Source organism: Trachurus japonicus, chromosome 12, assembly GCF_045865225.1.
Source record: "Trachurus japonicus isolate A0001 chromosome 12, Traja_1.0".
Classification (NCBI taxonomy): domain Eukaryota; kingdom Metazoa; phylum Chordata; class Actinopteri; order Carangiformes; family Carangidae; genus Trachurus; species Trachurus japonicus.
The window spans coordinates 10557713-10701891 of NC_140918.1; the positions used below are offsets into that span (position 1 = coordinate 10557713).

At 42.1% G+C, this 144179-nt stretch overlaps 4 protein-coding genes across 7 annotated transcripts; 2 read left to right on the forward strand and 2 right to left on the reverse strand.

The window, feature by feature from the left end:
* Positions 1-13835: 13835 nt before the first annotated feature.
* Positions 13836-48873, reverse strand: cwc27 (CWC27 spliceosome associated cyclophilin). Its single transcript, XM_085793113.1, has 14 exons — positions 48680-48873; positions 48276-48372; positions 47710-47822; positions 47385-47528; positions 47177-47275; positions 46959-47062; positions 46539-46608; positions 46171-46250; positions 46044-46077; positions 45782-45957; positions 33918-34021; positions 25318-25430; positions 25051-25160; positions 13836-14410 (listed from the first exon to the last, which is right to left on the reverse strand). Exons 1-14 carry the CDS (start codon positions 48719-48721, stop codon positions 14248-14250), a joined length of 1449 nt encoding a protein of 482 aa, XP_085649239.1. The 5' UTR covers positions 48722-48873; the 3' UTR covers positions 13836-14247.
* A 482-nt stretch (positions 48874-49355) lies between these two features.
* On the forward strand, positions 49356-54729 carry ppwd1 (peptidylprolyl isomerase domain and WD repeat containing 1). The gene is made up of 11 exons (XM_085793107.1): positions 49356-49506; positions 49625-49727; positions 50053-50156; positions 50274-50394; positions 50505-50952; positions 51039-51229; positions 51837-52026; positions 52120-52301; positions 52394-52475; positions 53251-53433; positions 54511-54729. The coding sequence occupies exons 1-11, from the start codon at positions 49374-49376 to the stop codon at positions 54652-54654; spliced, it is 1881 nt and encodes a 626-aa protein (XP_085649233.1). The 5' UTR covers positions 49356-49373; the 3' UTR covers positions 54655-54729.
* A 1747-nt stretch (positions 54730-56476) lies between these two features.
* trim23 (tripartite motif containing 23) lies at positions 56477-67877 on the reverse strand. The gene is made up of 11 exons (XM_085793108.1): positions 67765-67877; positions 66598-66760; positions 64948-65069; positions 64560-64838; positions 61430-61612; positions 60634-60849; positions 60354-60488; positions 59323-59452; positions 59105-59215; positions 58065-58189; positions 56477-57277 (listed from the first exon to the last, which is right to left on the reverse strand). Exons 1-11 carry the CDS (start codon positions 67864-67866, stop codon positions 57098-57100), a joined length of 1746 nt encoding a protein of 581 aa, XP_085649234.1. The 5' UTR covers positions 67867-67877; the 3' UTR covers positions 56477-57097.
* Positions 67754-75087, forward strand: mzt2b (mitotic spindle organizing protein 2B). Of its 4 annotated transcripts, none has more exons than XM_085793110.1 (5): positions 67754-67896; positions 70643-70831; positions 70961-71130; positions 72480-72617; positions 74541-74950. In XM_085793110.1, exons 2-5 carry the CDS (start codon positions 70656-70658, stop codon positions 74684-74686), a joined length of 630 nt encoding a protein of 209 aa, XP_085649236.1. In that variant the 5' UTR covers positions 67754-67896; positions 70643-70655; the 3' UTR covers positions 74687-74950. The 4 variants fall into 4 exon arrangements, with proteins under 4 accessions (XP_085649236.1, XP_085649235.1, XP_085649238.1 ...); XM_085793109.1 differs by lacking the exon at positions 67754-67896 and adding an exon at positions 70288-70391; XM_085793111.1 differs by lacking the exon at positions 67754-67896 and adding an exon at positions 70336-70358.
* Positions 75088-144179: the final 69092 nt, after the last annotated feature.

Sequence of the window (144179 nt, forward strand, 5' to 3'; positions counted from 1 at the left end):
ACTCATCCACTGTTCTGCGGGAGAGGTGGAGCCTCCAGAAAAAAAAGAGAAGTGAAATCAATCAAACTGGTACTCATTGCTGTGAACTTGGATGTTTGAATGTCACATTGCTATTATTATTACCTGTACCTAAAGTGCAAGAGAAAATGAAAAAGCATCATGTGATTAGTTGCGTATATTTTATATTCTTTGTATTAATGTTGGTACACTGTTACTAATTTCTTTTCTTTTTTTTTTCAAATGTAAATTATATGCTAATTTATTGCGTTGTCTCACCTGTACATTTATTTCACTGCATGCAAACTGAAATTTTTAGCATAGTGAAAAAAATGCAGTGATACAGCCCCTTCACCAACATTTTTTTTTTTTTTTTTTTTTTAAAGTAGATACAATAAAAAGAGCAGCTTTTAAAGAGACGCCTGTGTTTTTGTGGATTCATTCATTTCCCTGCTTGTCAAAACACATCAAAACAAGTCTGTGCAGCATTTCCAGTGGCGTACACAGTGATTTCTGTGAAAGACAGGGGGGGAGAGAGGAGGGATAGGGGGTGGGATGTGGGGGGGGGCAAAAAAGGATCAAATGAGAAGTGTTGGTGCCAGGCTAGATGCTCCGTTCTCACAGGCCTTAAGAGATATATACTCTTGTCCTTTCACTCAACTCTTGGAAAGCACCCACGGCAATGAGAGCAGCTAATGGCATCGCACCAGGATACCCGTTACCGCCGCTGAAGAAATCCATTCATTCGCTGCCTCAGTGGCCGAATCGGAGAAGGGCCTGTAAAAGCTTTTGTTCTCATCCTCCACCTTCCTCTTCCAGCTGCATCCTCCACCTCCTCCTCATCATCATCTCCATCACCATCACCGTCATCTGAGATTCAAACATAATAAACATCAGCTGCTCTTATATGACTTGAGTGGCGTCAAACACCTTCTCCACCTCCACTCCCCCAACTGAATTTATTTGAATTTATTTATTCAGGATAGCCCCTTGAGATGAATCATCTCATTTTCGAGGGGGTCCTTCCACAAAAAGATACAATGATACAATGTCAGGTAAAGAAATAAAAGAAAAACAAATACATTGAAACACATTACAGGACTTACACACACACACACACACACACACACACACACACACACAAGACAAGGCTCTCCTAACCCCAGCTAATCCACAAACGGCCAGATATCAGAATAATAGTCAACTTGTGATATCTAAGCTTACAAATGGGAAAAATAAAAATAAAATAATAATAAAAATTAAGTAAATAAATAATCACATAAGAGAATCACACACACAAAAAATAATTTTTTTACAGTTTGCACGAGAGAGAGGAAAGATAAGTAATAGGAAATAATAATAATAATAAATAAATGAATAGTAAACATAATCAGAAACAAGAACAGGGAGTTTGCAAATGAATTAGAAGTGATGCTTTGAAGCTAAATAGAGAAGTGGAAGACCTAAGCTGGCATGGGAGACTGTCCCCGGTTTTGTTGCCACAGCGCCACCGATATGGCACTCTCCTCCTTCCTCCTTCCTCTCTCTCTCTCTCTCTCTCTCTATCATCCCCAGGAACTCAAGTGTCTGGATTCACTCTTAGGGAGCTGCGAGGTTTCCACTCTCCTTGGTAATTAATTCCAAATAAACAGTAACTAGCCCACTTGGCTGGGAAACGCTGCCGTCTCTCCTTCTAATCCACAGTGTCCAATTACAGAGGGAGACAGATGGCCTGTTTGGTCTAATGTAACCAGTTTAGAATACCTGTACGTCTGGCCCGGCTTCTGTCTCCCGCGCTGGCCCGTCTGCGGGGGTTTGTGATTACATTAGTCCTAACCTGCAGAGCTGAGGGCGACAAGGAAAAGCGGGACGAGAGAGGGAGGGGGAAAAAAGAGGAAGGTGATGGAGTTCAGGCCGAGCGAGGGGATCCCGTATCTGACTTGCAGGTGGTGACACATTTGCACGCGATAATGTGCGGATGTCGTCGTACGTGGTGGTTGATAGCTCATTATTAAACACACAAACACACACAAAGTTTTTTCTTTTTTCTCCAGAAACTCAACACTGGCAGCTGGATGCTGTGTGTGTATGTGTGTGTGTGTGTGTGTGCACACGTGGACCAGATGATGAAGCAAGCAAAAGTCAGAGCGAGTTCATGACAACATATGACATCTGTTAGCATGTGTGCACTTCCGGTTCCCTCATCGTCCTGGGCGCATGACGTCTGTCCGACTACCCATTTCTCCGACCATACATTTCTTTATTTTTGCGTCTATTAGTCCGACCTCCCATTTCTCCGACTTAAGTAGCCCTAACCCTTAACCTTACCCTTACCCCCCTGCTGCGTTCCAGGCAGGCTTTTGAAACCGTAAATTACAGCTTCAAGTCACAACTTACGATTCTGTAGCGTTTCAGGCAACCCACTCGTGTTTTTCCGACCTGTTTTACCGGTGAAAGTCACTATAACGGCCACTCGTAACTTCCGACCCGTGAACTCGTACCAGATCGAACTGGTACGACTTCACAGGTCGGAAAAACACGAGTTGCCTTGAACGCACCATAACAGTCCTCGTCCCTACGTCGCCACATTCAGGCGCATCCCTTGGCTGCACACACAGCCCTTCATGCCGTTCTCTCTCCTCATTGGATAAAAACTGTAGGATACGATAAATGTTTTCTCCCCGGCTCAGAGCAGAGCAGAGTGACTGACAGACCCGTGTTTCGGACCAAACACTTTATGTAAGTGATTGCTGTCGGAAGATATAACTATTTAAGACTTATATTAACACAAATATATCACTTACTTCTGCTTTAACACTGTAGAATGGGTAGTCGGAGAAATGAGCCGTCGGACTTATGGGCAGTCGGACTGATGTATGCTCCCCGAGGATCTTAAGATTCGGGAAAATTTGAACTTTAGATGTTCTGCATCTGCACAACTGGGCCCAGTCTACGGCACGACAGTTTACAGCTAAACGAGGAGGACTACGGAAAAGTACTGTTTGACTCTCTTATTCCCCTATGTTGACTTTATTAGCCGACTGGGTAACATCAGTCTTCCTGACATGTACCATGTGCATTTGACCGAATATGTGACAAGGTGATTTCCCAGTGCGTCGGGGCTGCTGAGACGTGAAGCTCACGGCCGGGCTGCTTATGATAAGAGGTGTGGAGAGGATGGGGAACAGATTTCTCCTCTTCTGCAGGATTCTGCACTCCAAGCTGGAAACGACAGTGAGAGAAGCCATCGGTGTCGCTTATCACCGATTAAATGTCTCTCACAAGATTTGCCAGCGATGCACAAAAGTGTGGTCATGGCTCAAATACAAACTTCAAAGTCTCTCGGGTGCTGATCGTCCACATCACATCCGCCCAGAATCAGAGTCTCCAAACACCTTGGCTGAGCTCCTGTGGACGTCCAGTAGCTCTCTAAACTCAAAGACAGTGGGATGTCTGTCTGTGTATTTATCCTGCAGCTGGGAGGTGTGAGCATAGCAACCAGCAACACAGCCCCTTCAAGGCTTTTATCGCCCCTTAATCAAAGCTGCTGTGGTACTGCGGTGTCGTCGATGAGTGCTTGAAGCGTTTCGGATGCTCTTCTATTTGAACGCAGCGCAGCAGGACAAACAGCTCCAGATGGTGTGGCTGGAGACAGTGCATGCACAGACTTCGGCCGGTCTGACAGCCAGGAATGCCGGCCTGGGATGGGAAGGTCACGCTTCCAGCACCTGCTATCTACTGGGCTCTGTCCTGTTAAGCCCCTACTGCTTTTTTTTTCTTTTCTTCTTCCCACAGCTGAGGCCCAGATCGAACTGCCGCGGACGAGATCAAAGCCCCGAAGGGCGCTGGCAGGCAGAGGAGAGGGCAAAAGCCACAGATACCATGTACCACGACATGGTTTTTTTTCTTAAAAACCTTCAAAGATGTGACAAAAAAAAGTGCTTGACTGTTTCTTGGATCTTCAGATCTGCGCCTCTCTTGAACCAAACATGCTAACCCTTAAAGAGACCCCAAGGAGTTTGCTTTTGGTTATAAAGGAGTCTCATATGTGGATGAATCTATGTTACCCACACGTTAATGGGTGCATTTTTGATTATAATATATCGTTTTGACTTTATCGTTATTTTGATATTATTTAGTGGTCGACTCGCCCTGTGGTGGGTCATGGGAATTATGTCGGAACTACGATAGTATCTGATCGTCTTCGAACCCTCGACTTTCGTTCTTGATTAATGAAAACATTCTTGGCAAATGTTTTTGCTTTCATCTGTCTTGCACCAGTCCAAGAATTTCAACATACGTCGTGTGAAAACACTTTGCTTTCCGAAACTCCTCGTAGTCCCTTTAACTGAACGTAGATATTAATTTGTGTGTTTTTGCTGCTGGACGCCACTGACTGAAAGTAGACAGTGTATTCCTTTTAATGTCGCCATCTGTATCCACTACAGAAAATACTAGAAGAGATATTATTGACTATATAAGCCTAACAAAAGAAAAAAAAACTACAAATCTCATAAAAAAGTTTGGCATCGTAACCTGTTTTTTTTCCCATATCTATAAAGTTTCCCAACCCTGTTCGACACATGAACTCACCACCCAACTCAACTTTTTGTCAAAGGTTGTGACTTTTAAAACCTACTTTTCTTTTACTTCTGTCTTGTTGAAGTCAGTTCTGTTGCACCTGCATCCCAAAGACCTGGCTGCACATCCTAGTGTCCAGTCTTTTGGAAAGTCTCTCCAATAAGGTCCTCATGCTGTTGCAGGTAGTTGCATGAAGAATGGAAAAGGAGGTAGGGAGAGGTCTGCAGGGTCCATGTGTGCTTTGGTTCAGCAGGTAGCTGGGTCACCTTTACAAGATGCTGCTTTGTGTCTGCTACTGTCCTCTGTCAGCAGGAAAGACGTCAGGTAAGTGGATTAAGTGTACGAAGAATCAATAGCCAATCACTTAGGCCAATGGAGTAAAGCCAAAAGCTTTCGCTTGGTTGTAGATGAGGCTGAATAATATTGTGTGTGTATGTGTGTCATCATTTGGGTATAGATGGCGAATGGCATATTCTACGAGCTGCATACTTAAGGACTTGAGAACATTATGAAATCCATCAAGAATGAATTACGTCGTGATTTAGCCTCTTCTGCTCCAACTGCCCACAACTGATAGATGACAGGAAGCTAATGAGGACAAATGATAATGGGGGGCCGTAGTCACAGCACAGAGAGGTACATGGCTCTGTTCACTAACATTGTAATGCCACTTCTGTCACTGTTTCATAGCCCACATGTCCTTCACTGTGGACGAGGAAAAGGTGAATCTTTGTGTAATAGATGGACATGCGGAGGACATCCAGCTCTGAAGGTTTGACAGCAACCTTGATGGTCGGCTGTAATGTGAACCCTCTTTAAGATCTATCCTGTTAGCAGCCTCTAACTGTTATTATGTTCAGGGGTAACAACATGTTTTATGGAGGAATAAGTCATCCTGTTTTATAGTAGCCTGGTGTGTGTGTGAGGTGTCCTTAGGGTGATGTAGCCTATCTGCTTTCTCGTTACAATGAAAAAGTGGCTGTGACGACAAAATGATCTGATTGCAAGCAATTTTATTAATTGACTGGAGGTAAATCAATCAGTTGGGGACAACAAATGAGAACATGTGAGTAATAATAAAGACTTAGGCTGATAATTAAAAAAAAACAAAAAAAAACTCATACGTTGTTTATGAAACAGGTTATTATGACTAAGTATATTTCGTTGTCAGGCGACATCTAGTGGCCATAACAGAAACAACGGTCAAAGTGTTTATCAGTGTTTGATTTGTCATAGCAATAAACACAATCTTCTGTTTAGTTTGTTGTTTTCCATTTAAACACAATGTTATTATTGCAACCACGACAACAAAGATCATCTAATGTTAAAAAATGTCCGGCGACTCTGAACCGCAGCAGCCAGCAACAGACTTTTACAAAATAAAAGCAGGCGTTAATGTGCGATAAAATAAATGTCGGCGTAAATAGTTTAATGAGTTAACACAATAATAACCCCGTTAACTTGCCCAGCCCTAAAAAAATAAATAAAAAACTTTGTGTTTATTACCAACATAAAAGTTGTCGCACATTTTCATATTTTGGGCACTAGGAGGAAGACACACAAATCGCCTTTAACACACATGGCTTTTCACCAAGCTATAATGTTGCGATGTGTTAGCAAAGTAGCCTATTTACACATTCAGGGAGAGGGGGGAAGCTAGAAATGTTAGCATTCATTTGTAGTCATGTTCTTATATTATCCACCTGACAAAGTTTGAGTTTGTTTGTCATTGCTAGCAGGTAACTAGTAGTAGAAACAGTGGAGAAACTCTGGCTAGCTAGTTCAGTTTGGGGTAAATAGTGCGCAATAGCTTTAACAGAGGGTTTGTGTTTTTCTTTGCAGCCAAATTTGGCGTAAGTTTGTTGATGGGTATCCAATGATGGATCGCCAGCAACTTGTTTCCCGCCTATGACTGGCTTTTATCTCTTTAACCTGGGGTGTTAGGGTCACATACCTCAGCTTCTGCTGTGTAGCTACTGGACAGCAGAGTAAATGATTTCAAATTCATGCCCTTTGCACCTGCAAGAGTCTACAGTTCATTTAAGGCATAGTTTTACATTTTGAGGAACCTGTTGCTTCACAAACATATTGGCAGGTCAGCGAGTGCACTGAGGTTGCGGTTTTCCAGGTTTAGTGTACAGACCTGCTTTGCATCCATCATGTATAATATGTCTACACATGCAGGGATGGGCTACCTACCGGGTGCTTTCTTTGAAGGCCGTTATCAGGTGTGTGGGATCCTGTCTGAACCAGTTTACATTGCTTTGACTTTCCTTGAGTGTCAGAGGAGCAGCTTGGTCACTGACCTTGAGTTGTGCTCATTTCTAGAAAGCAGACTCACAAACAAGTTGCTCAACTGAAACACACGCAACTTTGATTTATCATTTGCCTGTTTGGATCTAAACAGCTGTTTCTACGCGGAAAAACAACAACGACTAATGACGAAAATACCAATGTTTTAATGACTGCATAATTTAGTTTAGCCCACATATTTAGTGGTTAGCATGTTAAGATACTTGTAGGAGGACATGAAGTTCTCATGGTGGCACTAGATGGGGATTCAAATGTTTGTGCAAAAGTGTGTGCCAACTCTTATAGAGATAGAAATACTTTGTGTTCGGATTCATCCTCTGGGAATCATGAACCTCAGTCAGAACAAAAGCTTGATGGTCACTCATACACCCAATAATCGTAACAGATTTTGGTTGATTGACCATCACCCCATGATCCACACAGCTGAAAACATCTAGGTCGACCTAAAACTAAACAATGAAATAATAATCATTTTATTAATGCGACCACACGTACAGAGCCGTGCACGACGACCGGTTGGCATCGGAGTCTATATTAAAGCCAACCCGCATCGTGGTCTCTACCAGCCATACATTTGTGGGCTCTCACCAAAACCCAATACTATACTTACCTCTTTGTCTAATAATCTCACACAATATGGAATAAATTCACCAAGACCTTAAATGGAAATATTTTATAAAGTCCAGCTTGGGGGTTAGATAACAACAGCCTTCCATGTAACTCAATGCTAAATATTCTTTCAGTTTGAGGTGAAAAATTTCTGAGGTTTGTTTTGTTTGAGTTTAACCTTGGTCTTAGTTGTAGTCATGGGCTTAATTTATTGTTTACACTATAGTTTCCTTCTGTGTGCTCAGTTTCTGAGAAATAATATTCATTCCCGATCGGTCCCGTCCGGTTGCTGTGGTATCGGAAATTTCATGGGCAGGCCTCGCTTTGGACCTCATGTTTGACAAGATGTGGAGGAATGAATGTTTTCTATCTATAATGTCAGCTTCATGGCATCCAGGCTGGCATCTCTCTGACTGAAAGTTGCACCTCTGTGTGCTGACTTGTCATTTTTAAGGTGTGTCGGATGGAGCTGCTTTAACTCGGATCCACAAACATCAGAGCAACACATGAGCGAAGCAGCGGCTGGCGAACAAAGACAGCTTTGTACTACTTGATCATCTCAGTCTGCTCTAACAACAGCACATGCTAATTTTGCCCCGGTGTAACACAAGAAGAGCTTTTTTTTTTTTTTAGAGTATTGTCCATGGAGGAGGGGAAGAAAGAGGAGGAGTGGTGTAATGGGGAAGAGAAACTTGGCCTGTATGAAAAATAAATCTCATAAAGTAGCTGTGAAATATGATCAGTGACATAAGGACATGTGTCCAAGTAAAGCATTTACAGGAGGAGAGGGAACTGATTCAACTTATGGTAAAGCGTAGGTTCATATATTTAGTCTGTCTTAAAACAATACCCACATGCCCATGTGTACACGGAGAGACTTTCTGTCCATACTCTTCATGAAGAGATGTTTTCTTAACATGGTTCCAGCGCAGTGCAGCGGCGTAAAGCAGCCAAGTACATTTACTCACTTCATTTTTCATATTATGATTTTACATAAAACAACACATGATAATCTTATATAAAATACATTAGGACAGATGAAATGTTTATGGTGAGATCCCTCACAAAGAAATAGTGTCTAGTCGTGTCTCCCTTAACGATTATTCACCAAAAAAATACGACAAAATGAACATGTTTTTAAATGATTGAACTTTATTTTTTGTCTTCCTTCAGACTTATGTGATGAGCCTCTGGAGGGTCGGACCCCCTGGTTTGGAACCGCTATATATCACTTTATATAAAGTAGTTAAAAGCAGCTCCACCTACAGCGGTACATATGTTATGTAAATCATTATATCAACCACAAGAGATGATTTTCTGCAGAACCACCACTTGTTTTTTCACTTTAGATACCTCAAACACATTTTCCCGATGATACTTTTACTGAAGTAGGATTTTATATTCAGGATTTTATATCCTAATGAGTTATGTTTGCATAAAGGTATTGGTACCTTTATATAAGTAAAGATCTGAGTTCCTCTTCTACCATTGTTTTAACGTAAAGCTACAATCAGAGCAGCTTTAGTCCTCTGGTTGCTTCCATACAATGTGATGTCTTTTGATAGGTGGAAGAATACACTTGCAATTTATTCTCAAGTATCTCACTAGTATCTCAAACAACTCAACCCAAACATGACACACGTCTTTAAAGTGATATCTCGCATGCTGAAGGGTTACCTGGACTCATGCAGGACGAGAACATCTTGAAAATGTGTTAGGCTATAGGCCATAGACACAAAAATGCCTACAAATAATATTATATGAGTTTAATTTTGCCCCTGGTTTTGGATTTTTTCATCCGAAACTATATTTTCACAATCGTTGAACTACAGTACCAACACATTGCACACAAGCACAGTAAATTGACCTGACTGACTGATTTGGACATGACAAATGATTGGATTGACTCTGTTGGTGACAGTCTACAGATAAAGTCATATAATGTGTTATATGTGAAAGGGATACTTCACTCAAAATCGATAATTCACCAATTACGGCCGTAACATCTACTCACCGTCATGCCAAGGAAGGGTTCGGAGAACTTTTGGAGTCATCAAAACGCTTTTGGAGTCCCAGGGGGTTTCCGACTGGCAACGGATTTTCATATAATGAATCGTCCAAAACACACACCATGAAACATCCAGATACCTCCATACTGCTCGTCCGTACTGACCCAAGTGTCCTGAAGCCACAACATGAAAAAGTTGTTCGGAAAAAAGTTAATGTGATCTCTGTTTTTAGCCTCGTTGTAGCAGTAGCTCCCAGTGGCTGCGTGAGATGCAAAAGATTTGCTGCGAGATGTACTTCAGTGTTTACATCAAACATCCAATGGTTTACAACGACGAACAAACATCTCACAGCAATTTACTACTGCTACAACAAGGCTAAAAACAGAGATCAAATTATTTTTTTCCAAGCAACTTTTTCATGTGGCGGCTTCAGGACACTTGAACCAGTACGGACGAGCAGTATGGACGATTCAAAAGTGAACTCTATCCGCCGCCATTATATGAAAATCCGTTGCCAGCCGGACCCCCCCAGGAACTCCAAAAGTGTTTTGATAACTCCTAAAGTTCTCCGAACCCTTCCTTGGCATGACGGTGAGTGGAAAATTGGTGAATTACCGATTTTGGGTGAAGTATCCCTTTAATGTTATGGTCTGAAGTCTTAAGATCCAATGACGTCACCTGTATGACATGTTGTCCACACCTCCAGGATTGAATAAACCTCTATGCTTTTTTTTTTCTTTCTTATCTTCATGTGAAGTGTGTCCAGTCTTTGTAGGTGTCAGCAAGTCTTCAGGTTTTACTCTTAGGCCATAACAGACTGGTTGTACAGTCCTCATCATTCCCTGACATTGCTCTTATCTTTGGACATGAGAAACTCTTTAATTGTCCATGTGAATGTTGTTTGAAAACTGACCAAACTGACCTGATTGTCTCCTTTAAACCAGAGCAGAGCAGAGAGGAAAAAGCTGGTAGGCACGGCGAACACCTGCAGCCACAGAGACAAATGAACCCTGTGCTCCGTCCTTGGACGTCTGTGAATGACCAACCATCAACCATGAAAATCTGCCGGGCCTGTCCAAACCATCTTCTCTTTGATCTCACCGACTCATCAATATCCGTCCTATACGAGCGCAGGCGAACTCACCGAGCTCTCTCTCTTCCTCCCTCCACACACACTCCGCCCCGGTCCATCACACCCGGGGGAATCGGCCACTGAAGGGAGGACTCATGTCCACAGGTCAGAGGTCAGACATGTGCTCTCACACACACACACACACACACACACACACACACACACATGCGCAGCTATCCAACATATGAGCTACAGCAACAAAGGGCCGTTTAAACCTGCAGAGTGAAAAGGAAGAGTTAAAAGTTAAATGCAAATGTAGGAAACACACTCGAGGGTCGAGGCGTGGGGGGGGGGGGGGATAATCCATGTCACAAAAGAGGTGCTAGTTGAATTTCTACGAGATGGCAAAGGATTAGTCGGCTATTTTTATCCCTTACCCACAAGGGCAGAGGGAGATAGTGGTTGTGGAATAGCGTGATAATGCTATTACCATCCCATCTCATCCCTGGCCATCACATGACCACCAGCAGCAAAGAGTGGTACGTTAAAGATCCTCCCGGTGCTGCCGGGGGTAAAAGTACATTTAGTACTGTACCTGGGTGTACTTTTGTACTTGTGTATTTTCTTTTCAGACCTCTATAGCGCTGACTTTTAACTCTGTTGTGCTCATATTTTGTGTTGTTTGATTTGTTTCTCTATACAGTGTGTTTCATATGACTTTGTTGTGTTTTTACTCATTTAATTTACTTTTTAATCCCTTTATCATCCTTTATTGTGCATGCATGGGTATGCTGTTATTGCTTTTATATGGCATCTACTCTAATTGGCCTTATTCATATTTACCTTATCCTCTGTCCTCTTGTTTGTTTATCGTCCTTTGCACGTCTTGACATTGTTCAAAGGTTCTTTCTTTTAAAGGTGCAATAAATCTATATTACTTTTATGTGTTTTAATGCCCTTTGTGCAGCTCAACTTGTGTTTAAAGCAGAAGTAAGCGATCCGGTCGTTTTGGCTAACTTCTTGTCAGCAGATGGAGTTAGCAGTCCCCGCCCTCGTCCCTACGTCACCACATTCACGCGCATCCCTTGGCTGCACACAGAGAGGACCGCCCCTTTATGCTGTTCTCTCTCCTCATTGGATAAAGGTTGTAGGATACAAGGAAAGTTTTCTCCTCGGCTTACAGCAGAGCAGAGTGACCGAAAGACCCGTGTTTCAGACCAAACACTCTATAGAAGTGATTGCTGTCGGAAGATATAACTATTTAAGACTTATATTAACACAAACATTCCGCTTACTTCTGCTTTAATAAATTAACATTAGTTCTTTTTTTTATTGTTATTATTATTTCCACCCCTCCCAGTGTCAGATCTTTTACATTAGGCCCTAAAAGCTCCTCTCCTGCACTGTGGAAGTGATGGAGGACGAAGTCCACCGTCCTCGCTCTGTGCTGAAATGCATTCTGCAGGTCAGCTGGAGCCAAAATCAAGTTCCAGCCCTTTGAGTCAGACAGATCAAGATGGTATTTTTTTGAGACTGCCGGGCCGGGCCTCGTATTGGCCTCAGCTGACTTCCAGGATGTACTTTTAACGAGAACAAGGACTGTAAATTCTGTCCTCCATCACTGACTCTGGAGAAAGGAAGAGGTCAGGGCCGGCGTGGAGTCGACCAGAGGGTTTAGTGCCACGACCGGCTCCTCATGTCAGACTCTCTCTCCCCCGTTCTGCACACGGTGGCACATTTCAACCTGACCTGGACACAGGAGCACACAGAGCTCACGGAGTCGGATCACCTGTTTTAGATTTGCAGCAGCTCGGGCCGAGCTCGGCTCATAATGTAACATTAACTCTCCTTCCTGTTCCATATGAAAATTTAAGCATAATCCCAGAAGTGCAGTAAAAAACAGTGCGCTGGCCAAACGCAGCTCCTGGTCACACACATGGCAGTGGCAGATCATTTACCCCCAAAACCACCACAGTGAGGTAAAGTCTTTGGTTTGAACAGTTCCTTTTTACAAGCTCTGACTGCTCCAGTGGCGACCTGAGGAGGACAGTGAGGCGGATACAGCTAAAAAAAAAAAAAAAAAAAAAAAAGAGAGAAAGTGGTTAGGCCATCTCTGGTTTTCATCTCAGCATTAAGGGAATAGTTTTGGGGGAAAAAACACTTATTTGCTTTTTTAAGTCTAAGAGAGGTCCAAAGTATGAAGATATTGTCAGACGGTGCCCGGGCCACAGGAGACACTGATACTAAACCGGTCTTTATTAAGGTTTAAACTCTGCGAAGAACGTGGCTCATTAAAGTCACAGTGCAGTCACTATTTCTTATTCATTTCAAGCTGGATGATGATGATTTAATCAGATGTTGGTTATTTTTGTGCTTCCGCAGCAAATGAGGAGTCATGTGCTTATTCAGCCTCTTCAGGAGAGTTAGGTAGGACGACTGACACTGACACCACGCTCTTATCTGTCTATTGAATATGAATCCACAACCAGCAGCTGGTTAGCTTAGCATTAAGACTGGAGAAAAGGGGAAACAGCTAAAGGTAAAGAAATATATTGCACATTTACTAATGTTTTACAACTCACTTGATCTAGTAAAACTGTTGGTATGAAGTGGGATGTCTTCATATTTGAGTTGCCCCAGGTTGTTCATTAATGCCCTTTTTCATAACGTTGTCCATCAACTGAGCTGACGAAAAGCCAAACATTCGAAACGTTGTCCTTGTCCTTTCATCATGTAATCCTCTAATAAATTATTGAACATTTTGGGAGAACATAGTGTGGCGAGTTCGCTCTTTTTTGTCCCTTTTTCATAATGTTGCCATCCTGTTGCTCTTTTATTTTTATTTTTTTAATTTCTGGGTTTTGGCGCATCGCCTTAACATAGACATTGACGACAGAGAAATTCAGACAGCGAATGCAGGAGCACTTTATATCTGACAGTAAAGCTAATGGAAATTTTTATTGCTCATCATGATATGATTTGAAAGTTATTGTTGATGAATTCTCGTCAGATGATAATATAAAACAGACAACTTCAGTTTTAAGTTTTTCTTTTGCATAAATAACCAATGTTTTATATAAAAAGTTATTGCAGTCTTTGCTTTCTTTTAAGTCCATGTGGGCTGTGTCCATGTAAGTCATTCCTTTATAATTATTTAGAATAAATAATCAGATTGATGATTGAACAAATGTACCTAGTAAAGTCAGTTAGTTAAAACAAAAAAAAATACAACCGAGTCAGATGCTTCTATCTTTTTAACAAATGTAATTTATTTTAAGTCTAACGCTCACATTTAAGCTCTAGACAACAGAAACGACTGCTATAAAAAAAGTTAACAGCATTACACAGAATCGAATCACGTCTTGAACCGTCACCATGACCACCGTCTTAATCCTGATGAGTAACTGAGCGCGCGCTGCGTGCAGCTGTTGCAGGGGAAGAAGCCTTTCCATCACAGATTACAGGGATGGTATGCGCTCAGGTCAGCTTCCTCAATCCAGATGTTGGAGCCAGGAGACTGTTCGACAAAAGCTGCGTTTTTTTTTGTTGTTGTTTCTTTTTTCTTTTTTTGAAGTGGTGGAAAAGCGGACAGGCGGGATGCTGTATGACCAGTTCTTCTTCTAATCACGTGGCTCGGGCAGGACCCTGACCTCCGACCTCGCGACCTCACCTCTTGGCCTTCTTCTCCTTCATGATCTTCTTGCTCTCCTCTCTCCTCCGTTTATTGACGGGGTTGCGCGGGTCGTAGATCTCAAACGTGTCCTCGTCCTGCATGTTGGCATCCTTGACTTTTCTGGTTTGCTCATCAAACTGCAGAACATGGCCCATCCTAAATCAGACGGAGAGAAGGGTGGAGAGAGTTCAAAGAACCGCGGCAGTCAGAGCATCCACTAAATCACATGCTGTGCACAACTTTTATCTAGAGAGGGGACTGCTCTCTTTCAGCTTCGAGTCTGATTACATTATTATTACCCTCTAAAACCGGGACAAACTGGGATTTGAAGAGACCACTTCTGTAATTCTGCAACTGACAAATATAGTAAAAATGACAAACTTCATCTCTATGGTTTCAAAAAAATGATGAGAATGATGAAGCTGAAGATGGAAACAAAACATTACAAATGAGAAGAACAGGCAGAAAACGACAGACAGTAAAATAACCCTAACCCGCAGAGATGAAAACACAACATTAAACATTGTAGGGGACTGGGTAAATGTTGTATACTGTGGGTACCGGGAATGTTATGGAGAGATTTAGAGCTGAAAGCTAAGACGAAGCCCAAAGACTGATGCATTCTAAGGAAGCAGTAATTATCATCACAAAATTCAAATTTATTCTAGATAATAAAATGAATTCCTCCCGTGTCTTGAGTTTGAGTTTTTCCACATGTAACAACATAAACTTTAATTAAGTTTTTTAACGATCTGCCATCAGTTCAAGCAGCGACCTCCTCTCTGCTCTGCAGGTGCCACTGTGTTTGTTTTGTTTAGCTTTCATGCTGTGATTTCAGAGACACTTGTAATACCTGCCTGCAAATTATTCATAATGCTAATGGAAAAGAAATTATTATGTTATGAGTGTTTGAATGCCACACGGTGGAACAACCTGTAAACACAACATCTGACATCACTTTGCAAAGATGTTATGACGCACGTGTTCGCAAAACAGCTGCTCATTTACACATCCAGCAGACGTGGAGAAACATCAGCAGCATTCACTAATGTCGTGTTTCTGTTTAATAAACAACATAAATCCAATATCCCCTCTTCTTTTTGCTCTGTTTTTGGTCTCAACCAGCCCTTTACGGGAAGTGTGTTTAAGTGTGTGTAAATTAAATGAGCTAAATGAGGCTAAAATACTCCAGAACTGTATCTTTAAAGGGATAGTTCAACATTTTGGCGAATTGGCCCATTGCCATAATCCCTATAGTCATAGCAGTAGGTTCATTACCTGCAAGCTATTTTTAGAACGGCGGAGCAGAGCCGCGAGCTGCTCAGAGTTACGCTACGGAGGCTAATGGGATTTCTTGGTTTCCCTCATCAAACTCATCAAATACACAATCCAACAACTCCAAAACGCTCTGGTGGACAAGTTGTGACCTGCACATTCACCACGCTATGAGATAATAGCGGATTGTTACAAGACAGAGTTGTTTTCGAGGCAAATACAGAGACTGCTGCCGAAAAACTGCCCCCGATGAGAACGTGCATCAGCGGTTTTGCATGAATTTACCTCTAAAACAACTCTGTCTCGTAATGTTCTGTTATTATCTCATAGCGTGGTGAATGTGCAGGTCACAACTTGTCCACCAGAGCGTTTTGGAGTTGTTGGATTGTGTATTTGATGAGTTTGATGAGGGAAACCAAGAAATCCTATTAGCAGCAAAATAGCTTGCACTGATAAATAAAGGTAACGATTACGAACCTACTGCTATGACTATAGGGATTATGGCAGAGGGCCAATTTGCCAAAATGTTAAACTATCCCTTTAACTGTACAACACAGTCTTATGATGCATAAAAATATCGATCACTGGAGCTTTAAATCACTCATGACAGGCTGCAAAGATGGAGGTTGGGGAAAAGAAAAAAAAAAAACATACACAGCTTGTCCTTTTGGAATGAACCCTAAATATTTCCAAAATATTGTGTATTGCTGTCAGTGGGGAGCCAATATACGGGCCGTGTTAAGCCCGGGTCACACCGAGTGTTTTGAACTCAGGTTTTAAGCCCTGTTGGAATTTAAAGACACGACACGGGGGCGTCCAGACAAAATGGTCAAAACATGATTTTGAGTCTGGTTTGGGGGAATAAAACGTCTTTATTAATACTGGACCTAATACTGTAGCAAAAAAAAAAAGAGAAAATGATTTCTCTCACTATAAATGAGATATAGTATTATAGGAGAGACATTTTAGCAGTTAAAAAAAAAAACTCAGAGTGAAAGCCTCAGTCCCCAGAGAACAGACGGTCATGTGTCTTTCATTTCCCCAGTCACTTTCTGTTCCCCCAAAGAGAGATTAAAGAATCAGGACATTCCTCACAGGAGATATCAGTGTCAGGCACTTCACAGATACAACACACTTTCTCCCACTGACAGGATTTCTTCAGCTGCTGCATCAACGGCTCTCTGATAATCGAAACAACAATCAATTGCAAGACTAAATCAATTGCAAGGAGGATCCTTTTTTTTTTTTTTTTTTTTTTTTAACAACTGGAGGCTTTTGTCTCATACGTCCAAGCGCTGCCGAGTGGAAAAATCAAGAATCTGAAATAAGTGAAAGATGTTGGATTCTGTTGTGGACAGGAAAAAACGTTTTGGCCCTGATAGCAGCGTGGCGGCTCTGGGGATGGCAAAGTCCCTCAGTCTGTTTTTCTGTCTGTCCGTCCACCGCTTCCCTCCTCCAGGCTCAAATACCTTAACAACCGTGTGATGGAATACCATGATAATTTGTACAGACATTCATGTTCCCCCGAGGATGAATCACAATGAGTTTGTTGATCCCCTGTTGATTTTTTTTTCTTTTTTCTCCAGTGCTACTTTGAGGTTGACATTTATGGTTTCAGAGTGAAATGCCTCAAAAACTATTGGATGGATCGTTGTGGAATTTGATACAGACATTCATGTCCCTGTCAGGATTGAGCTGTAACGGTCCTGACTTTTGACTGAGCTCCGTCATCAAGTCACAATGTCAGTTTGTCTGATACTTGTGTGAGTTTCCAAAACCGACAATCTGACAACGACAAAGGGTTAGGAGTTTCCTGGGTGTGAATTACTCCTTTGTGTTGTTTGTGGTATTATATACATATCATAAACATTATATTTTACTCTAACATAATACCTGTGGTTATGTGGTGATGCAAATTGACTCTTTTAATTACACTGTCTGTACTTGTAAAAGCTCAACTGGAGACTACAGTAGAGTTGCAACACATCAGTTTCATGCTTTGTACTGAAATTATGAAAAATGTAATCATCCCTATTGACTGAACTAAACTAAAGTTAATTAAAGTGAATTAAATTCTTGTTTGTTTCATTACACGACAACGGTTTGCTTTCTCCAACCGACTGCAACACTACGATGGTCTTCAAGAGAGGCCTCCACCTTTATCTTCACATGAACACATTTGAATCCTGTGGTTAAAAACACATCTCATCACACACTTGTTTTTTTCCCTCTATAACATGGACCTTAGTCTTGTTTTAATACATTACAGTAAGTTAAAGGTGAGACTTTTTTTTATTTAACCCTCCTGTTGTCCTTCTGGGTCAAATTGACCCAATCTGTTCCCTTCCTCCATCCGTTCTCCTTTCCTTCCCTTCTCCTTTCCTTCTTTCTACAGTCCTTTTTCCTTTCCTTGTTTCCATCCTTTCCCCTTCCTTCTTTCCCTTCCTTTTTCTTCCTCCCTTGAACGAATATGTTCCCTCCCTCAATCTTTCTTTCCTTCCTTCTTTCCACAATCCTTTTCCCCTCCCTTCCTTTGTCCTTCTTCCTTCCTTTTTGACCCAATTTTGACCCTTCATTCGTTCCCTTCGTCCTTCCTTCCTTCTTTCCCTTCGTCCTCCCTTCCTTCTTTCCCTTCGTCCTCCCTTCCTTCTTCCTTCCTTCCTTGACCCAGGAGGACAACAGGAGCGTTAATCGTAGGTGGAAACAGGAAACTGGGAAAGAAGGACGATCAACACAAAGGAGGTCCAAGTCTGCATATTGCGGCGATTACACAGTTCAGTTGGCATCTTGGACCTTCTGTTCGGCAGCAGGAGTCTCTTTCTGCAAACGAGCCCAAACAAGACGTCGCGACGGCCGCGGTCATGAAGAACTCATCATCACCAGAGTCAAGAAGAACGAGGAGTTCAGCATGAGGTTGGTCTGGGTTCGGCATCACGGGAGTCGGTCTGAGACACCGAGACACTAAAAAAACCCACAGAAGAACCGAAGGAAAGTTCTCCAAAGACGCTGGAACAACCTTCTGCCAAGTACCTGAAGTCCTGAGGACGAGTGGAGCTGATGATGTGAAGGCGAAGGATGGATACGGCAAATAGGAGTTTGATTCATAAATAATAAAAGAGACGTTTCGTTTAGTAGCTGAAACTTTTGCAACACAGGACTGGACGTTAGTTCATTTGGGTCTCGAGTTAAAGTCTTTAAAACCTTCCTGTTATCACTGATCAGCAGCTCTTTCTTATCAGCTGGACAGAATAAATGCAACCTTGTGCTGCATTAGTGTGTGTGCGTGTGCGCAGACTGTAGCACCGGTGTGTTTCTAACTGGCTGCACTAAACGCACAAACTTCACTTTCACTATTGTGCATTTCAAAGTTAAAGCAGAAGTAAGCGATCCGGTCGTTTTGGCTAATGCTGCGTTCCAGGCAGGCTTTTGAAACCGTAAATTACAGCTTCATGTCACAACTTACGATTTTGTAGCGTTCCAGGCAACCCACTCGTATTTTTCTGACCTGTTTTACCTGTGAAAGTCACTATAACGGCCACTCGTAACTTCTGACCCGTGAACTCGCACCAGATCGAACTGGTACGACTTCACAGGTCGGAAAAACACGAGTTACGAGTTGCCTTGAACGCACCATAACAGTCCTCGTCCCTACGTCACCACATTCAGGCGCATCCCTTGGCTGCACACACAGCCCTTCATGCCGTTCCCTCTCCTCATTGGATAAAACTTGTAGGATACGAGAAAAGTTTTCTCCTCGGCTCAGAGCAGAGCAGAGGGACTGACAGACCCGTGTTTCGGTCCAAACACTCTATGTAAGTGATTGCTGTTGGAAGATAGAACTATTTAAGACTTATATTAACACAAATATATCGCTTACTTCTGCTTTAATATGTTGCGTTTGATGTATGCAGGAAGCGTCTGCTCCTGAGTGGACAGTTAAGTGTGTCTGTCTGTGTGTGTGTGTGTGTGTGTGTGTGTGTGTGTGTGTGTGTGTGTGAGGTCGGCACTCTCTCCCGTGTTCATTTGAAATCGGCAGGAGTTGTGACAGCTCATCTAAAATGTCATGGCTAAGACTCTGGCGGACCCCGAGGACTCCTGCTGTGTGAGCGCGGGGCCGCCTCTCTGATAATTCGTCTAGCAGTCTCGGTGATGACAGTCGGCCGGCCGCCGTACAGCTCCGAGAGAGACGTGATGTGGAAAAACTCGGTCCTCCTTATCAAAACCACCACCGCCGCCGTCGCTGCTGCTGCTGCTGCTGCTGCTGCTGCTGCTGCTGCTGCTGCTGCTGCTGCTGCTGCTGCTGCTGCTGCAGGGCGAGACGAGGCGAGGCTGCAGGAGCTGAGCTGCTCCTCTGTTTATTAATTCATTTATTTGCACTGAAGCGGTGGTGGGGTGGAGATTAACCCCTAATGCTGTGCTGTCCTTCTGGGTCAAGGAAGGAAGGAAGTAAGGAAGGAAGGAAGGAAAGACAAAGGGAAAGAAGGAAGGATAAAGGGATAGAAGGAAGGATGGAAGGACGAAGGGAAAGAAAGAAGGAAGGAAGGCAGGAAGGACGAAGGGAAAGTAGGAAGGAAGGATAAAGGGATAGAAGGAAGGACGAAGGGAAAGAAAGAAGGAAGGAAGGTAGGACGAAGGGAAAGAAAGAAGGAAGGAAGGAAGGAAGGAAGGAAGGACGAAGGGAAAGAAGGAAGGCAGGAAGGACGAAGGGAAAGAAGGAAGGACAAAGGTTGGAGGAAAGAAGGAAGGGAAAGAGGAAGGAAAGATATATGGAGGGAGGGAACAGATTGGGTCAAAAAAGAAGGAAGACGAAGGGAAGGAAGGGAGGGAAGCAAAAAGGATTGTGGAAAGAAGGAAGGGAAAAAGGAAGGAAAGAAAGATGGAGGGAGAGAGAGAACAGACCAGGTCAACTGGATCAAAAGAGAAAGGAAGAAAAAGTGAGGGTGAAAGGTTAGGAAGGACAAAGGGAAAGAAAGAAGGAAGGAAGGCAGGAAGGACGAAGGAAAAGAAGGAAGGACAAAGGTTGGAGGAAATAAGGAAGGGAAAAAGGAAGGAAAGATAGATGGAGGGAGGGAACAGATTGAGTCAAAAAAGAAGGAAGAAGTAAGGACGAAGGGAAGGAAGGAAGGGAGGGAGGCAAAAAGGATTGTGGAAAGGGAAGGAAATTAAGATGAGAGGGAAGGAACAGCAGACCAGGCCAACTGGATCAAAAGAGGAAGGAAGAAGAAGTGAGGACGAAAGGAAGGAAGTTAGGAAGGAAGGATAAAGGGATAGAAGGAAGGATGGAAGGACGAAGGGAAAGAAAGAAGAAAGGAAGGCAGGAAGGACGAAGGGAAAGAAGGATGGACAAAGGTTGGAGGAAAGAAGGAAGGGAAAAGTGAAGGAAAGATAGATGGAGGGAGGGAACAGATTGGGTCAATTGGATCAAAAGAGGAAGGAAGAAGAAGTGAGGACGTAGGGAAGGAAGGAAGGAAGGAAGGAAGGAAGGAAGTTAGGAAGGAAGGAAGGACAAAGTGAAAGAAGGAAGGAAGGAAGGAAGGACGAAGGGAAAGAAAGAAGGAAGGAAGGCAGGAAAGACAAAGGGAAAGAAGGAAGGCAGGAAGGACAAAGGGAAAGAATGAAGGACAAAGGTTGGAGGAAATAAGGAAGGGAAAAAGGAAGGAAAGATAGATGGAGGGAGGGAACAGATTGAGTCAAAAAAGAAGGAAGAAGTAAGGACGAAGGGAAGGAAGGGAGGGAGGCAAAAAGGATTGTGGAAGTTAGGAAGGAAGGAAGGATAAAGGGATAGAAGGAAGGATGGAAGGACAAAGGGAAAGAAAGAAGGAAGGAAGGCAGGAAGGACAAAGGGAAAGAAGGAAGGACAAAGGTTGGAGGAAAGAAGGGAGGGAAAAGGGAAGGAAAGAAAGATGTAGGGAGGGAACAGACCAGGTCAACTGGATCAAAAGAGGAAGGAAGAAGAAGTGAGGACGAAAGGAAGGAAAGAAGGAAGGAGGGAAGGAAGAACAAAGGGAAAGAAGGAAGGAAGGATAAAGGGATAGAAGGAAGGATGGAAGGACGAAAGGACGAAGGGAAAGAAAGAAGGAAGGGAAAAAGGAAGGAAAGATAGATGGAGGGAGGGAACAGATTGGGTCAAAAAAGAAGGAAGAAGTAAGGACGAAGGGAAGGAAGGAAGGGAGGGAGGCAAAAAGGGATTGTGGAAAGAAGGAAGGGAAAAGGGAAGGAAAGAAAGATGGAGGGAGGGAACAGACCAGGTCAACTGGATCAAAAGAGGAAGGAAGAAGAAGTGAGGACAAAGGGAAGTAAGGAAGGAAGTTAGGAAGGAAGGAAGGAAAAAGGGAAAGAAGGAAGGAAGGAAGGAAGGAAGGAAGGAAGGAAGGACGAAGGGAAAGAAAGAAGGAAGGGAAAAATGAAGGAAAGATAGATGGAGGGAGGGAACAGATTGGGTAAAAAAAGAAGGAAGAAGTAAGGACGAAGGGAAGGAAGGAAGGAAGGGAGGAAAGAAGCAAGGGAAAAGGATTGTGGAAAGAAGGAAGGATGGATGGAGGAAGTGAACACTACAGATTGGGTCAATTTGACCCAGAAGGACAACAGGAGGGTTAAGGAGTTCAGGAGGGGATGGATGGATGGATGGATGGATGGATGGATGGATGGATGGATGGATGGATGGATGGATGGATGGTGGGAGCAGCAGCAGCAGCAGCGTCGACTCGGCAGTGTTGGCGGCGGCAGCAGCGGCGGGCTCTTTGCATTGAGAGTGTAAGGTTGTGTGTAGTGTGTTAGCAGCAGAGACCGAGAAGAGGAGGAGGAGGGGGAGGAGGAGGAGGAGGAGGAGGAGGAGAGAAAGGGGGAGGAGGAGGAGGAGAAAAAGGGGGAGGAGGAGGAGGGGGAGGAGGAGAAAAAGGGGGCTGCTGCTGCTGCTGAAGAGAGGGAGAGAGGGAGAGAGTCAGAATTTGTAGACACAGACACAGATGGAATAGTTTACCTCCTCTGGCCCAGACTTGACTTCTAATGTCTGACCTGTTGTAACCCACATTCTGTTCACAGCGCTCCTAGAGTGGCACAGACTTCCCACTGGTGTTTTTCTAGGACTGCTATGCTACTGCCCCCCCCCCCACCCCCGGCCCCTCCCTCACTCCCTCCCTCCCTCCCTCCCATACCTGGCGGGGGAGGAGAGGAGGGCACAGTGAGGTGTCTACTACGGCCTCCAAACACCAGCCAAGGAAGGCCTCTCTCTCTCTCTCTCTCAAATTCATTAGGGTGCCCCTCCCTCCCTCCCTCCCTCCCTTCACACACAGACAGACTTACACTTCAAGGGGGCTTCTCGACTCGAGACTAATAGCAACTACAGATTTTGTTATTCTAAAATCTCGCACACACACACACACACAGACACTTTGCTCAAATTCAAACACATGGTATTCATTTCAAACCCTCACTCTGTGTAGTTAGACTTTGAGATCTTTGGTGAAAAACAGAATATGAGAGGAAAACACAGCGTCAGGGCTGATTTCCTGATGGCCAATCTGGTGGCTGCGGGTTGAAAATCCCAACTTGACACATGCACACACACACACACACACACACACACACACATTCACAATATGCGCACAACTTGAACTTTCACACACATCTATCGGAGCCCCGAAGCGAGGTCTGTGGATCCGAGACAAAAAGGTCAACACAGCTTCATCCATCCATCCCAGCACAGAGGAGGAGAGGAGAGAGAGAGACCGACTGACCGACCGACCGGCCGCTTCTGCAATATCTGACCATCCGCTCACTGTCTCGTTTGCGCTGCTCGTACTGTTCAAATAATAATAATAATGATAATAATAAAAAAAAAGCTTCTTTCACAATCTCTTACAGTCCAGTGTGTCAATAGAATAACACAACGTAAACCAGCAGAGGCTAATGAAAAAGGCCTTTCTGTGCCAACTTGTCATGCTTGCAGTTCTCCGTCCATAAAACAATGCGTTTGCCAAAAGTGCTTCTTGAACTCTCCAGGAGCAGTCGGGGCTCTGGTGTGCTCACATGCTGCTACTATTAATATATGAATTATTTTATTAGCCATTTTATTCTAGTCTTTGCTTGATCCAGTATTCTTTCTACTCTGAGGCAGAAGAATTTATACGTTGTAGGTTTATCAGTTCAGGTCGTATAAGATCAAAGGAGCTGTGGTTGTGAGTTTTGTTAATGCTACATGGCAAGCGTTAGCATTAGGAGCTCTTTTATTTGCCAGTCCTGTGAAAAGTTTTAGCTGTTGTAGCATTTATAAGACTAGATGTTATAATACGTCCTCTGAACTTTGATAGCTACAGTGACTCGGTATCGGAAAATGACGTGAAAGCCGAGGCTAGCCAGTTAGCATGCTAGCTTCAGTTCAAGGAAAACAGAAAATAGAAATAAAAACAAAACAAATTAGACCCTTTCCACCTAAGGAAAAAGGCCTTTTTATAAGATAGTAAACTTGCAATATTACCTCTGGATTGGTGGGTAAACAGCTGCCCATGCTAACGTTAGCTATGTAGCAGTAGCAATTACAAATAGCACTTTTAGCAGCTATACTGTAGGCTATGTCAGATAAAAAAGACAAAAACTGGACCCTACACTTCCCATAATGCAAAGCCCACATCCTACATGTCCATTTCTTTCAAACAGGCCTAGTTTTTAACAGACACACAGCTGTTTATTAGCTACATCTCGCTAAAATAAGTGCAACAGTCGTCTCTGCATGAAAGTTATCACCTTCAGTTTGTGTTTAAACTGAACAAATATGATAATTTTGACATTTACTCGACTAATATATGCAGCTTTACACAGAACAAAGCACGACTCTGTTACTCTGTGACCGTTTCGACAACAGTTTCTGGAAGACAGCTTCAGAGAAAAAAGTCAGAAAAAGTTATAAAATCTGACCGACGGCTTCACTTTAACATAATAAAAAGCCAGTGCGTTGTGTGTGTGTGTGTGCGTTGTGTGTGTGTGTGTGTGTTGTATTGCTTCAGCTACCAAACCCAACAAGCCACCGGTTAAGCAAAACATTGGCAAGCATTGACTGGACTGAAAGTATTTACAGTAGAAATGACTCTCATTGTGCTGCCATGTCCATTCAGAGTCAAGATTTCTAGAAACAGTTTTAACTACAGACTGACAGGGAGCGTTTTGGAGGCAGATACAGATGAATACTGTATGTGGGAGCTGAAAACATCTGATAACACATAATATATCATTATTAATGTATTTAACTAAAATAGACAGAAGATTTAATGCTTATTTATTGTTTCTTATGATCTCTTATGAGTAATATCCTTGTTGTGGTGTGAATAACTGTATTGAAAATATTGTAATTGGTGTTTAAATGAGGTAAATGATCCTTTTCTCTTACTTATAGTCACGGTTGGACTCTTTATCATCAGACACACTTGACAATGACTCCACTGTGACAGATGAAGCCAACGAAATGTTTTTTTAAAAAAGGGGCTAAAATCGACTGATTTAGCTGAAACGATATCGGGCTCACTGACCATCCTTTGTCGTCGTCCTCTGCCAGCTCCTCCACGTCGTCCTCCTCCTCTGGAGCCTCGGTGATGGCTGACGACAGCTTGGACTTGAAGCGATTGAGGAGGGCCATCGTCTATTTAGGCAGAAAAAAAAGAAAGAAAGAAAGAAAGAAAGAAAGAAAGAAGATCGGACGTCATTGGAACAAGCAGCGTATAATTAACTGTGACAGCATCTCCAATCAGCGTGTTGAAATGAGTTCAGTCAATAATGACCTCGGGTCGCGTCCTTACCTGTTCTTCTCTGCTCGAGCCTTTCTTCAGCTTCTTTTTCCTCATGTCCTCGTACTTCTTTCGTCCCTCCAGGTACTCGGTCACCGCCTCGTTGGTCGGCTTTTTATTATCCTCTGGAGAGACAAGAGAGACATCACTGCTGATCAATATTAACTCTTCATTTACTTCATATAAATACTAGAGAGCTAAGAGCTATGCTGTCAGGCCTGGTAGGTATACAGTATTGTCAAGGGTTTGTAAATGGTGTTTATTGACAATTAAAAGACAAAAAATGAGGATATTAACATTGTAAGACAATCTGCCTGTGGTAATAAAAAGTTATGCATCCTTAAAGTGGTTGTATTTTGAAATATTCCATTGTAAATAGGTAAAATTATTCTGAAAAACGTTGTTCTTAAATACATTATTTCAGCGTGATTACTGTTACTGTTATTTTTTACTATTGATTACTTATTTTTGAATTCCAGAGGTGCCATATTTTATTAGATGTGCAGTTTTTGTTACCTACCAAATTAAAAGTAAGGCTTCTTCCCACAAGCATGCAGCCTTTCACAATAAAAGTGACTTAGAAACAACAACATGATAACATCTTGTGTGATGTAACGGGAGAGGAAATACCACCGTTTCATATCTTCTGTGACATTCGACAAATGAGTGTTTTTTACCCCCCCAAAAAATGGGCCAAACATGATCAGAGGGAAAAGATAAAAGGAAGTGAAGCTTGTCAAGATGTGACAGTTGCTGCCGTACATGATCTGAGAACATGATAATAGGAAAGGTGAAAAGATGAGACGGCACAGGGGCAGTCCTCTCATCTCGGATTGACATGCTCTGCGTGAATCCATACTTCTGCCAACCTTCACAAAGATGTAGTGGCCTGAAGCCCCAACCTAGTAACCCGTCACTTTATCTTACTCAGAGATGACCTACATTACAGCGGCTGCTACCTTTTACCCAAACCTTATGTAACCGATCGCTCCCGGGCAAGACCCCCTTTAATCCTGAGCAGAGACAGGACACACAAGCACATGTGAACCCGCTTTTAGAAAAACAGTGAAACTGCTCTTAATGAAATATCAGCAGGAGTCGGAGGTGAGATAATACAAACATATGTTCATGATTTTTCTTATTTTTTTGGAGAAATAAGCGGATATTATGGAAGAAGAACTGCAATAATTAGATAATCAATAGAAAAACTGATCAATTTAAGACTTAAAGCAGAAGTAAGCGATCCGGTGGTTTTGGCTAATGCTGCGTTCCAGGCAGGCTTTTGAAACCGTAAATTACAGCTTCAAGTCAAGACTTACGACTTTGTGGCGTTCCAGGCAACCCACTCGTGTTTTTCCGACCTGTTTTACCTGTGAAAGTCACTATAACGGCCACTCGTAACTTCTGACCCGTGAAGTCGTACCAGATCGAACTGGTACGACTTCACAGGTCGGAAAAACACGAGTTACGGGTTGCCTTGAACGCACCATAACAGTCCTCGTCCCTACGTCACCACATTAGGCACATCCCTTGGCTGCACACACAGAGAGGACCGCCCCTTTATGCCGTTCTCTCTCCTCATTGGATAAAAACTGTAGGATATGAGAAATGTTTTCTCCTCGGCTCAGAGCAGAGTGACTGACAGACCCGTGTTTCGGTCCAAACACTCTATAGAAGTGATTGCTGTCGGAAGATAGAACTATTTAAGACTTATATTAACACAAATATATCACTTACTTCTGCTTTAATCCAACTATTTTGTCTATTTTGAACAAAAACTGCAACTTTTCCTCACTTTACTTTGCAAAAACTGCAAAAACTACCACTTTTCTGTTTCATATCAATTCATTTTTGCTGTATTGCCATTTCAAAATATACATTACCTCAAGGTCAACACCTTATTTTGTTGGTATGGAGGGAAACCGAACAGCTCCCACGAGGAACAAGAACTTGGCGATCTTATTTATATCTGAATAAAAACTTTCTGTTCAAGGTTTCTGCCTCTTAAAAGTAAATTTTTTCTGTTTCCACTGTCGCCAAGTGCTTCCTCACAGAGGGAATTGTTTGGCCTCAGCAATCAATGTTATACAGAGTGTGTTGTAGACTTGCTCTATTGAGCTTTGACTCGACTTGGAAGTGTTTTATTATAATATTTGGACAAAATTTCACCTCTCATATATATATTCTTCATAATCTGCGATAGTAAACGCAATATATTTCAATTAACTGGGAAAACAATCAGCAGGATTAAGTGATAATAAAGTTTTATGCGTGGGCCGAAGGCTGGAGTGAGGTCTAATGCAGCAGACTGGTGTTAGACATGAAGAGGTCTGACCTGTGTGTTATTAAACGCAGACAGACAGACAGAGAGCGTTTTACAGTCACAGGACAGAAACCGTCTCTCATCGCGGCCGAACACGACGGACAGACGATCAGCTGAGTCTGACATCGGTGTCTGTCTCATGCCGTTAATGTGCTTCTGTAAAATCTCCCCGTTTAGACGCTGTGGGCTGTGAAGTCACAGAGTGGCAGACAGTGAGCACAGTCTGCTGGCTGCTGCAGCACCGCCGTCTTTCCACAACAAAATGTGATGTCACACTCGCCTGCTGCCCCCCCTCCCCCCCTTCCCCCTCCCTTCCCCTCTTTGGGGGGTTGGAGGGTGAGGCGGGGTCAGCGTCACCTTAGCCAGCCACCTCTGACTGGACTCTCTGACACATTCAGGCCGCTCAAAATAAATGATGTAAGAGAGAAAACAACTGGAGTTCAACTGCTTGTTATTTAGCCAGAGCAGAGTGCGATGTTATGAGTTTCTGTTAATGTGTGTTTATTTACACAGCCCCTTTATCATTAGCTCACGCTGCGAACAGATAAAGTGCTGAACAAGATCGACTAATAAAGACTAAATTACAGAAGAAACATAACGACATAAAACACAAGAGGGGGGGGGGGGGCGAGGAAAATAAATCCTAAGACACAGAAAAGCCTGTTGGAGAGACATAACAAACCTGAACTGACCCGCGGTCACGAAGCCAGCGGAGAAAAAACTAGACACTGGACAAAAATAAAACTTAAAATAAAACAGGATTAGACAGAAAAATATATTATTAAATAATTAAAACATTAAAAAACAGGTCATGTGTCACTATGTTACATAAACGTGAATTAATCTTTTATTATTGCAACAGTGCTGTGGTGTTGAATAAATTAACCTCACAATAATAAAAGCACAGACACTTAGATATTAAAAGATTAGTTTGACATTTTACTGTGTTTGTTTTACATTCTTGCTGATTATTTGATGAAATGATAGACACCAGTTACGCCTCACCTCGCCTTCAGACGGGCAACAGGGCAAACTAGTTACCCTGTCTGTCTACAAGTAAACAAAAACACCAATATCCTGTTTATATAAAACTTTATTTAAACCCGCAGGAACCAGGAACATTTTGAGGAACTATGAGAATTTCAACCACAGGAACCAGGGTCTAATTTTAGAGACATTTTTTAAGACAGTCACTGGTTGGAGGGTAATACTTTCCAAAGGTTCAGGAACTTAAGAGGATGTGGCCTTAAAGGGATAGTTCAACATTTTGGCAAATTGGCCCAACGGCGGAGCAGAGCCGCGAGCTGCTCAGAGCTATGACTCATGGGATTTCTTGGTTTCCCTCATCAAACTCATCAAATACACAATCCAACAACTCCAAAACGCTCTGGTGGACAAGTTGTGGCCTGCACATTCACCACGCTATGAGATAATAACAGAACGTTACCAGACAGAGTTGTTTTAGAGGTAAATTCATGCAAAACAGCTGATGCGCGTTCCCGTTGGGGGCAGTTTTTCGGCAAGCAGTCTCTGCATTTACCTCTAAAACAACTCTGTCTCGTAACGTCCCGTTATTATCGCATAGCGTGGTGAATGTGCAGGTCACAACTTGTCCACCAGAGCGTTTTGGAGTTGTTGGATTGTGTATTTGATGAGGGAAACCTAGAAATCCCATGAGCCTCCGTAGCGTAGCTCTGAGCAGCTCACGGCTCTGCTCTGCCATTCTAAGAATAGCTTGCACCGACAATTAAAGGTAACGAACCTACTGCTATGACTGTAGGGATTATGGCAATGGGCTAATTTGCCAAAATGTTGAACTATCCCTTTAAAGTTAAAACACACCTCAACCTAACAAGACTTTTAATTAAAAACTATTTCAACAGAGAAATTTAAATATTAAATGTTGAGATATTTATGGTTCTTCCAGCGGGAGAGGAAATCTACTGTAATATTTGACAGAAGTCACAGTTTCTCGTCAAGAAAAAAAAAGTTGTTTTTTGTATCTTGGGGAAAAATACGGAAAGGAACGTAACTGAGCGATGGAGAGCTGCAGCTCCGCGGGGCGTTCAGGCCGCCTGTCATTTAACAAAACCAGGCAATTACTCTTGTTTCTTTCTCTGGGCTTTTCTTTTCTGTGAATACTCCAAATACTGAGAAGATTTCATAACACAGTCCTGGAAATCTACTGTAAAAAAAAAAAGGCGCCTCACTTTCCACATTCAGCGTCATCCCCTCTGCTGCTCGTAAGGGGCAAACCTTTTTTTTTTGATTTATGAGTCCAACAAGTGATCTCCCTCCATCTCTTCTCCCTCCTCAGTCACCTCTCCTCTCCTGCTCGGCCTCCCCGCTGCAGCCTGTGACATGCTGCATGCTGACTGATGACGCCCCGAGGTCCTTACACGAGGAACACACATCAACTTCTCCAGCTGTTGTCGCTAACTACTATCTTTGGGGTTTGATGGCCCTTTCTAACTACATTCCTGCCCTCTCCTGTCACCTGGGCTCAGGAGAGCTACAAATCAAGCTGCCGATGTTGTAGCAACCGACGGCTGTTGTGGACGACAGAACGCCTCCTCCTCCTCTGTGCTCTGTTAAACAATCAACAAATTTTTCGATGGAGAAGCCGAGGCGGCACAGCGGGATCATCAATCATAAACACACCGAAAAAATGCTGTCAGTCAGTCAGAGCTTCAAGGTCGACGCCGACGACGATCCATCTTCAGTTACCCAGCAGAAAACGTTTACTGTTTACATAAGAAAATATCTCAAGTGTCCGAGTGAAAATAATAAGCAAGTAACTCGCTCAAAATGTGTCAAACGCTGCATTGAATGGACAAAATAACACACTGGAGTTAAATCGCAGGTAATTGGCGTTTCGGGAAAAAAAAAAAAAAAAAGAGAAACCCACCATGCTGCAGCATTTCCTCTAAAAACCAACAACATGACTGACACCAGCGTAATCAAACATCCGCAGCACAGCACACAGGCATAACCTGTATAATATCTAAATGGGTTAAAGACTGTTTGCCACATAATTTAAGGGTGGGTATTGAATGGACAGTGGTTTCAGAATGGCCCCCCTCTTATTTTTGGCTCTGGTGCTCAGCGGCCGTGCCAAGAAAGGAGAAAACCAGACTTTGCAGGAACATGCAGTAATTTATGTGATGAAAAGTGAAGTGATGACTGTTGAAAAAATAATTCAAGAAAAAAAAAATTAATAAATGGTAAATTCAGAAGAGACGATTTGATTTTCAGGCCAAAATCAAGCTCAGAGTTATGCAGATATCAGAGGCTGCTGCTGGTGGAGGAGGATGAGGTTTCGGTTTTATATTACAAGTGCAGAAATATCACATCAGTGTGGTTACAGATCCAAACTACAGCCTTTTGTCTTCTGTGTTTATTTTACCCATGTGCTGTGCTGGATACAATATAGATGACAACTGTCAATTATTTCCTTGATTAATTGATGAGCAGTCCGATTTAAAAAAAAAAAAAATTCCGAAGTTTTGTAATGTTCCTGTTTGCAACGACGTAAAAACTGAAACAAAATCCTTAACTTGAAGCTAAATTTTGGCTTTTTTGCTCTGCTTTGATTATCAGAATAGTTGCTGATGAATCATTTTCTTTTCAGTTACAGGTGTGTGCTACCGTAGGTTTAACGTTCAATATTATGGAAATATCATGACATTTCCTGCTAAAGTGATATTTTTCATGCTACTAAAAAGAAAATTCCAATGAAAATATATGTATAATAATCTCATATCGCTAAGTGATGCATTGCATATCGTGATATTTGGCCTCATGGACCCTGTGACATCGCTGGTGGGTGTGGCTACAGGTGCAACAAAGTGTAAAAGGTCACACATTTAGCTGCAGTTGTGCCTTATGTGTTTTAAAATAGCATCTTATACGCCGTGTGTAAACTTTATTTGGCCTGTTGAGCAACACGCCGGCCCACCTGTGTGACGCTGCGTGGCCTTGGCGAAGCCTCTTAACCGTGCTTTGATCTGCACTGGACTCATTTGTCACACAACCTTGACAAATTATCCGCCGGTTGAAAAACTCAAAGTCTCCTGATTCTCTCTCTGTGCAAAGCATTTCAGGATCCACATATCACGGCAACAGCTGTTGACACAGAGTTGGTTCAGACTTGTGGCTGTGGCTCCAAACTGTTTTCCACACAAAATGTTCTATTAGAGGCTTTGGATTCCTCCTTTTTTTATTATTTAAATCTCTGTAGCTCTGGTTCAGTATCTCTTTTACTCAGTCTGACTTTGTGGTTGTAAAGTTTTAGGAGTTACCTTTCACAGAGGAGCAGAGTTTTGACTGTAATCAAAAAGGGTTGGAGAACAGTAACCTTGCTATTTATTTTGGGTGTATTATTTCCAGAAATGTGTCTGTTGAGGTGTTAAAGTGAACTTTTATTCAAATTTGAAGAAAAATGTGTTTGAAGATTTAAGGTGCTGCTACACCGCTATTGTCCAGTGTATTCACTTATCTTATTTATATGTTTGAATATTTTATGTGAAGGTTTTAAGATCTTGTATTGAATCTTTTAGAGCCGAAAATCTGGATGATTACTGACTTTGGCAACGGTTCGATATTCAATTAACTGATTTAGTAACTTTGAGGAAAAATGCCCAACATCCTCTGGTTCCAGATTTGCCATAAACCGAATATCTTTGGTCTGAAACTGTTCCATGAAACGAACCATTCAACAGTTCAGATATATCAACGAGGGGCTCTGGCAGCGTCCTCTGACATTTATGAAACCAAATCGGCGATATATTTGTCAAAAATTAACACAGCTGTTCGCTCTTTTATCTCGAACCAACGTCACGTCTGTTCCCACTGAACCCGCACTGACCAATTAAAGAGGCATGTGAGAGAAAGGAGACCGGGTTTTGACCTTCACAAAGAGGTCAGAGCCGAATCGGGGGCGATGATTTAAGCTTCGGGGGGGACAACAGTGTCAATGCGATCCTTAATGTGTCTGTGCAGAGATAAAACGAGCCCTCGCCACAGTCTTCTTCTGTGGCTGAGCTGCGCCTGGAGATTTATAGCGACCGAGACGACATCCGTCTCCCCTGCGGAGGCCGTTGGCCCGTGACATCTGAGAATTACATCTAATGGAATTAACTTTTGCTTCCAACACGGACGTGTAATAATGAGGAACTCTTTGGAGAAAGTCCTGCGTCTGGCCGAGCTGCATCAGAGGCACAAAACAAAAAAGTTTCCCTGGCAGAGTCTCAATACCTTGTAAGATAATGGAGGAGCTTAGGCCAGTTGCCACTTGGTTTAACAATGTGTGGCTGTTAGTACCTCAACAGTTGAGTTTATAACTGGGTCTGGTGTTTGTGGACGCGGCTTAACTCTATGCAGATATCACTAAGGGCAACACATTAAGTCCGAGACACCAACAGACTCTTGGTTAATCTTGGTATTAAAGAAAGCACAATGTCGCGATTGTGTTCCGTTTGCTCTTTCACCTAAACTCACCACTAAAATCTTGAATCAATCGTCAACAAGTCCTGAGTGGGCTCAGTGTCTGCGTTCAAAAAACATAAAACCATCAGTGTTTGTGGAGACAAAAACATTGTTTGAGCAACAAAATCCCATCATGGTCTCCAGTACATTTTGGCTGGTGGTAATCCCACAGTTAGGGTTGGTCCCCGCAGACACCCACCACCCCCCCGCTCACTCTTACCTCCCCTGCATACTATTGTGTTTTGTTGCACAACAATACACAACCTCAGGCTAACCTCTACGCCTAAGTGGGTTTTTGTAATTTTCAGAAATGTGTTTCAGCATCAGCAAAAATCAAAAGATTGACAGCGTCATGACAGATCGGAGTGTGGTGGAGACCCGAGGAGGTTTTTATTTTATTTTTTTATTTTTTATTTTTTTCCTACAGGATCGCACTGGCCAAGCCTGAAAACTAACAAACACACAAAGGGTTTGATGTGCAACTATGGCGGCCACTCAACAATTTTTACCCATGCAATTTTCCCCAAGCTGTAACACAAAAATGCAGACCCTTGGGGGGGTTGGAGAGGGGGGGGATAGACGTCTGCAACTAATTGACAAAATCAGAGGGTTGCCTGTCTTAAGTGTCCATTAGCAGGGAATGTAGCGCAGACCACCTTCTTAGAGACTTTGTTCACACTTAGAGCTGTGTGGTGAAAAAAAATCCTCATTCACTAAGAAGAATCTAGCTGTGGTAAAAGACTTAGTACACAGTGTATTATCTAAACACAGTATAATGGGTGATAAAAGCTGCTCAACATACCCTCCTTGACTTCATCCACTGCAGGTTTTGAACTTTCTTCTTTCCTCTGCTTTATTGCCTGTAGCTCCTTCTTCAGCTGCCGTGCCTCTTTCCGTAATTCATCACTGCGAATGGAGAAATCAGGTTTAAAGCGTTTAAACTCAACATCTATAACCGTTATAAAGAATTACACCTGTAACAGACGAGAGCGATGACAGAGAGCGAGTTTCCCGGATAAAAACGTCAATCGTATGACAAATGTACGATAAATGGTTAAAACTGACTTCTGGCTCCAGTGGCTCCTGCTGTAAAATAAGTGCATACATCATTTGAAAACATTGCTTCGATACACCGTGTGTTGCTGGTCTTTACAAACAAACATTAACTGTTCTCAAAATTTAATGTTCATGGCCAATTATGCGAGCGTATAAAACAGACATAAAATACTCTGCATGTGTCAGAAAGAAGAATGTACATTAAAAGCTTGTGTTACTCCAATAAATTTGATGGAGCCTTAATAAAATAATTGTTCCCCCCCTCCGGGCTCCTGGAAAGCACTAGACGAGGTGCTGAGACTGAACAGACTCAAGTCAGAAAAATGTTAATGTGTTTCTTGTTTGGGGATGAGTAATTGTCACTCCGGTGTCAGAAAAAAGAGAAATGACTCCGACAGAGGTAGTAATTTCAAACCTATTAAAATGCTGTCACTCAGTATTGGTAATGAGTATAATCACTTCAACACTGTTTTTTCACACTTTTGCACTCGTATCCTCAAAAAGTCTTACACAACATGTTGTGTAAGACTTGAGTTAAGAAGTGAGTTAAATGCATCTTGGATATAAATCCTTAATCCTTTGTACATAGCACAAGTGTGGGATAAGGATATTGGTCAACATGTTAGGAACAGGTATAAAATGTTGGCTAAGAAGCCATGAGTCAAATCAAGACCAAAGTTCAAAGAGACAAGTGTCAGGTCAAGGCCCAAGTCAAGGACAAAAAGTCTCTAAAACAAGACCTAAGTGAATATCACAAGATCCAACCTTGAATCCCAAATCAGTCAAGGGCAGGCCTCATATCAAGTTCCCAGTCAAACACAACAAATAACAAATCAAGTCTCAGTTCTTAACACAACAAAGTCAAGAACAAGTAGTCCCAAATCACGACTAGTAAGCCCGATCTGTTAGTGAATACCAAGTGGTGAATACCAACAGATCGAACTTTGAGTCCCAAATCAGTAAACGGTAGGTCAGAGAAGCACAACGAATGTCAAATCAAGTCTCAGGTCTTGACACAACAAAGTGAAGAACAATAAGTCTCCAATCAAGTCCCAAGTTGAGACCTAACTCAAGGCTAACAACTTCAGTCCCAAAAAACCCGTTCAGACAAGTCTAATGTCAAGTTCTCTGTCTAGCTAAAGACCAGTGACCAAGTTAAAACCAACAAGACCAAAGTCAAGTCCCCAATACAATGAAGGGAAGTCCCAAGTCAAGACCGGCAACTCCCAAATTAAGTCCAAAGTCAAGACCTGAGTGAAGAGCAACAAGTCACAGGTCAAGCCTGAAACCTTTGGGTCCTTTGTCCTATACAAGAGACAGTCTGACTTTAAATATTTCATCATTCATTATTTATTAAAGGCAAAACAGTTCCAGATCTTTTTGAGTCTTCAGACCAGATCGGATCATCGGATTCAATACTCAAGTCTCAAGTTCCTGTCAGGTGACTCGGGTCCACTCCTCCGCAGAGCAGAGCACAACATAACACTTTGGATGGAAGTCATGGGATATTATTACAGGTAATTGTGTGCAGTTAACTTCATAAACGTCCTGTGATACATGAGAAATACAACCGCCAAATGCTGTTAGTGGCAGAAGTAATGAAAAACTTTATGTTTCCTTCCCCCCCAAGTGGCACTACATTAAATGTTACGGGCACTTCTTATGTCCTGCACCCCTTATAAACCCTTTAACTGGATGACAGAGGAAAGCCAAGGCACATCTTTGCTTCCTTGATTCAAGGTAGTATCCCTTTTTGGCCGGTGGCCCGCAGCCCAGCTCATGCAAGGCTAAATGCTGGAAGTCTGAACGCAGGCCAGCCTTGCTGATTATTGTTCCCTTTCACATGATTGAGACTCGTGCCAGTTTGCAGGGCAGATACTGTATGTTATGTTAGAAAATGATAATATTTTTGTACTGCCTGACAGCTCTGTTTTTGTCCCATTCTCTTACGAAGCCACAAAGCACAGGTAAGCTGCACAGTCTGGGCCCCTGGCCTAGAAACATGTGAGGCATCTCCAGACCAAACAATGGCTGCCTTTGTTTCTTACATCTGCTTCTCTGGACTGACATTCATTTATATCCATTTCTTTCCTTTTATCTGGAACTTTCATTCTTGTGTTTGCAGCTTTCCAACAGTCACGTTATCTTTTGTTTAATTCTCTGACGTCCTGTGCAGCGGCAGTGGCGGTGGCAGCAAAGCATCGAGGTATCAAACTGAGTGATATTTTAACTGTAAGTGCCTTTACAAATATTAACAGCTGCAGCTGACTTGATGTCATGTCTCTTCCTCGTTAGCTTCCCCGCTGCTCCTGAGGATACACATGAGGAATCAGTCAGACATGCAGTTGTTAGTCCTCTCCTTTCCTGAAGAAAAAATGTTGCAGCTGAATCCAGACTGAGTTGCCAAGAGCAAAACTGGCTGGCAGGGTCAGACTTGGCCTGTGTGAGGAAGTCTCCTGCTCAGCTCTGTCTAGAAGCAATGACAACAAACCTCTTTTCTGAGACACATTTTTACATACAGTATGTTAATGAGAGTCAGATGTGACAAACCAAAGGCGGGCAACCAAGTGTAACAACACGAAGGCTACAAAATGCCATTCACAATATCACACAAATAGATGAGGTAAACCTCCGATAACCCTGAGAGAACGAATAAATAAATTATAAAGCACTTTTCATGCGAAGGGCGCAGCGCAAACTGCTTCACAATTCAGCTGCAAAGCCAAAAACACTAAAAACAGAGCTTTAAAAACAACACATACACAGAGAGGAAGGGAGAAAATGAGCGTTACTATTTATAAAAACACATTAAGAACGTTTCCTTAGCGAGATTAAAACAGACAGCTGCTACTTAAATGCATTCGCTTTTGAGTTGTTGTTTAAAACTGTCCACTGAGTCAGCAAGTTTAATATTTAAAGCAGAGTTTTCCATATTTTTGGGGGCGTAAGTGGCTAAAAGCAGCATCCTCGAAGGTTTTTGTGGCGACCTTGGGAATAGTTAAAGGAGCAGCTGTGGAGGATCTTAGGGTTCGTGGAGGATCGCAGAGCGATAGGGAGTCTGTGATATAAGACGGGGACGAGGTCATTTAGTGCTTTAAGAACTGGAGAGCTTTGAAATCAAGTCCGAAGATATACAGGGAGTGAATGGAGGCTGCATAAACAGGAGTTATATGAGCTTTAATGATAAAGGCCTTGCAGATGCATTCTGGGTAGTTTGTAGTTTTGCAATGGTAGACAGGAAAACAGTGGAGGACTCACCTTTGCTGTATCTTGCGAATTAGACCAGAAAAAGTGGTGCACCCAATCCATCGTTATCGACCGACTTTCATTAAGAATACACAAATGGCAGATAAAAATCAATGCTTCTGATCACCAATCACCTTCGAAAAGAGCCACTGTGTGTTGTGAAGAGTGGTCCAACGTTTAACATGGCGCCATACCATCAAGACAAAACCCTTCAGGTGTTTGAGACTGAAATAAAGTTCTCCCATCTGCCATTGATGCCAAAGATGAATGATCTCACTCGTGGTAAATCGGTCTTGGTATGGTCTCTAGTTAAACTGGGCTGTATAATTGTTGTCAGAATCTAAATTGGTGTCTGTTTAATGGTTTTAAAGCTTTACTCAGAAAAGGGTGAATTACAGCTGCAGTGGTTTTTACTGAGACACGAGGGGTCGGAGTTGGTTATTCTGAGTTGCAGCCTTTAAATGATCCATTCCAGCAGGGGATTGGTGGACACTCTTGAAAAGGTCAATGTGACCAGGGTCAGGGCAGCAGGCAGACGCTTTCATATACTTTTGCATTGTTCATCCTCAGTAGTTGGAGGCTCCCGCTGTGTTTTCCAGTGTGTGAGTCACCGACCACTTGTCTTGAGGCTCTTGCTTGAACACAGTCCAGCGTCGTTCCTCCAGGACTGAGAGAGGAGAGGGGTGGGTGACGGTACGACGTATGCATCTATTCTGCAGCGAGGGAGAGGAACGCTCTGGACTGAGTGATCATTTTCTACCTGCCTTGACACGCTGCCATTCACAAAACAAGATACGTCTCCGAGGCAACAGCCAAACAATCGGCTCCACAACCCCGCCGCTGCCAATGAACAGAGAGAGGCCAGAAAGGGCAGGAAAAGCCCCAACAACACCTGTTAAGACACACCTTGGGGCTCAGCAAATTCCTCTCAAGACCCTCGGATCACAACACTACAAATTATTTTCTTTCTCCACACTTGGACTTGGACTGGATGAATCACATTTTGTTCAAATAATCCCAGCGTGTATTCACATTTATTCAGGCAGTGGCTATTTTTAATAGAGTCTTATTCATGCTGGATTTTTTCAAGGCCAATGCCAAAAATATATATTTCTAATTTTCTCAATTGTAATAACAACATCTTAGCCCATCATACGTTTTAAATTTGAGCACACAATATAAACAAATATTCTATAAGGACCTATTATTGTTATGTGGATATTGATGATATGCACCAAGCAGCTGGGAAATAAACCACTTGGTGCTCTCTGGTGGTCAAACTCTGTAATGGTGACACTGTTTCTAAACAAACAAAAACCTTAAACATCTATATTTTTGTCATATTATGGGACAACATATACATAATGGTGTTCTGTGTAAAGCTAAACTCAACAAACCATAAGACAGACGACTGCTCCATTTTTTTTATGACATTTACGAACGGGAGTCGACAACTCATGAGCTCCTCCAAAGTCCAAACTCAGCCTCTTTTCAGCGTGGTGGTTTATACAGTGAAGACTTATAAATCAGAATCACAATTTTAATTCTTGCGCAGAAATGTGTCGTTGATAAATATTTACACAGAACTGCTGGGAGAAGACTTTTGCGTACAGAGACTGAACTGAACCGACTACACGGCATAATTATTTCCATCGTTTGTCATTCTGCACTGCATGGTTACTACAGGTGACATAACACATTTCTCCATGCAGGCACACTGCTGAGATAGAAGCAAAGAAATACCTACATTTATATGTATAAAGCACTTATTCTATGTATATTTTACATTTGTGTTGCTTTTATTATTAAACAGACTACAGTCGTGTCATATTACAACAACTTCCCGTTTAGATAATTGATTTTCACATGCATTTTTCCTCTCAAAAACATTCACTACTGTCCACAACACTATCTAGAGGTAAGTAAAAAGGAAGTGATAGCTGGTACAACTCTATCCAGGTGCAGTTAACGTGTATTATATGCAATATTATACACAGTACAGGTGAAAAGCAACATCTGAAGGACTGGAGGACGGACAGAAGAGGAGGATTTGGAAGAGTTTGTGGAGTACACCCTCTGCCTGTGCCTCTCTATCTGCCTTCATCCACTCATTTATGCATCCATCCATGGCCTCTCCATCTGCCAGCAGGAGAGGAGGCTCTGCTGGTCATTTAAACAAATGTGCAGCCACTCAGCTGTTATCATTAGCTGCCAGATAAACAGACTGAAGTGAATCCCTTTTTTTTTTCTATGTGTGTGTGTGTGTGTGTGTGTGTGTGTGTGACTCCCTACCAGTCCCTGTGGTCCAGGTCTACCTTGAAGGGGGAGGGGGGCTGCCAGCTACTGTCACTCTTTCAGAAAATTAAAAAAGAAAAAGTGAAACCTGGAAAAGCTGTGGATGATTAACTTTTCATAAAGAAAGCATATGAAGTGATTGGCAGCAGACCAAGAGCTCTCTCATGAGTCAGAACCTTGCATTTAATACTCCAGTGTCTGGCAGGAGTCTGAGGCTGACACAGGAATTCGACAAAACCTTAAAAATAGTACAGTGATGACTGTATGGTTCATCAAAAATTCAGTCGTTTTCCAAAATGCACAAGCAGGCGTAGAGTTGCCTTTTTTGGATTTGTCTGTATTCTAATTTTCCAGCCTTCAAGTCACCTAAAGAAATGTAGTTACTGATAAAAACCAAACAGTTTGGACTTAGAGTAAACCCCACAGGAAGGTGGTGAAAATTCAAACGTGTGTTTATAAGTACGATTTAACACATCTCAGAGCTCGGGGTAAGTAAACTTCAAGGATGGTGATGGCAGCAGCAGCAGCAGCAGCAGCAGCAGCAGCAGCAGCAGCAGCTTCTCCCTGCTATGGTGGACTCAGACCAGTCTAACGACTGAGCAAGTGATGTGGATGAATGTGCTAGAATAACAAGATGGCTGGGTGAGCTCCCCTCAGGGGGCACTCCATGGCTTGGTCAAAAGCCAAGGAGAACTGTGAGCTGCAGTGGAGGAATCCAACCTCAACACAGGAATTTGCATGACTTTGCAGAGTGATCTAGACCAACACATTACCCACGCAGTGGACCAAGGTTCCTCTTTTAGAGCTCCTCATCGGCCTCCTTCTTGGAGACTAGATGCTGTGCTCTTCTGTTAATTAGTCATAATGAAAGACAGTAGGATATTAAGTTTCTCCTCTTCTTTATAGCGGTGACGTTCACTTGTACATTTGCCTTGTAAATATTTTCGCTTTGTTTGAGAGCAGAAGACGGAGCAAACATGCACATTGTCGAATGTTGACTTTGATCGCCGTCCAAGTGTTCTGCTGCTTTTTTATTCATTTTCAACCCTCACATCCTAGACATGCATTTCTGTCTGGAACTCTTTCCAGCGAGCGAAGTGCCCCATATGGGGCAGACATGCTACAGTGGGCCAGAGATGTGTAAACCTGGAGGTTCCAAAACATACACAATCCCGCTGCCAAGAACTGGATTATCTCAAGCAGTTTTCTACACAAAGGCAGCGCCAAATGCTTTTTTGATCTTCGCAACCTTTGCCTGAGAACGCGTTGGGTTGTGACCGATGACAAGAGACAGGTGCAGCCAATTAATACACGATGAAACGGCACCGGTGGGGGGGGAAACGGCCACTTGGTCAGGATAATTAGTGTCTGATGTCCCATTTAAGTTACACTGTCCACAAGGGCTGAAGGAAGAGGAAGAGGAGGAAGATGAAGACTGCAGCTGTAACGATTAGTCGATAAATCAATTTGCAACTACTTTGATCATCAATTTTAGTCGTTTTTACCTGAAACTTCCTCACAGTGTCACCAGGAACCGTTCAGAGCACCTGAAGACGTCTTTTTAGTCTTCATGGGAACTATAATGAACATTTTTCACAAGTTCAACTGTAAATCAGATCGATTCATAATTATTGTTAGTTGATTGATAAAACACACTCTGGTTGAGCAGAGGGCCCGAGGGGAAGATCTGATTAGTCAGAGCTCTGCTATCTGAAAGTTTACGACAGCTCCATAACACATCTAAATATAATACGGAGCAGCAACAACAGTATGACATTATTAAACCCCTCGGCAGTAAACAATCACGTGGATGACGTGATAACCGTGACAGCACGTCGTCGTCGTCGTCGTCTTCTTCTTTTAAACAACTCCATTAAAAATCTTTCCACTTGTATTATTAAAAGTCTGCTGCCATGTGCCGTATACACCGTTTATAAGTGTGCGATAACAAGTGATCTAAATAGCAGGAAGAGCAGCTCTGTCATTGTCTTCAGCCCTGCACTAACTGAAAAGCGATTACCAGAGACAGCAGAGGGAGCCAGGCTCTGCTGGCAGAAGCAGCTCACACTGTGTCCCACAGCCATATGGAAGCGTTTTGCTTCCCCAGTCATGCCCCGTCGGGTTTAACAAAAGTGGCGACTACCACATACACTGCTTTTGGGACTTCATTCAGTACTGTCTCTTATAAAGCAAACCCCCCCCCCACACCCCACCACCCCTCCTCCCTCTCCCTCCCTCTCCCTAAAGGGGCCTACTTCAAACATAGCGAAAAAGGCAGATTTGATCAATAGCAACATAAAAGAAGTGTCAAACTGTGAGCATAAAAGCTTAAACCAGAATTACCAAACAACAGCAGACGTCGCAGCGAGGCCGAGACAAACTCAGTGTGAAGAGGATCTGTTCCGATCCAGTTGTGACTGATCTTTAAAGTCTGAAAAATTTGCTCGGTCCACTATTTCTGGCACCGCGGCCGGTGGACGTGAACAAGTCCAAGCATTTTGCAATCATGGAATATTGCAGTGGAATATCATCTGGCTGCTGGAGAGCAACATAAGATAGTTTTGACCTGATGTAAAAACTATTTTGGTTTCAAGGAGACTCCTAATTTCAAGGTTGTCTCAGCAGCCTTGACTTTGAGGAAGAAAGATACAGTCAGCACTGTAACTTTACTTCCCCCCCCCCACCCCCCATCCGACTAGAGGCCTGAGTGCACTGCAGACACTGAAGCACTGTCCTTCACACACACATTACACACTGTACGTCTGCAGTGTGGGGAGGAATTAAAAAAGGGAGAGGACAAACAACAAAAGCTCCGCATTAGTGGAGTTAATCGCACAGAGCCGGGGGAAAGAGAAGAGAGAGAGAGTGGCTGCTTTTAACGGCCTCGCTTGTGCTTTTTTTTCCCAGGTGACTAGATACCAGTTGGTGTTCCTCCTTGTGCACAGAGCAGCTCAAAGCCCAAAGCAAAGCAACGGTGGGAGAGCAGAGCTCACCCTGCAACAATGCCCCCTTTGTCCCGGACTAACACTGTACCTACCAGCCTGCTCTTTGATTCGCTGCCAAGACAAACCACTGTGTTGGGTTACAGTTCTTGTAGCAAAACAATCTGCGCTTGTGTTTAATATACTACAGTCTGCCTGCATTGGGCTGGCTGTCAGTCAGGACACACACACACACACACACACACACACACACACAACTGACTCGGGGCCCGCTCCTTATCCCATTAGCACTAATGAGAGAAGGGTATGTTGATTATGTGTGTTGAGGGCTACCTGTTAAGAGGATATGGAGGAGAGATAACCGGCCAAACTCGGCAGCATCAAAGAGAGATGAAAGATAAATCGCTCGCTCCCTCGTTCTCCTCGGGGTCATTTTCGTTTTCGAGTGTCGTCTCACACACTCACACACACAGACACACACACACACTCACACCGTCACCTTCCACTCTCACCTTCATTTCACTCACACTGCTGGCTCAGACAGAGGCGCTGTTTGCTTCTACTGCAGCACAGTAAGTAATTTGCGTCGAGTGCCAACATTCCTGTTTCAAATAGCAGGTCCACTGATGTTGGTCCAGTGAGCTACAACTGAGATATGTGTGCGTTTGTGTGTATGTGTATGTGTGTGTGTGTGTGTGTGTGAATGTATGTGTAGAAGCAGAGCTGAAGAGCAATAGATGCAGCCGAGATAGTGTGTGAGTTTACATCCACCTGTTTTTAACGCACATTTTTTAAAGTGCACATCAAAGAACTGCGGTGAAATCGAGTGCTGGGCTCAGGTGGAAAATAATGAGTATATTAAAGGGATAGTTCAACATTTTGGCAAATTTGCCCATTGCCATAATCCCTATAGTGTTAGCAGTAGGTTCATTACCTTTAATTGTCGGTGCAAGCTATTTTTAGAACGGCGGAGCAGAGCCGTGAGCTGCTCAGAGCTACGCTACGGAGGCTCATGGGATTTCTTGGTTTCCCTCATCAAACTCATCAAATACACAATCCAACAACTCCAAAACACTCTGGTGGACAAGTTGTGACCTGCACATTCACCACACTATGAGATAATAACGGAACGTTACGAGACGGAGTTGTTTTAGAGGAAAATTCATGCGCGTTCCCGTCGAGGGCAGTTTTTCATCAAGCAGTCTCTGCATTTACCTCTAAAACAACTCTGTCTCGTAACGTTCTGTTATTATCTCATAGCGTGGTGAATGTGCAGGTCACAACTTGTCCACCAGAGCGTTTTGGAGTTGTTGGATTGTGTATTTGATGAGTTTGATGAGAGAAACCAAAAAATCCCATGAGCCTCCGTAGTGTAGCTCTGAGCAGCTTGTGGCTCTGCGCCGCCGTTCTAAAAATAGCTTGCACCGACAATTAAAGGTAATGAACCTACTGCTAAGACTACAGGGATTATGGCAATGGGCCAATTTGCCAAAATGTCACAAGAGGATGTGACAGAAAGGTGAGCGATAGGTCGCCATAAACAGCCATGCACCCAAATCACGGCCCGACACAAGTGCCACCTGGTGGAGTCAGGTTACTGCCAAGATGGCGACAGCAGAGCAGCCCGCTCTGAGCTTCAACACCTCTCCTCAGAAACCTATAGGCGACGTCACAGAGGCTACATCCATCTGTATTTACAGTCTATAATCATAATCTACCCAAAAACGTCTGTGACCTACATACTGTATCTACTGACTGTGATGCTCCATCATATTTATTTTTCTTTCCACTTCATTGACTCATATTTAGTGGATAGAAAATACAAATTGATTTAGACTTTGCACTACAGCCGGATGAAAACCCACATACAGACACATGACTTCAATAGGCAAAGACTGGAGCTACATTCAAGAGCATCACACTTGTGAAAACACACTCTTAACTGAACTCTAACAATTTCAATGTGACTATAATAAAACAACAAAGTGTAATGGGAATTTTTATGGATAATTTGTTGTTGACAATCTACCTGCTCTCACATGATATGTTTGTCACTATGTTTTGATATTTGAAAGACCAAAGAGTGATTGAGTCGTCAAGAAGAAGATAATCGGTAGATTCACCGATAAAGATTATAATTATTGGTTGTCTTTACTACGGGAACTTATTTTCAGTGAAAGGATTAAAAGATCTGCAGGCTTAAATTAACTTTTCTCTATCAATCTTAGTCACAGAAACAGCCCTTATATATTAGGTGAACATGTATTAATGAATGTATTAATCAATCCACAACCAATTTATGGAAATATATATTTCTATAGGTTTAACAATTTGACTGAATCTGAAAATTGTACAGTTTAACTCTTAATAAATAGCTCAGTGTGCCACCTTCGAGTGATGCGCATGTTTTAAATTAGACCTATTTTGAAAAAGGGGAAATACAGTTTGAGTTTGTTAGTGTCGACGGTCCAGTCACGACCTCATCAAAGAAACCCGCAGACAAAACACGGCTGTTGTGGGGGGATTTGCTGCTGCTACAGAGGCAGTAATTAATACATGTTAATGATTGTTTTTAGTGAGTCTAGGCCTCCGGGGGCGTCTGAACATTATATGATCACTCATTTCATTCTCACCTCTGAGGCTTGTTGATGTCGCTCTGAAACGTCACCATTAAATCAGTGAGAAGCTGAAACGAGTGGCCGAGAAAATCAACTATACATTAAAAAGATCTTCTCTCATTTTCAGGCAAAAACATAAATATTTTCTGATGTCAGGTTCTCAAATGAGAGGATTTGCTGCTTTTCTTATTTCATGAGATATCAAACTGGACTTTTGGTCATTTTTTTTAGATTTACTAGAGACTCAGTTTATCATAAAGATAAAAGTTTGCACAGCCTATTCTCACTTCACTGCTGTAATTCAACAGGAGAGCAAATCTCCAGCAGAGTCTCTGTATCACACAGGATAACAGCGCCCCCACCTGGTTTTTAAGCCACATTACAAGTACAGCAACAACAAGGGGGTAGTGACCAGTGTGATAACCAGGTTGACTATTTGCTAGACTAGATTTTTATTCCTACCTGAAGCCTCAGAGAGACTCAGGCTGAGAGTTAGGACACCGTCGTACCTGCGGCTGCTCTTCTTCCCTCGCTCTTCATCGCTGGGCTCTGCTGCTTTCTCTTTCAACTTCTTCAGCTTGTTACTGATGATCTCTCTCATCCTCTCCCTCTCCTCCGAGTCGTAGTCGTCATCCCCATCATCATCACCGTCTTCGACATCGTCATCGGCCTCGTCATCGTCTGGCTGCAGGAGCAAAGTGAAACTCACAGTCGGATAAAAGCGACAAGGGAACAAAAGAGATTTTTCATGGTGGTTGTCGTCAGGCTTACGTCAGCTGTGTCTGCAGACTTCTTCTTCTTCTTCCTTTTAAAGTAAAACAGACGTGGGTTAATGTTGAGAAGGACAAATTGAATTATTTCCAAAACATTAAATAGTTTTTTTTTAAGTATTACATACTTATTAACCGCTGGAACAGAGCTCAGCCTTGGGTCGTCTTTCAGGAGGTCGTGGCTGCTTTTGCTTTTTCCCTTGAACGTCTGAGGAAACAAAACACACATCAATGGTGAGCATTTAGTTTTTTCATGTTTTGTAATATTTTTCAAATTAATTGCATACTCCAATTTCTGAAAAAACACATTTTATTTAAACAGAAAATAATCCAAGGTCTGTACACTTCACCAGCTCCCTATTCTGAAGGACTTGGGTGCAGCATATACAGCACAATTACTCATATTTATGTGATATATTTTGGCAAACATGTTTGATTAACATGTATGATTTTGAATTTGTTGGTTTGTTTTTATGTTTGTTGAGTAATCCAGTACCTGGCTGACTTGAGCCGCCATCTCCTCTTCCTCCTCAGCTTCCTCCCCAAATGACAACAGACTGAAATTCCTACAAAAATAAATCAAAACATTGCTGTTATTGAAGCATCAAACTAAATTTAGCCACACAGAAAAGTGAAATTATTTTCATCTTGAATTCTTGAGCAGCTCAAACAATTCAATTTGTCACTAGATTAATGGCCAATTAATTTCAGCACAAAGTCTATAAAGAGGTATTTTAAAGTTCACCGTTGCTTGCTGTCAGAACATATGTAGATGCTTCAGCTGGTTGTTGATTATAATGTTTCTGACATCCACACATTTATATTTATATATATATAAAAAAAAAACAATGTTCCAGCAGGTTCAGAATAAAGATTTTGTTCCAATCAGAAAGACAAATGAAATCTGAGCACTCACTTTGTGGCTTTTGATTGAGATTTCTTTCCCTCCTCTTTGTCTTTGTCCTTCTTAGATTTCTTTGTCTCCCGAGGTATAATATCATCAAAAGGAGAATGAAGCACCTGGAGAAGACAAAAATATAGTAATTTGTTTTTTTCAGGTCAGTGTTTAAATCACAGGCAATAAAAAAGAACAAGTTGTCAAGTGGAAAAATAAGAAGAGCAACAAGAAAATACCTCAGCTGTTCTGATTTTATGGGGATTCAGGGGCCTTTCATCATGATCGCATTCAACTTCTGCTAATCTGAGCATGTTGTAAACTGTGTCTCCTGTGACCTGCATTAGGAGAATAAAAAAAGGTTAGTTACAACAGTCTTAGAAAGCTATTGAAGCTAGGAACAGAGGTTATACATGATACAAATCTCTCCTTGTTCTTCAGATTTACCTTGGCGAATATGGTGTGTTTATTGTTGAGCTCGTCTGCACGTGCCAAGGTGAAGAAAAACTGACTGCCATTGTCATGTGGCCCAGCGTTCGCCATGGCAACCAAACCTCTTCGATTGAAGCGCAATCTGGAGTGAAATTCATCCTGAAAGATTTCCACAAAAGAAAAAAGAAAAGACAAAAATAGGTATAGGTATTCATTCCCCTGTAAGAGAGCCGATTTTCACCTCAGCCTCGTTCTCCTGGCTTTTGATTGATCATCAATATGTCCTGAGTGGTTGATATTTACGGCTCTGTGTGACATTTAAGTAGAGGCGCTGTCTGACCTTGAACGGCCGGCCGTAGATGGACTCTCCGCCTTCCCCTGTTCCTGTGGGATCTCCACCTTGAATAATGAACTCAGGCACCACCCTGTGGAACATTGTGCCATCATAGTAACCTGTAGGACAGAAATATCATAGGAAAGAAAATCACTGTCATGTCACGGGGATGTAAAAAAGAAAAAAGATAGCTATTACACTAATACAAGATAATTTATATTTTTACACCACAATTTTCCTTTAATAACAGGATAATGGTGGTCAGGGAGTTTTTAGGTTCTAATGTTCTAATGTAATTTCAATTTTCAATGAAGAATATATTTTATTTATTTTTTTAATCATTTAAATTTTAGATGCACCACAAAATCAATAAATGACACTACTCCATATCTATAACACAGCATCATTAACATTATCTCAACATGGTTGCAGAGATTACTTTGCACATTTTTTCCCAGATATATCTAAAGCATAAGAGCCGACTGAATGATTCACTTTTGTGTAGTTTTGCAGTGTCTTATAATAAAATACAGAGAGTACGTAAATGGATTTGTAGTGATTTCTTTCCTCACCTTCCATGCACAGCTGCACAAAGTTCCTGCAGGCTTTAGGAGCCTCCTTGGACCACAGCTCGATGTCAATATCGCCTGCTGAGGTCTTCAACAGGACCTGAGAGGAGATCATAGAGTGGGATATTTCAATAGGTTATCATAATCACACTTCTAGGTATTGATCTATCGCCCGGAAGATCATAAACTGCCCCACAACACTAACATTTTATCTACAACAAATAATAGCGTTAGCTGTAAGTTACAATGTCATGCTGCTGCATTTTAATTGTTAACAGCAAGGAGCACGAAGCTACTGTACATTTTGGACTCTGAAATCAAAATATAACGTTATATGAAAGGCCTTTTCATGAAAATACGCATAAATTAAATATGTGAAAGTTAAAATTGCAGAAAGTCGCGCTCACCTTTCCATTTGTTGGAGGCTCTTGAATGTAAATGTTGCTCATTTTGACACCACGGCTGTGATTTTCGTTACAGGGAGAAACTGTCGGCTTTTAAACTGACACTAAAAAACACAAACTGGTGGATAATACGCGTTAAATTAGCTCGGTTTACAACTGACACATTTTCATAGTTTTCTGTCTACAGCCATATTGGCATGGAGAGGGAGGTTGTTGTTTATTTGTGATAACGCGGGGTGTTGCAAATAAAAACATTGTGTCCTTTTTAATTCTTTACAATAGTCAACATTTAGAACAGTCGCTGTATTTTTGATCAAGTGTAACAAATTATTTGTTTACAATAGTATTGGTTTGAAAATCTGATACACAAATAAAAAAGCCAAAAAATATCGCGAACTCCCCTAAAGGTGACTTTTGGTTTGATCCAAGTGCTCCATGGTAACCAACCCCCACGAAACAGAGAAATTATTTGTTCCTCCAAGTTAGCCACACTGTGATTTAAAAAGTATTTTAAAATCATTAAATGGTGAAAAAAAAAAATAATGATGGTAAATAATTTGTATTGTTATGAATTATGGCTGGTTGTTAAGGAAGAAATCGGTACTAAACTGGTAAGCGATAATTCAGAAGTCGAGGACCCGGGCGGAAGTGACGTAGCCGGGAAGGGACAGCGCTGCACTGCTGAAAACTGGCAGCAATGGCGGAGCGCGAAAACAATGTGGACTTAAAACGAAAAGCAGAAGAAAACCAGGATGGAGGTGGAGAAGAGGAAGAGGATGAATGGGTCGGACCTATGCCGAGCGAAGCCACAACGGTCAAGAAAAGAAAAGGTCTGTTTCTGGTCGCTAATTACGTCGCTACATCTCATTAATGTGCTGCTCCCGCTAAACGATGCTAAGTGATGCTAACCGCTAACTTCTGGATGTTTATGTTTTGTTTTTCCCTCAGTGTTGGAATATGAGCGTGTTTACCTGGACAACCTCCCTTCAGCTGCTATGTACGAAAGGAGCTACATGCACAGAGACGTTATCACACACCTGGTTTGCTCCAAGTAAGTGATTCTTCACTAAAGTTGAACATTAGCTTGGTGGTAGAAGAGATATTAGTTATAGATAATAAGATTTCCTGAATAAAATATAGTGTTATGACTTATGAGTCCAGTATTTTGTGTCATGGGGCACTGAAAAGCATTGTATCTGTTATTATAGTTAGATATTATAAAAGTGAACACACATTGTCATCACTGAAGACATTTCACATGCAGATCCCTAAAGCAAAGATTCAAATCAGAAAAATAAAATAAATACTAATCATATTATGAGGAACAATATCATAAATTTACCTCAAATGACTCTAAAATTTCCCTCCCTTTACAGGACAGACTTCGTCCTCACAGCCAGCCAGGACGGCCATGTCAAGTTCTGGAAGAAGAAAGAGGATGAGGGGATCGAGTTTGTCAAACACTTCCGAAGTCATCTCGGTATGAACTGAATCAGTCACAATCTCTTTTTGACCATCATCATAGACTGTGTTGCTTATACACTGTGTACTCGTGTTTTATATGTATGTATTAAAACTGCTCCTATATTTTTTGCAGGTGTGATAGAAAGCATTGCAGTCAGTGCTGAGGGAGCTCTTTTCTGCTCTGTTGGTGATGATCAGGCCATGAAAGTATTTGATGTCGTCAACTTTGACATGATCAACATGCTGAAGTTGGGGTGAGTCTAAATTGTGGAAGTGTTAACTATATTTCAAGTGTAATTTTTGTTAAACATGATGGGAAGAAAAGGATGCAACGATGTGACTTTTCTCTCTCCTCCCTGTGTAGCTTTCATCCAGGACAGTGCGAGTGGATCTATAATCCAGGCGACGCCATTTCTACGGTGGCCTGCTCGGAAAAATCCACAGGGAAGATCTTTGTTTATGACGGGAGAGGGGACAACGATCCCCTCCACGTCTTCGACAAAATGCACTCCTCACCGCTGTCCCAAATCCGCCTCAATCCCAGATATAGAGTCATCGTTTCAGCTGACAAAGCGGGAATGCTGGAATACTGGATGGGCCTCCCAAGTGAATTCAAGTTTCCCAAACACGTGGATTGGGAATACAAAACAGACACAGACTTGTATGAATTTGCAAAACACAAAACCTACCCAACCAGCCTGGCGTTTTCCTCTGATGGGAAGAAAATGGCCACCATTGCTTCTGACAGGAAAGTCAGAATCTTCCGTTTCCTAACTGGAAAACTGATGAGAGTGTTTGATGAATCATTAACGGTAAGTTCTTCTCACATATTTTCGCCTCGGATCGTTCCCGATATGGCAAATTTCACATGCTAATCACACCTGCTTTGTGTTGTTAGATGTTCACTGAGCTGCAGCAGATGAGGCAGCAGCTTCCCGACATGGAGTTTGGGAGGCGAATGGCTGTGGAGAGAGAGTTGGAGAAGGTGGATGGCATCCGGCTGACAAACATTATCTTTGATGAGACCGGCCACTTTGTGCTCTACGGTACCATGCTGGGCATCAAGGTCATCAATGTGGAAACCAACAGGTATGAAGGTGGAGAGGGCTAGTTGGCAGATAATGTCCTGAATGATAGTCACTGATATTTCATATGTGGCATTTACTTTTTTAAGTAGCACCACTATTGTTTTGGAATACATTCACTATAAATCACAAGTGTGAGAGTACATGAAATGGATGATCGAATCTGTGCTGTTGCTGTAAATAAAGATTAAAGAGGAACTATGCAGGATTTTTGGCTTAATTATGCTACATTTTTACCTTAATTAAACAGCTTTGGAAGTAATTTTGATGGTTAAATGACATGACATGTAACTATCCCAGCTCTTGTCTCTGCGCACCACAACACAAAGCGCCCCATAACCCGGAATTTCTTGTTTATGACAGGTTAAACTACACAAATGTACACTTCGTAACATCGTATATGATATATAACATTATGTACCGCTCTACTGATTGATTTCTCACCAGCTTTGTTGTAAACAAATGCACATGGCTGAGAAGAGGGTTAGCAAAACAGCGGAAAAGCGACCAGACTTACATAGTTCCCCTTTAAATGACCACTTCAGAATTACAGGTCTCATTCAGAGCAGCTTTTATTTATATAGTAAATTCTTCTGCATCTTGTTCCCCAGATGTGTGCGGATCCTCGGGAAGCTGGAGAACATCCGTGTGGTCCAGCTGAGTTTGTTCCAGGGGGTGGCAAAAGCGATGCAGGTGGCCCCGACCGTGGAGATGAAGGCGTCTGACAACCCCGCCTTAGAGAACGTAGAGCCCGACCCCACCATATTCTGCACCGCGTTTAAGAAGAACCGCTTCTACATGGTGAGACCAATTGACAATTTAGCGTGAAGACGATAAAGCTGCAGTTTTTCTCCGGTAGTGTCTCCGTTAATGCATCTGTTCTCCTCACTCCAGTTCTCAAAGAGAGAACCAGAGGACACGAAGAGCGCAGACTCGGACAGAGACATCTTCAACGAGAAGCCTTCGAAGGAGGAGGTGATGGCAGCGACGCAGGCCGAGGGCCCCAAGAGAGTGTCCGACAGCGCCATCATCCACACCACCATGGGAGATATCCACATCAAACTCTTCCCTGTGGAGTGAGTTTCCAGCACGGACACGTTGGCTTTGTTCAGACGTCCTGTTTCTGTTTCACAAGATAATAAACAGAACTTTTCTCTTTCGTGTTTAGATGCCCCAAAACTGTGGAGAACTTCTGCGTTCACAGCAGGAACGGCTACTACAACAGCCACATCTTCCACAGAGTGATCAAGGTGAGGTTTCTGATCTTTCCATCAGATACAGCGGGAAAATAAGTATTAAAAGCATCAACATTTTTCTAATAGAGCTATTGACATGACATTTTCACCAGATGTTGGCAACAACCCAAGTAATGCACACATACAAAGAAATCCTAACATTTGTGTAATGTGTAATAAAGTGAAATGACACAGTACAAATGAACAAATGAATAAAAGGAGGGGCAAAAAGGTTCGGAGAGCCAAGAAAGCAGCTGGAGTCTGTCAGTATTTAGAGAATAATCCTGACCCTATCAGTGCAAAGTAATATCAGCTAGTTTAGTCCAAATTGACCCCTTTTGAAAAGGTTTCTCATCACCAAGGTGTCACACAAGAGGCATCTTATGATGGGGAAAAGCAAAGACCTTCTCAAGACCTTCAGAAACTTATTTTGCAGAACATACTGATGGCATCTGTAACAGATTTGTCTGAATGCACCGTTTTATCCGTTTGTGCCGTTATCTGGAACTAAAAAGAACATCATTTCAGCATAAATTGGCCACGACCAGGTGCTGACAGAGTCAAAAGAAAACTAAGAAGTGTTGTCCAAGAGCCAAGGAGCACTGACAGAGCTTCAGAGAGACCTGGAATCAGCAGATACAGTCGTAAAAGTTGCACTGAACCACCATGGCCTCTATGCATGCTGCTCACCATGCAAGTCTATTGACGTGTTCAGTACTTATTTTCCCCGCTGTATGTGATGCAGCTTTCTCCCGCTGTGTCTAAGTCTTTGTGTCTCTGTGGTGCGCAGGGCTTCATGATTCAGACCGGAGACCCCACGGGGACAGGCATGGGGGGAGAGAGCATCTGGGGAGGAGAGTTCGAGGACGAGTTCCACGCCACGCTGAGACACGACCGCCCGTACACGCTCAGTATGGCCAACGGCGGCCCCGGCACCAACGGCTCGCAGTTCTTCGTCACCGTTGTTCCCACTGTAAGTCGCCTCATCTGCATTTCACAACACTGAACTGAACTCCACTACAGCCACTTGTCAGAGATGCGCTTCATTAATGTGCTGCTGTTTTAGATATTATGTAAAAGTTAGAGAGATGATCAGACCAGTTCAGACATTTCCAAATCTGAAGATACAGCAAGGTAATAATTGACTACAATTGTCACTTGAAGGAAAAGTTCAAAAGTTCAAAATTTTGAAAAATACACTTATTCATTTTTTTTTGCCAACAGGGTTAGGGTTAACATTAACAGAAAAATGTATTCTCGCAGCCTTAATCCTGCATCCTGACATTGAATGTTCATCTGTTATTTCTGGTATTTGCCAGTTCACATCAGAAAGTTATTATCTGAGTCGTTTTAACATTTTAAAGTCACATATCATTTCCTCCTGTGCAACAGTTACAAACATTTGATGACTCATGTTGTCGTTGAGGGTGTTCCTTATTTTGTGGCGAGTTAAAACAGTTTCTTGTAATTTTACATCCCTAGTTCAAACTATAAATCCTGAGCCTGTCTCTGCCCTGCTAGCGTAACTGCTACCTTCGGGCTCTTGGTTCAGATATATAAGGTCTCACTCTACTAAGATGATTCATTGTTTTCATCGTCCTTCTCCATTTCATTCCCGCCTGACTCATCACTGAGGTCAGCAGCGGTCGCTATGTTCAGGTGGTGGAGAGACGACGTCCTCCAAACTCTGATCAAGGCAGCAGATAAAGCTGCCAAACTCTTATTATTCTTATAAACCCTTTATTGTTTTATTAAGGATCCCCATTAGCTGAAGCCAGATCAGTCTGATAGTCTTCCTGTGGTCAATATACAAAAACACACATACATATCACCATTCAAGTAGAAATATACAATCTAATAGCCAGAAATCAACACACCAAAGACAAAAGGAAGGAAAAGAAAAAAGAGAAAAACAAAAGGCCTGTCTCTTTGTCTACAGCTGTAACTGATACTGTGACAATATTTTGCTTTAACAGAGGATGCTTTACTTCACTTCCTCTGTTTAATGTTTTCAGTTGCTTCATGTTGCTGCTGTTTTTCTCCTCTGCAGCCTTGGCTCGACAACAAGCACACTGTGTTTGGCCGGTGTACGAAGGGCATGGAGGTGGTCCAGAGGATCTCCAATGTCAAAGTGAACCCCAAGACGGACAAACCGTACGAAGACATCAGCATCATCAACATCACCGTCAAGTGACTGTACGTCCTCGTGTCCTGTATAGCGATGTATTTTTTTTTACCACACCGAATTATTAAAAGCAAAACTTTTGCGTAAGAAGCATTTGTCTTATTTAAAAAAAAAAAAAACAACTTCCGCACAGCAACAGAAATCCAATGTCAAAGAAAGAAAACGCTGCCAATCCAGACAATTAAGGTCAATTAGTTTATTTTACAGCATCACAATATGAATAATTTACAAAAGCCATTTATCAAGTCCACCGGTAACAAAGGTTTCAAACGCACATTGTGCTTCTACGTTTCAAAAACAAATGAAAATGTTCTCACAAACTAAGTGGAAAGGCTTCTTTTTTCTCACACGTGCATTTTTTTTAATTTTTTTTAATTTGTATTTTTATACATAGGTACAGGTCGTAAACATTACATAGCAATGAATAAAGATTAAATGAAACTCAAAACGATGGTTCCTCGAGAGTAAGACAAGTGTCAGTGTTAGGTTTAATGTTTCACATTACGTTACTTGAAGGCTGTAGATTAAAGGTGTACCATCTCGTAAATAACTCCAGACAGATAAACAGGACTAGTGTGTGATGTGTTAAATAGGAATATTTCCACAAAGACTTCTTTTTTTCAATTTTTTTTTTTTTTTTTAACTTTCTCAGTGAGTTTTAACCAAGAAACAGCAGATTGTTCATTTTTACTTCCAAATGAAAGCTGGTAGTGAGGCAGCAGACGAGTGCAGTTCACAAATCCTGCGCGCAACACGCTCCACAAAAACGGAGGCAGAATCGGTGCAATAAAAACAGATTTTTTTTTTCTTTTCTTTTTTACCTCCTCCTCCTTTTCACACAGAAACGTCCTCGTTCCCGCTCATAAATAAATTCAGTAAACAGTTTGTTCTGTAACAGTAAACACTACATTCAAACCCCCCAAAAAACAAAACAAAAAAAAAAAACTACTGGTGCGCCATTTCAAGACCAGCTGTGGCATTAAATAGGTTGATACACTCAAAAAAACCTTGAACACACACAAGTTAAAGAGCCCCATGAAACATCAGCTGCTATTGCTTACGTTAGATGACAAGGCCAAGTGAGACGATCTGAACATTTCACCGTCACTGGAAGTCCTCTGGGTTTTTGTTTTTGTTTATTACGACTAGTCAACGTCCCATCCCACCTGCATACACAGCTGGGATTAAAGGGATAGTTCAACATTTTGGCAAATTGGCCCATTGCCATAATCCCTATAGTCATAGCAGTAGGTTCGTTACCTTTAATTGTCGGTGCAAGCTGTTTTTAGAGTAGCGGAGCAGAGCCGCAAGTTGCTCAGAGCTATGCTACGGAGGCTCATGGGATTTCTTGGTTTCCCTCATCAAACTCATCAAATACACAATCCAACAACTTCGAAACGCTCTGGTGGACAAGTTGTGACCTGCACATTCACCACGCTATGAGATAATAACAGAACGTTACCAGACAGAGTTGTTTTAGAGGTAAATTCGTGCAAAACCGCTGATGCGTGTTCCCATCCGGGGCAGTTTTTCAGCAAACAGTCTCTGCATTTCCCTCGAAAACAACTCTGTCTGGTAACGGTCCATTATTATCTCACAGCGTGGTGAATGTGCAGGTCACAACTTGTCCACCAGAGCGTTTTGGAGTTGTTGGATTGTGTATTTGATGAGTTTGATGAGGGAAACCAAGAAATCCCATTAGCCTCCGTAGCGTAGCTCTGAGCAGCTCGCCGCTCTGCTATAGCTTGCACCAACAATTAAAGGTAACAAACCTACTGCTATGATGACTATAGGGATTATGGCAATGGGCCAATTTGCCAAAATGTTGAACTATCCCTTTAACTGAAAGAGCTCTGTGGTTATTCAGGATTCAGGATGAGCTAAATTAATTAACGGTTTATAAATGATGCTATTGTTACGATACAGACTACTCTGCATTTAGCTGATATTACTTTTAGTCACCTGTGCTGGGTAATGAAGAGACAGGAAACACAGATACAGTTCACTCTGCCAGGGCACAAGGAGCGTTGGTAACATCTGACGGGACTAAGTTATAAGTCGACTAAGTTATAGATACCAGATAAACAGCGTCGTCTCCGTAAAGGTTAGGATGAAGAAACAACTAAAGTTAGACCGTGGAAGCTGCCTTGGAAAAATGAAGCAGGATGGGTGTTTGTTCGCAGTAGGACAGACTTTAGAGAGATAAGTTATTGTTTTCCATGTTCCCATTAAATGAGCCTAAGAGTATTTACATGTGTGTTTCCTCTGCACGAAGGAGGGAGAAGGACGAGGAGCGGAGGCTTAAAGCCGCTGTGTTGTCTTACATTTTAATGCGTGGAAGTCAGAGGAGAAACGGTGAAGAGAGCTCAGAGGCTGAGGAGGGGGAGGGGGTGTGGGGCAGTGGGGGAGGGATTAGAGGGGAGGGGAGGGGAGGGGAGGGACGTTTTTTTTTTTAGGCCACGTCCAGGACGCCAGCAGCCACCAGCTGTCTGGAGAGCCAGTCCAGCCCCTCGTGGAGGCCCATCCCGCTGCGGGCGTCGCAGCCCTGGATGTGCCAGCTCCGCCCGCAGCACAGCTTGTGCAGGCTCAGCAGCTCCGTCATCTCCTCCACGGAGACCGCGCCGGGGACGTCCTGTGGAAAAGAGACAAAAAAGGTTTTAAAAAAAGGGGCTCAGAAGAAAGGGAAAAGGTCTAAACCAAGGATGTCAAACATACAGAGGGTCCAGGATGAATTTGCCAAGAGTGAAAATTACATAGAAGCCAGAAGAACAATAATATTGTTCAAATTACAAGTATTTTTCTCAAGAAATTTTAAGTTTGTTCATAACATGTTTTGTAAAAGGAGGGTTCATTTGCACTAAATCAAAGGGAATATTTAGAGTTCTTGTTATTTATAGGTTATTATATTATTATTTCTGGCCTACTTGAGATCAAATTGCGCTCCATGTGGCCCCTGAAATAAAATGAGTTTGACACCCCTGGTCTAAACTGTCCCATGATGCTTTGTGTTGTGTTTTCAGGGTTCCTACACACTTGAAATTTCAAAATTTCTATACTTTTTCAAGACTTCTTGGTAAAAAAAAAAAAAATCAATCAAATCGAATAATTTGTGACATTTGAGTAATTAATTAGATGTGTATCATGTAAATAAATGATGCAATTAATCGATTCTTTCATTATTCTGAATTTGTATGCCATTATGTCACCACATGATTTCCAGGAGATTGTAGCTAGGTACAATAGCGCATACAAAATAATTTACCCAAACAACTTCAGATGAGACCAAACCTAGATAAGTATTAAGATAAATATATTTCCATACAGTAGTTTCCATTTTCCATACTTTTCTAGACCTGGAAATGTATAAAAATTAAATTCCATACTTGTGTAGGAACCCTGTGTTGTGTTGTGTTGTGTACCTGTTTGTTTGCAAAGATGAGCAGCAGGGCGTCTCTCAGCTCCTTCTCCGTCAGTAGTTTGGCCAGCTCACTGTGAGACTCCATGAGTCTGTCTCTGTGGCAGCTGTCGATCACAAACACCACCGCTGCGCACACACACACACACACACACACACACACACACACACACACACACACACACACACACACACACACACACACACACACACACACACACACATTAGGAGGAGTCCATCTTTATAACCTGACTTTGCTGATCTTCTTTCTCCTTCTCTAGCACCACCAACAGGTCAAAGCTTTCACTCATCTTATGAAACATCCCAAAATCTACTGGACTCAGTGACTCATGACCTAATGTCATACTGCATCAACACATAACAAACTTTTAATGTTAATAAAACTACATTTTTTAAAAGCGTGATCTAAATTAATCACAAGTATTCAAGTTATCACAGCATTTAATTAAATTCTGAGGCAGAAAATAAGTGAATATAAGAATGTAGAGTCAACTACCTCTGCTTCTTTACACAGTGGCAGTGACGATGAGATGAGTGAGAAGCTGTAGTCACCAAAACCTCATTTATACCAAACCAGACCTTCCTGTTTGTCCAGACACTCTGCTCTAACCACAGCCGTACGTCCACATGTCTTTACTAACAAACAAGCAGATATTGCTCAACGTAACGAGCCAGACAGGAGTTTTCTCATTTTTTTAATTTGTTGTGTAACTCACATGCTGCAATATATTAATAAATAAATAAATAAATAAATGGTTTCGCTTCTGTGCTACTTCACTGAGCTCAGATGTTCCAGCACGATGAGTGTTTTCTGTCTCGAGGGCAAATTTCTTCCTTCATTTCTTAATTTATTTCTTTATTTCTTCATTTATTTCTTTAAAAAGATGTTTGATTTCAAGAATCTAGACTAATCACAAACACACATGGAAATGTGTCGAAACAGACAAACTGTTCAAATGACTCGACCACAGGGATCACACATTTAGAAAATATAAAAAAACACTGTGTTTTATTAGTCGGTACCTTGAGTGTTCAGGTAGTAGTGTTTCCAGAGCGGCCTGAGCTTATGTTTTCCACCAACATCCCAGATGGTGAATTTTAAGTTCTTATATTCAACTGTCTCCACATTGAAACCTAGAAAAAAAAATTAAAGCACATTTATTTGACACAATAATGATTTAAATAAATAAAATATCTATAGATGTTTGACCTGATCGTCATTATGTTGTAAATGCATGTACCAATAGTGGGGATGGGCTGCATGAACTCGTCTTGTTTCAGCTTGAAGAGGATGGTGGTCTTCCCCGCTCCGTCGAGCCCCAGGGTCACGACACGGATCTCCATCTTTGGACCGATGTGAACCCGGTTGTCCTGACGACACAATATAAAACTCAAGCCCTTCAAAATTAGACATGATTTCACTGGCAGATAGATCAATGCAAATGCCCCGAGTGTGTGTGTGTGTGTGTGTGTGTGTGTTAGGGGTGGGAAAAAAAAACCGATTCACATAAATATCGCGATATCTTTTTTGACATTTTGTCATCTATACCAAATGTCATCTATACCAAATGTTTAAGTTTATTTTATTCATTTCTTTACAATTCAAATGACACGCTAGCATTTAACTTCCTACCAATTCAGTGTAACTGTAGATAAATGGACCAGCATCTGTGCATTTTCCTTTACTTTGGCGCCACATCTGCCGATATGTTTCCAACATAATCTTTTTTTGGAAAGTAACGGTATTTAGGAATCTTTACGATCAATTAATTGTGGTGTTTAATACCACGATTAATTGTGAAAACAAGTAATCGTGACATCCCTATAATGGAGTATGTTCATTTATAGGCTCCTACAGTATTTGTGTGCAGATAACTGTTAAAAAATGCAGACTAGGGGCGGTGTTTAGCTCAGTTGGTAGAGCACCCGCCTCATGTGTTGAGGTTATTAGTCCTCACTGCAGGCGGCCCCGGTTCGAATCCCGTGTCGGGTGGCTCTATCCTGCATGTCATTCCCCCTCTCTGCCTCCCATTTCCTGTCACACTCTCAACTGTCCTATCTAATAAAGGCAAAAAGCCAAAAAAATATATAAAAAAAAAAAAAAAAAAAAAAAAAAATGCAGACTAAAAATCGAGAGAATCGGCAATACCGTAGAATCGCAATTTAAATCGAATCGCCATCCAAAAAATCGTAGAAGAATCGAATCGGGAGAAAAGCATATCGTCCCAGCCCTAGTGTGTGTGTGTGTGTGTGTGTGTGTGTGTGTGCGTACCTTGGTGAAGGTGACGGGGATGCCGGCGTCCAGCTGGATGTGATCTGCCAGCTCAGTGAACTGATGCTGCTGCTTCTGTAGCGTCTCCAGCAAACAGCTGATCTCCTGCTTCGCCAGCACGACCCTGCAGTCGTCCTACAGCCGAGGAGACAGAGGAGACAGAGGACAACCGTCAGTGTAAGAGAGAGAAAAACTGGAGGCATAATCCTTGAGTGGGCAAAAAAAAAAAAAAAAGTGCCATTGTTTTTCACTGACGTGTGTTTTTTTTAACGCCTCCTACCTGCTGAAGTGTCTTCTCACAGTGCAGGCAGGCGGTGGACACCTGAGACAGCAGGATGGTCATGTCCTCCTGCTGCTGCCTCAGCCAGATCAGCCTCTCCCTCACGTGGGCGTCCACCACGCTCAGCGCCATCTCCTCCTGCCGACACAGAGTCTCGTGGAGGTCTGCGAAATACGCCCGGACACAGGAGCGCGCGCTCTCCGCTGTGCCAGGGACCTGACGGAGAAAGAGAGACGTGGAGAGGACGTTAAAACACACAATCATTCATGTTTTTAGGAAGAGGTTGAGACGAGAAGAGGTTCAGACTGAAGCTTGATTTTAAACATACATTTGCAAGGTTAAGCTTAAAACAAATGTGTATTTCTGTTGCAGGTGTAAAACTATGGCATTCACAAAGCAAGGAATTGAAAAGTTGTACAAGTATGTCTCAGTTTAAGAAAATGTTTAAAAAAGAAAAGATAAGTATTTACAAAAAAGAAGAAGGAGAAAGAGAAAAAGAAGGGGAAAAAAGAAAAAGATAGATAGATGAGTGGTGTTTACCGTTATTTTGTTTGTTTGTTTTTTTGTCATTACTATGTTTCATTATTTTTAATATTTTGAAACAGAGTATAATATGGGTGTTGAAGTAAGCCAATGAAATTTGTAACAACAGGGAGAGTTTTTTCTTCATCCTGCTCCTTTTCATTCATGATGAAAATGTGTACACAATGTATATGTGCAACTATGTGAGAACCATGAATGAAATAAATCAAAATGAAATGAAATGAAATGAGAGGTTGCTTGTGTCACATCTCACGTGTTCAGTGTGCGCCATGCCAACTCCGTCCTCCACTATCTGCTCTCCTCCCTCTATCTGCTGCACGATGCCGACCAGCTTCCTCGAGTACTCGGACACCTCGTCTGTGAAGCTGCGGATGCAGTGGGCCATGTCCAGAATGGACGCACGGATCTGATTCGCCTCAGTCTCTAGAACTGCGTGCTGAAAAGAGAGGTGACGGTCAGAGGAGAACGGGGCTGGTTGTGGCATCATTTATGTGAGAATATTCAAAGATTATTTTAATATCCACACTTATTTTCTAAAATGAACTGAATTATGAGTAAAGTCATAGTGTGCAATGGGGTTGGTTTGCACTTGCAGTGTTTCCCCCAGAAAATTTGTTAGTTAAGGTGGTGTCTGACCTGTCGACGGGGAGGTGGGGGGGTGGTTGCGCGGAGATCTGTTGACGGGGGGGGGGGGGGAATCGATCGACGGGGGAGGACGCGCCGTGCCGCTTCTCTGTGGTGTGTATGTGTGTGAGAGGATGCGGCCACTCGTCCGACGGGGGGGGCGGCGGCGAATATCGCTACAATTTTTTTTTTTTTTAAGATGTTAGTTTAGGCGGTAGCTCTTTGTTGTTAAGGCGGCCGCCTTAACAGGAAAGCGCTGCGGGAAACCCTGACTTGGCACAATGTAAAAATGAATGTCTGAAGCAACCAATATAAATTAAATTGAAGATTTAATCCTAAAAAGAAAGAGAAATAATCCAATTTAAAGGGATAGTTCAACATTTTGGCAAATTGGCCCACTGACATACGGTAATCCATAGTCATAGCAGTAGGTTTGTTACCTTTAATTGTCGGTGCGAGCTATTTTTAGAACGGCAGAGCAGAGCGACGGAAACACGCATCAGCGGTTTTGCATGAATTTACCTCTAAAACAACTCTGTCTCGTATCGTTCTGTTATTATCTCATAGCGTGGTGAATATGCATGTAATTGGTGTGGGATGGGTGGGGGTTATTTACATTAGACCTAATCAGAATCACTGGAATTACATGTGCCAACCAACCCCAACCCACCTTTGTGAATATATGATATTGCCCATCAACAGCACTCATCAAAGTCTTTCAAATTCAATATCAAATTGTAGCCAACTCCTATTTCTATAAACTGGAAGTAACACATTTACAATATCTCTATAGACCACTTCGGCGTCGACGTCACAGTGACGTACTGGTGGCAGAAAAATACCGGAAGTAAGCAACAAATACACGTCCTGACCATAGGTCCTGACATACAGCTCAACTTTAAAAAGCAGCGCAGCTGCTTGGCTGCAGCACGACCCTAAGCTGTGATGATGAGCCACATTAGAGGGTGAATTTTATTTAATTTTCATAATCGCGGTGCAGAACAGTGAGTTTGGAGCTGACGAAAGGAGAGAAAAAAGAGAGTCGTGCCGCGGCGAGACCGGTGAAATGCTGATTAGAGGGAGTGATCAGCGGTGACCGCCACGCTGACGGACCCAGTGGAAATTGGGGTGATACAACGACTGCTGAGGAGGAACTATAAAGAACTCAGCTGTGATTTAAACTAGGACCTAAACCGAGTGGAGTAGAGCCGAGCTGTAACTGTGTAGTGGAGAAGCGGCAACACACGCGCGTCCCCTCAGATGCAGCTGCATCTCTAGGTCACTGGTGTGTGAGTGTGAGAGAAATAAAAGCTCTGACTTGCTTGGGCAGACGTTGTTTGGTGTCACCCGCTGATTTGCACATGTAGGCTACAATATCTAGACCCCGAATATAAGACGACCCGTCCTACACCTTTTTTCGACGGAAAAAATACTCTTATCAGTCAGTGTATAAAATATAGATATTGCGTGCATCGTTTAGGGATTTTTATTAAACATTTACTGTTTCATTCAGGGTAAACGTTAACACGTGTACACGTTCACCCTCTTATTCATTTATTTTGACATTCATTCATTCATTTTTACACACATCGGGTCATGAGCGGTGTCCCTAGCAACGGTCTGTGATATATAGCCTAACAACGGTCTGACTAATACAGAAATAACAGACATGGATCCGTTAAATAAACTGTAATATACAGCCATACAAGTAGGCTACAGTTTGCTGTCATACCGTAGTTGATGGACTTGTTGATGATCGCCCACGCAGCGTTTTGTGTCCCTAGGCAGTAGCCTACGTCGGTCCGTAACACACAACACACTCCGTTGCTAATCGTTAACTTAGCCTACTCAGGTATGACAACCTGTTTTCTGTTGACAAAACATTAAAATAATCAGAGAAGGCCTCTGTATGATCCATCTTCCTCTGATTTGATCGCTCTTGATGCCGGCTTTCCACTGTTGACACCAGATCAGCTGTCACGTTCTGCCACCAGTGAAGCCCCGCCCACAACATACGTCATCAATGTTTATAAACATAGAAATGGTCTATTCAAAACAATTTTATAACACTTTTGGTGCTAAAACACTGATGCTTTGCCCTCATTAGTCATTACTGTGTCTTTAAAGGGATAGTAGCATTTTTTTTAAAAGTGGGGTTGTATGATCTACAAATAGCCCCTAAGTACTTTAATTGCAGTAGAAGACTCTCTGCACTCCTCCCGTTAGCAACGCCAGCCCATAGCCCTGCCCAGAGATTTACAACATACATTGTTGTGAATGGACCCAAAGAAACGGCCTATTTTCGCAGCCTAAAAGAGGTTTTACCTGAAAAAAAATACACAGTTCCATTGTTTGCTATAATATAATTTTTTCCAGCCCTTCAAAGTGCAGGAAAAACACAGTTTTTATTTGGACCTAACCAACTGCTGATCGGCGGGCGCTAACCCTGGGCGGAGGGATACGTGAGTTGGTTAGGTCCAAATAAAAACTGCGTTTTTCCTGCACTTTGAGGGGCTGGAAAAAATTATATTATAGCAAACAATGGAACTGTGTATTATTTTTCACGTAAAACCTCTTTTAGGCCGCGAAAATAGGCCGTTTCTTTGGGTCCATTCACAACAATGTATGTTGTAAATCTCTGGGCAGGGCTATTATGGGCTGGCGTTGCTAACGGGAGGAGTGCAGAGAGTCTTCTACTGCAATTAAAGTACTTAGGGGCTATTTGGCTTTTAAAAAATGCTACTATCCCTTTAACTTACCTTATGTCCCTGGTGCTTGCCGTACTCCTTGCACACGCAGCACATGAGCGGCCCAGTCTGACAGGCCTCCTCCAGGCAGACGAACTCGATGGCGTGGACCTGATGCTGCAGGCACAGCGTCTTCTCGTGGGGCTTCTCGGCCAGCGGCACGCGGCGGTGTTTGGCCAGCGTGCGGGTGGAGTGGGTGAGCTGGGAGCACTCGGCACACAGGTGGGTGGCGCACACGGTGCAGTACATGGAGGCCGTGTGGCTCTCGTCCTCGTCGCAGCGGATTATGCACTGGTTGAAAAGAAAGAGTGACGGATGATGAAAAGAGGGTCACAGAGCTGTCGGAGCCCGTTAGTGAAACAGTGAAACAGTGAAACAGCGGTGGCGGTTTTTCCCTTACTTCTCCCATGCCTTTCAGAGCGTCCTCCGCCATTCCCGACTGGTTGGTCGCTCCATTCTGGAGTCGCTCCAAGAGTTCGAGCAGAGCAAAGTTTTTCTTCAGACCCCAAACTCCAGAGTCGCCTAAACAGATGTGTAGGAAAATTAAAGATTTCTATCCTCAATCCAAAGATGCTGAGGACAATGTAATGTAATAACAACACATGCAACTAGGGATGTCACGATTATAGATTTTCTAGGTATGATTATTGTCAGAAAGATAAAACACGGTATTACGATTATCATGATTTTTATGCATCACTAAATTTCAAAACACTATGAATGTGTAAAATCAAATATAGTCAAAATATAATTACATCACTAATCTCTTAATATAGGACCAGCTATTAATTCCTCGGGGAAAGTGTTTGAAATATTTAAGTCATTAATTGTCATCTATACCAAATGTTTAAGTTTATTTTAAACCAACACTAAGGAACTTTTCAGCCTTCATAAAATAATTTCATAACTTTTGTGATGATACATCGACTTACAACAAGTTGAATGACACCTCTATCGTGGTCTGAGGGGGTCTGTATCTCTTTCTCTGGCACTAAGCAGCTTTGAGGAGCATGGTAGGAACCCTGCTCTCACTTTACTTTCACTTTCACTTTTGCGAGTCACAACAAGGAGGGAACAGGCAAAACGGCACTTTAGCAATGGATTATGTTTGTGTTTTCACTTTGAAATGATCCACTGGAAACAGAAACTTAGTTTTGATGTCTTCTGTTAATTTTAATGCAGGATATTTACAGGGCTTCACGCTAGTGTTCATGGGAAATGGAGTCTTCCTTCAGGCAAAACACTACCGCTTTGGTCCACAGGCGCCGCCAAACTCAACCAAAACTGAAAGTTCTTTAGTACTGCTTTAATACATTTTTTTAATTACAAATGACACACTAACATTTAGTGTTATGTTAGATAAATGGACCAGTATCTGTGCATCTTCCTTTACTTTGGTGCACATCTGCCGATATGGTTCCGATATATTCTTTTTTGGAAAGTGACGGTATTTAGGAAACTTTACGATCAATTAATTGTGGCGTTTAATACCGCGATTAATTGTGAAAACAAGTAATCGTGACATCCCTACATGCAACGGTGTCAAAAATGAGCAGAAATTGGTCACATGATCAAACCATTGATTATAAGCCTCACTTTTATTTGGGTTACCTGACATTTTCCAGCTCAGTTCTCTTTTGACTCAGAGCAGAAATCCTGCAGAGAGCTTCAGTGATGCATGAAAAGTTGGCTCTCACTGGCTTTGACTGTCAAATATTGTTTTCATCAAGCCAGTATCATCTCTTTCTTTTTTTAAGTACCAACTTTCCATTAGTGTTTACATTTTCTCTGCAGCTGAAACAAGAGAAACCTGCATAATCCTGAATGTGCGTCGAACTTTCTCCAGGAATAAGTCACACACACACACACACACAAAAAACTTGAACTAGACTTCTCTTTGCACAACAATATTAAAAACAATTGGTACATTCATGAATGAATGCGCCTTAAAAAAAAAAAAGTTGACCTTTCAAGGCAGGAAGTGCATAGTTTTACAAGTTACTATAGCAACAGAAATCCCCTCTTTCTCCTTCTCTCTCTCCTCACTCACCCAGCTCAGTGACCTGTCTGTCAAAGGGGCAGCGGACCGCTCGGCCGTGCAGGGGCAACCGGGTGAGGCAGTCATGGCACACTGTGTGACCGCAGAGCAAGAGACGAGGGACCTTGTCCCCTTGGAGAGAGAAGACGTCCTCACACACTCCACACTCCAGCACCTGCAAAAAAAAGGGACACACACATACACACACAGCTTGGATCAACACCAGAAAATCCTATTGCAAATGCATTGAAAATTAATAGGTTCAGACTAACTTTGTTGTGCTAGAAGCACAGTGGCAAGCAGAAAATGTAGGGGCAACCACTGTAAATTGACTTGCAAAGCAAATATCCACATTTCCTTTTCATTCATGCCACCTGCAATGACAGATACTAGATACTTTAAGTTGCCCCTTCCACATTTTACCAGTGTTAAAACAAAAACACAGTAAATTTACTAGTTGCACACGCAATAACATGAAAAATGTACAAGTCTGGAGCCCTGCAGTGGTACAGATTTCACTAATCTGACAAGTAACCCAGAGAAAAATGATGAATCAAAAGTGTTAAGCTGGTTCACTGTGATCTTGGCGTTTACAAATCTAAGACCTTGACTCATCTTGTTTCAGGTGACTAACCCTCTTTGGCTTGTGCACCATCTTTGATGTATTTTTCTTTGATTAGCATGTCACAATTTTCAGAGAAGCAGGCTCAAACTTGCAGACACACACACACACACCGAAGAGGAGCTGCAGTGAAGTGAACCACCACTGCTTGTGCAGAGAGACGCCAGCTAACTAACGATGGTAATCCTCTGGCACTGCTGCCTGCTAGCATGTTGCAGGCACTGAAACACTCGCCTTTGCCTCTCTCATTTTGTTGCACAAATGAGATTTATTGTGAAATGCGTGAGCAGTTAGGGGGCTAATCTTCTTATGACACAGTTTCCATTTTTACATACGCAGCTCTGATCGAATATGGATGACAAGTTTGGCATCAAGGGCTAGCGACGCCAACGCAGCAGCAGCAGCATTCACCCAAAAAAATCTGGAGCCACGAAGGCAGCAGCAGCACCAGCCCTGCGTGCACCGCTCACCACAACAAAAACACACGCACAACAAGCACAACAGCCGCTGGGAACATCATCATCTAGCTGCGGATCGAAGTGACAACATTTACTCACCTTAACCGTGTTTCCATTAGCTCCCCTGCCGTGTCGGATGCAGGGCTCCATCGTCGCTACGGCGCCCTGCTTGTTTATTCCTGCTGCAGCAGCGGCGGCCATTCTTCGTCGACGGCGAAGACGAACGAGCAGGTGCGAGAGGAGAATCCCCGCATGCACTTCCGGGTTGGCTCTTTAGACGCGGTTAGCATCGGTTAGTTAGCATACAGTGCGGTGGTTTTTCGACTACCTTCGCCCGTAGGAATACAATGAAAGTCATTATAATGTCATGAATTGGTCGCCGTATTTCAGTAGGTTGCTATGATACCGATAGGGTGCCAGAAATTTCGGTAAAAAAGCGACTATTTCAACTGCGTTTCTCTTTTTTAATGCGCATGCGCAGTCGAGTCATGCCAGGTAGCCCCAGGAAAATTTGACTGAGAGCTAAACCATGCTCAACACTATGCTCAACACCCAAATTAACAAAATCAAGCGCCATTAACCACTGACTTATCTGTCACAACCAGTATTTAAAAATAAATAAATAAATAAAAATCATGAATCATGTAGAGGGGGTACCTCTATGGGGGGGTACCTGCCCCATGTTTTTAAAGGAGTCATCACCCGGAAATCGCATTTTTCCTTGTTAAAACATGTATACTGGTGTTGGACCTCAGTGGAAACTTGCCTGAAAACCTGGGGTTTGAAAGTGGCTGAGTTTTTTCGTTTGGGCTCTTTGTTTAAGCCAGAGCAGCTCATGAGGCTGCGCACCTCAACATTACGAGATTTTGATTCTGCGCCTACGGTGACGTCACCGTGGCGCCTGCTTTCATAAACACACCTCTCTTCCACCACCCCGACTTCTGCCGCGCCGCCATTACGGGTTGTTTTATTTCCCACTGTAGCGCTGTTATTTCGTCACTTTATTAAGTTTTAATAATTTTTCATGCGAGAAAGTAAGGGTTTAGATCCCCAATGTGCGGTTAGTTTATCCAAATGACGGCTGTTTAAAGTTTTCTCCGCGTTGGGAGAAGTGAGGTGCAGCCAGCTGCAGCCAGCACCAGAGGAGCGGAGTGACTCCTCAACCCACCTGCAGCGCTCGTTTAGCCGGCCGAACGACATCGTCATGCCGCCGAAAGAAACTATCGTTAATTTATTAAGTTTTAATATTTTTTCATGCGAGAAAGTAAGGGTTTAGATCCCCAATGTGCGGTTAGTTTATCCGAATGACGGCTGTTTAGAAGTTAGCTCCGCGTTGGGAGAAGTGAGGCGCAGCCAGCTGCAGTGAGCACCAGAGGAGCGGAGGAGGAGTGACTCCTCAACCCGCCTGCAGTGCTCGTTTAGCCGGCCGATAACAACGTCGTCGTGCCGCCGGAGGAAAGGGTCGTTAATTTATTAAGTTTTAATATTTATTCATGCGAGAAAGTAAGGGTTTAGATCCCCAATGTGCGGTTAGTTTATCCAAATGACGGCTTAGAAGTTTGCTTCGCGTTGGGAGAAGTGCAGCTCCAGCGAGGCAGAGGAGCGGAGAGTGACTCGTCAGCAACCCGCCTGCAGCTGCTCGTTAACCGGTCAAACTACGTTGTCATGCCCGCGGAGGAAACGTTTGTTAATTAACTTACCCGCAGGTTTGTAGAGGTTTACCGCCGACTGGTTCAATTCTTTTTAGGTGATAAACGTTTGTCTCACTGATGAAATCTAACAATTGTGGCAGTCGTATTAGTTTGTTTGAATGAAAAGTGAAGCTTCACGCAGAGCAGCAGCAGCTTTGCCCCGGGGCTCTGTAGCCTACGTACAGAAATCACCACATTTGCATCAATAAACACATGTTTTACAATGAACCGATACAATTTTGTTTTATTTTATGAAGTTATAACATGGTTACGGTACATGACAGAGCAGCATAGGTATGCGGTTTCCAATACAGCCTGCATGTAGCCCACAGGGCCAGCCACCATTCCGGCTCTGTCCTCCCTGCGTCCAATCAATGCGCGCCTCATTACATATTAATACATTGAACATCCGGACCAGTCAAAACCTCGCGCCTACTCTCACGAGAGAAAGTTGCCATATGAAAAAGTGTCAGAACAAGCTCTATGTTTGAATTTTTTTTTTTTTTAAATGTTTCCAATAAGTTTTAAGAACTGATTCAAAGCAATTAAAGGGGGATTGGATACATAAAAAACGAGGTGATGACTCCTTTAAATACTTTGTGTTTTCTTTAACCTGCTTGTTTCTATTTCAGTATAGGGGACTGTCAATGGAAATTAGCCTTTTAGCTAGAATTGAGTACATTTACATTTTATCTTTAAAATGTTTATCAATGTACATTGTCCCTCTTTATCAAATAAAATAATTGAATTTGAATGTAGTTGTAGTGTAGTAGCCTAATTTAATATATTCTACAGCTAAAATGGCTTAGCTTGTACAGAGGCCACACTACTAAATTTATATATATATTTTTTATACTGTTTTTTGTTTGTTTGTAGCTACAGGCCTACATCCTGTAAGTCGAACTTTTTTTTTTCCAACTGACTACAATTCCCATAATGCGGCACGGCCTGCCCCCTGATAATGACGTATTCTTGGCGCGCCTCGCCTGGCTCAAGCAGAAGGTTTGATTTTAGCTCATCGCTGCTATTTAAACGGTAGTTGTTTATTTTACTGTGTTATGTTTTAATTTCATTAACCAGCTTTTTGGTCGCTTAATCAACTCCCGTGTCTGTTGCTCGTATGTTTGCCTAACATTTGCAGAGAGGAGGTCGAAATCATTTGTGTTTTCCCTCCAGAGCGGGCACCTCTCTGGTTTCAACAATCCAGCTTTGTTTATGTATATTTTATCGTTTCATTGCATCATATTTAATCTTATTTATTCCTACAGTTCACCTGCTCCTCTCAGGTATCTGTAATCGATGGCTCAACAACCACAACAGACGATCCCCTCCGCCCCAGACTCCCCTGCGCTGGTGGTCACCTCCAACGTGCAGAAATATGCAATAAAAAAGAAGAAAGTGCTCAGTGCTGAAGAAATGGAGCTGTTTGAACTGACCCAGGCTGCAGGCATCACTGTAGACCAGGAGGTCTTCAAGTAAGCAAACTGTCAGCCCATTAGAAACCAGACTGTATATGTCTACATGCAGGTATATAAATAGGAGGAAACACTATTTTCTGCTTCTCTCTCATACACACTCCTCCTCCTCCCTTTTTGTCCTCACAGGATCATCGTGGACCTGCTGAAGATGAATGTGGCTCCTCAAGCCGTCTTCCAGACTCTGAAGGCGATGTGTGCAGGTCAGAGAGTGGCTGAAAGCGCCGGCGCTGAGTCTTCAACTGCCTCCCACACCGCCAGCGTCACCACCACCACCACAGCACCGGCAGAGCCCAGAGGTTAGTGTACTGTCTGGAGACAGAAAGACGTGAGTGACGAGGTTACAGAAAACTACTCACACATGTCTTATTTAGACTGAAGCTAGAGGAAGTTATATGCCCTGATCCAGCATCGTATATCACAGTCCTGCAGGAATATCTCGCAGACTGTGGACATTTTAGTCACAGATCTGCTCATAACAAGGGGCGATTGTTGAATATGCAAAGTCACACAATCGAAGCTATTGATTAATGTGAAGAAAAAACAAAACAATCCCATACAGTATTTGCATACCAAACAAACATGAATATTGTTTTTATGTTGTTATTCGCACCTGTGCTTTTGTCAAACGTGTTCATGTGATATTGTGAAGGATTATTTCCTTGGAGAAGCAGAAAACAGTGTTTCCTCCTCTTTATAACTCCATATTCACATATATACAGTCTTGTTTCTAATGGATGCTAGTTTGCTCACTTGAAAACCACAAAGTGTTGATAGAACGACTGTAAATGCACCACCACTGGCTCTATCAACACTAATACAACTGCATAAACTTATTTCATAGGAGCTCTATTGATTATAACTGATTTCACTTGCTAATATGTAAGAAATACAAACATAGCTCATTTCAACACTGTTTTATTGGTGTTCAATCATAGCTTGGAGTAACAATATGATAATAATAATGTGTGAATATTAATACCAAGTCAGAATAATGGGAAGTTTTCCTGTGTCTTCCCTTCTGCATGAGTGCGTGCAGCAAAAAGGTGACGGCTTTTTATAGCCATGACATTTCAGTGACGACGCAAAACGACGATGATTCACAAGGGTCTTAAATCTCAATTTACTGCTCGTTACAGAGCAAACTGCTGAGTGTCTGTTATATGGGGGGCGTTGGGTAGTAAATGAGTGAATGAGGGAGCCAAAATGTCTGAAGACCTTCCCCCATGGCAGACATTTTGACTTATCAGCATCCTCCAGTCTCCACACGTGTGTGACCTGTAACATTTTCACTGGGGAAGAACTTGGCTTTTTGACCTTTACAGCTGCTAAAGCTCAATTTACAGCTGGAAATATTTGTTTTTCTTTAACTCAACTTCTCAGTCTTCCTCGTCCTTCCTCTGCACTGTAGAGCTTCTTGTCCTGCACCCTGCATCACCTAAATCCCTCTCACTAACTAAACGCCCTCCTCAGTTCACACCATAGAGAGCGTATGGAGGGTGAACTGAAGACGAAGGCCGTACAAAATACAAAGTCTGCTCCGCCCGCTGATCTTCACTGTGTGTGTACTTCACGGCGTTTTCTGGGTTTTTTCTGTCTGTTGTCGCCCATGAATCCTCTTCTTTCTGTCGTTCTTTGTTTCCTGAAGAAGAGGACTCTTTGGTCTCTGGAAAGAGCCCTAAACCCGCTGCAGCTGCCCCCTCAGCATCTGGCCCCAGAGCCACAAGGGTCAACACTAAGATTGTGGTCTACGGCCCCCAAGACTCTAGCTCTCCTCACTCTCAAGGTCCCCTCCGCTGCACTCGGTCCCTCTCCTCCATCTGTCCTCTTGCTTGCCCCCTCCCTCCCTTCCTTTTTTTTTTTTATTAACACAAGTGTTATGTTTGTTTGCTTGCAATATGACACAGGACTGTGCCAAAACTACATGCTGTGCTTTCTCCATTTCATGACTACACTGAGTGTATGCATGTGTGTGTCTGTGTGTACATGCATGAGTGTGTGGAGTAGAAGAGTAGAACCCGTGTTTGATATTTTGTGCCTAAAATTATATAAAAAAAAAAAAAAATTAGTGGATGCTGTTTAAAACCAGTAAGAAGAGAAAGCTTGATTTAATTTTATTTTATTTTTAATGAATTATTTAGAAACTCAAAAACGAATTTCTACTATATGGTCGATGTTGTGGTTTCACCTCCCTCGTGAAAAATGCTGCGCTGAAACAAAGTAAAATGTAGAATTCAGTGCGTTATTCTGTATTTAGATGTGATTGAGAAAAATATTATTCAAAATGCCTGATTTTCAGTGAAACAAGGACTTTGAACACATTAATAAATGTGATTATTTCCTCATGGTGAAGGAACCTAACATGACTAACACACAGGATTCCTCAGCCCCTGAAATAGGATGATGAAAACCACAATAAAGTGCTTTAATTTGAGTAGAATTATGCTAATATAGAAAACATCCCAGTTAACTCACAGTGTTTTACTCTCAATAATTCAAAAGGCACTTAAAACTTGGCTACTAAATACATGTAGGGCAGCTGTGGTGAGAGTTGCCTTTAGTTTAAGGGTGGGGTAGTCTGTCAGTATAAGAGAAGACAAGACTCAAAGAATCAGAGATATCAGAGAGGACATTAGTGTGACAAATTTACAGCTGGGTAGTTTCTATGAAATTAAGAACTCCTGGTTTAATCAATGCTGGGGTAAACAGCAGTTTTTGAATCAATAATCAGTATTTAGCTTTAAAGGGATAGTTCAACATTTTGGCAAATTGGCCCATTGCCAGAATCCCTATAGTTTTAGCAGTAGGTTTGTTACCTTATATTGTCGGTGCAAGGTATTTTTAGAACGGCGGAGCAGAGTCGCGAGCTGCTCAGAGCTATGCTACCAAGGCTCATGGGATTTCTTGGTTTCTCTCATCAAACTAATCAAATACACAATCCAACAACTCCAAAACGCTCTGGTGGACAAGTTTTGACCTGCACATTCACCACGCTATGAGATAATAACAGAACGTTAGGAGACAGAGTTGTTTTCGAGGTAAATTCATGCAAAACTGCTGATGCGTGTCCCCATCGGGGGCAGTATTTCGGCGAGCAGTCTCTGCATTTGCTCTGTAGCTCTGAGCAGCTCGCGGCTCTGCTCCACCGTTCTAAAAATAGCTTGCACCGAGAATTAAATGTAACGAACCTACTCCTAAAACTATAGGGATTATGGCAATGGGAATTGAACTATCCCTTTAATTTTGACCCAAAAATATGAAACGATAAAACTCCCAGAGATTTCCACTCCCACCTCGTAGCAGTGTACTGTTAGTTCCTGGTGGTGTTAGTAGTAAATAGTAGTAGTTAGAACCGATCCAGCTGGACATTAGATATCATAGATGATAGAAGTGTCAGAGTATGCAGATGTTTAAAGCACTTTCTGGTCACTTTATGGTTCTTGCCAGAAGTCGAGCCATAGTCAAGTCAAGCATGCAGTGTAAATACGAAGCTCTGTTGCAACCACAGTTAAAGAGAAGGTAAGAAATCTGGATCCATCTATCTCCTCTCATCCATGTCATGTGATATGCATTTTTCTTCCATCATTTTCATTTTACCCTGTCATCATCCCATTTTTACATTTTTTGCTGTTACCTTGTTGCCTGAAACCGTCATAACAGCTCAACATCTGTCTTCATCGCTGTGTTTTCTTACTCTTTTCATCGACAGTGCGCAGTAAAGCTGGAGCGGGCCACAGCGAGAAGAGCAGGGAGTCGTCCAGCCAGCGGGTGCAGCGACAGTCCAGCGCCACCAGAGGGCAGAAGACCAAGAGCTCGGGCAGCAGCAGCTCCTCCTCACAGATCAACTCCACATAAAGACTCAGGCTTGATGTGAGCCCAGATGTAAATATGTATGTTTCCAATTTATCTGTAAGTTTCACTGTGTAGCCTGTTTAAAGGGTGGTTTCACCCAAATTACAAAACGTTGTCCAAATTAACCTGGATAATGAAAGCTGCCGGAGTAGATGGATACCACGGATATTACAAGGCTGTTGCTTATTTTTTTTAATTTGGGTAAACCCACCCTTTGAGCTTCTAACAATATAAGAAAGTCTCCTTCTTCTTGTTCTGGTTGATTCAGGGGATAAAGCCTTTCATCTCATTGCCATGTAACACTGACTAAACTTATAGAAAAAGTTGTTTTTTTTACGAAAACTGAAAATGTCTGTATTCAGTGTGTAACTTTTTATATTATGATTAATGTGTAATAAACCCAATTACAGTGTAAATATACTCCCTGAATCTGTCTTTTTATCTCATCTTTATTAGGGATGCACTGATCCTATACTTACTAATTATTTCCTCTCCTACAAATACAAATTCTGGTAACATTATAGATTCACAATTCGACTCTGAAATGAGCTCATTATAAGTTTTGGTATTGCAATAATTCAATATTAACAAGCATCAGCTGTTTACTTACTGGTCTTACCAGGAACTTCAACCATGATTGAGTTTACAACACAAGAGAAGTTATAACACTTCCTCTGAGCAGAGCGACAGTGACTTGGTATCCGAAAATTAAAAGCAAGTAAGTAAAAACATATAAGTTAATAATTATTAGTTACATTAAGAAAAATACTCTATTACCCTTTTCTTTCGTGTGACAATGTGAAGGGAGGGTGCTTGTAGTGATGATCTGGACCGTGACTTTACCATTTTGGTTCACTTGCAGCTTTTATCATGACAATGCAGGTGTCATTTTCAGATAAAAAGCTCTGCATATGCTCTGTCTGCCCAGTCGTTGAGTCCACAGCTGGATTGTTGTTCGTTTCCTCTGTAGGTTTAAGGTGTGCACCACAATTGGCCTCCTCACGAACTCCTACTACACCCTTGAGTTTTGTTCGGACTTAAGCTGTACACAAAGAAACTTACCCCATTCAGCAGATGAATATAGAAACGGCCTTCTGGCATTCAGTACTACACAAGCAGTGGAGACCATATGTCTCTTATACTTTACTTATTTGACCTTCGCTGTGCAGAGTTTTGTAGACTTAGACCATTATCCCAGAGTAGGGGAGTAACAATAAGTGCAAAGTGCATTTTTGAGTTGGAAATCAATGGGATTATTTTAATCTAATGTAAATATTGGTGCATTTTCTGCTATTCTATGACTTGCTCTGAGAGTCTTAACTCAGCCGCAGCACAATAATGTTTCAAGACTCTATAGCAGCAAAAGGCAAAGAGAAGATTGGCTTGGTTCCCTCTTTACTTTGCTGGTTGGCAACAGTTACCTGCACCGATCTCAATACAGCGTTGGTGTGTCTTTTCCTCTTTGTCTGGCACTGAATGAGTACAGCTGTTAAGTCTTTCTCCTCTTGAATGGCTGATCATTTTCTCAAAACCGTCAGGAATGCCGGCTACTCTGATTGAGATGGAGTTGCAAGTCACTTTTTGAAGAATGCCCACTGCTATTGATCTTACTGAAACTGTCACGGTCTTATTGATTCCCTCCTCTTGTGCCATGATACTGAGAAGGAATAGATACGCACTCATCAGGCACTTTATTAAGAACCTACTAATACAGTGTTTGGCCTCCGCTCGCTCTCAAACGGTATTGGTAGTTCACTTAAGCACAGATTCCACAAGGTGTTGGAGAATCGTTGATAAGATGACTACATCACATTGACCTTGTTCTACCAAAACCTGAATGGTGTTCTACTGATTCAGATCTGTGTTGTTAATGAAACTAGTTTGAGACGGCTCCTGCTTTGTGATGTGGAGCATTCAAACCAAGATTGATTGGTATTAAGAGGTTATTATACCATCAACACCACCAGCAGCAGCAAACTGGATGATTGACACACGACTTGTTGGGTCCATGGACCCAAATTCAGCAGAAATCCAGGTCTATCAGACCACCAGGCAAGGGACTGGTTCTCAAACCTTTTTAGATCAAGGACCCCTAAACTGGCACAAATTAGACCATGGACCCCCCATTGGACAAAATTTTGAAACAAACACCAGAAAAACACAAATATGTGTTCTGAGACTGAGAACCATTACTATTTTTAATCAACAAATGTTCAAATTGGGGCCAATGGTGTAAAAATTTGGGAAAATTTGGAGAAAGTTCTTGCCTGACAAGCCAGACTATATCATTAAAATGTATAGTCTGGCAACGACCGGTAGAGCTCGGCTCAATCCAGGGGGCGGGATGAAGGCTGTCTTTCAAACTGCCTCTGCACGCAATAGGGTAGCGCTACGACCAATCAGAGCAAAGAGCAGGATGACGTTGGTAGATTAAACTTTTCCCATATCCCGTCGGCAAAACACCAAATACATCCTTCTTCGAAATGAATGACTTCAGTGCAGTTTCTTGCTCAACTTTTAAAGAAAATGACAAGTTTAATTATTTCAAAGTTGATGCCAACGCCGATTCAAATGATTCCTTTGCCAAAGCCATCTTGTCATGTATTTCACCTTCGCACGTATGTCGTCATCGTGTTAAGCCCGCCCAACGACTCTCTAAACAGATAGAGCGCTGTGATTGGTGAACACAAACGGTGTTCGAGAGACTCAAAAATTTTTCTATGGCTCGTTTCTAGACTGACCTGCGGAGCAAATATATTTGCTGCCGCTAGGGTGCGTCTAGATTTCTAGGCTAGAAAGTTCTGGAATAAAATGTAATATTTCTGGAAAAAATAAAGTGGTAAAATTTCAAGAAAAAGTTCAACCACTTCAAAGACCCCTGGGGGTCCCTGGACCCCACTTTGAGAACCATTGTTCTAGTCCACTGTCAGTGTTTCTTTGTCTTCTGCAGCCTCAGGTGGTCTTCTACCCTTGTATCTCATCCACCTTCGGGTTGGACACTGTGAAGCTTGTAACGAGTGGTTATCTACAGTTTGTCTGTCCTTTTATTATTTAGGTCTTGCTCCATTCTGAGTAAAAACCTCAATGAACAGCTTCGTTGTCCCACATCTTTTCCCTCATTAGCTGAACCTCCTGAATCTGCAGGTTGCTGTCTGATGCATTGCTCTGCTGCCTCGTGATTGGCTGTTTGGACGGTTGCAGGTGCACAGGCGTTCCTTCCTACTGAAGTGCTTTTATTTGTTGTGAGTTGATGCTCTTAAGATTTTTTGGACTTGGTGTCCTCTGTCGTTCTGATTTGTTTTCCGTACTTCCAACACATGGGGGCAGTAGAAGCACACTGCGATCAAGGTTGTCACCCAGAGTGCCTGGGTCTTTTTTCATCCTTTTTTTTTAGAAATCAGAGGGGTATTGTGAATGAAAGTGAATCTTATAGGCGTGCATTTAGTTTTTTTCTCTTTTTTTTTACTGTGTATATGTGAGACAAAGCATCCATTCATCCGCAAAGTGATGGTATACCTCAGATACCTCAGAGGTGATGCAGAGAGAGAAAGAGAGGGGAGATGCTGAGTGAGTGTGTGTGTTAGTGTTAGTGTGTGTGTGTCTGTGAGGCAGGCTGCAGGGCTTTATGTAGCTGCAGGTCTTTTATGTGGCCGTTTGTCCTGTTTATATGTTCCTGCCTCTCCTCTCCTCTCCTGTGCGCTCTGCATTGATGGCAGCGTGCCTGTAATTGATGGCACCATATTGCTGTGGTGTAGCAGGTTTAATGGGGCTTGACAGAGCAAGGGAAAGCAGCATGCAACCCAGGGAGGGAACTTAACCCTTTGCACACACACACACACACATACACATACACATACACACCACCCTCCATCCGTGTCCCTTCCTTCCCCACCAGCCTGTTCCCCTGGTCTCTACAACTACACCCTCTCCCTCCCTTTCTCCCTCCCTCCCTCCCTCCCTGCTCCCCCCCCTTGCACATCAGTGCATGCAACCTCAAATGAGAATCCAAATAGGCCCTCTGTGATTAGCTTGTTTACGATTCCTACTGTTATCAGTGGTCATGGTAATGGCATTTTGGTTCATGATCAAGGAAAAGCTCAGACACCCCTCTGACTCCACTTCCGAAAATAAATACTCGCCAGCTGTTGGTGCTCTCCACTGTTTCGCTCGGAGGAGGCTAAATGTGTTTGACAAAGGTAAACGGATGGGAATTTATTTCTTCAAACTTGCTGCCAGACTGCACTTCCTCATGCTGCCTATAGGGGCCAGTGTGGATCCAGGATTTTTTTTTTTCTAAACCACACATGGCCTTCCCTTACCTTGAATTTTCCATAGGCATCCTCCACTCCAGCTTTTTGCCTTTTTTTTTTTTTTTTTGGGATGTGTTTATTTTGTGATGGGGGAATTTCATAGCTAGACTCCTCCATTAAATAGGGAGCCTTATCCCTCACTCCGATGCAGCACCAGTCCGCACACATGTGAATTTGTGCGCGCGCATGCATGTACTATAGTACTACTACTACTACTACACACTATATGCACCATTAATCAACAGAGACGATGAAAACGATGCTATTGTGCGCGAGGCAAGGCGAACGGCACAGCACGTTGAAGAATGAGCCAGTCAGAGCTGTTGGCAAATCATTAATGTAAGGTGTTGGTCTCAACCAAGTTCTCACATTCCTCTCTGAGCAAGCTGTTCCCAGGTGACAAAAAACTGGGGAGAGACACTATTTTAAGAGCTGATATCACACCTCTCTTCTTTTTTTTTACCCCCATCACTTATATTCCCTCCTGAATCTCTTTCTCTGTGAGAGCTCTTGGTTGGGGCGTATATATGTGTGTGTGGAGAAATATCATCCTGTTTTCTTTCTCTTCTCTCCGTCTTCTCCTCTTTCTCTCGGGTATTATCCTTTCCTCTGAACTCTTGGTCCACATTTCTCTCTAAATTTATAGGCCACTTTCTTTCTTTCTCCCCCCCTCCATCCTCCATCCTCACCCCCTCATCCTCATCCTCCTCCCTTCTCCTCACTTGTTGTCTCTCTACATTCACTCCCTCCTCTAACCCCGTCACTCCCCATCATCACACCCTCCCTCCTCTCCTCCTTCCCTCCCCTGTATCCCTCTCTCCCTCTCTCCCTCTCTCCCTCCGCCGCCGCCACCGCCGTCGCCCTCCTTTGCCAGGGCTGGCTGCAGATTGGCTATTTCCTGCACGCGCCCAGTAGAGCCCTTATCAGAGGTAGAGTGCTGATTGTTGGTCTGTCTCTCAGGCTGACTGACAGTTCGGGCTGCGCTGCTGAAATGCCTGATTTGGTCAATGTTTGTCTGTGGGGCCTTATCTCCACACCTTATATTAACTGCCTTGACAGTATGTGTAGGCAGTCTCTCTCCATCTTGTTGCACCCCACCTCCTCCTCCTCTCCTCCTCTCCCCTCGCTGCCCCCTCCTCCTCCTCCCACCCTCTGTCTCTATCTCCATTCACTCTCTCTGCTGCTCCAACACTATAGCAGCTAAACATTTTCCTGCTGATCCTCCTCTTCCATCACTCGTCCTCCTCTCTCTTGGAAGCTGGATCAGCATCTCCAACGCCATAAATGTCACTTTATTTCATATTTGTTATTTCTTCTCCAAAACAAAATGCACTTTACACTTTTTTTTTTTTTTTTTTAAAGGGTGAGTTCACCCACGTTACAAACACATTGTCAGTGATGTACTCGTGGAGATATTTTTAGCTTTATCTAAAGTTTTGATGTCAATGCAGCGGAAGTAAATTGAATATCATTTTTGTTTGTCAAACATTGACGAAGATTTAAAAAAAAAAAATGTTTTACCAGGAGCAGGTGTTTCTAGAAATAATGGCTTTATTACTCTGAAACATCCAAACTGCTCAGTGTAAACAGTTTTAATTGTAGGAGAGAGTCCTTGCATGTTCTTTGGATCATCCAAAGTACCTGGGCTGTTTTTTTTTTGTTTTTAAAGCTGAGATCGAGGCTGAAGTCAGCATTTTACAAACCCTGAGGTTATGATTTGAAATTTGCCCCCTGCAAAGAAAAATATAAAAACGGTTTTAATTGCTTGAATTTTGTATTTAGTGTTGCTCCGATCTGTTTTTTGTTTTATATAGAGCAGGTCAGTCAGGGAAATGTATCTGGAAATCACCAAGTGCTCATAAATACAGCTGCTTTGTCTCTGTGGGGGTGTTCGTGTTAATCAGTGAAATGCAGGGAACTTCCAAGGAAATTATTAAGACTGTACAATTCTCTGAATGCACTGATGTGAGATGAGAAAAGATGAAATCGATGATGCAGATGCAGCTGAATGTTCAGGAGAAGACAGTAAGTGGACCTTGAGTCACACTTAAAGCCCTATACAGTTTTTATTTCATAAATAAAAGGCCTGTTTGAAAGAAATTAAATGAATAGCTACCAAAATACCAAATCCTATCTATTTATTTATTTGCTTGGTTATTTTGTTGGCCTGTCAACCTTGATATTCCTGGAAAGACATGACCTCCGTGTCCTCTGGTTTAACTGTGAGCAGATTCTTGTTTTTGTTTGTTGAGGAAGGTTGGATACCAAAACTATGTGTCTGTGCTGTTGCTTAAAAACTTGTTACTTTTTGTTACTTTTCGGTGCAGTAACGTATGTAAAATCTCAACATCACAATGACGCAAACCAAAGAAAATAAGACGTTGGCAGAATGACAATGAACTCAGCCGCAAACAATCGGACGCAAAGTAGTGTATAGTCTTTTAGCTACAACTTGAACAACTTGGTGATTTTTTAAAATATTTTTCTTATCAACAGATCCAAAGACCAAAAGCAGCAACAAATTGATCGTATATTGACGAGTATTGGCAGTGTATCCACAGCAGCTTGATGCATTATTCCTCTGAGCCGTGGAGCTCGATTGTTGTCAAAGCACACAAACACGTCACACTGATACACTCAGTGACATGTTCCTTCATTACCATGAACACACACACACATGCGCACACACACACACACACACACACACACACACACACACACACACACACACACACACACAATCCTGCTGCAGAAAACACTCAAGCACCAAAATGTGGATTAATAGTCCTCGATAAATGCACTGTGACTATTTTCAGCAACTGTCTGAGGAGATTATTAACTTTTTTAACATATATATTATATATTTCAAGTGTATATACAGTAACTGTGTATACTTTTCATCAGTTTAATGTTTGCTGCTGTTACAGCTGCAGAAATGAGAAGTATTGATAATTAGTTTGTTGACAATAAGGGAAATACAGAATATTTCCTGCCCTTTGATACTGAGTGCAATTCATGTTATTATGATTTACTTGTGCCGGTGTGAAGTTATAGTTATATCAGTAGTTGCATCACTGCTGTAGAAACCTCTGTGTGTTGATGTGTGACAGTGTCTGCAGAGGAGTTTATTGCTGTTTGAGGAAAAACATGAATCTGACTCAGCATGATTGTCCACAGTCACAGACACCGACTTCACTCTACTGTACAAAGAGTTAATCTGCACATACAAACGGTGAAGAAGCAGAAACCAAAAGCTCTTCCTGCTTTTTTTTTGTTTTTTTTTTGTTAAGTAGCTCTAATCGACAGAGACTGAGGAGGTAAACATGGCCTCTTAAGCGTTATTTATTAATTCACTTGGTTTGCAAGAGGCTGTTCATTCCGTCTGTTAATGGCAGCTGTGGGAACGAATAGAGTTCACACTCACTTGGACCCCTATTGTGTGGCAGGCTGTCAGGTTACACACACACACAGACACACACACACCATACACATACATATAAATAGTCCTACACAAAAGGAGACACTCTGCACAGCTGCCTGCGAGTTGTGTCTTTTTAGATGAATTGTTTTCAGAAATCGGTGCAGTTGAGTTTTTCTGTGGAGAGGAGCCTCAGAGCTGCTGTGTCCTCTCTCCCTCTGAAAGGTGCAACAACACTATGAAGCTGTTTAACTGAGTGACTCACATCAACTATCAAGTTGTCTTTCACACATATGCACACATAACAACACACAGGACCTCTGCTGCAGGTCTGACTGACCTCTGCACCTCGGCCGCTGCTAAAAGAGAAAATCATTAAAACATTAATGCTTTAATATTCAGAAATATATGTCAGTGTTTTGATATTTCTGCTTTCTTTTAGTTGAATGCTCTGCAGATGAATGAAGTTTTGTTTGTGATGAAAAATAAAAGCCCGCAGCAACAATTTCAACAGTTTTTTATTAGATTTAACAATGAAAAACAGCCATATTAGCATTGATGCGTTAATTAATGAGTTGTTTATTGTTTAACACGTTTACAAAGAAATAAAAAGCTGCGGTTTCAGCTTCTCAGATGTTAGAGGAATCTGTTGCTTCTCTCAGTGTTTGGTTGTTGTGAGTTGGTTATTTTTAGGTTTTTCAGTTGTTGATTGGAGAAATAATAAGGAGTTTGAAGCCGTCGCCATGCAGCGCCAGAGTGCAACTAAGTGCGTTCACTCAAGTGTCTCTACTACTCATGTCTAATTTCTACATACTTGTACTGTAGTGAAGGTATTTCCATTTGATGCCACTGGGCCAGCTGAGGTGCTCATGCTCTAATCAGAAGGTCGGTGGTTCGATCCTCAGCTCGTCCAGTTCAAAGTGTCACTGGTGAAGATGCTGAACCTTAGACATTATCTGATGTTCATTCATAGTGTGAGTGAATATATGAATCTGACATGAGCACAGCTACTTTTATTTATTTATTTATTTATAGACGTAAGTTAACCTTTTTTTTTAAAAGGTTAATGCACTGTTGCAGTCGAATATTGTTATTAATATACCTTTCTCATGTAGCTGTACTCATAATAATCCTAATAATGAGCACAGCTACATGAGAACAGTCCATTTGCCTGAGTATAGACTTCAGCTGTGGAGTTATTGTACTTTTTTTTGCTAATTGAGTTATAAGTTACATTACAAATTCAGATTTTACATAAAAAATTATGCATTTTAATCATTTAATCTTCCCATTACTTGACAAACTACAGCCAGCTATCATAGAGATGCTACTTACACATTAGTACAGTTGGTGCATTGGGGACTTTACGATTTTAAATAACTATTTGCTCATAAATGTGTACGTTTCAACCTCTGTATCTCTATATATCTATGTCCAGGATGTCATCCTCTGACTTTCTGAACTTCTATTGAGCATCTTTTACAATTTCAATTCAATTTCTTACTCAGTTAATTTAAAACGTAATCGTCACAAGCTTTATCTTCCACATATTACAAAAAAAAACTAACACATGACATATAATTTACAGAATATGTGAGAAACTCCAAATCTTACCTGTGCGACTTTTATTTCCTGTCACATGGTGCACCACTTCCTGTCTGTGTCCGCGGCCCTGACTCGTCACAGAGGAGGACGATGATGATGATGATGATGATGATGATGAAGTCCATTTGAAGTGTGTTGTTACTTCAGGCAGAAAAAGTGTGAGCGGCGCTAAAAGAAGTAACAATCACGGCGCTGTGGTTTATGAGCTGCTAATTGTCGTCAAAAAGAATAAACAGGGAAGGAAAAAAAGAGTTTAATCATTTCCCAATTAAGACACTTCCAAAGGTGTTTTGTGTGCATGTTGCATTGGTTTTAATTAAGGCTGAGACAGAGGTTACTAGTCTATCTTTGTCTCAGTCGTATTCTGCGAATTTTCTATTCTGTGTATTTCAACTGAAGATTTTAATTGCCTTTAATTATGCGTATTTAATTAATACACCTTCAGTTTGCAGTTTACGAACTTTTAAACCCATTGAGTTTGAATTGTTTTTTTTGTTGGGTTTTTTTTTTTTGCAAATTAAAGAACAAACAGCAAATAAAAGCCATATACGTTTCCCTTTTTTATACACAAGTGTTCGTTTTAAATGTTTGTTGTCTTCGAACAACTTCCTTGTTTTGTTTCTTTAATCTTATTTTTCCTTTTTTTTTTTTTTTAAAGGGTGGGTGCACGATACTTCAACCTTGTATGTGCATCAGCTCATAAAATAGCCTGATCTTGCACTGGTGTGTGAATGCATGCATCAGCTCCTCGAGGTGTGTGTGCATGGCTGCAGATAAAGAAGCCAGTGGTCATGCAGGACAGTATCTCCCTCAGGTATCCATTATATGTCAGTGGTGTTATGTCATGTCACTGGCTCACTGACACAATACCAGCCTCGGTATTTTGCATGTGTAAAGACAAGATTATGTACATTTTTTTTTGTCACATGCATCTACCCTGGCTTGTCTGTGTGTGCGTGCGTGCATTGCATGTGTGTGCGGGGTTATAGTGTACAGTGTCCTGTGCATGTGTTGGCCGTGCACCTCCTGCAGACTGCTGTCTGCTTGCCCATTGTGTTGGCTCCTCAAACACTGGCTCACTGGAAATATGCCAGCAGCTACCCCCATTGTACCCTCTGTGAAAAGACTGAAAGGAGCTCTCCCTCTCTCAGACACACACACACACACACACACACATGCACATTCACTTGTCTATCAAACCGCATGGCAAAAAGCCGTACAATTACCCTATAACATGATGAATATTTACATACATTCCCGATCCCGTTAAGGTTAATGCCGTTTTCATTCAGCCCTTTTTGTGCCTCAGTGATCTGAACACGTCCTCCACGGAGCACCTGAATTTGAAAGTTTGCAATTAATTTGAGACTTGACAGTTTATTAATAAAGGCGGTGGCATCCCGGTGTCTCTGTGTCTCTATAGGCTGCAGGACGAGGAGCGTCGCTGGCTGGCTGGCTGGCTGGCTGGCTGGCTGGCTGCAGCGTTGTGGTTTTTTGCATCAGGCCTGGAGCCTCTGGTACAAGTCGTCCTCTGATCTGATTCTTGCTACTATGTCTTTTAAAAAAATAATAAATAAATAAAAATCCCAAACACTCAGAGTCATGTTCAGCCAAATGATACAGAGAGGGAAAAAAAAAAAACTCACTTACCTCCAGTGTCATTCAGTGGTGCAGGTCTCCTCCAGGTGTGAGGATTTCTGCCTGCGCTCCAGTACAAAAAAAGGAGAAAGGAATTTCATTTGTGTCAAAAAAAAATCATAATATCATCTAAAAACTGTGTCTGTCCAGATTTGGAGGCTAAAGAGCTTCATGGAAATAGTTGACAGTGAATCATGCGAATGAGATAAAACTACATTTCCAGAATGAAATGATGTTGAACTTTATAGAAAATGTTGTTTTTGACTTTCCCACAGTTGCACCTCCATCAGTCCTCCTTCATTGCATTGTATTGTAAACTCTGCATGTTCATATATATATATATATATATATATATATATATATATATATGCACAGATGAGGTAATGTTTGTATTTTGGGTGAACTGATCCTTCAAGTTGTGTGTTTGTATTTATAGTTGTGTGTTTGTGCTGAGAGCTCAGGCTGATGTGGCAGCCCAAAGTGTGAAAATGACCAAATCTCAGATGTGACTTCATCTCTTTGTCTCCTCCTCCTCCTCTCTGTTCTCTCTATCTTTGTATTTCCCCCTCTCCTCCCGTCTCTTCTGACTTTCCTTCCTTCCTTCTTCTTTTTTTTTTTTTTTTTAAACCTCCTTCCCTCCTCTCTCTTGCAGCCCGCCAGCTCCCTCTCCTCTCCTCTCCTCTCCTCTCCTCTCCCTCCCTCCCTCCCTCCTCACTCCATACACCTCCCTCCCCTCCTCTCCCTCTCCCTCCCACTCCCTCTCTCCCTCTCGCTTTTCCCCTGGCAGGCTAGTGATTGACACTTACAAATTACCCGGCGGCAGTGGCATTGTGTGTGACCCCTCTCTCTCATCTCCAGCCCGCTGCCGTTTTGTCATCTAATTACTGTGAATCCCCGGCCTGCTCCCCACTGCTGCATTTTTAATATGCCTGCCTCCACCCCCCAACACCACCACCCCCCCTCCCTCCTCACTATCTCACTCACACTCATACAATCCCCTCCCTCCCTCCATCCATTCACCTGCAGCCTACTTTACCTGCTTTCTCTGTCCGATACTTGGAGTGCAACCATCGTCTCTATATCCTCCTGTGCAGCCTCCGAGTGTTTTCTCTCCACCGCCTCCATTATCACACCATCACCTCTCCGTGCTCTCCTCCTCCTCCTTTCCTCCTCCTCTCCTCCTCCTCCTCCTCCTCCTCTCCGTGGAGTGTCACTCCATCCCACACGCCGACCAATCCCGTGTCAATCTCTCTCTGTTTGCGTTCCAGTTTTTCCAGCGGTGTCATTAAAGTGTTTGGTAAACACATTGTTTGGTTCACATGATCAATACGTGCTAATGAGTGCGCGGTGGCTTCTGAGCTGTTGTGGCACTTCTGAGGATTTTTTCTTTTCTTTTTTACCTCCATAATTATGTAATGTTTTCATCTCTACACATTATCTAGCAAACTGTAGTTGATTATTTAGATGTGCAACGCAAAACATCTCCACTGTTCTTCGTTTCTGTCTTTGTAGAATACATACAACTATAGGAAGAAAAGAAAAACACGCTGCGTTTCGTTCTAATTAATTTCGGCACAGTGTACAGTTTCTAATTAGGCATGATTAATGTCTGTTTGCAAGTGTTTGCTTCTCATAAAAAGATATAATAAATTTGAATCTGTTGTGTGAAAGAGTGCAGAATATCAGAGCGAGCGTACGACATCATGTCATTAAGTTTTTTCGGTTTAAAAAAGAAGAAGTTGTTGAAAATTTCCATGTAGAATAATATGATATAAATATAATGTAAAGGCACTGATTAAGGTTTTTATTTTTAATGCAAACACATTGAGAACCTACACTGGAAGTTTAATAATTTCAGCATGACAAGGTGCAAATGTCCACACATGCAAAACACCCACAGTTTCCCATCATAGCCGGGCCTTGCATAGAGTTTCTACCTGTTTCTTTGTGTGTATATATGTGTGTATGTGTGTATTTGTGCGCGTGCATGTGTGTGAGTGCTGTGTCCATGGCTCAGCTGCCCACAGCCAGACTGAGCTCCCCCGCCGATCCCCATCTTCCAGCTAGAAATCAGCAGAGCATGGCAGACTGCTGCTACAGCACAGCTCCAGAGGAAGGAGGGAAGTGAGAGAAAGAGAGAGAGCAGAGGGAGATAAAGATGAATAGAAAAAAAGAGGAGAGGGAGGGTTGAAGAGCAAGAATTCATTTCAGTGTTTTTTTTGTTTTTTTTTTGTCTTTGGTTGCATAGCTCTGCAGATCAGAAAGTTTTATTTAGAGTCCAGGCCGATATGACAGATGCCTCTCGGTGCAGCTGGAGCCGACGTGGAGGCAGCCGGGGCCGGGCGGGGGCCGACCTGCCCTTCCACCTTCTGATGTAGCTCCAGGGCGTGGTAGGATTTAGCATGGCCTCATTACCTTGTCATGAGTTTGGAGAAATATGGGCCTCCTGAGAGAGGTTCAGGGACGTGGACTGATGAAAAGAGAAAAGGAAGGGTGGCTGACAGCAGTGGCACGGAGAACGCAAAGTAGAGAGAGGGGAGGGGGAATAAAAATACAGGGGACGGAGGAGGTGGGATGGATGGATGAATGAATGAAAAAAGGAAAGAAGGAGGGAGGGAGGAAAAAGAGTGGTAAGAGAAGGAGGGTAATTGAGAGAGAAAGGGAGGAGAGATGTTGGCAGAGCTGGAGAAATAGAGAGAAGGTGGGGAGGGATGGAGTATGGCGGGGAGTGGCGAAACTAATGGTCCTGCCTGGAGAGATAGTAGTCAATCAATCATCTTTAAACAAAAGCAGCAGGCCCAGGGGAATATTTAAGAAGTGCTTATTTAATTAAAAGTCCCTTTGCTCATATTTATGGGCCATCCTTCCTTCAAATATTAACCTTCCAGGTCCTGGGAGGCCTCGAGCCGGACGGCCCCGGCCTGGACGGGGCAACAGAGGAAATACGGTGATCCCAGATATCCATCTCTTTACCCCGACATGTGTATCAATTACACGACACAGAGTGAGCAGATACGTCTCAGAGGAAGTACTTAAACACTTAAATGAAGTAAAAACAAATAGCAATTATGGCAAAGTATAAATAAGTAAAATTTCAACAATTAACTTATATGAATATTGATGCATTAACATTTAAGCAGAATCTGAATATTGTTGCTTAAATGAGACTATTTGTGCAATCAAGTAGCTACATTTGCTCATATTTGAGGTACTTGTACTTTAATTGGTTATTTTATACTCTGTACTTTTACTCTGCTAAACACAGCGCGTTAACAAGACCATTACGTTCATTTGACAGCTGCTGTAATTTTCAGAATCGAGTTATTATATGTAAAAATAAACTATATGATGAGCTTGTTAAATACAGGTGAATTTCTATGATTTAGCTACACAATATTATATAGTGTAAGTTTATAAAAAGCTCCACGTCAATCTGCTGCAGTGACAAGCTGTTTGTCATTAATGTTGTAGCCTACTACTACTAATAATAATCCAATCATATGTTACCTGCTGTGGTACAAGTCTTTTTTCTGTGTAATTAGTGTTTATACATTTGATACTCTACAGCTAATACTCGTTTGACACCAGCACTTCTTCTACCGCTGCTTCAGATCTTAACAGTGCATTAATTAGTTATTATTAGTTATTATAGTTAATTATTGGTTGATCTATTCTTCAGTTTCCAAGATGTAAAAAATAAATAAATAAATAAATGTAAGAATTGTGACATCCTGTTTTTTTTTCTCCCAACAACCAGCCAGGCCCCAAAGATAAACCTATTTTTGTATATATAAATATGCAAGAGCAGATGTTGCAGATGTTGTCTTCTGTCTTCTAACATGTGCAGTATGAGCGTCACGTTTCTGAGTGAAGGATGAAAACTGGTTATAACCAAAGACGGTTTAGAAACAAGACGCTCCACGATGAGTCAGTTTCCTGTCTCTGTGGTCACGTAAGGTTTTGCGAATACCACCGTCCCTTTTACTAGGAGACCAGCAGCCGCAACAGGTCTTGAGTCTAGAGCTGTAACAATTAATCGATTAATTGCACAATGATCAATTATTAAATTAATCGTCAACTATTTTGATAATTGAATAATTGGTTTGGCTAGTGTTTTTACAGGAAACAGGAAACAGGAAACTCTGGAGACGTCCGGGTCCAGGTCTGATGGTTCAGGACCAGTGTTGGGAACGTTGCTTTTAAAAAGTAATTAGTTATAGTTACTAATTACTTCTCCCAAAAAGAGTTAGTAACTCCACTACTTCACTATAATAGTAACTAGTTACCAGGGAAAGTAACTATTGCGTTACTTTTTCTTTCTTTTTTTTAAGTTTAAATATGTCGAAGAATTTGGATTTTTTTTCTCTCATTTTTAAATTGTATTTTATTGTTTTCATATATTTCACTGATCGCAATTATGGAACGTGAGTGTGTGTTTTATTGAAAGCGAGGCTGGTGTGCCTATGAAAATAGGTTACAGTGGGTTTTTTAAGTGCTGTGGCTACAAGCAAATCTCATATTGTCTCTGTACAAAGACAACAAAGACCTTTAATGTGAAAACAGCGGAGACCTATTCAAGATTTGCGTTTAATAACAGGCGAGACATCGAAATTAATTTATTCATGGCCACATTAAGTGAAATTATTAACTTTACCGATTATCCATCTGATTATCTGTCCTGCTGCGAGCGCACAACTTCTCAGGGTATCCGCGGATCCTTAAAAAGTCTTAAATTCATGTATCTAAAATTAAGGCCTTAAAAAGTATTACATTTATTAGAAAATTCTAAGATGGTCTTAAATATATAATATATAATACACAGCATCATAAAATATGTATGCACTTAAACTTTTATATGAAATAACAGGGTATCCGCGGGGTCTTAAAAAGTCTAAAATGTGAAAATCTAAATTTTAGGTCTTAAAATGTCTTAAATTTGTTGAATTATTGTGTTCAAGTCTTAAATAATTTTAGACAGGTCTTACATTTTCTTACGCCCACCATGGGCGAGCATTTCACTCGCATTTGCCCCTAAAAAAAAACAAAACATGTGTGAACCGGGAAAATCACAAAAAGCACAACCTGCGATTGGTCAAAAACTACAAATCCCACAATTCTCTGGCCTCAACAATAACAGTAGTTAGTGTAAGTAAGGGAGAGTGGAGCTGTCGGTGAAAAGAGGAAACAACGCCACGTCTGGTCCTGTTCTATGTTGTTCGTTCACACCGTCACCGTTTATTCGTTACGTCCGCGGTGTAAAAGGCCGTGACGCAAAGACGCGATTAGGCGCGAGACGCGGTAGACGCGACTTTTTTTTTTTGCGACGCAATACACCCGATTTTTTTTGGGCGACGGGACCATCGCGTCTTCGTCTATTTCATCGTGTTTGAAAAAACACGAGGAACGCTTTTTTTTCGCTCGAGTTTTTACGCGCGGCCAAACGCGAGATACGCGATTTGACGCTCGTTTTGACTCGTGACGGCGAGTTCCGGGCTGATGAGCTACAGAGACTTTAGAGTCAAAGAGGAGCAGTGCGTCGCTGTGTCGGACTGTTTGGATTTAATGAAGAAGCTGCACAGAGTCAGGTGAGCAGAAGCTGCACAGCGTCCTGCTGTGCTACCGGAGCTTGATATGGAGAAAAAAAACAAAAAAAACGCCAGGCGCACGTCGCGGTGGAGAGAACAGCTGAGTTTTCCGCTCCTACAGCTGAACATCTGATCTGTGGTGAAGACGTACAGAGACCTGCCACAGTGTCACGGTGCATTAATATAAACTCTGTCCTCAGACTGTCCTGACTGTCCCTGAACACCACACAGAGACAACATGGAGCTGTGTGACAGGTTGAGTTTTATTTATCATGATAATTAATACATACTTAGTAACAAGCCTGTAAGTTCAACACATCAGTATGCTACTGTGATTTAAAGCAGAAGTAAGTGATATATTTGTGTTAATATAAGTCTTAAATAGTTATATCTTCCGACAGCAATCACTTACATAGAGTGTTTGGACTGAAACACGGGTCTGTCAGTCACTCTGCTCTGCTCTGAGCCGAGGAGAAAACATTTATCGTATCCTACAGTTTTTATCCAATGAGGAGAGAGAACGGCATGCAGGGCTGTGTGTGCAGCCAAGGGACGCCGGAGGACTGTTATGGTGCGTTCAAGGAAACTCGTAGACTCGTGTTTTTCCGTCCTGTGAAGTTGTATCAGTTTGATCTGGTAGGAGTTCACGGGTCGGAAGTTACGAGTGGCCGTTATAGTGACTTTCACAGGTAAAACAGGTCGGAAAAACACGAGTGGGTTGCCTGGAACGCTACAAAGTCGTAAGTTGTGACTTGAAGCTGTAATTTACGATTTCAAAAGCCTGCCTGGAACGCAGCATTAGCGAAAACGACCGGATCGCTTACTTCTGCTTTAAATAAAAAGATGTAGTTTAATACCATAATATATAGGGGTGACCAAAGGCCAATGTATTTACTTCATGTGTCAAATATTGTCTGCAGGCGGAGACGCTCAGAGAGAAAGTGTGTGTGTGTTCTTGGCTTTTACCTCAAGGAGATTAAAGTAGTGTCTGTTTCCACTTTGAAAACGCCAACTTTCCCTCTCCGGGGCTGAGGCTCAGGTGCAGATTGTTTTGTCCAAGTTTCCATGACTCCTGATCTGTTTCTCTCCTCATCATTTAGAAAAAAAGTCAAAATTCTCTGATTTCAGCTTCTTAAAATGTGAATATTTCTGGTTTCTTTGTTCCTTTATGACAGTAAACTGAGTATCTCTTTGGTTTGTGGAAAGAACAAGACATTTGAGGACGTCATCTTGTGGGGGAACACTGATTGACATTTTTCAACATTTTTTAACATTTTATTGGCCAAACAACTCATCAATTCATTGTTTGAATAATTGTCAGATGAATCGATAATGAAAATAATCATTAGTTGTAGCCCTAATTGAGTCTATTGACTTAAATGGGAGAAGTGAACGTGAGCACAGATTATGGTAAACTCTTTCGCCCCATAGTCAACAAAGTAAATATTGGAGCCATTTTTTTTTACAAGACACATCTCTACTGAACATTTTGACACAAAAATGTCAAATTTCAGAGGGACAAATCAACTTCGCAAAGGAATATGACTGTATGAAATATTTTGTGTTATCATGAAAAAATATAAATGGCTCACTTTCTTCTACCGACAACTTTATTCCATCCACACACATTGACAACATGGTGGGGGTACACTTAGGAGACAGGAAGTGCAGCTATACCATTTCATATCATTGGGGCAACTTGTAATGAGCTATCTTGTCATCGCAGAGTATCTTTGGTTATAACCCTCCATGGTCTCTCCCCCTGCTTAGCAGCTCCAACAATGTAAAGATAATTCAGCCAGTTGGAAGGAAGAAAGAAAGAAAGAAAGAAAGAAAGAAAGAAAGAAAGAAAGAAAGAAAGAAAGAAAGAAAGAAAGAAAGAAAGAAAGAAAGGTGTAAATGTACCTGAAGTCAATTTAAACATGTGACACGTCGCCGTGTTTCTCCTGTGTTCTCACTTCCAGCTCGAATCGTGTTTCCTCTGTTCCTGACGTTGGGAGCTGACATCAAGCGAAGGGACGGGACTCTTCGTCTTCCACCACAACGTCGTCTTCGTCTCCTCCGACATCACAGTTCACACACACATTTACACACATCTTCCAGACTGCGGGGACTATCAACACTTCACAGTGTTCTCAGTTTCTAATGAGAATGAGATCACAGGTAATGTTCACTTAAGACCTTCAAAAACACTCCACTTTACATTGCTGTTTCATGAACCGATGCTCACTTTGTGGAAGCACCTCACAATGTTAAAGCACTTCTGAGTGTTTGTTCATTATGGTTGGTGATAATTGCGCACAATTCCCGTATGGCCGTGGCTGCGTACTTGCATGTTTGGTGTTTTTTTTAATTTTTCATTATTGCCTTGAACTTATTTACCGCATTCTTCAGTTTGAAACATTTCAACACCATCACACAGGAATGGGAGTAAAAGTATTGTATTTTTCCACTCAGCATAGTGTAAAGTTCATAGAGAATGGGTTTTGTTTAACTTAACTTGCATATCTATGTAAGAAAGCTCTAAAGACCCAATGGACCTGACCAGCATGAAATAACAAACAAACAAAATTAAAGAAAAGCTGGTGAATATATAGTGGAGCATTTAACTGCATTTAGAGGTGGTGGAGACCAAACACAGAGCTAAAAGGACTTATGTTTGTCAGGTGGCCAAAAACGTGACTAAATTGTTAAAGGGGTAGTTCAACATTTTGGCAAATTGGCCCATTGCCATAATCGCTATAGTCATAGCAGTAGGTTCATTACCTTTAATTGTAGGTGTAAGCTATTTTCAGTACGGCGGAGCGCAGCAGCAGGCTGCTCAGAGCTACGCTATGGAGGCTAAGGGAATTTCTTGGTTTCCCTCATTAAACTCATCAAATTCAACATCCCAAAACTCCACAGCGCTTTTGTAGACAAGTTGTGACCTGCACAACCACCACGCTATGAGATAATGACGGAACGATACGAAACGGAGCTGTTTTCGAGGTAAATACAGGGTAAATACGGAGACTGCTTGCTGAAAAACTGTCCCTGAACGCAACGCGCATCAGCGGTTTTGTATGAATTTACCTCGAAAACGGCTCCGTTTCGTATCGTTCCGTCATTATCTCATAGCGTGGTGGTTGTGCAGCTCACAACTTGTCTACAAAAGCGCTGTGGAGTTTTGGGATTTTGTATTTGATGAGTTTAATGAGGGAAACCAAGAAATTCCCTTGGCCTCCATAGCGTAGCTCTGAGCAGCCTGCTGCTGCGCTCCGCCGTTCTAAAAATAGCTTACACCTACAATTAAAGGTAACGAACCTACTGCTATGACTATAGCAATTATGGCAATGGGCCAATTTGCCAAAATGTTGAACTATCCCTTTAATATAGATGTTACATATTTACCAAAAAAGCATAAAGTTTTAGTTTGCAACCAGGTGCAAACAGCATTTAGTGGGATGGAGTCTGATATTTCCAACATAGTTTCTTTATGTGTCTTGTTGAGACTAAAAAAAAAAAAAAGGTCAGATTGCCAGAAAAAATCCTCCAAATGTCACCATCAATGTTGTGTTCATGCATTACTTAAAAAAAAAAACAGTTCAAAGTTCAGTTCAGTAATGCAGCTTAAAATATCAAAGCGTTGCTACCTAAAGTATAATAAAAGTATCTAAAATAAAATAACATGTATCCAAAGATAACCACATTAACCAGAATGCAGGAAAAGAAAAGAAAAGAAAAAAAGGGAAAGCCAAGCCAGCTGAAGACCTGCAGCTTTTAGGTCAAGTCAATTTTATTGATATTGCCTAATATTAGAAATCACAAATTTGCCTCAAGCGTCTTTACATAAAGGATAACACCCGGTTTAAATCCTTTAAAATGACGTTAAAGTCATTAAGCCTTTGTTTGTTAAATGGCGTAAACATCTAAGTGGCTGTGAGTTATTCTGGGGAAACTGCAGCTCATTGTAATAATAATAACACTGCTGCTGCTGCAAATAATGTCCTCAGTGAATTATACAGAATCACAGTTAAAATCTCAATCAAGTGGGAGATAAAAATCCCAGTTTACTAAAGATTTAATGAGAAAGTCATGATGAGTTTAGAAAATGTACACACAGTGTTATGATGCTTTGTATCTGCGATGATGAAAAGTTGGAAACTTGTGGGAAAATATGTGTAAAACTCAAATATATGAACATCTTTCTCTCTCTTTTTCTGACTGCTTCATATAGGTGAAGTTATCTCACTGGATGATACAACCGAAACTCCATAAAGGTTAGTGGAAACACCTACACCTCAAAATCAATGATCAATCCCTCTGCAGCTAATGTATGTGTAATATTAGTAACACGTTTCCGATGAGGGAGCTTTGAAGCTGTAAGAAATGCACAGCGGGTCCTGTGTTTGCTTTGATTGACAGGCCCCTGAAGGGACCGTGCTCTATAACATAAAACTGGACAAACATAATAAACACAAAAGGAACAATAACAGCCTCTTACTGTCAGCGGCCTCGGCTGCTAAACTGGACAAACATGCAGTATACAGTCACTTAAGTGTCCATTGAAATAAATACAAATGTTCCTTTTACAATAACCTAAAAAAACAGCCTTTTACTGCCTGTGGCCTCGGCTGCTGAAATAAAATGAACATTGGACATGTGGGGGGGGGGCTGTATTGGACGCCATGTATTTATACCTCAGGTGTATCTTATATGTTGTTTGTTTATAGCCCAGATGAAAAAAAATCTTCATCTTATTAAAACATGAAGACAACAGTCCATGCAATTATGAATTAATTAGTAGGCTAAGTCAAGATACTTTTTTATGGAAACAGCAAACAGTGGACACTTGAATCTCTATTATCTACTGTAGTTGTGTTTTTTTTTAAAAATATCTTCCTCCAAAGTATTCACCCGTTCATTTTTCCTCCATCTCCATGTTTCTCCTCTCACCTCCCACTCACCTGTCTACCCCGCCCACCCTCACACCTGTGTCCAGCCTCTTTAGCTCTTAGTTACTAATCCACGTTGAACTAAACATTACTCACCTTTTCTCTTCTTTACTATTGTTTTTATCATTCTCAGTTTTGTTCTGTGTATATTTACTTTCTGTTTTTGTACCTGTTGCCTGAATCTTGGCTTCAGTCATAACAGATATTTTTTTATGATAAACAAAAACATTGATTTACCGACTTTTTTTTATTCTCATATAACTGTAATTTCCTACATAGGCTATTCATTCCTCTACTTGCCAGTTAGAAAATGTCGCTTTCATTTTCATTTATTTCATATATAAATGTAAAAATATAGGCTACGTATACCCCATTCTCCAGTGATGTGCTGTGGCTTCCTTAACAGGCCAAATGTGAATTAGTATGGCAACAAAGAGGCAATTATTATGAAAATAAATGTTCTTCAGCATGAAAGGTAACGCATTTAATACAGATACATATTCTCTGTGTTTTGTTTTGTTTGTGTTTGCCTTGCATTATGTATGTGAAGAGGAGAAGGAGAAGAAGAGAGAGGGGGGACGTTCAAGTGGGTATAGCACTGGAAAAATATCTAAAGGATAAAGTGCAAAGAGAGAAAGAGGAGAGAGGGATGGAGGAAAAGGAGGTGGGGTGGTGGTGGGGGTGTTTATGTGTGTTTGTGAGAGAGGGGACAGACAAACAGACCAGAGACAGACCGAGGAGGAGGAGAGCAAGAGAGAAAAAGAGAGGGAGAGAGAAAAGAGGGAGAGAGAGGTTATTGCTGGAAAGCGTGAAGACAATAATGCAAACTGACACTTTAGAAATGAGATGCCGGTTGCCTTGGCAACAGGCCCTGGGCTAGGGGCTACCGCGAAAGGGGTGAGGGATGGGCGAGGGTGAGCGAGCGCGGGTGAGAGGGGGGTTGCAGAGAGAGAGGGGGCCGAGATAGTGAGTAAATTATGTTTGATTAGAAGCGCAATCATTTGAAAAGAGCAGAGAAAAGCCTGTGGTGATGCATCCAGAGGACAGGAATGTGTGTGTGTGTGTGTGTGTGTGTGTGTGTGTGTGTGTGTGTGTGTGTGTGTGTGTGTGTGTGTGTGTGTGTGTGTGTGTGTGTGTGTGTGTGTGTGTGTGTGTTAGTGTGTGTGTGTCTGTGTGTGTGCAGGCAGCAGGGGAGAAGCTCTATAGGAAGCTGCTGCAAATGGACAGATGTGGCTCTCAAGTGTTTCCACCGGTGGTGTTTACCTTTTTTTTTTTTTTTAAGAAGCAGCAGAGCTCGTGCCAGGCAAGCAAGCACACAGAAAAAAAAAAAAAACAACTAAAAACAAACACCGTGCTGCTCTGCTCTCCCCCCGCCGCGTGCTCGCAGCGAGGCGTCCGCGTGCTGCCCACTGTGTAACGTCTTCATCGATAGCTATTAGCTCAGATCACACAGTAGATTGTTTATACACGTAGGAAGTGCACTGACAAAATCATGTGCACATGTGGTAGGATGATTATTATGAGTTATTATTCAGTTTGGTGACTCTGCCTTTAAGCCCCCTACTCAGTGTTTATTGAAGTTTAGGCCTATATACATTTCATAAAGAGCTTTCAACACACTGTAATGTGGCATAAGGACATTATAAATATGTATTTCTTAAAGAATTATAATGTTTGCATCACTTTTCTATTCTTATAGCTGTCAGTAAAGTCAATATTTGTCATCTATTAGTCTCTAAGTTGTTGACATAGACATAAATATACATATATAAGGCTTTATGTGCTAAGTGTTTATATTCTGTATAATGTATCATAATGGGCAGTTCATGTATAAAGTCTTGCTCAAACTTTAGAGAAGGATAATGCTGTTCATTACTATTATTTTGCACTTTTACAACTACAGTTTTGTGAAGACAGTGTCAGTGATGAAACAACTGGACGCTGTGGTTTTTTCAGCAATTGTCACTCAAAACAGAGTTTTGCTCGGGACAGATTTGATGCAGTACGTCACATCACATCACATCACATCACATTGTCAACAGTGGCACAGAGGAGTAAGATGTATCAGGCTTTGGATTAAAACAGAAAACTCTGTTCTTTTGGTCTTTTTTCCATTAACCTGCTAGATGAACAATTTGAAACTGCAAAGTTAAAAACTAGTGCTGGAAAAAACAAGGGAATTAAAACAAAGAGAAATGTCACAGAAATCAGACATTTGCAAATTTTAGCCTTCAGGAAATGTGTTAATTCGGAATAATATTGCAAGATGAGGAAACCAGGCTTAATTCACATATAAAAAACATCCACGGTTGTGTTTTGTTGACACTAAATTGCTAATGTTTTGTGCTACTGATGCTGTTGGACTTTTAATTTGATTTAATACAGCATCTCCTCTCTGGTCTGAGTTACACAGTGTACGTCCTGCACTCGGGTGCACAGCCTCCTTCCTGCACATCAGCAAACCACTAATGTTATTACTCCATCTTTATATATGTTCATTGTAAACAACCGCACAATGCTGCGCATGTGATATGTGGCCCTGTGCGTGGGACATTTGTAATTTCGACAGTGTGTGCTACTTTTGAAGCAGCGCAGCGATGCCGTTGTCATCGTTTTTCAGCTTTATGCAACACAAGTCAAGTAAAATGAGCAGCGGGGTCGATTCAGCTCTCTAACCTTTCATGAAAGATGAATATTATGGCTCTTTACTGTCCCGTCACGTTAGCCGTTAGCCGTCTATGCAAAATAGGAATTTACAGCAGAGCATTTGTCTTGAATGTACCCTGCACTATTATTATAACACACATCAGTGGACACATGATTGCAAGAGCGATGCATACATAAAGCAGCAGTGAGAAATGTTGGAAACATCAGCCAAAGAGTGAAACTTGTTGCTAAATAGGAGTTAGTCTGAGTGTGAAGTTTCGCTCTGAGTGCAGGTGATGGGAGATGTGAAGAGATCAGAAAACAGAGACTTCTAGCTGTTAGATTTTTACATGATTCGTCTGAAATAAAAAGTTGGAACAAAAGAAAAAGTTTCACTGATTTAAAGGTGTTAGCAAGTTTAATTCCTCCCGGCCAGTAAGTGTTGCACACACACTTGCCTGCTCTCTCTCCAACCTTCAATTTTCCTGGTTGCCAGGTAACGCCTATAGGGAGCGGCTAGTAGCTAAAGCTAAGCTAACGCTAACCGTATTTAACGAGCAGCAGCTCCTGTGTTGATAGCGGACTGGAAACAAATCTGAATCATTTCACACTAACTCACCTGCAGGCGAACCCAACAAACCTGCAGCATCACGCCTGCACCGGAAACGTTACAGTACCGGCTGCCCGTTAGTTAGCATTAGCATTAGCACGATGCCATTTCTCCACAGAGCTATCACGATCTGGCACCCGCTGAGCTCCGCCTCATGTGACATCAACATACTAATGCTGTTGGCGCAGAGATCATTTCATCATGCCGACGATGCCAACGTAACCAGATGTAAATATTTATTTTAGACCCGTCAAAATTTATAAAACAATTATTTATATACTATAAAAAAAATTCAGTAAAATTAATACTTATATTCTGCACCCATCAAGACATTCTGTGGATGTATTTGATGAAAAAGTTGTTGCTATAACCTTTAAACCTGCATAACTAATAATAATCATAATAATTTTGTTTTTTTAAATAGGGTCACAAGAGGAGGAGGATCAAATATATGAAGCTGGACGTCTTGATTATTGTAGCCAATACAGTAGGCTATAGCCTATGCATTTGACTTTACAGTAGAGATGGGAAATGCTGCACTATTTTTTTTTTTCTTTTAACATGAAGTATTTCATTCTCAACACCTTCATCAGGCTTGTTTCCAGCTGTAGCAGGCAGATGTTGTCAGAGAAACACCCACAGATCTCTACCTGTCCACCGTCAGGCAGCAGGTGCAGACACAGTTGGACAAACATATAAGTGAAACGTTTAGCAGCTAAAGAGTCGGATATTCCCCTCAGGAGCAGTTAGAGAGCGATCCAGAGCTAAAAGTGAGAGTGAACATCGGGGCTGATCCTCATCAGGTGGACTAATGAATGCTATGTTAGCTGCTACAGTACAGATGCCTTAACGAGCCACTGGTTGCTCGCGAGTATCAACTTTTGGAGGTGATAAAATTGCAGAGTTGTGATTCACAGTTTGGGTTTTTCCAGGCCTGTTCTCATTATTTGAGCAACTGTCCCCAGGAAAATAAATATACAGTCTTTCTAGAATTTCATGGTTTCAGATGAAACTCAATGTCTTTTATTCTGCAGCTGCTCAGGTTTCTTCCTGGTTATATCCAATCCTGTGTTTGAACATAATTATTAAAATGGCCAGTGGGCAAACCTTAACTTTAATTCAACTCATAGCGGATATGAAAAGTTAATTGGTGACCCAGCAATTGTCATCATGTGCATCCACATGTATGACCACCACTGTGCGGTTCAGAAAGAATTCACAGTGGTGTGGTGAAATTGGCGAAAAGATTTTTTTTTTTTAAAGGAGAACAAGGTGGCAACCCAAGTTAGAGCAGCTTTAATGAAGACGTTAAACAGTTCTCTGCTTCCCGAGTCCTGTGTCTCCCTGCAGCCATAAAGCCACGCTGCACTGTACCGCTGCCGAAATACCGTCTGACCTCTACAGCAACAGTCTGAGTTCAATTTTAACTCTACCTCCAGCTCCTCTCAGACCCTGCAGAGCTGCATGTAGGAAAACAAACAATTACCCAAGATGCTGCTGCTGCTGCTGCTGCTGCTGCTGCTGCAAACACTGATCGCAGTGTGTGCACATGTGAAATGTATCTCAACATGTGATGGGCACACTGCACACTGCACACACCGCACTGCACCGTCACACACCAGCAAGTAATTGATGTGTGTGAACATTTTTCGCAGGGGCCTGCACCGTAAGACGAGTAATTATGCACCAGTCCAGGAGGCCGCCATCATTACGCACCTGGTCCATTTAGAGCGGCGGCTGGTAGCGTGTTAGCATTGCGTTGTTTACACCACAATCAACAAATCTAACTACAGGGGGACAAAGGAAGGACAAAACAAAGCCGTTTAGATAAACACCGAGAGCCGTGTGACACTTTAAGTCTGTGCAACATGTTACAGAATCTGTCTTTCACCTGTTTTTTTTTTCTTGTAGCAAGGACGTGCAGTTCAGAGGCAATGACAAATTTTAGCCTGTGGAGGAGAGAGAGAGCGCGCGCGTATAACACCGTCAGATCTCCCTAACCTTTGATTTGCTGCATCGAAACCTTTTTAAAATCACATTCAAAGTGCAGTTAAAGGAGAGCGGCTGCCACTTCAATTAAAATGTGCCAAAATAAACGGCTACAGAAGTAAATCTGAGGCAAACTTATGAAAAAAAAAACAACTGAAATTCAGATTTTTTTTTTTTTTAAAGCACCGGCATCACATTTTGCATACGTTTGAAAGTAAATATTATCCTAATCATGTGTACAAAGTTTGTAATGAATTGTGTGTTGCCTCTCCACCACCAGCACGCATGCCGCATAGTAGTACACGTATGTACACACACACACACACACGTACACATGCACACACATGCACAGAGGCTGCAGAATTGAATGCGATAGGGAAGTGAAAAATGATTAACCCGGGGTCAGCTCTCAGCCTCAATCTCGGCAGCGCTCAAAGAACATCCTCGCCTGATTTACACTCGTCATGTTCCACAGCACACATTTGCATATATTTATTAAATTCACCACGCGTTGGAGAATAAAATATAACAGGGTGGAGGGAGAAAGAGGAGGTGGATGGGGGTGGTGGGGGGTGTGGGAGCGTGAGGAAAAGGAGTGGAGGAGGGGGAACAAGGGAGGGGGTTATTTAAAGGAGGCGTGTTTCTGATAGATTTGCCTTTCATTCATATTCATTTGCTTTCTGTTTCCCTCTCTCTCGCTCTCTCTCTGTGTTTTGTTCATTAGCATGGAGGTCAGCGCAGGCATCAGATGTGACTGCTCGACGCTTTAGGGAAAACATTGCTGTTGGTCAGCCCATTGAATTGACCTTGTTATCACGGTGACAGACTGTGTTATTTATCAGGTAGTTAGATAACGGCGGCGTGGAGGACGGTGATAGTCTACCACATGAAAATGAGGCTCGATACGGCATCTACAGTGACAAACACAGGCCCCGGGCTGTTTTCACATGTGCTCACTAAAAAAAAACACACACACACACACAAAAAAAAACTGTTATCTGTAAGTGTGCCAAAAAGTGAAGCGAAAAAGAGAGAGAGAATGAGCTGTCTTTGAGGTGAACTGAGAAATATTTTTCTGTTCACCTCAGCTCTAATGATATCTCTATTTTTCGTGTTTATTTTTAGCAGGGAGGTCTGAAGCTCAGCCGGCTGAAATATTTCTAAACTATTGGATGGATTGTTATGAAACCCAGATATTCATGGGCACCAGTAGTAGTAGTATTAATACTAATGAGTTTTTTTTATTTTTTTATCTGTGAGATATTTTGGTTGTAATTAAAAGGTGATAACAACAACAAAAACAACAACTTCTGGATGCAGAGCCAGACTTCTCTTGTAGCTCCGTCACTGTCTTTAAAGATAATCTGGTTTATGACCACGTAGCTGCAAAGCTAATTACTCTCCATTCAACCTCACTACTTTGTGTTTATTACTAATTGGCAAACGTCAGCATGTTAATACGCAGAACAAAGATGGTGAGCGTACTGCACATTATAGAGATCATGACATCATATTCGAATTAATCTCTGTTCCACAAATGTCTGGAATCCCCCATTTCATCATTATTAATAAATAATGAAATGTATTTCTGAGGTTTACTTATCTCACATGGTAGGTGCCATTAGATATTGAGATCTTTCTCATTTTAACAAAGTTTGGCAATTTTGTGAGCACAAAAGAAGAAAAAAAAAAGGACATGTGGAAAAACTAAAGGCATGACTCGGTTTTGTTCATATCCTGAAACTTACAGGCTCTTCTGCTGCTTCTGCTGCTGCTGATGCTGTCTAAAATTTGTAGTGCTACTCCTCTGTAAACACTGTTACCACAGTCTGTTCTGCTGAGCCGTGACCTTCAGTCTGGGAAAACTAAGGGCTTATGGGAAATGCTGTTCCCTTGCAGACCTCTAAAAACAGATTTGTAGGCTACAATATTAGATTAAGACAAATAAAAACATCTAAACTTATGTAGCAAGACACTGAACTGAAACCAGTAGTTACATGAACCCATGAACTTTGGCTTAACCTTGGTACACATTAGCATTGTCATTGTCATTGTGAGTGTGTGAGCTGTAGTCTTTTCAGTTTTGTTTCTGTTTGGCTGGATCTTGACCCTGTGAAAACAAACATCAATGACTGACTGAGTGATAAGGTTACACCATAGGTCAGTTGGCCAAGTACTGGAGTTTCCCATTGGTCAAACTCATCTGGTGAAAAGTTTCCCAGCGACAAATGTACCAACTTTTAGGACAAACAGGTTTACCTAAACAGTCAGCGTTTCTATGTTGACCAAGTGGCAGCTAAGTAATTAGCTAATTAACTAACTAGCTAATGAGACTCTTAAAGAGAGAGAGAGAATTGCTTTTGGTTATAAAAGAGTCTCACATTAATGTGGATGAATCTACGTTACCCACACTTGTTAATGGCTCCATTTTCGATAAATATATCGTTTTGTCTTTATAGTTATTTTGATATTATTATTTAGTGGTCAGCTCGCCCAGCATTTCCTAGTTTCGGTTTCCCAGATGCTGCCCATGGGAATAATCCAATCCAATCCATTTTATTTATAAAGCACATTTAAATAAACACAAAGGTTTCCAAAGTGCTGTACAGTAAAATAAAAACCATAAAACATACTAAAAAGGCAAAAATACTAAAGATAAAAAACACAATAAAACATAATGAATAAATAAAGAAACTCCACACCCCAGGTAAAATATCTGTGCACATGAAATCAACAACCTACGTAGCGTGAAAAGCCAAAGAAACGCAGCTGAATCGCCGTTTATGGTCGGAACTACGACGGTATCTGATCGTCTTCAAACCTCCGGCTTTCGTTCTTGATTAATGAAAACATTCTTGGCAAATGTTTTCGCTTTCGTGTGTCTTTGCTCCAAAACTCCTCGTCGTCCCTTTACCCTTTGCTCTGAAAAGCTACAGCAGAAACCACGGCACGATCTTAGTCTTTAGTTTTATACATGTTCAAATTTTATAAGACAATGTCGTGGTTAAAAAAATCAGGATTTGACCACGAGAAAGTGACCGATTCCCAACGCGTAGCCTTAACGTGCTGCATTTCAGTCACTGTTTCAGACTCGTTGTGTTTCAGGAACAGAGAAACGTGTAAATGAGATCATCTTTATTGAGAATTAAGCTATATTAAAATATTGTATGTGTGAAACAAACAGATAAAGGGCTCTTAAAGTTCTGACCTTGTCTTGTTGCGCCTTCATAAGTAGTTGGCTTTTCACTGAAATTAAAACACTCACAGATAATCGTGCTGATAAACAGTCTCATTAAATTTAGACCTCGGAGGTTGGTTTTTAAAACACTTGCAAACAAGATGTTTTTCATATTATGTAGAAATAAGTTGACTCATTTAATTAGTGAAACTCTTCCGCCCACTCCCCCCACACACAAACCGTGGTGTGGTGATTAGCATCAACTTAAAAAAAAAAAAAAAATGCAATTTAATTTTCAGCCGTCCGTTGTTCAAGAGGCTCTGACACAAAACGTGCTGATTAATCACTGTGAGTTTATGTTAAAAAGTAGAAACTGGCCAAGTGTGAAAACATCCCTAAACCTCCCCCCATCCTGCAACACCCCCCCTCCTCCCCCCTTTCTCTCTCCCACATGCTCTCGATCCCATTTTATCCCCCCTCACACCAACTGATGTGAGCAGTCGTGGCAGGTGAGATCAATAGGGCTGAAACCTGTCCAGAGCTTTAATCCATCAGTGGTGAGCTGGGAGAAGAGACAGGGCAAGGAAGCCATCACTCACACACACACACACACCCCACCTCCCCCTTGCCTCAGCCTGCTAAATGGGCATCTGGAGAATATTGTCAATCAGCAAAAGTTCCCTTTATCCACTCAGATGTGTCTGAGAGCGACAGTTTATGATGCTTTTCTGACAATTTCTATTCAAACTGTGTCTATTTAATGAAATGGATCCCTGTGACGGTGACAGAGGTACGTGCCGTATCTGCAGAAACCAAAACATGTTAATATATTAATTAGTTTGCTATGATATGTCACTCAGTTTGTTGTTATCCGTAATAATGTGCAATGTAATTTAAAATCTGAAAATCTAAGCAGGTTTTTCTTTTGTCAATCATATGTGTTTGTCTTTTTGTCTTCCCAGAATATGTGCTAAACATTTGCTTAAAGATGTTAATAGCTCAGTAGTATAATAGCATCAATCATCTTGATCATTATTATGCATATTACAATACAAAGTGCATTTCTTTCTATTGTATTTGCAGCGCCAGAAAAGCAGGAGCCAAGACTTGTTGGATCCCCTCAGGTTTAAATGGAGCAGAATCAGATGTTCAGTTGTGCTGCTTCAGGTCAAGGTAAGAGATGTAGGAATGCATTATGTCTATGACAGATCCCCACAAGTGCAATAATACAATAGGTTTGTGTTTGTGTGATGTATGTGTATCTATTTATGCATATCTATGTATATAAGTGTGTGTATATACATATACTATATCTAAACGGAACAAAATAACAAAAAACAGAAACAAAACATCAGCTAAACATTTTCTTAAAGATGTTTCATACTGTATTATCTATATGCACCACATTTTTTTAAAAATCTTTCCTCTTTTCCTTGAAAAACATTATATTTTATGTCTGCTTTTCAGTATCATATGCATACTGCAGCACTTTTATACTTTATTTTTATGGCTGCTATACTTAGGGGACAAAAACAGTTTAAAATGGCCGTTTTGGTTTTAGTGTTGGAGCAAGAATCAGGTCTAGGTCAGGGTCAGGTATTCAGTTTTGATCCTGCAGGTCAAGGTAAGAGGTTTAGGAATGCATTATGTCCATGACAGGCCTCCTAAAATATAATAAGACCAGGGATTTTGTGTGTTCATGTGATGTATGTGTATCTGAGTGTGTGCTGGTCTGTATATATATGGTAAATACGTAGGTGTATATATGTGAACAGAACAAACACACCACACTGGAAAAGACAAACGTTTCACATATGCCTTCTGTTTTATCTATAATGCACCACATTATTTTAAAATCTCTTTTACTCTTTTACTTGGAAATCATTTTGTTATCTCCGCTTTTTCAGTATCATATGCATATTGCAGTATAGGGGCCACGCTACTTTATAGGTTAGGTCTGTCAGCTTTGTGGGGATTAAACAGCTGGACCCTCAGGTTAAGATTGTCTGTGTGAAGGTTAAGACTCGGTTTTAGTGTGAGAGCTAGAATCAGGTTTAGGTCGGGGTCAGGTGTTCAGCTGTGATGCCTCAAGTCAAGGTAAGAGGTTTAGGAATACATTAAGTCTATGACATAAGTCCTCATAAATGTAGTAAAACAAGGGATTTTTGTGATCTGTATGTACTTATATTATATATGTGTATCTATATATATATATATATAATATATGTTTACATATATGCGTGTGAACAGAGCAAACAGACCACACTGAAACAGACAAATAGCAAAAACAAAAACCAAAACAAAACATTGGATAAACTCCACAGCTCCGGTGGGCCGGCTGCCAGACAGCCTGCCTCCCTGGAAGGCCCCTGTCTGATACGTAGTAAAACAATTGGCAAGAGGGATGTGAATCTCTCTCTCTCTCTTCCTCTCTCTTCCTCTGTCGTACACACACTCACACACACACACACAGAGAGACACACACACACTCGCGCAGTGAGAGGCAGCGATGGCAGAGGACCAGCAAGCCTCTGCCAGTGGGCGTAGTGGGACTATACTGGGCATGCTGGGACCAGCCTCAGGAGTTAAGACTCGCTGAACTACAGCTGCAACCAACCCAGGCGTCGCCAGCGCCGGAGAGTGGCCACGGGACACACTGCTACAGATACACAGGAAGACATACGCTCTCCACCATCACACACACACACACACACACACACACACACACACACACATACACACAAAGGCGTCTGCCTGGTCCCGTGCCATGTGTCTCAGCTGTGCCAGCACTGCCGCCACCTCCCCCCCTCCCTCTCCTCCTCCTCCTCCACCCCCCTTCAGGCCTGGACCTCCCGCATATGCCACCCTCCCCCTTCTCCCTCCTCCTCCTCCTCCTCCTCTGCTCCTCCCTGCCGGTAGCCTTTGTGGGCTAATTAGCGGTGAAATTGGTGAATTGCAGGCTCGGGCACACAAACACACCCACACATACACCCACACACACACACACACACACACACACACACACACTCACTCTCGCATACACTCACACATGCACACACATACAGTCGGTGAATTGCAGGCTCAGGCGCAGCAGTGCAGACACTTCAGCATAGCCAAGCGCCACTTCAGCCCTGAAAAGCCTCTGAAATGGGGCACACAACACAAAGACAGGAGTGGAGAGGAGAAGGAGGAGAAGAAGGAGAAGGATGAGGAAATGGGGGGAAGAGAAGGAGAGAGAGAAAGAGAAGTGTAAGTGGAGACAGAAGAATATATTGGCTTCGGCTTCCCTCCTTGCACTCGAACGCACCGCCACTGTATATATACTTTAAAAAAAGAGAAAAACTTCTCTATCTCTTTCCCCCTGTCTGTCGTATCGTCAGTCTGCAGGCTCTGTGTGTGTGTGTGTGTGTTGGAGAGGTTACCTGACACTCACCTGTGTGTCATCATCAAGGAGTCAGTGAGTGTCTCTCTTTTCTTTTGATGGAGTGAGAGTGAAAGAGAGCTCACCAGTCTCTAATGATTTCTGTGATGGACGACACTCATTCCATCATCCCTCCATCCCACCCACACCCCATAAATTACCTCTCATATTAACAGGCTGTATTAAAACCATGCAACGTGTTAGAGCTCTCATTTAAAATTAATAAGTGGTAATTATGGAGGGAGGGAATCTGATGTGGAAATAGGGACGGCAAAAAAAAAAAAGAGAAAAGAAAGAAAGAAAGAGTCCATTGCTGGAGTTGTAATAAAAAAGACAGAAATTAAAAGATTAGGAATCACAGTATCACTTCTCATTCTGCTTTTAAACATAGAAAACAGTGAAGTAAACAATAGTTTGATCCCACAGATGTGTTTGATTGAATGTGTGATGAGACAACGTGGCTCAGAGTGAGTACACGACAAACACATTTTTAACGACAAAAGACTCCACATTCTTTTCCCCACACAGTCCTTCCTGCCTTTTTGTTATTATTATTATTATTTTTTACACCCATCAGCCCTAAATACTCAGACAAGGCTTGGAGGATTAACTTTGCCCAATTTCTGTTGGTAATAGCAACAATATACAGTACCTACTGAGAAGTCCAGCAGTGGAAAGTCATGGCGGCTTGTAAACAAATCTTGAGGTCAGACTAATACCGTATATTAGGAGGGGAAAACGAAGAGTGAGCAGTGAAATGACGACTGAAAGTCCTGAACTTTGACCTGTTGTGTTCAACAGCCTTGACCTTAAAGGGATAGTTCAACATTTTTGGCAAATTGGCCCATTGCCATAATCCCTATAGTCATAGCAGTAGGTTCGTTACCTTTAATTGTCGGTGCAAGCTATTTTTAGAACGGCGGAGCAGAGCCGCGAGCTGCTCAGAGCTACGCTACAGAGGCTAATGGGATTTCTTGGTTTCCCTCATCAAACTCATCAAATACACAATCCAACAACTCCAAAACGACAAGTTGTGACCTGCACATTCACCACGCTATGAGATAATAACAGAACGTTACAAGACAGAGTGGTTTTCGAGGTAAATTCATGCAAAACCGCTGATGCGCGTTCCCGTCGGGGGCAGTTTTTCAGCAAGCAGTCTCTGCATTTGCCTCGAAAACAACTCCATCTCGTAACGTTCTGTTATAATCTCATAGCGTGGTGAATGTGCAGGTCACAACTTGTCCACCAGAGCGTTTTGGAGTTGTTGGATTGTGTATTTGAGTTTGATGAGGGAAACCAAGAAATCCCATGAGCCCCTGTAGCGTAGCGACAATTAAAGGTAACAAACCTACTCCTAAACCTATAGGGATTATGGCAATGGGCCCATTTGCCAAAATGTTGAACTATCCCTTTAAAGTGACAGTTTAGATTATTTAATCTAAATATGTTTCCAGAAAGGCGCGAATAATGAGATGGATCCGAATATTTTTCATATCTGGATATTATAGTCCTCTCTATATTAAAAATAAATCAAGGAAACCCCATTTTTTTGCAGCATATCCTCATCTGAGACACATTACAGTAGCTACACATCATTGAACTTAATGTGTTGATACTGGAGACCTTGATACTGTGGAGTTTGTCTTGGTGTCTTAGCGTAGTCCAACCTCCATCCGACAGTGTGTCTCATCTATCACTGTCCCACACTGATGGAGCAGGCATTAATTAATAGTTAATTAATAGCAGTGAAAGGCTGGTGTCTGAGGAAACCTACACATTGGAATAAAGCTCAGAAGTCGTAACCTATTTTTAAAAAAATAATAAATGACAAGGTAGAAAATAGATTATATTTGGTTATGCTTTGAAAACCTCTGCTTTGCCAAAATTCACATAACTGCCTTTATTTGAATAATTTGATTTCATCCGTTCTCATCTAGAAACAATAAATGATGCAAAAAAAGAAGCAATAGCAAAATATCAACGTCTAGTAGACATCAAGCCCACTTAGCATTTAAATCTGAATACAGATACTGAGACAGGCAATCTCTGCACATCCCGGCATTATGGTGTGTTATTTATCTGTAGTCAGTGTAGTTTAGTGAAGCAGCACAGGAGTAGTGAGCTACTCTGGACTGGAGGGAGAGGGGGGGGGGGGTCATCTGTTCCAGCCACTTTAAAAACAGCTAATATCAGTCTAAGTGTGCACTTTATTTTGAATATGTTCACAAGCACATCTCTGGTTCGGTGAATCAGCTGTTTGAGTCAGAATGAGCTGAGCGTAGTGATACTGTACAGTGTGAGTCGTTCGCTGGTTAAGACAATGTAGTGCCAGAGAGATGAAAAAAAAAAAAAGAAGAAGAAGAGGGATGTTTGATGGAAGATAAAGTGGTGGAAATATTCAAAATAAAGTGAACACTTAACCTGATATGAGCATTTTTCTGTTGGTACTTCTGTGGACAAGTGGCGAAAATGTGTTTTTGCGAATGACCCCCCGTCCGCAGCAGCAGCAGCAGCAGCAGCACCACATCATCGTTTAACTTCTGTGGAGCTGCTTTGTGCAAATATACTCTGTATAAATCTAATACGTTGATATGTTGAAATGAAATCCGGCAGCGTCAGGCTTCTTCGCAAGTCGACTTTGACAGTTTGAATTAATGCGGTTGTGCGATGTTATGATCTGACTGGTTAGTTACCAGCTTGAGTTTGACTTTTAATTAGAAACATAATAATGAGTTATGACCAGTTCAGCATCAGTGTTCTTATATATACTGGATTAAAAAAAAGAAAACTGCTCTTTGTTATTCAGACGGTTTTGTGTTTTGACAGCCTTTAAGTCATCGGGGCCGTCACCTCTGAATAAAAGCAGCAGAGCAGTGAAGTCTGAACTGTCCTCCTCATCCGTCTTTGGCCCCTACCGGCCCCCGGGGACACATTAGTCTCTTAATGCTTTGTCATCACCACAGGTTAATGGACCTCACTGCAGTCTGTTAAAAACAACCCTGATCAATACTTAGTGTGTGCAGGAAGGGATAAGATCCAAAAATAGTGACTTGACTTTTTTCTTTTTCTTTTTTTTTTTTCTTTTACAGTCATGACTCGTCAATATTAGTGACTACTGGGTAGAAATAATTACCACGGGTGAAGGCTGACGGCAACGTGCTGCCTTCATCTGATCGAGCCCCACTCTGCACTGGACGACAGAGAGACTATAGCGTGATGAACTATTATCATACTCTCAATCCATAAGTTGTTACTTTCAGATTCAGATTCAGAGCTTTTATCGTCCCACAGGAGGGGACATTTGTTTTACTGTGCAGCGGTAGTAAAAACACAACTTGGACAATAAAAACAATAAAAGTAAGATACATAAAAGGAGGATATAGGAACGTAAAAACCACCAAACGAACAAGTGCAACACGTGACAATGCATCACACACCTGGTCACCTCAAAGCTGCAGAGGAGAGAGTCCGGTGGAACAAACACAAGCGGTAAATGATAAATATACGTAAATATCAGATCAATAGTCTAGAAATTAAAACCAAGCAGGATAAAAATAACAAGAACAAAAGGACGGAGAGAAGTCGAGGTTGTAAATATTGTTATCAAATGTTTTGACATTATTGTTCGGGGTCTGTGTGACTGTTCATCACTGGCAGGAGATATAAAGCAGACAGTTGTTGATTGTGTGTGTGTGTGTGTCTATGTGTGTGTGTGTGTGTGTGTGATGATTGTACACGAAGCATATGGGTCCTAGTTAGCACTTGTGCAAAGTCAAACTCATCAAGCACAGTGAGGTTAGAGGGGGACAATCAACACAGTCCAAACAGTCAGTAAACAAGCTAACACTTGTACGAGCAAAGACACATGGAGGAAGACCACTCCTGCACGCACACACACACACACACACACACACACACACACACACACACACACACACAGACACACACACACTGACACACACACACATATTCACACACACATCTCCATCCAGCCCTTCCTTACATCATTATTTCTCTCCTTTCTCTCCATCTCCATCTCCAGCAGAGAGAGTCCCTGGTCTGGTTCGGAGCGTCTGGCACCTTTTGCCCAAATCGGGCTCCGAGCCGGAGGGGGAGGCAGGGGGGGGGGTGGGTGGGTGAGGGTGGGTGGTATGGGGTGAGGGGAGGGGGTTACATGAACTTAATAAAGGAAGGAAAGGAAGGAGCGAGTGAGGAGGCAGGAAGACAAGGTGTTAACACCCTTTTCAACACCAGAGCGCCCTCGCACAAACCATGCAGAGGGAACCGTCTAATTGTAAGGTGTGTGTGTGTGTGTGTGTGTGTAGGTGTGTGTGTGTGTGTGTGTGTGTGTGTGTGTGTGTGTGCATCAAGGCTTTCTCTGTAGCTGTGAATATTTCTTTCACTTCAATGCAAAGCAGTTTTAATGCGAGCGTTTCCTCATGGTTTTTTAGAGATTTCTTTATTAAACTGCATCTTTCTGCATCTCATCCCCCCAACTCTCCTCCCATGTTGTGATCCCCCCCCCCCCTCCCCTCCTCCCCTCCGTCATATTGCTAAAATAAGTTTCCTCTGACATTTTCTTCTTTCATTGTCTACTCTCCACCCCCCTCCTCCTTCTCCTCCTCCACCTCCACTCCTCCTTCATCTTCTCTTTGTCTTTGTTTCATTCCCGTCTTTTGTGTCTGCTGGTATGCTGCTCTTTCACCTCTATCCAATATACTCAGACAATCTCTTTATTTCTCATTAGTGCGTTTTGACAGTTAATGAGTGGACTCGTGTGTGTGTGTGTGTGTTGTGGTGTGAGCTGAGACTACAGAGCGAGGGAGAAAGTGAAGGAGGGAGGAGGAGAGACAGATAGAGGTAGAGAGAAAGAGAGAGAAAAGAAAGAGATAGGGGGACGGGGGGTGAAATTCATGTTGATAAATCATGTGGTCAGTAGCACAGGCCTATGTTTATCTCCTGCTGTCAGTGGAGTATGGGGCCAGAGATACCGCGCTCACACATTCAAACACACGTTCAAAAAAAAAAAAAACATACACACACATCAACAAGGACGACAGAGAGAGAGAGAGATAGAGAGAGAGAGAGAGGACTGCTGCTGCTGCTGCTACCTGAGATTTCTTGCTTCTCCTCTTTTCTGCATCCCCCATCCTTCGCTCCCCTCCCCTTTTCTTCTTCCATCAGGAGGGATGTGGAGGCCGGAGATAGAGCAAACCTCCCCTTCTCTCTCTCTCTTTCCTCTTTTTTCTTTTTTTGCTTTGTCCAACACACACACACACACACACACACACACCCTCCCCACCCCACACCTCCTTCCCTGAATCCCATCATTCAGCTGTTTGTGCTGATTACTGGTTGACTAATAGACTTTAAACCTTTCTTTCTCCCCCTTTTGCGTTCAAGAACATTTATAATCAAATATAATTCCCTTTATGCACCAACAAGCAAAATTAGCATTTTTTTTTCTTCTTATAAGTTTCGCTCCATGTCAATTTTCTGTTGTGCTTTGCATTTTTGTGCATATCTCGCTCTCTCTTTACTCATATTGGGAAACAATGCAGCTGTGCATGTTTTTTTTTATGATTCTTTATAAGCTTGTAATTTGAAATTGGATGAAAACATGATAATAGCTGCTGGCTATCACAGGTGTAGAGGATTTAGTTTCTATGATGATTCTGGTATAGCAAACAAAGGTCACCTTGTTACTACACAGAGTTACGTGGTAAAAATGAATGTCTATAATGATGGAAATGAGACGTTTCCAAATATTTAGGTGCACAGATACTGTAGCACATTATCCTTAGTATTATTATATCAACATTATATACTCATGACATTGAAATTAATGACAATTAGACGTCTCGGCGCTTCTTTTTCTTGATGCTTTAATCTAAAATATAAAGATCCAGGTGGGAAAATGACATCTTTTAATGAATAATGGAGTCAGGTAACTGTAACTGTGATTGTGAGTCTTTCTGCAGACGATATAGATGAAGTTTTTTTTAAAATCATTTTACACAGTTGGCCTTTATTTGTGCAACACCACTGAAACAAGTGTTAGAAAAGCACCTGAATAATGTGACGCTTCCTAAAAATGGACTGTGGTCTCTCTCTGTGCAGCGCTGTGGAAAGGTAAATCAAACCACGTGCGAAAACTTCACATCACAAAGTGCGTGACCTATAATTAAAACGGTAGCTTTAAAAGCACAAGCGCGTGAAATGTGCTCGACGCTGCCATAGCAACCCGTGCAATGTTAAAATATCCATAATAATATCATATTGTCGCCTCATATTAACTTTAGCTGGTGCAGGATACTGTACATCGTTTTTGTTGTTTTTAATCTGTTAAAAAGCAAAATGGATGACGGAGCTGTTTCTTTCTGTTGACTGTTGAGGTACGTTCGTTAAGAGTAAAACCAGGAAGTGCTGGACTGAATCTGCCCTTATCAATATATAGATACACAGAATACTTATCAATAATGGATAAATTGATCAACAGAGTAGAGAGAGAAGTTTAGTGACTCCATGATTAACACAGTGGAGCATTTAACCCCTAAAAAGACTGATCAGCGTTGGTGACGTTGGTCAGGATAAAGAACAGTCGTTTTGATCGATCTAGTATCACACAATATTGGACTTGTATTGATAAGGTGGACACAAACTCTACAAATAACTGGTTTAAGTCTAATTGATTTGGCAAATTGGTCCATTGCCATAATCCCTATAGTCATAGCAGTAGGTTTGTTACCTTTATTTGTAGTGCAAGCTATTTTTAGAACGGTGGAGCAGAGCCGCAAGCTGTTCAGAGCTACCAGAGTGTTTTGGAGTTGTTGGATTGTGTATTTAATGAGTTTGATGAGGGAAACCAAAAAATCCCATTAGCCTCCGTATCGTAGCTCTGAGCAGCTTGCGGCTCTGCTCCGCCGTTCTGAAAAATAGCTTGCACCGACAAATAAAGGTAACAAACCTACTGCTAAGACTATAGGGATAATGGCAATGGGCCTATTTGCCAAAATGTTGAACTATCCCTTTAAATTTAGCCTCTCCTGCTTGTTGTGGTGCCTCCTAGTGGTCAAAAAATAATCTCTGCTCACTCATCTCTTAGACTCCCTGTTAGATAAACTATTAATATAATGATTCATATATGTCTGTCTCCACCTAAATCAACTTTAACAATACGATGTTATTTAAATATTAATAAATTCAGTGTCACATCCAGTGTTAGGCAGAGGTGGATGTTAGTGATCGTGTTCAAATGGGCAACTTTTCTGCATTAAGACTCAGTTTTCACACTTTAAATACATTATACATAATGATATGTTTCATATGCATCGCTGGACTTTGACTTGTATTTTCATTCAAATCCCTGGAATAAAGGAGGGCAGGTTATCGCCACACATGCCTGTAAGAGTTCGACTGTACTCACTGATGTGTTTCACCGTTTGCTCATTGTTCATGTACCAGCTACTGCGCATTATGTAGAAAGTCTGCATTTACATATGTGTGTGTGATGACACATGCCTGCAAGTGTGCGCTCTCACACACTCGTGTTTGACAGTTGGGAGTGTCGCGGCGACACTGTGGCCTCTCTGTGAAAAGACATGAGCCACAGTGTGTGTGTGTGTGTGTGTGTGTGTGTGTTCTGCAACAGGCCGGTGGGAAGAGAGACAGATTGCGTTTTAACAGCCATCGCTGTCATCTCCAACAGCTGTCCTCTTCCCATTCTCTATTCAGAGAGGCTGTGTTTGCATTGTCTCCCCCATGACCTCCCTTCAAAGACCTACCGAAGAGAGGGAGAGGGAGGCAGGGAGGCAGGGAGGGAGGGAGGGAGGAGGCAAGACAGAGAGGAGAGAGAGAGAGAGAAAATAATTTTTAAAAAAGGGAAAAACTGAGGCCGACCATTGGACAGTGGAGAATAAAACAGAGAAATGTGCAAATGGAGGCATGAAAATGAAATAGAAGATGAAAAAGGAAAAAAAAAAAAAAAAGAAAGGCGATGTGAGGCAGTGGAGTGAATGGAGAGAAGCCGATGCCACGACAAAGGGAACATTAGATGCCCCGGTGCTGTCTCCCATCTCTTCTGCCATCCCTCTCAATTTCTTCTTTCCCTCCCCTCTGCTCTAAATGTACTGTGTGCTCCCGTTCCTCTCCCTCCCTTCTTATTACAACTCCACAGCCGCCGCCACCTCTCCACCTCCCCACCAACCCTTTACCCCCTTCCTCCCCATCTTGTATCTCCCCTCCCGCTCTTCCTCTACCTCTCCATCACCCCCCCTCCCCTCTCCCTTCTCCCCTCTCCCCTCTCCCCTCTTCCTCTCTGCTGCTGCTGCTGCTGCCCTGTCTCTCTCCCATGTTGTCTCTTATCAGGTAGAGGAGAGATAAGGCCGCTATCTCGCCGTGCCAGGGCTTTGACATGACGCTTTAATGCATAATAAGTTCACTCATCTTTTAATCAATGCGACCAAATGATGAATTTCTGAAGGGTTAACAGTCAGTCATTGGCAGGTTTTGAGCTAAAAACATACAGATAAGGTCTGCCTCCCAAATCAGATGAGAGAGGGTGTGTGTTGGATTTCTTACGCAGACAAGTATGCAAATCAGATGTTCGTATATGTACAATCTGCTGTCAAGGCTCACAGGCAATTGTCTCTGTCTCAGCACTTTCTCAACACATCATCCAATACATTTTTTTTTCCATTAGCCGCTTCGCCTCAAATCTCTCATGAAGTCCCTGTTGCGGTATTTGTTGACAGATTCCCTCTCTGTTTAATCTCTCGTTTAAGACAAACATATTCATTTTGCTTCCTTGGTTTCGTGTTTTAAAAATCGCTGATCTCAAGAAAGGACGTGTAAACACAAAAGATGTATCTGCTGCCTGCTCACTTACAGCTTTATTTGTTTTATTCTTGTCAAAAATCCCCCCAAAATATGTTTGTATTACTTTAAAAAAAAAAAAGAAGAAAGAAGAAGCATCTGTTATTAAATGGGATTCTTGGTGAACCGTGGCTCCGTTAGCACCTCACAACAAACCTGGATTTAATCGTCTTTTTGTGAATTGGTTGCCCCCAGAGGTGTGATAATAAAAAACACACAAAAAAGGAAATACTAGTCAGTTGTGTAAAAGATTAAACTGAGAATACAAGTCAAAGAAACTGGTTTAAACTGTACATCCCTGCTTTTTCCATTTGTGTTACCTCTGAAACATAAGTTTTCTCAAGGAAACATAATTTTTAGTGTTGTGTGGTTATTTCACTGGTGCGTGCGTGGGTGGGCACTAAGAATAGTTTGGAGCATCACTATAGTTAACTTGGCTGCTGCTCAATCCGAGCGAATGCAGCCGTGCGTACGTTTCTACGTGACTTTATACGGGTATATTTTATTTCTGCGTTGAATCGACTCAAAAGTGTCAGGACGACCTTGTTCTGCAAGTTAAAACTGATGATTTTAAGATTAGGTGTTGCATGATGAAACTGATTTTGTGAGTTTATGTTGAGCCTTTTACATGTGCAGCGTCAATAAAAGTTAAAAAAAAAAAAAAATGCAATGTTGAAATGCATTGATTACGCAACAGTGCAACAAGCGAACAAATCAAAGTCAAATCAGATTGATTCACAGTCTTTATCAATAACAGGAGAAGATCTGAGCCAAGTGGGTTCGCTGAGTGGCTGTCGCATCATTATGGTTTATATTTACTCACACAAACAGTTGTAGAAATTGAATTTCAGTCTGGATCTTAAGGTCTTAGACTAGATCTGGGTAATTCAGGTGGATTTGAACTGATCCCAGACCAGGCAGCTTTCCCAGAGAGAAGCCCCTCTCCTCCCAAACCACCCAATCCGCCTTTCACTCTCCTCCTCCTCCTCCTCCTCCTCCTTTTCCTCCTGCACTTTTTTTTTTAGCATATATCCCCCACTCTCTCCCTCCTTCCCTCCCTCCCTCATCCTCCCTCGTCCACTCTGCAGTCACCCATTCAACCTCCCTGAACCTCCTCCTCCTCTTCCTCCTCTTGATGGTTAGTTCATGGGTCACCGTGGTGACAGGGCCTGAGTTGGGAGATAAGAAGAGTCCAGAATGGCATTACTACACCCGACACTCTGAGAGGTGACACTGGGGGCGGCGGCTGGATGGAGAGATGGGATGAAATAAGGAGGGGGGGGGGGTGGTTGTGGCGGCGGGGTAGCGGCTGAGCAGCAGCAGAGGTGGGGGCTAATCTGCCATCGTTTGAAGTAATAATACATTAGTGATAATCATCACTACATGCGGAGAGGGGAGGAAGGAAGGACACACACATGCACGTAGGATATGGAGGCTGCAGCACAAAGACAGAGACAAACAGACAGCAGCAACAAACAGAAATACAGAAAGAGGCTGATTCTTATTCTCTCACCGTCTCTCACTGTAAATCACAGCTCTCTGTACTTCCACAGCCGCCGCCGCCGCCGCCGCCGCCGCCGCCGCCCCTCCCTCCAATCCTGTGTGGATATCAGGCTGGTGCAGAAGGGCTCAGCCCAGCTGATAGCAGGTCCTCTGGGGGTTGGGGGTGGAGTACTGAGGGGTGAGACATGGGTGGGTGGAGGTGGCGGCAGTGGGAGTGAGTGAGTGTGTGTGTATATATGTGTGTGTGTGTGTGTGTGTGTGTGTGTGTGTGTGTGTGTGTGTGGAGGGGTTTGGGAGCAGCAGCAGCTCAGGGACTAGGTGGCTTACTCTGCTCCCTCAGATATGGAGGTCAGGGGTTAGGCGGGGCAGGACGGCCGGCGTGCTTGCTGCAGAGGAATACGACTTCTGTGTGTATTATTTTGTGTGTTGTGTGTTGTGTGTTGTGTCTTTCTGCCTGTGCGACTCTTTTGTGTCCTCGTATATACGCACAAGACACACAATATCCACCAATCGTAGCCTAGTAGGCTGTAGGGATAATTGAACTTCATCTCACTGTATGCATGTTATACAGACTGGAGCACAAAATGTGTATTAATCCACGACTAAAATAGTTCCCCGGACAATTGTAGCTATTGTACCATCCTCTCCTGTTTTTAAAAAATGATTCAGCCTATTTTTTGGAAAAAATCAAACTAGCCTATAGCCTATGAGCTTTTTCACTCATTTATGTTTTGAGTAGGAACCAATGAGCTTGGGGCCACAGACGTGGAGTTCAGGGACACTGTTGTTGATTTTTGTCCTTTTGAGGGGAATTTATTGAATAAGAGAAATAAGACCTCATCCTTTTTATGAGTTCACTGTTGTTGTTTTGTTTTTTTTGCCTTTGCTCATTCCACGTTTGCTCTTTATTTTTTTCTCCACTTTCCTCTCTACATTGTCATCTAACTTCTCCTTTCCACTCTTATTCTCTCATGACTCACAGTCTTTCTCTTATATACCTTCACTATGCTCCTTCTTGTGCTTCTATACTGTAGTTTTTCTAACCTGTCCTCCTCCTCTCTCCCTCTCAGGGACTCTGCTCCCTCAGATATGGAGGTCAGGGGTTAGGTGGGGCAGGACGGCCGGTGTGCTTGCTGCAGAGGAATACGACTTCTGTGTGTATTATTTTGTGTCTTTCTGCCTGTGCGACTCTTTTGTGTCCTCGTATATACGCATGCAGACACACAATAATAAAAAACGAGAACTTCTGGAAAATCTTCATACGTGCGTCCTGATTGACACTCTGCAGGACGCGCACGGTTTTTACGGCTTCGGCGCGGCGCCACAGCGGTTTCGACTCAGCAGACGAGTGTGTGTGCGCAGGTGTAACATCTCATAAAGAGAAATTGTCCTCTTTTCTTCTTTTTCCCAGAATGATTGTAGAAATATAATCAATTCGGGGGGACACTTCATCTTGTAGCAAAATGGCAATTTGACCCCTGCGGAGAGCGGGTCTGATGTGAGAGTGAGTGGTGTATTGTCACAGCTGCAGAAATGCTACCGAACCACATGCCAGCATTAAAAAGAAAGAAAGCAATTTCCTTTGTTTGGTGTCCACTCGCTTTTTCCTCTTGCTGGGATTTGATGACACTGGGCTGAAGTTTGCCAAAAATTAATGAAGATTTGTCCTGTGATTCTTCTTCTGGGTTGTGAAGACGCCTCTGAACAAAGATTACTCCCTAATACCTAATTTGTTGTTATAATTGCCGCTGTTTCCCTTTTTAAACAACTGCTCTCAAATTAAACAACAAAACATATTAGCTCACAGCTGCCCTCCAAAACAACACTTACACATTTTCCGATCTGTTGCCCCAGTTGGCAGGACAACATCTTAGTCGGTGTCTTCAGGCAAACAAACAGATATAATTATGAAGATGTGATGTTACTGTTGATAAGTTTCAGCGCATTTTAGCCATGATAAAACTTGGTTAAAGGTATAAAAGTTGTAGTTTGGGTTAAAATACACTCAGAAAGTGATGAGATCGTGCTCAAAATACATCAACATTGACTGTCCAGCGGAAACTAGAGATAAACTCCCACTCAAGCCTCTGTTTCTGCAAAATCTTTGACTGTGCATACTGTAGTTATGGCCCATTTTGTTGCTAGCCCACATCTAGTGGTTGGAGCAATTATGAAAGAAAGTAAAAGGGTATTGACGACGTTTAATGAGCGACAAAGTCTGTGTGAGCAAAATTCATTAAAAAAAGTACCTCTGTTTCCACTGAGGCCTGAAGTCTCGGGGAGATTATGCAAATCAGATCGATGATGGTGATAATTTTGCGTAGACCCTTTCATTGCCAGTTGTCAATTCCTATTTCCGCTGGATATCATGTCCTTATAATGTTGAGCAAGGCCTGCAGTCGGTCCGGTCTTTTTCCTGCAGTCGCGTTTAAAACAGATCAGGTAAAATTAAATGGCATGTATTCGACCAATCAGAAATGTTTGTCACTGCAGACCACACCCCCAAAACTTCCCTGGATCTTTACTACCCCCAACCAGACACGGTTTAAAGTGTAGTAGTCCTATTCATGGGTTTCAGTCATGTGACGTTTTTGTTGTGAGCGCCATCTTGAGGACCCATACAGTAGATAGGCACAGCTACGATGAAGGATGTCTCAGTCTTTCTACATTATCTTGCTTATTACACGGCTTACGAGTAAAAAAATGAACTTCAGATGTAGGCTAATGTTGATCAAAATACAACTTTTAGATTTATAAATTGCATCATTTAGCGAATCTGCAAGTCCGGTCACTTCTCTGCTGTTTTGCTAACCCTCTTCCCGGTTGTGTGCGTTTGTTTTCAACAAAGCCTTTGATAATCAGTGGATCGATGGATTAACATATAGCCTAGCCTACATGTTACGATGTGTGTATTTGTGTATAAAATCAGAATGTAATTCATTAATATGTAATCAAAATGCAGCATTCAATAGAGCTATGTCATTAAAAAAAAAGTGAATCCACTCTTTTTGTGAGACTTGTTGTCACAGATAGACGCTCTGTTGTTAAGTGCTGTGACCGCTGTGTGACCCATAGTTCCTTAAAAGGTTCCTACTTCCTGGGGAAATTAGGCTTATTGTAACCATGACAACAGAAACCATGTTGTTGAGTCGAGGGCCGTGAACTTTTCCTGAACCTAATCCAGTCGTTTTTGTGTCTAAAAATTCTAGCACATCAATATTGTACCATTTGCGTGTTTACTACTTGAATGAAGGACCTGTGGTTGTCCAGGTTGGAGGACTTTGAATGAAGGTTGTCATGGAAACGACGACGCATTCTTGTTGCCGTGATCACCAACTTTGTCCCAGGACAAGATGGCTGACATGGAACCAATCTACATCTAGTAGCTACTAGAGCACTGGAAAAGAGAGTAGCGACCATAGACTGTAAAAAGAATGGACGTAGCGTCCGTGACGTCACCCATTGGTTTTGGGGAGTCGTTTTTGTGACTCAAATATGGCGGCCTGAACAGCGCCATGTTGGATTGGCCGGCCGAGAACCCGCCCACTGGCCTCGAAGCAGCTGTCCACGGAGCTGCTCGGACCTGTCACTCAACGTTTCCGCGCCCTGATTGGCCAGAATCTTAACCTTTTAACAGTAAAACGGCAGAGTAAAAAAAAAATTCACCCCCCTCAGAGTGTGTGCGGGGGTAGAAACTATCGATTGAGACGAAAAAACGTTCTGACACCAGGCTTTTAACATGTTTACTGAGGATGCAAAGTCGGCGATTTTAACATGGGGCTCTATGGGGAATGCTCCCTTCTGACACCAGCCCCCAGAGGAATCCGAGGGGATTGCAGTTTTTTGAACGCGGAAGTGAGCTTCACTTCTCAGACCGACAACTGCCCCCTTGGTAGCGACACGCATTCGTCAAGTGGAAACGCCCCCTGGTGGCGGGATATGGGTATTGCAAATGCGCCCAAGAGCTGGCATCTCTGCAGTGTTGGTGAATGAGTAAGTGCGGTATTTTCAATAATTTAAGGACATTTATAGATCACCCACGTTAATAGCATCATCGTGGACCCTTTTACAGATAAATATTAACATATAGTGGCCATTAATTGTTGTGTCACGAATGCTTGCTGTTTTAAATGATAAAGATTAGCAACGGTAAAGCGTTCGCTCGTCCCCTTCTGTGTTTGTCCGCTGTGTGACCGGTAGTACTGTAAACAGCTCCGTGTATTTTTATTAATTATCTTTTTTTTAGTCAAAATTGGAGGAAAAACTTCACATAATACGTTTTGGGTTTGATTTTGTCACATTTTGTAATGGTTTTTAAGTGTTGTCATCTTTTATTTTGTGTGTTATATCTATGTTTATAAAAAAAAAGCAGTTGTTCACATTAATGTTACAATTAAAATTTTGAAATAAATAAATTATAAGCATAACTTAATATGACCAAGGCACCTAAAAGCAAAAACACAGCAGTTTTCATCAATTTACAAGCAAGTTGGCAACACACATACATTGGAGTGAATGGGTTTCTTGGGCGGATTTGCAATACCCATATCCTGCCACTAGGGGGAGAATAAAGTGACCACGGGAGTCTATGGTGGTGTCGCTACTCTCTTTTCCAGTGCTCTAGTAGCTACCAACACTGCATGTTTACATTCTGACTTTACAATCTACGCATTAATACTACAGTAGGCTACGATTAAAGGGATAGTTCACCCTAGAATGATATTTCGCTCATTATCTACTCACCCTCATGTTGACTAAGGGCTGGAAGAAGTCTCAGAGTCCTCCGTCCCTTCTCTGAGTTACAGGGGGTCTTAGCATAGCAGTGCATTTCAAGGCAACGGTTGTAAAGGGACACCAGAGCTCTTCGTAAAAAAACACACACAAAAAAAACATCCAAATACCTCCATGATGCTCGTATGTAATGTCCGTCTTGTGCTGAAGCCCCAAATTGCGTAATTGTCCCGAAAAAAATTAAATAAGTCCACATTCCAAGCATGTTTGTAGCATTAGCTCTGTGTCTGTTGTCCGGTCCTCCGCTGCCAGCGCGCATGCGCAAGGTTCGCACTGAGACCGACTCGAGTCTCAGTCTGGTTGCGCATGCGCGCTGGCAGCGGAAGACCGGACAACAGACACAGAGCTAATGCTACAAACATGCTTGGAATGTGGACTTATTTAATTTTTTTCGGGACAATTACGCAATTTGGGGCTTCAGCACAAGACGGACATTACATACGAGCATCATGGAGGTATTTGGATGTTTTTTTGTGTGTGTTTTTTTTACGAAGAGCTCTGGTGTCCCTTTACAACCGTTGCCTTGAAATGCACTGCTATGCTAAGACCCCCTGTAACTCAGAGAAGGGACGGAGGACTCTGAGACTTCTTCCAGCCCTTAGTCAACATGAGGGTGAGTAGATAATGAGCGAAATATCATTCTAGGGTGAACTATCCCTTTAAAGTTGTGGGGATATTTTAGGTATTGTAGATAAACTAGAGTTATTATGATTTAAATGGTAAACAATTGACTTGGGGTTAGTAGTATTTGAACTATTATAGGTAATTGGACTGACTACACCCATAGGCTATAGGGATAAGTGAACTTCATCTGGCATCACTGTATGCATGTTATAGCTACCAAATCGAGCACAAAATATATTAATAGTTCCCCGGACAAATGTAGCTACCATCCTCTCCTGTTTTTAAAAAATCATTCAGCCTATTTTTTGGAAAAAATCAAACTGGCATAGACTATATTTCATGTGCTCTTTCACTCGTTTGTGTTTTGAGTAGGTACCAATGAGCTCGGGGCCACGGACGTGGAGTTCAGGGACATTGTTGTTGTTGATTTTTGTCCTTTTTGGGGGAATTTCTTGAATAAGAGAAATAAAAGCTCATCCTTTTTATGATTTCAGTTTTTTTGTTTTGGGTTGTTTTTTTTGTTTTTTTGCCTCTGCTCATTCCACGTTTGCGCTTTTATTTTTTTCTCCACTTTCCTCTCTACATTGTCATCTAACTTCTCCTTTCCACTCTTATTCTCTCATGACTCACAGTCTTTCTCTTATATAGGCTACCTTCACTATGCTCCTTCTTGTGCTTCTATAGTTTTTCTAACCTGTCCCCCTTCTCTCTCTCTGTGTCTGTGACTCTCTCTCCCTCTCTCTCTGTCTCTCGCCATTTCAGCTCCTGCATTCTTATCTCTATGTTGCCGTCCTCAGTAATTATTATTATGTGCTGCAGAGATAATTCGAAAGCTGTGAGGAGAGAGAGGAGAAAAAAAAAGGGGATGAAAGAAACACTGGCTGTGGCTTCCTGGGCTGTGCTTCTCTTATCTGACCTTGGGCAGAGCCACTTATTGTTAGGCAAATCTCATGTGCAGAAAAATGGAGTGAACGGCTGTGAGAGCGAGTGAGGTGGTGGGGGCTCGGGGAGGAGGAGGAGGAGGGGGCGGGGGTGGGGAGGGGAGGGGAGTGAGGAGGAGATGGATGGAGGTGGAAGGAGAGACGTCAGAAAGCAGCGGGTAGAAAGAGTGTTTTATGGCGCGATAGGGAAAGAAGCGAACGGCAGAAGAGTGTGGGGATAGAGGTGTAAAAATGCACAGAGAGGTAGAAACAGGCAGACGTATAGACAGGGATGTGGAGGTGGAGGTGGAGGTGGGGGCAACGAACAGAGGATGATGTGTGTGTGTGTGTGTGTTTGAGACAGAACGTGATGACGAAGAGCAGGAAAGAAAAGTGGAAAATGAGGAAAAGGAAAAAAAAACAGGTGAAATACAAATCATTTTTATGGAAAGAGAGTGAGAGAAGAGGAGTTTAATGTGGGTAAGGAGGGGGGTGGTAGATGGTGAGGTGGGGTGGGGATCCAGTTTTCATTGCCAAGTGAAGTAGACACTTTTGGCTTGTTCAAATAAATCCCTCGGCTGAAGAGGAGTCATATAAAATCAATTCACTTTTTGTTTGGGAAGAGAGCATGCTCAAATTTGTCTATGCTAAATTGTACTTCTTGTTGTACGTGAGCTTTGATTTGTGCCTTTCTACTCACTGTTGACTACTACGCCGCACGGCCTGTAGCTGCCTATTATCTCTCAGTAGCCTCTCCTTAGTGAATAAATATTATATTGGTGTGACATATGTGGCTGACAGTTTGTATACATAAGAGCATTTTCATGCTTTTCATGAAGCGAGCTCGTTGAACCCTTTGGATTTCTTCGCGTCTGCACAGGTAATAGTTAACTTCTTTTTTCTTTTTCTTTTTTTTTTTGAAGTTAACACGTCTGGCTTGAAGCTGCACAGTGGAGCACGTACGCCGGGCGAGGAGGGGAACCATAAATTCCCATCAGTGGCATCCGGGGCCCATGAGGGGCTGATGTGTGGCCTTTTCCGCCGCTGCAGCTCAGCTTTCTTTAATTACAACCCATTCTGCAGGAACAACAGGCTGTCCTTCCACCAGATTTAAAACGACCTGCTTCAAGTAATTAATCGGCCGGCGTGTCCTTCACAAGGTGCAAAGGTGTAGCCTGAGTATGTGCGTGCACGTGCAGGTGGGTGTGAAAGTGTCATTTTCTGTTCAAAATCACCAGCGTAAGGATAAATCATCACAGGAAAAGATGAGATGCACATCATTTGGTTGGTCGGTCGGTCTGAGGGACAAATTAATAGAGTTTTGCAGTGTAGGTGAGAAGGAAGTAACAATATTCTATACCAAAATAAAAGTCCTGCTTTCAAATGTATATAAATGATAACAAAAAATACCTGTGTATCAACACGTAAATATGAAATCAGTTTAGTATTAAAGAGCAACTATGCAGGTTTTTTTTTTTTGGCTTAAAGGCCCCATGGCATGAAAAATGTGATTTTGGTTATTTTTTCGTGCTTCGGGAGGTCTCTGGGCCACGTATATATGCTACTGCCCCATGCATCAAACTGGTCATAAACGGAGAAACACACACCGCCCATTTGTAGGAAGTGTCTCTTTAAGACGAGCAGATAGCACTTCCTCCTTTCTGTGATGTCACACACAAGGTAACTCCGCCCACCGTGACCAGTTTTTTTTTTTTTCGATTTTTATGAATGCAGCTTAGGTTTCAGTTACTTGCCTGTGATTGGCCCGACCACATGCCACTCAAAATCAGTCAGCCAATCAGAGGAGAGGTTCTCATTCCCTCTTCTGATTGGCCAAATGACCTGTGCCTGCTAGAGCTCCAGAAAGAGGCAACAGAAAGGAGCAGTATAAACGATGTTAAGCAGATCACAGGTACTCAAAACCAATGATACATCTTGTTAGGGATATCAGCAGGTAAATAAACCCAGAGAAAAGTGCACAGCATGGGGCCTTTAAAGCTACATTTTCACCAGTGTCGGAGTAATTATGATGTTTAAATAAATAACTTGTAATTTGAAGCTCTCTGCCTTCCACGTAGCATCTCTTGGCTGAAAACCAACCTTGCAAGATCGGAGCCTCCGACCCGGTGCCAGCTCTCGTCTCGGCAGCACCACGGCACAAACGCGCCTCTAACCCGTAATCTCTTGTTTATGACGGATAAAACTACACAAATATATACACATCGTCACACATATATGATACATAACTTTATCTACAGCTCTATTGATTGCTCTCTTGACGACTACATTGAAAATTGGGTTAGCAAAACAGAGGAGAGGTAACCAGACTTGCAATCTCAAAGCTCAACTAGTTTCAGGAATTTTTCATGCAAACTACCAAATGTTTTCTTCTTCCAGCTTCTTATACATGAAGATTAGCTGCTTTTCGTCATCTTGCATGAAATATGTTTTAGTTTGGACAAGATCAATGTTTTGTTTTTGTTTTTTTTACACTTTTATAGATTCATAGACACTCAAGGAGTTAACTATTTTTTATTTGATACCAAAAATGCAACAGCACGTGAATAAACTGCCAAAACAGATTTTGCGCTGAATAACTACCAGAGAAAATCAACTTACTAACTAGTCAACAATCAATCAATTGATTCTGAGCAATAATCAATCAATAAGTCAGTTATCAACAGTTTAGCAATCAATTTTTAAGAAATGAGACTTAATATCTCACAAGCCAGAATCAATGTATGAAAAGTAAAAAAAAAAAAAAAAAAAGAAATAAAAAGTTTAATCAGTTTCAAAAGTGACACAGAGGAAGAGCTGAAACATCACAGCACTAATTTGTAAAATCACGTCAAAGGTGTCGAACCTGAATTAGGTTTTTTTTTTTTTAGTAAACACACAAAAATCATTCATCAAGAGCGAATGCTGCAGATTTAAAATCATTTGAAAAGCATGCAGAGGAAAGTGTTAGAGGTCAAACAAGAGAAAAAGCCAAGATGGACAGAGCTGTTACACCGTATTCATCATCATCATCATCATTCACTTTTTAGTTCAGACAAAAAACAGCAAACGCACAAAAATGATAATAGCAATTGATGGATAAAAAAAATAGGGCAAACTTCAGAAGCTGGAGAATAGTTGGCGCAAGTCACAGTTTGGACAAAATACAAGTTCTAAAGTCTCATTTCATCAGACCAAACGTTAATTCAATAGGCAAGTTACACAACCAATCGCCTTTGAAAAACTAACTGTGATGAATAAGGATATATATGTCCTATTTTTGATAAGATATGGAGAAGTTTTCAAGTCATTGATTGGCTTGGCCTTGATTGTATAATGTCATTTATGATACCTACTTTGAGCTTTGAATTGGAAATGATGCACCTTGTCATAACAATATACTGGATAAAGCCTTGTTGTTTATCTACTACTTACACCTTTATTACCTTATTCTGTTTTTAATGTCATTCCTGACATACGTGGAGAGCTTGTTAAAAAAGAGAGGCTAAATTTAATTTTAAAATGTAGCTTTTTAGAGTCTTTAAGTTTCATTTGACTTGCAACTGCTGCTTTAAATCCTTTTTTAAAACAGAGATAATAACATTTTAAAAGCATTATCAAGCTCATCTCACACCTCTGGACCTGTTAAAGTTATATAAGTTTATCTGGCCAGTGTATCCTATTAAAAACAAGACTTTTTTACACTGATACGTAACTTCACAAGTGCAGCAGCCACATTATATAATGACTCTGCTCAGCAACTGCACCTCCTAACAACTGCTTCTCCCTATTGTTCATCTATGAAATATATGTTGTCTACACATTTGTCGGGAACATACGTTTTATTTGAAGTTGTTCATAGTTCAGGGGAAGTTCATACAACCTGCGCTTCATTATCCTTGGTTAACAATTGAGCCGTGCTAGCCTGTGAAACACACATTATAGAGCCAGAGAAGAACATTTCTCCCACACTCTCATTACTCTTGTTCTCTTACCTGTCTTCTCCCATCTGTCTGGTAGACGGTGTTTACCACCACCGTCCGCCATCACAAAGCAAACCTTCACTGTCACTTTTTTTTTTTTTTGCGAACTCTTTGAATCCTGTCGGTCGGTCGCTAGTTCGGTCACAAACGTGCTGCAATTTCTTTAAGTTTGCATCATTTCTCCCACCACGTCTCCCACCTCCCTCCTCTTCCTCCTTCCCACCACTTCCTGAGGTTTTAAGTGCTCGTGCTGTGGAAGCCCATTACTGCTGGCAGGTGAGTAACCTGCAGAAAAATGGGCTGCCACCAGTCAAAATAAAGAGAGGAGCCTTGGATGCTCTCCACTGGGCAGCTGTTCACTACAAATGTCATTGTGCACGGCAAGGAAAGACGTTTTTTTTTTTTTTTTTTGCACTCGCATAACGGTGCTGGGATCCAAACTCATTTACATACTGTATAGGTGTCTCTCTCTGTGTGTAGGGTTGCATAATTATGGCTGGAAGGGTAGCTGTGATTATTTTGCTGAATCTTGAGATCATGACCGTGATTATTAAAAACCCCCATCTGATGAAAATCAAGTGTTTAACCTTGTTAACATGCCCATGTGGTGTTTTTTTTTTTTTAAATGAGACATGAGCAAATGAAGCAGTTTAAACTATGCCTGCATATTTTCTCTTTGAACTGCAGTGAAATCTTATAAAAAACCCTCAGAGAGTCACATGGCATTGTTGAAAACAATTGCACAGGGCGAGGAGGGAGGAGGAGCTCCGTAGAGGAAAACAGTGAAAAAGCGACCGACTTGCATCGTTCCCCAAATCTTAAAGGGATAGTTCAACATTTTGGCAAATTGGCCCATTGCCATAATCCCTATAGTTTTAGCAGTAGGTTCATTACCTTTAATTGTCGGTGCAAGCTATTTTTAGAATGGTGGAGCAGAGCCGTGTGCTGGTCAGAGCTACACTACGGAGGCTCATGGGATTTCTTGGTTTCCCTCATCAAATACACAATCCAACAACTCCAAAACGCTCTGGTGGACAAGTTGTGACCTGAACATTCACCACGCTATGAGATAATAATGGAACGTTACCAGACAGAGTTGTTTTAGAGGTAAATGCAGAGACTGCTTGCTGAAAAACTGTCCCCAACAAGAACGTGCACACCTCGAAAACAACTCCGCCATTCTAAAAATAGCTTGCACTGACAATTACAGGTAACAAACCTACTCCCAAAACTATAGGGATTATGGCAATGGGCCAATTTGCCAAAATGTTTAACTGTGTATGTCTTTTCAACATCGACCACATTCTTTCGTGCATCCCTTATGTAATGCTTCTTCTAGAACGCTCTGAACTGGTCTTGCAGGGACCCCTGCTTCTCCTTTGCTTATACCGTTCTGTCGGGTGGAGCTGTAGCAGCTCTCTGTCCCTTGAGAGGAAACATTTTGTATATATTTTCACATCAATTTGCATGATCTTTCCTCCAAAACGTCTTTTCTTCATATTTTTTTGCTGGTCTGGCTTGAGCTGTGGCCTACTACACCGCTCATAGTACATGTACGTACCTGCAGTTTCCAGTGGTGCCGCCACATTTGGTTCGTATGCGTGAGCCTCCAAAATGTGTCCAGGGATACGCAAGAACACAAATTACAGAAAATATCACCCACTGTTGTTGTTATGTGTGTCTGGTATAGGGCATAAAAAAAGAGAGCAGTGTTTGCATTGGCAGGGCTGCTAACACTGTGTCAGCTATTGACTGTTAACAAGCTGACAAACAACATAAATTATAATCCTCATCCTCATTTCTAAATGAGGTTAGAGTTAGTTAGAGAGAGTAAATGTGCTCCCAGCCCCCGTTTTATAACCATTTGTTCATTAGAAAAGAGTTAAAAGACCACAAATTGTAATTTTTTTTGCAATTTGAAATGAACAAAACCGAATTAATTAATTAATCATTTAATGGGTGACGTTATGTTGGTGGTAGTTTGTTGGCATTAAGACAGAGCAGGTGAGCTGTTTACCCCTGTCCCCAGTTGTTGTGCTAACCATCTACTGGCATTTAACAGACACATATCAAAGTGGTAACCTGACGCACCAGATGGTTTGTTACACTGAACCATCTGTGACGGCTTCGATGGAAACTGTTCAGAAAAGGGCAGGCGAATTAAGGAGGAAAGAAAATGTAAATACTTGGCAGGTGATTGGATGAACCATCTGTCTGTCATATGATGTCGCAGGAAGAGGAAACACAACAACAAAACAACAAGAAGCTGCGGTCTGTGGTGCTTTGATAGCTAGTTAGTATGTTGGTAAATTATTCTCGTCATATTTTTGAGGAAGTTTTACGTTATCTTACTAGAGTGGTCAGTCGGCTACTTCAGAAGGTCCTCGTCCAAATTACTACAGTGCGAATATCTCTGCAGGACGGATCACTGCTCCAGAGAAATCCAGCTGCCTTGAAAGGGTTGTGAAAGTGGTAATGATCTTCTCATCCAATGTCTGAGCATAACTAGCCGGACTCAGCTGTTTTCTTTACTTTAATTCCCATGATCTCCTGCAGCCTAGAGGAGATGGCAGAGCACGGAGGGGAGGGCTGTTCACAGCACGACCGAAGCAAACACCTGTGATTGGTCACCTACTGACTGGATGTGACAAAGCAGCAGTGCTCTTATGTTAAGACTTGGTTCTTAATAAAAACTACATCAGGCCTATTTAACATGTGGCCAAGAAGCAACCAGCCCCTGGTCCCGCAAGAAAGAAAGAAAGAAAGAAAGAAAAACACATTTTATGAGCCTTGAGAAATTCCTACAGTAGTATATAACATAATACTGTTTTGTTCTTAATTCACTTTGAGGTTTGCCTAAGTTTAGGTATGACCAAATTGTTTATTTTGAATCATCAGGGAAGCAAGTTATTGCTAATACATTTTTTTTTGTTTCAAAATTGGAGTTAAGTATTGCTACTAACTCAGTTTGTGTTCAATTTAAGCTTTTTTCATTGTTTTTAAAGCCCCTGTACAGACTTTTCATTTAGTGTTGATTTTGGTGGCCCCTGTGGACTAAAGCGGTGGTGTTTTGCCGGAATGAAGACTGCATTTCCCACTGTCATGAAGACGTTTGTCTGGCCGCGTGTGTACATTTGTTTTGGAAACGTCGGAAAGAAGACGGGACTTGCTTTGAAAACTTTTTTTTTTTTAGCAGCTATCTGCAGCGTGAATATGGATGAGGTAATGTATCTATTCGTATCGTTTCGTCAGTGGTCCGACCCGACCCGACCATGCCTTCCAGAGGTATAGAATTAGACTATAGTTTAAAATTTGTCATTATGGTGCATCATATAGCTCAGTTGATAAAGCAGGTGCCCCCATATAGCTACAAAGGCTATAGTCCTCACTGCAGCGGCCCCCGTTCGATTCCACCCAATGGCCTTTTGCTGCATGTCATTCCCCCTCTCAATGTTTTTCCCCATTTCCTGTCTCTCTCTCTAACCATCCTGTCCATTAAATACATAAAAGCCCAAAAAATACTTTAAAAAAATTACATTACCTGCTGCACAACCAGCCGCTGAACATGTCCGGCCCAGCCAGGTGAAGTTATTGGTTTGAAAATCTGTCCCAAATGAATTTGTAATTGAATCTTCCTGCTGTGCGTACTCATCATCACCGCTATCTTCTCCATCGCCATCATCATCATCGTCACAATCGACAGCAACCAAACCTCCCTTGACCTCCCGCCCCATGATCGCCATCATCTGTCCTCTTCAGAAGAGCCTTGGGGACCCCTGTGTCCTCTGTCCTCCTCCGCTCCATGCACCCCCTCCTCCCCCAAATCACATCCTCACACCCCCCTCCCTTCCTCATCCTCCTCTCCCTGCAGTCCACCCCTGCTGGCTGCTCAATTCAGCCTCTTTAACCGAGGAACAAACAAACAAAACACCCCGGGGTAATGAGGCCACCTCTGGGAATAGATGCGGTGAAAAGAGCCTTGCGTATTGATGTTGGATTGACCATTATTGAAGGACAGGGGGAAAGAAAAGGAGGGAAAAATGGAGATATGGAGAGAGGAGCTCTGATCTGATGGAGTGGATTGAGCTGTCTGCTGCTGCTGCAAGAAAAAAAAAAAAAAAAGGTGACAAGACAAAAACCGTGATCAGTGACTCAGGCAATGAGATAACCAACCACCTTTTAGACTATTGTGGTCAGAGTGGTGGTGGTGGTGTGGATTTAACTGGGGTTTTCCCACACTATGAACAGGACGGCGTGAGGGGATGAAGGGGTGACGTGACCACAGTGACCCACGGGTGCAAAGCTGCAGCTGCAAACATTAAAGTACTCGAACGCAATCGCGGATGTGATAAAAGAAGAATTCATTCTGGCGAAACATAAATAAAACGAGTTGCAGCTTTAATTCTTCTTCTTGTTTAATTAAAGGACATTTTCGGTGACCGGTTTTGTCTCAGGTGTATAAAGTAATTTTTAACTCTCGCTCTTAATGAGAAAGACATGCGCCCTTTTTGAGCAGCAGGCTACAATGAGGTCAAATACAACTGCACCAACTCTGTGAAGATGAGCTGAAGAGACTCTAAATATAATCACAGAAGTAATGAGCACTGAAAAAAATATGTGTATATATTCATTTATTTATATATATATATATATATAATCATTTAATCAAACAGAACCGATCAAGTAATTGTTTATTTGAAAAGATAGTAGCTCAAGTATTGGATTCCCTTGTCGCAAAGCTAATTAACCCCCCTCCTACGACAGCTGTCTATTTTTTTTTCTTTAATTCTTTACGAACACTTCAGATTCGACCCTCTTGGATTAGAGAAGCCTTGGTGTTCTTTTTTTAGTGTGGAGCCTCGAACATCAAGGAGGATACTGTTCTCTTGCTGTTGTTTTAATTTTCATTTTTACAGTGGAAATATGTGGACGCTGGTACAGAGATCTTTAGACTAAACAAGGCTGCAATTCTTCCGCCTCAACCCTAAACAGGTGGAGCATTTAACCTGCAAATGAATTTGTATGTTTGATTAAAAAAGGGAGGAGATAACCTGCAATTTTTGATATACAACCGTGCAAAATTCACACAAACGGGAACAGGCAGACACCAAAACACTAAGATTAGGGTCCGCAATCTTCATGTTTCCACTCAGCTTTTATTGTGAAAATCCTGTCATGTTTGAAATTTTTCCTTTTTTCCGTCTTTATGATTTTTGTTTGCTCATTGTTCTTATTATCTTTCACTTAGGAAACTGATGCACAGCTATTTATAAGGTGTTTGTCTTTGTCTTTCATTTGCATTTGTCGCAGTTACAAAACCAACAGAGCAGAGCAGCAGCTTGGCAGTGACTGCTGGTTAATGTAAAGTCTTCTGCCTCGTCCATCACTACTATGTTGTAGTGTTAAAACGCAGCTCTCACTGCTGCTGAGTTTTCATGCACAGAAAAGCAAAACACCATTGATCCTGCTCTGATTTCACAACACGGGTGGAGCGTTGTTGGCTGGACGGGCCAAAATGGAGACGATGGCGAAGACAATGGCGTAGAGAAGATGAAGATGTGACAGTCGCTGCTCCCTGATCGGGCCTCGTGAGGTAAAAATCAACACAGATAATGAAATAAAAGTGTTACTGACCTTGTTGTTGTCTTTTCTGCAGCTGTTGTTCAGTTAAATTCAGCGTTTTAACTCTGAAGCACTTTGCTGTTTCTCATTCAGAGCTCTTTTTTGTTGTTGCAACTAATCAACTGCAGAGTAAACAGTCTGCTTCCTGTTTACACCAGCCTGTCCCATCTCAGTCTATACGTGATTGCTTAGGTATGTTTGCGTTACAGGTGTTCGTATGAATAGGCTATGGTTTGTTTGGGCTGAGTAAAAAAATCTGTGACAGTCATTTGGATGCATAAAGTTTTCCGTAGTCAGTAATCAGATGTTCTACTTGTCCTTCAAACAGCGAGATGAGCAGCGGTTTGGGATAAAAGAGGAAATCACTGCTGCACAGGAACGACAGAGAAACTACAACCGTGACTTTAGCAACTGTTTTTTTTTTTTTTTACCTGGGAAAGGAAAACGGAAACAGAAAAAGCGGCAACCAAAATGTAGGTAAGTGCTTCTTCTCATGCTGTTTCACCTGTCCCAACATTAGCATAGGTTTTATGTATTAGCCAGAGCTCATGTTAGATAACACTGAGAGTCCGCGCAATGTTTGCCATGCTAGTAAACTGTGTGGCTAACTGCTTTGCTTTATACGATACGATACGATACGATAAACTTTATTGTCCCGTTCAGGGAAATTTGTCTTGGACACTGTAGCTGCGCCATAAATGCCTTAATGGCCACAATGACAAAAACAAAAAACAAAAAGAACAATACACCTCAGCCATATTAATCCAACAGCATTGCACATATTCCATAACGTAACACATATTGCACACATCCCATAACATAACATAACACATATTGCACACATCCCACAACATAGCACATACATACACCTCATAAATTCACCATGGTAAGAGCACTATAAGAATTATTGCACAGACTCGTTAAGAAATTTGATAGAAGTTGGGATAAAATAATTCTTAAAACGGTTGAGTTTACAGCGAGGGACTCTGTATCGTCTACCTGAGGGTAGGAGGTCCAACTCTAAGTGAAGAATGTGGGAGGGGTCATTCACTATCCTCAGGCCTTGCCTAAAAACAGTTTGCTCGTACATGGACTGCAGAGTCTGTTGCTTTTCCCAGTGACCTTCATGGCCGTGTTTACTAGGCGAGCAAGCTTAGTCTTTAGTTTTGTGGAGAGGTTGCCATACCATGATGACATTCCATATCTGATTAAACTCTCAAGCACTGCCTGGTAGAATAAAAACATGATATTTTTGTCTACCTTTAGCTATACTTTAAACTGAAACTGGTTGTTTACAGCGTGTTTTCATGTCCGTCCTCCATTTCATACATTTCGACACTACAGCCTTGTTGACAACTGGACAGTCTAATCAGATATCAACCCACTCCCTGTTCACTCCACCTTCCAATCAGGCGATCCACACGAGGCCCTGAACGCAACATCCTGAAATGGGGAAAAATGAAACTCACCTAAACAAACAAGATTTCAACATCTTTTATTAACTCTGCAGCCAACGGCGCTGATAATTGTCACCGCCGCCAATCGTTTCTGGAAGGAAAAAAAAATCTCATGATGAGTTTTTCTGTGCGTGCGTTGTATTATCTGAGCTCATCAGTAGCTAATCCCACAAGTGCATGAAGTACGCACACGATTTTGCCTGCAAACAAAATGTTCAATTGTTTAGTTTATTAAACTGCAACATTTCTGGGAACATAAGTTCAGAGGAACGAGCCGATCAGGGCCACACGACTCTCTACCTGCTTTATACTGATATCATGCTCCCTAAAGGCGGCGTTAATTAGACCGAGGCTGATGGTTTGTTATTGTTGTATCACGACGACGACAACGTCTTCTCTCATTTTTTCTTCGCCTCTTTAGGAATATGTTGTTTAACGCAAGAGAAAGCCGCCAATATGCATCCGTGAATAAAAGAAAAAGATTGCTATTATGGTTTTATTTGCTTTTATATATTTAAAAAAAAATAAAAGAAAATACATACTATACTATTAGCTTGTGTTTTCTATGGGTCAGCTTTGACTTGTGAACCTCGGAGGCGTCGAGGACATTGTCATACGGTATGCGCGGAGTATTTGAAGGCCAGGGCCAGAGTGAAGGGCAGCTGCCAATGCTGGAACCTGTGTGACAGTTGTAAATGACTGGCCCGATCGGCTCCTTGTAGTAATTATCTAAATGGGCTCATTCAAAACCTCTTCATTGTGGAATCAGTTAATTAATTAGCTGTTTCACTGACAGGATAATGGTGAGAGCATGCTAAATAGATTAGTCTGGAACTTGATTTATCGTCGCAAAGGCACCCCCCACCCAACTCTGTTTATCGCCACCTCTCACCCTCCTCCTCCTCCTTCTCCCTCGCTCTCTCCCTGTGTTTTCCTCTTGTCTTTATAGCATCTATAACAGCCACCCACATACTTGCTGAAACCCCCCCACCCCCCAACCCCTCCACAACACACAAACACACACACACACACACACACACACAACTCAATACAAAGCTGCCGAGCTGATAAGGCCGAGAAATTTGGAACCAACAATGTTGCGTTTGAGAGCTAAAAAAAACAAAAAAACAACGTGATATCTGGCAGAGCAGGTGTTGGGTTCATCCAATATAATGGAATGAGCACAACAACGGAGGAAAAAACAGGTAAGATCGCGCGTGTCTCCACGAGTTTTCGGTGAATTTACACATCACGATCACAAATGTTTATCTTGCTAATAGAAGGAGCGATGTAGAGCGAATGTTTAACTTCTACCTGTCTGATTGCATTTTCATCTTATCTGCTTTGTTTACGAACTGAGCTCCTCATGCACGGCGTATATGTCACAACACAGGCCTGTTTCCTCCAAGTACAGCCTGGATGTATTAATGTATTAAGGAATATCAAATGGATTACAGTTGTTATCAGCCTTGTCATGCAGTTAATATATTAAATGACGTTTATAAATTTACTTGTTTCGTGTTTCTCTTTCGAAAGAAAACCAGACAAATAAACAGCAATGGAGTGATGCTCCTGTTTCTGTCGCTCTCTGCACACGGCTGCTATGTTCGAATGTTGTCTTTTTTGTTATTTAAGAGCGGCAGAAAGATACGAATCACAATATCCAGTCAGGATTTTCACAATAAAATCGGAGCGGAAACAGGAAGCAGGTTTTGAATTGTGATTCAACATGTTGTATAAAGACCCGAGATCTGATGATAAGGTTGAACACACACCTTCACATCTTTATCACATCAGATCATCTTGTACATATACTGTACCTGAGCCAAGACACCATTCAATTAGCACAAACTCATTGACACGCATTAATCGTCACCCCCGGGGTTTTTTATTAAATTAAATCTGTATCTGTTCATCCATATCTCTCGAAGCAGTGTAGCTGTAGGCCCGCGGAACGCCTTATTCATGCTGTTTAATGTGGTTTATGTTTATCTTTTGTTTTATTTTTTCCTCTTTTTGAAATCCACTTACAGTGCATGTGTATTTCTATATCCCCTTGTTTTTCTTTTATATCTCATCTTAAAGCTTTTACTTACACTTTACATAAAGGGATTTAAATGCAGTTTTTTGTTCAAAGTCACTATCTACAAGTTAAGTTGTCATACAGTAGGTTACAAACTGGGCTGGGATATGATTTGGATGCAAACACAGTGAAATAAAAACAACTTTTTCAGCCCTAATCTTTAAGTTTAGTTGAGGTATTTCCTTTTTTTCAGTATTTTCAGCAATAAAATCCCTCTTTCTCTTCCCTTCCTGTTAAACTTTATAGTGTTTTTGATGACTCATCTATCTTTAACTCTACATTTTTCCAATCCAACCCCGCTCATCATGTAAAAGCGCCACCTGACGACATGATGGTATTTATCTATGTATTTCTATGGTGGAAAGTAGCTTGAAGCCCCTTTTATAATACAGTTTTATTTCCCTGAAGCAATTAGGCACTCAATTGCTTGACCACAGCTGCTGGCGTATGGCCTATACATCATTTCACCAAGACTGTGTTGCTTGGATACGGCTTAAGGTCCAAGTTTAATTCTCTCAAGTGTAGACGATTAGGCAGCGCTGCAGCAGGAAATAAACACGGACTCATTAAAATGTTTACAATTAAAAAAAAAACACTCCACAACTTCTTTTGTGTTGTGTGTCGGTTCATTTTTCCTGCAGAAAAATTCACATGCAGCTCCAGCGTTACGCACAATACACACACATATATACTGTATCCTATATTCTTGGCATTCAGCTCAAGTGGATCAAGCTCAATGACGAATCTTCCGCTTAATAAAAATCATTTTCAACTTAAAGTGCTCATCCCTCTTTGTTTTAGCCTTTACACTAATGTTACAGTGGGCTGATAGTACGTGTTAAATGGATTTAAGTGAATACACCGTTTTCAATGGACAAATGCAGCACCAGCATCAATGAGAGAAAAATGTATAACCTGAAGATATTTATGTTTAAAAAAATCAAATAAGAATCGCATACTTCGTTTATTGAAGAGAGTTTTTAAAAAAAAACACAAAAAAAACAGACTTATTTATAATGTGAGGTTAAAAAAAATTGTATAGTCGAAAGCACTTTTTCCTTTGAATGACATGTTGGGTCAACTCTTGGCCAACTCTCTTGAAAAAAAAAAAAAAACCTTTTAATTTGTCCTGCTAATGTTTTCATGTGCTGGTCGTGATAAGCACATAGAAGTAAAAAAAAAAAAAAAAAAGAAAAGAAAAAAAGAAAACACACCCACACATCAGATTAGCACAAAGTCACATGAAGCAAATGGAAAAAAATCAGATGACAAAACGTTCTTCAATCATAGGGGGGGGGGGGAGAAAAGACAGACGTGGGTTGTCGGGGTGGGGTAGGGGTAGGGGAGAGGAGGAGGAGGAGGAGGATAGGATTATTGAGACACAGAAAGAGTGAGTAAAGAAAGAAAGAAGAAGAAGGTGTTATTGAGAGCACTGGAATCACTTGATTAATCAAGAAAGAGAGGCAGAGCTCTCTCCTGCCGATGTCCAATCAAAGCTGGAGCAGCTCTGGGCGCTGCACGGCGGGCCAAATCCTCTTGTTGCTCCACCAGGAGCATGAAAGCCAGGAGGGGAGTCTCCTTTTGTCCGCACAAAGGCAACCCTAACGCGCTTTCACTGCGACAAGGAATGGGAGGGCTGTTTTGGAGGTTTTGGAAAAGAAGGTGGTAGTAGGGGGGGGTGGGACTGAAAAACAGCCAACAAGAGGTGCGAATAAGATGCCCATTCATCTCCCGAGCTTTACACTAATTCCCCCGACCGTCTCCTTTTCTTTCCTTCGTCTGCTCCGCCACAAAACAACAAACAGCGAGAGGGAGTGAAAACACAAGGATCTAGGGGGCTTAGAGCAAGACGTGTAATCCCTGCCACTTCTGACCCTCCATCGGTGTGTAAGTCCCTGACCTCCCCCATTGAGGGGCTTGGATGTGTGACTAAAGGACGGGTGACCCCTCCGCCGCACACATTTGCACTCATACGCGCCACCCTATTGCCCCCACGACGCAGCCCCCTTTTGCTCACACACCCCACACACACTCCAGGCCTTTTCAAAGAGCTGAGCTAAGGAATTCAGGCTTTTGGAAACACCTCTGCGGCGCTGAAAGGAGCGAGTCTGTGAGGAGTCTATAAGTAGGGCCAGGCCTGATCGTGTTTCTTTTCTCCACCATTTAATTCGTCTTTAGAGGCCATCTCGTTAACACGATCTTCCCTCGCTTTTTTCTTACCTCCGTCCCCCCCCCCTACTCCTTCCCCTCCGCCCCTCTCCATCTTGCCCAACTTCAAAGGTCTCTGCCAGCCGAGGAAAGAAAGTCACCTCTTTCTTCCCATTCAGCCTCTCTCTCTCTCTCTCTCTCTCTCTCTCTCTCGCCGTCTCTTCTCGCTCCTCTTTTCTCGCCGTGGCTTTCTTTCTTTCTCTCCTCTCCTCTCCTCTCCTCTCCTCCTCCTCGCTTCTTCCCCTAAAGCGGCCGCCGAGAAATCATCTCACTTTCTGCCGATGCTTTGCATTTGAAAAAAGGAGTAATTAGCCAGAGGCCACGGGGAAGGGAGGGGAGGGGAGAGCGGCGAAAGAGAGAGAGAGAGAGAGAGAGAGGAGGAGGAGGCGACGGAGGAGGCGTTGAAGGGAAAAGAGAAGTCGGTGCCCCCCCCTCTCTTCTTAGCTTCATAGCTTCCCCACCTCCATCAAACCCAGAGGCCAGGTCGTCTACCTACACATCCTGTACTTACACTTCCTCTGCGTGACTCTGCTGCACCTGAAGGAAACCCGATGAGACCGAGGGGTCCCTGAACGCACCACAGATTACAGACATCAATACTCGCCGGGGCCCCCCGAGTGATTTAGTTTTTGCAGCGGCCCTGGCTGCAGGTGCAATGTTTCTATTTCTGTTTATAAATAAAGAAAAGCAGCAAAGATACATACTTTTAAAAAAATATATATTCGCAAAGAAAAAAAGAGAGACAGAACAGAAAAGAAAAAGTTACCTGCCAGGATTATAACGCACTATTCTGTCCGAACATTGTCAAAAACCAAAATCCTATCACGGTTATCTCAGTTCAGCGTATTTCATTTCAGGACCCGGTGCCGTCCCCTCTGTGTTTGCTTCAGTTCATTCACTGTGTGACAGTCTATTTTAATAATCTACATGCGTATAGCCATAAGGCAGAGATAGGCTCAGCCCAAGCATATCTAAAGGTGCAGTGTAATCCTGTAATATGCAGAGTAGTGAGGAAAATTCATTCTCCCCTCACGCCCATCGGGGTCTTAAGCCCCCTGATGCAGCTGATAGGGATCCGGTGTTATCTCCACAACACAGAGCAATTTAACACACTCACCCCACCGCTCCCGCACGCACACAGGCAGGCAGGCAGGCAGGCAGCACGCACACACCCACGCATGTTAAAAAAAAAAAAAAAAAACAGAACTCAACCCCATGACCACCTTCACCACACACACACACATTTGCACACAGCTGCTTCACGTCAAAACGAATATTCAAATGCAGAAACACTGACTCTTGTTTCTAAATCACAGTAAACCTACAACACCACACACACATGCACACACCTCTACACACACAAACGAGTTGCTTCCTCTGACCCTCTCCTCCTCATTTACTCTTTTTTTAGCTTTGATTCACCAAAAGTATATAAAGTAAAGCGCCACAATAACCAACACACACAGGCTTCACAGGATCTTCCCGCAGAGATAATGTTTTTCTATTATCTCTTATGTGGAAATTGGAAAAATAGCAACAAAAAATAAAAAAAAACTGAGGGTTAAAGTTTGGTTAAATAATCAAAAGTCTCTGGAGGGAGAGAGGATTTTGTTTTTGAGTGATTGAGAAGAGGAGAGGAAACAAGTGGGAAGGGAGGGAGAGAGGAGGCAAAATGTGATGATATAAGAGGAAGAGGAGAGGAAACAGGAGCGGAGGCTCTGGAGAGCAGGAGGGCTTATCCAGAGGAGAAGATCAGGGGACCTGGATGTTGGTTTAGTCTGGCTCTCTCTGTTTGTATTGTCTGGTTTGGTTGCTGTTGTTTACTCAAGCCTTATATCTCTTTTTTGTTTTATCTGGTAAAAAAAAGAAAAGAATAAAAAAGTTTGCTTGCTGTTCTGAAATCACTTTGCTTGCCTTCGCTCCATCTTGGACGTCCAAACTCACAATCTGACTCTTTATTTCTCCATGCTCGTGCCTGAATCAATATTCTTTGTGGTGCTGTTGCTGGTGCTGGTTGTGGTGCTGGTGGTGGTTTTTGTTTTTCTGGGAGCTGACATAACTTGGCACGTGAGCGAGGATGAGTGTTGTTGATCCTTGGTATGGGCGCATATGGGCCGCGGTGTTAATTCTTAGCACTGTAGATCCTGCGGTGTTGATTGTGTCCCGTGTTGACTCTGGAGAAGCGCTTTGCTTGTTGATTCGGTTGTGTACATCTGCTGTCAGGGCCCCCAGTGGTGGCCTAGCTAAACGGGAAGAGCCTGTCTGGCAGGGGCAGGGTTGTTTGTCTGCTTCCAAACATATTGATCTCCTGCAGAAGGGAAAACATTAGCGATAGCGGCTGCACAGGCTGGGGCTGGAGGTGGGTAAATAGCTTTGTCAGGTCCGGTGAGCCTTCTCTTGCCTTGTAGGAAATGAATAGCAGGTGTATTTGCTGAGTGTTTGCAGGAGGGAATCTCCTGCCAGGCTGACGAGGCGGGCAGAACGATGGGGTGTCACAGCAGACCCCCGCCCCTTTTCTGCTTCATTAATGTGTGTGTGCAAGTGTGTTTTTTGAGAGGAAGGTGGGGCTTTGTCTGTCTGTGCCTCCTGCAAATAGATCCGGTGATTTTTTTTTTTTTTTTTTTCTTCTACCTGTTACAAAGTTCATTTCTGATCATTCATCACGTGTGTTTTCTTGCTTTTGCCAACAACAAATTCAGTTTCTCCATCTGATTTCTCCACAACGAAAGATAGAAAATCCCCCAAACTTAATTAATTATCCATGCACATGATGTCCATTTAAACACAAACACATGCAACAGACAGGCGGAGCAGGAGAAGGAGTCCAGGATATGAATATTTAACAGTAGCCTCTTGCAGCGCAGGGCCTGCTAGTCATTGTCAAATAGGACTTAATCTTTTCAATTTCTGGGTGCAAATATTCACACTGGCCACTGTTTGTTGCTCAGATTAATGAGGCTCTCTGCCCATAATCCTCTGCTGCTAATTCAAGTGGCCGCCGGTGCGGTTAGCCAGGGGAGGACGGGATGCTGAGAGCACATACACAGCCGAGATTATTTCACCCCCCCCCTCTTTTCCCTTCCCTTCCCTTTCCTTTCCTTTCTCTCCCTCTCTCTCTCTCCATGCCTTCTGCTTCCTCCTCTCCTCTCCTGCCCACAGCCGTCACCACTTTACTATGCTGCTGAGTCCAGTTGTCATTCACACAACGGATCCTCCTCATCTGTACACATCTGTCCCGTGGATAAGCTTATATATAAAAAAGAAAAAAGATGATGCATTATTTATCCTAATGTATATCTGAAAAGGAGATTTAAAGAGGAATGCTGTGAGAATAAGTGGGAAAATACAACAAACGCCATCTGATAATTTGATTAGGATTATAAAATAATTTCTATCGTGTTTGTTTACATCTTGTAAGTAGCAATTATGTAATCATCATTTTGTCCGTGTAACCACTGGTAATCCAGCTGGCTCTTAGCCCAGTCAGCCTTAAAGGAATACATAATAAACCTGACTCTAAATGATATTGACAAATACTATAGTTTCTCATTTTCATTGAGAAGCAAGTTTGAGTGGGAGGGGAAACATCCTCTGAATAAATGATGAAAGATCCTTTTTTTGACACACGTGATAAATATGTAATTTCAGTTTGTCTCAGAAAGTAAACTTTACCTTGATTATATTACATATTACATTACATTATTATATTTAGTGTTACTGTTTTTCTGTCTGTCTACTTATATTGAAACAGAGACGATAAATCAATGATTGTATTGAAATATTTTTTATTTAAAGGCAGTCATGTTGTGTCAGTTTGTGTTAAACGACGCTATTTACCTCGAGCATGACTTCGCTGTTGTTTCTCCTCATCGTGACTGGACTCAGCTACAGACTCATTTATCTATTTTGTGGTACATCAAGCCAAATTACAAATATATCAGTGTATCACAGTGTCTATTTCTAGCCATGCTAACACACGGCTCACTCCTTAGGACCTGATGGAACCAGTGGATGGTTGCGCATTGAGCACATTTTCATGTTCACCCAAGGATAAATGGTAGCCTATAATATAATAATGTTTTGTCCAATGTTTTGTA

Excerpts from the sequence above, each read along its gene's own strand:
- cwc27 (XM_085793113.1), bottom strand. The coding sequence starts at position 48,721 with ATGAGCAACATTTACATTCAAGAGCCTCCAACAAATGGAAAG. Across the intron at positions 25,161-25,317 it reads GCTCGAGCAGAGAAGAACAG|ACGATGGCCCTCCTCAATCG; the intron begins GTAAGGACGCGA and ends CTGCCTAAATAG. Across the intron at positions 14,411-25,050 it reads GAGGACGACGACAAAGGATG|GATGGGCCATGTTCTGCAGT; the intron begins GTCAGTGAGCCC and ends CGTCTGATTTAG.
- ppwd1 (XM_085793107.1), top strand. The coding sequence starts at position 49,374 with ATGGCGGAGCGCGAAAACAATGTGGACTTAAAACGAAAAGCAGAAGAA. Across the intron at positions 52,027-52,119 it reads AGAAGAACCGCTTCTACATG|TTCTCAAAGAGAGAACCAGA; the intron begins GTGAGACCAATT and ends TCCTCACTCCAG. Across the intron at positions 53,434-54,510 it reads TCGTCACCGTTGTTCCCACT|CCTTGGCTCGACAACAAGCA; the intron begins GTAAGTCGCCTC and ends TCTCCTCTGCAG.
- trim23 (XM_085793108.1), bottom strand. The coding sequence starts at position 67,866 with ATGGCCGCCGCTGCTGCAGCAGGAATAAACAAGCAGGGCGCCGTAGCG. Across the intron at positions 64,839-64,947 it reads CTCTGAAAGGCATGGGAGAA|TGCATAATCCGCTGCGACGA; the intron begins GTAAGGGAAAAA and ends CTTTTCAACCAG. Across the intron at positions 60,489-60,633 it reads GTGAGAAGACACTTCAGCAG|GACGACTGCAGGGTCGTGCT; the intron begins GTAGGAGGCGTT and ends CCTCGGCTGTAG.
- mzt2b (XM_085793110.1), top strand. The coding sequence starts at position 70,656 with ATGGCTCAACAACCACAACAGACGATCCCCTCCGCCCCAGACTCCCCT. Across the intron at positions 70,832-70,960 it reads GTAGACCAGGAGGTCTTCAA|GATCATCGTGGACCTGCTGA; the intron begins GTAAGCAAACTG and ends TTGTCCTCACAG. Across the intron at positions 72,618-74,540 it reads TAGCTCTCCTCACTCTCAAG|TGCGCAGTAAAGCTGGAGCG; the intron begins GTCCCCTCCGCT and ends TTTCATCGACAG.